General features: G+C 38.6%; 6 protein-coding genes across 9 annotated transcripts; 3 read left to right on the top strand and 3 right to left on the bottom strand.

Annotated features, from left to right (window-relative positions):
- The first annotated feature begins 314 nt into the window (after positions 1-314).
- Positions 315-33,354, top strand: rgs17 (regulator of G protein signaling 17). 2 transcript variants are annotated; one of them, XM_042010943.1, is made up of 6 exons: positions 315-469; positions 7,841-8,241; positions 14,789-14,919; positions 22,779-22,853; positions 22,955-23,186; positions 25,593-33,354. In XM_042010943.1, the coding sequence occupies exons 2-6, from the start codon at positions 8,239-8,241 to the stop codon at positions 25,779-25,781; spliced, it is 630 nt and encodes a 209-aa protein (XP_041866877.1). In that variant the 5' UTR covers positions 315-469; positions 7,841-8,238; the 3' UTR covers positions 25,782-33,354. The 2 variants fall into 2 exon arrangements, with proteins under 2 accessions (XP_041866877.1, XP_041866878.1); XM_042010944.1 differs by lacking the exon at positions 7,841-8,241.
- A 2,032-nt stretch (positions 33,355-35,386) lies between these two features.
- On the bottom strand, positions 35,387-65,461 carry pcnx2 (pecanex 2). 2 transcript variants are annotated; one of them, XM_042011054.1, is made up of 40 exons: positions 65,042-65,461; positions 63,822-64,024; positions 63,022-63,139; positions 62,890-62,926; positions 59,649-60,151; positions 59,331-59,525; positions 57,785-58,267; positions 57,527-57,704; positions 56,807-56,957; positions 56,531-56,673; positions 56,122-56,200; positions 55,895-56,030; positions 54,529-54,671; positions 54,211-54,364; positions 53,942-53,974; positions 53,553-53,724; positions 53,265-53,375; positions 52,231-52,322; positions 51,914-52,023; positions 51,607-51,724; positions 49,227-49,319; positions 48,974-49,124; positions 48,725-48,866; positions 48,435-48,612; positions 47,353-47,461; positions 47,136-47,265; positions 46,312-46,370; positions 45,962-46,177; positions 45,601-45,854; positions 43,629-43,862; positions 43,423-43,526; positions 42,931-43,075; positions 42,586-42,816; positions 41,897-42,054; positions 41,522-41,638; positions 39,450-39,628; positions 37,806-37,972; positions 37,649-37,723; positions 36,893-37,069; positions 35,387-35,766 (listed from the first exon to the last, which is right to left on the bottom strand). In XM_042011054.1, exons 1-40 carry the CDS (start codon positions 65,192-65,194, stop codon positions 35,593-35,595), a joined length of 6,405 nt encoding a protein of 2,134 aa, XP_041866988.1. In that variant the 5' UTR covers positions 65,195-65,461; the 3' UTR covers positions 35,387-35,592. The 2 variants fall into 2 exon arrangements, with proteins under 2 accessions (XP_041866988.1, XP_041866989.1); XM_042011055.1 differs by lacking the exon at positions 57,785-58,267.
- A 499-nt stretch (positions 65,462-65,960) lies between these two features.
- Positions 65,961-92,977, top strand: map3k21 (mitogen-activated protein kinase kinase kinase 21). Its single transcript, XM_042010271.1, has 10 exons — positions 65,961-67,691; positions 80,525-80,705; positions 80,835-80,983; positions 81,446-81,621; positions 84,530-84,770; positions 85,169-85,291; positions 86,582-86,732; positions 89,182-89,276; positions 89,390-90,220; positions 90,300-92,977. Exons 1-10 carry the CDS (start codon positions 66,899-66,901, stop codon positions 90,653-90,655), a joined length of 3,096 nt encoding a protein of 1,031 aa, XP_041866205.1. The 5' UTR covers positions 65,961-66,898; the 3' UTR covers positions 90,656-92,977.
- Positions 92,978-95,054: 2,077 nt separating this feature from the next.
- Positions 95,055-102,357, bottom strand: il22ra2 (interleukin 22 receptor, alpha 2). Its single transcript, XM_042010097.1, has 6 exons — positions 101,103-102,357; positions 100,035-100,155; positions 99,164-99,348; positions 98,643-98,785; positions 96,383-96,540; positions 95,055-95,947 (listed from the first exon to the last, which is right to left on the bottom strand). The coding sequence occupies exons 1-5, from the start codon at positions 101,164-101,166 to the stop codon at positions 96,391-96,393; spliced, it is 663 nt and encodes a 220-aa protein (XP_041866031.1). The 5' UTR covers positions 101,167-102,357; the 3' UTR covers positions 95,055-95,947; positions 96,383-96,390.
- Positions 102,358-104,552: 2,195 nt separating this feature from the next.
- Positions 104,553-114,937, bottom strand: ifngr1l (interferon gamma receptor 1-like). Of its 2 annotated transcripts, none has more exons than XM_042010096.1 (7): positions 114,704-114,937; positions 109,050-109,173; positions 108,442-108,626; positions 107,907-108,091; positions 107,564-107,726; positions 105,047-105,159; positions 104,553-104,946 (listed from the first exon to the last, which is right to left on the bottom strand). In XM_042010096.1, the coding sequence occupies exons 1-7, from the start codon at positions 114,768-114,770 to the stop codon at positions 104,617-104,619; spliced, it is 1,167 nt and encodes a 388-aa protein (XP_041866030.1). In that variant the 5' UTR covers positions 114,771-114,937; the 3' UTR covers positions 104,553-104,616. The 2 variants fall into 2 exon arrangements, with proteins under 2 accessions (XP_041866030.1, XP_041866029.1); XM_042010095.1 differs by having other exon boundaries at positions 108,442-108,623; positions 109,047-109,173; positions 114,704-114,936.
- Positions 114,938-115,851: 914 nt separating this feature from the next.
- Positions 115,852-128,981, top strand: si:ch73-52p7.1 (uncharacterized protein LOC100321084 homolog). Its single transcript, XM_042010627.1, has 2 exons — positions 115,852-115,868; positions 126,964-128,981. The coding sequence occupies exon 2, from the start codon at positions 127,010-127,012 to the stop codon at positions 127,850-127,852; it is 843 nt and encodes a 280-aa protein (XP_041866561.1). The 5' UTR covers positions 115,852-115,868; positions 126,964-127,009; the 3' UTR covers positions 127,853-128,981.
- The last annotated feature ends 15,198 nt before the right edge of the window (positions 128,982-144,179 follow it).

Raw genomic sequence — 144,179 nt, forward strand, 5'->3', positions numbered from 1 at the left:
TTTTATTGAATTTATAACCCGAGGATACATTTCCTGTAGTATGAATGGTGCCCTTCTAACTTTAGTACCCACTGATTATGACTGTCTTTGCGCGCATTTGTGTGTCGGATATAGACCAAACTCAATGCGGCATTGTTTTTAAATCATGTTGTGTGTTTGGGCGGGTTGTAACTTAGTGTGGTTGTTGGGCTGCAGAGATGTAATAATCCTGTGTGTTACCGACTGCGTGTGGAGCCTCGGCGGTGCATCTTCTCACCAACTACAGCCACAGAGCAGCGGCAGTAGCGCGCCTGCGCAGTGCATCCAGGGACTCGGCGGCGATCGGTGCTGAAGTGGGGCGGATGGCAGAAAAATAGCGGCGATGGACATTACACCGCAGGATTCCCATTTACGATGTCGTTAGATAAGGACTGGGATATCGCGTTTTCATACCTATGACTGTAGGACACTGACAGCCCAACATAAAGGGGTAAGATCCTGGTTATTCAGCGCTAATGCTCTATACAGACTGGCTAGCTGATGTTAGCACGGGGCTAACTGCTGCTCAGCTGCCACCGCCTCCTCTCCCTGGGAGAAATAGCGGGTCTCGGGCTTTTGGCTAAAGCTAGCAAGAAGAAAGTGGGTAGTTAGATTTCTGGGAAAAATGTCTGCGCGACAGTCAGTCCCGCACAGCACTTTTTCTAGATGCGGTGTCACTCGGTGGTGTCAGCTGAGAGGGGATCCCCTCTCGCGGTTGGTCAGACCTGCAGCGGCTCAGATGATTCGAGCAGCTGCAGCAGAAACCACGCAAAACACCCAGACGAGCAGCTAGCCAACAGAGCTAGTATACAGAGGGTGAGAGTAAGGTCCGACGAGCTTGTCTTCTCGTTATTTGAAGACATACACAGGCCTTTAAGAGCAGATGCCAGGGCTGCGACAGTCCGCTGCGCGCATCCACCATTAACCATTCTGTCAACTTTCAACCATTGCAGAGCACTTTACCTCTAACTAGCATTATTTCCCCTCTAATATAATGCACTGGAGAGAGATCTTATAGTGCACAGCTGAAGGAACACCCACGCTGCACTTTCCCATGGGTGTGATGAGTCAGAGGAACACAGGTTATGTTGCAACTACATCCTGAGATACTTCCTGATGATTCTCTTCATTCAGAAATGGTTAACAGACGATCACCTGCCTTATATTTGATAACACTGTTATTTGGGTGAAAATATGTTACCTGACAATGTGTACATACAGCAGTAAAAGCAGGTAATTATTATTTTTATTATCCCTGAAGATATTAAGTGATGCTTTTTGGACTCCCAGAAAGATATAATAACAGGTTGGATCTATTTAAATGAGTTAAAATTTATTTTGTGGTGCCGTTTAAGGCTCCTTTTTAGTGTATTATGTGAATGTAGCGTTTGGGGGGGAGATATATATATATATCACTTTAAAACATCTCATATTGTGTGACCAGTCATCTGAAATATGCATATTTTCTGTTACACATTGGTGTGAAGCAGCATACATTCAGACCTAATAATATGATTGAAAGTTGCTTTACCAATCAGCGTTTGATGTGCCTTTCCTGCCCTTTCTGCTTTCGTAGCTCTCATTTTCCCTTACTTTCATAATTCTCTTCTTTAAATAAGCATGTTACTAAAGTTGCTTTGTGGCCATCTTCCTCCTGGGAAGAAGCAGTGGAAAATCTCACAAGTGCAATGCAAAAATCTTATCTTTGCACACGGCTATTCAGAATAATTTTTCACAGACTTTAAAAATACAGGGGAAACCTTTGTTTTCAGCCCAGTTTTAACAGCCATGAGCAGATAGTGATGCTTCTTTCACTAAGGGACTGGTTTTCATTGTACAGCAGTATTAACACAGCATGTAGAGTCATAGATGTGTGTCAGCTTAGTGCCTTGTGCTACCAGTTAAGACACAAATAAACAAAATTAAGATAAGTTATTAAAAAGTAATTGGGTCCCGACCTTGTGTAGATTAACAATTTTAAATGTGTTTTCCTTTTGACTCATTCATCTAAACATGCTTTCTCATCTTTGACTCACATATTTTAGTCCAGTGATAGCTCTTAACGTAACAAGTGTCCCACTGTTGAGGTCAATGTTTGAACACTTCTCAGCTGCTTGTTGTAGGAACAATAATTCCTGTATTAAAAATCCGTGATATGAAAGAAACCTTTAGCCTTAAGGCTCCCCTCAATGTATTAAATGTATGGCATCTTGACAGTGATTCCCTCAGTAAGACAGGTTAATTTTCATTTTTTTAGTCATATTTTGACCACATTACTTGCCTTTTGACAGACATAGCAATTTAATTTTGCATTATTGTGTAACAGAATATATGTAATATCATGTAAGGAAAAGGAAGTCACGTCCACCAATGAATAGACTTGCTCAAAAATGCTTATGATCAGATTGATCAAAATTGAAACTGTATAAATTTCCCCAAGTTGCATTGTAAAGGCAGCAAGACAATTCAAAATTCAGTGACAGCCAGCTCAGTATTAATGAGTGCAGATTAGAACATTTTTTCTGTACACACGTCCATTTATTTTTCATTGAAGAGAAAACTTCTCACATACAGGGGACATGATGCTGAGGGGAAAAAAACCCGTAATATATTGAAGATGCTAAGAAAAATAGCTGCATTGTATTTTAGAACTTTAGAAGATTTGGTCATAATATATGTTTCAAAAATATGATTTAATTTAAAAAAATGAGGGGAATGTGACACATTCTAAGAAAGGAAATAGTTGTGGTCCTCTCCCTGAAACAACATATGTTGCTGTGATACTTGTGGTCAGATTATAGAGACATGAGAAATAAATCATCTTAACATTAATAATCTGGATCTCCAAATATTTACAACAAGTTAAAAATGTCCATAGAAAGGTAAGTTGGTTGTTTTGGGGTGCAGTATGTTTTTGATGTAGTTGTAAGGTGGATAAATGGCATCTCCCCCTAGCAGTTCTGGTTTGCAGTCTGGTGGTGTGGTAGACTGGGTCCTTGTGTCTGACCACATGGACTTGAATGACTAGCTCCGCAGTGGAAGCTGCTGATACTGGGGCTGGGGTCTCAACCTTCCTCTTTACAAAGAAAGTCAGAAATATCTCCCTTTCTCTTCACTCTTATATCTTCCTGTACCAAGTAAGAGTGGTTACAGGCTATATTTCTCCCCATTTTCATGTCGTAGAATACTTTAAAATCAACTAGCAGCCTTGCTAGCCTCATGTTTAAATTAAACTGGTTCAAGTAGCTCTAGCTTAAGTAACTTGGACACTGAGATACTCTTTAAGTATTCTTTATACTTTATTTTAACTAAGTTAATGTGTAGTCCCTTAATACACTCACTGAACACTAAAAATGACATGGTTTAACATGGTTTCTCCATAATTTAATATTTATCTCTGGTGATCTGTTAGGACGTTTATGACCTCCTCCTGCAGTGACCGGTCACTCACCTGAGGTGTCACCTGGGGTGTCCAGTCAGATTTCAGAGGTGGCCAGTGCCACCCTGGACACCCCTCTGGCTCTGCCACTGGCTGAGGTAGCTTTAATGTTGCTCTTTTTCTTCCTGTGGGATGTAAATGGTATTTTTTCACTGACTCAACCTCCAGAGTGGATTTTCAGTTATTTTCTCCAGCTTTGTGCTGTGTGATGTCATAAACTCCTGTACATTTGCACTGATTCCAAAACCATTGAGCCATTATCAGTTCAATAAATGGTTTAAGTTTCAATCACAAGACATCTCTGTGTTGGAAGGGATGGTTGGAAACCCTGGTGTGTGTGATGGCAGTTTATTAAAATGAACTTCCTCAACAAATGTGTCAAATATTTGAGTTAGTGATGTTTGGCCATAAGTTCAATATGTTGTGACTACGTGTTAATAAGGCATGAGAATGAGATTTACTTCCAGTATGAGAAGCTATCACACTTTGACATATCTTTAAATGTACAAAGTCCCTTTTTTATTTTTTTCTAAATATCAAAGGTCTGTTCGGAAAGCAGGAAATTGAAAATTTTCCAGTCTGTGGTGCCCTGTGAATCTATAGAGGGCACTCTAGTTTCAGCTTACTCTAAGACATGCTCTGGTAAGCTTACGATAAGTTGGCTCATGTTCTGTTTGCTACATTGATACAAAAATGGAGGAAACTAGCTAACACTAAATAATCTGAAAAGCAGTGTTAGTTATTATTTTAGATTTTACACCATAAATTGTGTCGTCAAAACCAAAGATGAGGCTTGTTGACTACAATGCAGCTGTCTTACTCTACAGTGTCCACAAACATGAAGAATTATCCGCTAGCTTGCAACCCAAGTAAGACAAGAGTGACCCCATTCATTCATAATAGATAAATAAGTACTTGATTAATCCCATGAGGGAAATTTTCCTGTTACAGCAGCAGCCATCAGATTAAAATCAATTAAAAAAGAACAGATAAGAAAAGTGTAAACATATAAAAAAAAAAGTCAATAGGCAAGACAAGGCAAGTTTATTTGTATGGCACATTTAATGTACAAGACAATTCCAAGTGTTTTATATAAAACATTAAAAGCATTACCTGCACTGCAAACACTTTACCCCCCCCAGGGGAGTTCCTGTCCACATGTTTACATGTTTACCTGCTGTCCATATAAGTGCAATATCACTAATATTAATATCAGAAATGTTATACTTTGGACTACCACTACCTCATGCACATACATACTTGCACATATTTATCTAGGCTGCACATGCAAACTGGGCTCTTTAGTGTTTACTGTTATTTTTATTTTTATTTTATTTAAAATTGTGCTGTTTATATTCTATTGTATTTAGCTTATATTCTATTTATATTTAGCCTATATTTCTATTTTTTTTTTTTTTTTTTTTCTCTTCATGTCTTATTTTATTTCACTTATTGCCCTCCTTCTATGGCTCAAACCGGGACCTCAGTTCTAATTTCGTACCATAAACATGTAAATGTGAGCTGGTATGACAATAAAGTTCCTTGAATCCTTGAATCCTTGAATCCATTACAGGAAGCATTAAAAAGAAACTTTAAAAGAAATTAAATAAAAACAGAAAACAGCTAAAATAAATTAGATTAAATGCAAGAAATAAAGTTCCAGTGTGAGGAATTATCAGTTCTTTTGATAAAAGGCAGCAAATAGAAAAGTTTTTAACCCTGATTTAAAACTGCTGATAGTTTCAGTTATCTGGGACTTTGTTTTGTGAGGAGCATAAAAGCTTCTGCCTCTCCACGTTTAGTTCTGACTCTGGGAACAGAAAGTAGATTTGATCCTGATGACCTGAGGGATCTGGTTGGTTCATAACGAATCAGAAGATCCAGAATGTATTTTGGTCCTAAACCATTCAGCGCTTTGTGAACTAATGACAGGATTATGTGTTTGAATAAACAAAAAATATACAAGATAGGTCTAAAACACCCACAAATAAAATAAAATAACTGTATAAATACTGGGCTGGAGGAAAATTAATATAGATACAGACACATATTTCCAGCTCCTGCTCAATAGAATTACCACACTGTCAAGACATATATATCAGCCGTGTTTTGACCGCACAGGTACCCTGTCATCGAATTCAGCGTTTTTGCAACAGTACTGAAGATTTTTTTTTTATTCCTGACACAACTCTAGTCAGAAGGTAGTACTTTATGAAGTCCCTGCACTTGTTGGGGTGGAGCTTGCAGCTTATTGTTTTATACTCACTCAGATTTCTCCACAACTCTGTAGGATGGAGCCACATTGTTAGATTTTTAGGAAAGAAATATCTCTGTATCTAAACTTTGCCTGTGTGCAGTGACTCCATACTGTTTATTAGACCCACTGCTATAAGAGGAATATTATTTCTTTTATTAGTTTAATTTGCCAGGTCCTTGCAGAACATAGACGCTAGTGAAAATACAGTACAATGGTCTGGAGGCATCTTTTTTATTTTTTGTAAAAACAAAAGAAATGTCTAAGAAGTGATAATTAATACATATCATTGAAATGTTGCTTGTGTTTTAGTTTGCTGACTTTAAATACCAAAATCAATTTCCTTTTGCTATTGTTCACACTGTCTTTAAGCCCAAGAAATTGCATCATAGTATATTTTATAACAAGATTAAAAGAAAAATAAATCTTTGCACCAGGTTTGAAACGGCCATACTGAGCTTGCCCCGTTTTGTCAACAAGTTTATGTGTCATGAGGCTGCGCATTATTTGCATGTGGCCATAAGAAAATGATCTTCCCACGTTATTCTCAACAGCGGTGCAGGTTTAGGATACCCAGGAAATCTATTGACTTTGGAGTTTGTGATGAAGTCTGTGTCATGCATGGGAGCGCATTAATTGTTAGGCTGAGACTGGGGGCAAAAAAAAATATATATATATATATATATATATATATATATATATATATATATATATATATATATACTTTCTAAGTTAAAGAGAAATCTGATCTTTCTCATGCCTTGACACATTGGCAAGGCATAAGAAATTAATACTAGTTGGTAGTGCTTTCGTTATTTATCATCTCCAAATATTAAACTCTTGTTATTCATTTTACAAGTATGTTTAATACATTACACCATGCTCTGACAGTATTTTTAAGGAGCATCGGAATCTGAAAATAATAATGACAGCGTGGGTTTTGTTTGTGTGTTTGTGTTTTCTTATTTGCATAACATCTTACCAAATGTTTTTTTTTTAATAATGTTCTGCCATAGTTGTACCACATGGCCATGTTTTGTGCATATATCTTGTGCATTTTGTGCATTTATCTCCACATATATGGTTGTTTGTATTCATGTCAGTCGGAAGCCTTTTCATTTCTATAGGAATTCAAAAATGATGATGATTAAGGTGATTATTAAAAATGATGATTAAAAATTATTAATGTGTTAAAATCCACCTTCTGTTTTTCCCCCTTCAGAATTTGCATCAAATAGAGTGACATATTTTAACTTTTGCTTTGGATTTTAGGAAAGAGACCAAAGTGTGTGCCGGGGTAGCTAAGCTAGCTGATAACTGTTTTAAACTCATTCAAGTAAGAACTTCATTGTTGTATATAGTCAACCCTGGTATCTTCATCATCTTTAACACATTTCACACAAAAATACTACCCAGCAGACCAAACTCTACTTGTGTGTTTTTCTTTTTAAACATTTTAAACGCATATTCTGTAATACTAGACTGAGAACTGTTAGCATTAGCCTCTACTATAGTTAATGTGAATTTTATCTACCCAAAACAACAACAAGAAAAAACATTCTTAAATTTTAGACAGGGGTATAGTACAAATATCAATCAGACGATTGCGAGAAAAGTCATTCTTTTGTCACAGCTCTGGAAGAGAAAATAAATTTCCCTGTTCTTGTAGAGTATTTACGGGACTTGCCTATTACTTATTAAAATAACCGTAATCAGTTCTAGATTTAAAAGGAAAAAGAAAACGTTTTTTTAGATAAGAAAAAATGGTAATTGGATGAATAAGGTGATTAAAACTTAAAAGGTGTTCAGTTCCTTACTTTACTCGAGGACAACAAATAAATCACTTGAAAGCTCAGTTATTTTACATAGTTATGTTTGGGGGGAAAACATTAAGGTGTGCTCTTAAAACTTATAATTATTTGCTTTTATATCAGGTTTTTATAAACTCCAATGACAACTTATATTTTGAATTTGTAGAACTCAAAATATTGTTGGGATATGTGGTGATAGAAGTTTCGTATCATAGTCTTTAACTTATGCATTTTTCTGCTACAAAGTAGTGAAAAATTATTATTTTGTTGTGACTTTGACTATAAAACAAACTTCTGTTTTCCCTCCTTGTTTTTTAGATGCTGTGTATTCTCTGCTCCCTCTACTCCAAAGTCCATAAATGATCCTTTTATTGAGATCAGTGGAATCCTAGGAGGCGACGGCGACAGAAGCAAAAGAACGTGAAATAAGGGAGAAAAAAAGGGGGAGGAAAGGAGTCAAATCTCACTTCAGCTCTCGTGTCCCTTTCTGTGCCAGTTGGTCAGGGATGGTGACACCAGTAAACTCTCCTCCCTGTGATGAGAAGAACCTCATCGCCTTGTCCTGCATTTCCAGCAAGCCAAGCAGCCAGTCCGTTAGCCAAACAGACACAGTTCACGAGTCAGTCGCTTTATTAACCAGCCTGCTATCATCCAGCAACCTATTACCTCACACCATGACTGCTCTGTCTGACCTGTGTTTAGGAACTCACTAATTCATGGTAAGTTTTCTTTAAAAATGTCAACATTTTAATCACGTATTATCACAAAAAAAATAAATAAAAATAAAAAATAGAAGTAATTATTTAAACACATTACAGCAGGGTGCAAAAGAAACATTAAGTAGAGAACAAACAATAATAATAAAAGACAAAATAATTAAAACCAACTATAAAAAAAAATAATATTACATAGAAACAGGAGCTAAAATAGAGAGAAACAGACTAAATAAATACAGATTATAACGCAAACAACAGGAAATGCATCATAATCATTAGAATCATCATCACTGTAATTGTCATTATCATCACCATCACCGTCAATGTACATATGCCAGAAAATATATTTATAACAAAGAAAAGAACTCGACTTTAATTAAAATTGGTGGCAAATAAAAAGCTTTAAGACCTGATTGTACAGAACAAAGGATTGAAGCAGACTTTAGATTTTCGGGTAATTTGTTATATTAGGAGCATAAAAACTAAACATCGATTCTCCTTGTTTAGTTTTTACTCCTGGGCTGGTGTGCAAACTTGATCCAGATGATCTTACAAGTCTCGGCTCATAAAGCTTCAGCAGATCAGATACATATTTTGGGTCAGAGCCATTCAGCTATTCAGATTTCTACACCAGCAGCAAAATATTATAATCAATTCTTTGGTGCACAGGAAGCTAGAACAGAGATCTCAGCAATGGTGTGATATATTCTTTTTTTTTTTTTTTTTTTTTTTTTTTTCGGTCTTTGTGACACGAGCAGCAACATTCTGCATTAGTTGCAGTCGTCTTAGTTAAAACCTCCATTAAAGTGTTCAAGCCTACTGAAAACTAATACATGGACAAGTTTTTCCAGATCATGTTGAGCCATTAGTCCCTGTATTGTAGATATTTTCTTCAGGTGGTGAAAGGCTGATTTGGTTACTGTTTTAATGTGGCTGCAAGATAATTTTTCGCTTGATCCATTGATTTCAACATTGCTCATTTAAGCTGAGCAATTATCTTTGGAGGCTTATCTTTGGTTCCCATGATCTGAAGAAAATTCTCCCCTGGTGAGGCAGTAATATAGGCAGTAATATAGAGCTGAGTGTTATCCATGTAATTGTGAGGAGAAATTCTGTTTGTTTCCATGATCTGAGCTAGTGAGAATATGTAAATTCTGAACAATAGGGGACCCAAGATGGAGCCTTGGGGACTCCTCAGGTCATCTTTGAGTAGATGTATAGTTATCAATTGTCCCTGTCTTTTAAGTTGAATTAAAACCAGTTCAGATCTGAACTAGCGATTCCCATCCAATTTTCCAGTTACTCTAATAAGATGTAATGGCTGACTGTGTCAAAAGCAGCACTGAGATCTAGCAGAACCAAAACCGAACTTTTGCCTCTATCTGTGTTTAAGTGGATATCATGTAAGACTTTGAGGGGAACAGTTTCAATGCGGTGGTCAAAATCCTGACTAAAAGTCATCAAAACAATTGTTAAGTGCAAAGAATGTGTAAAGCTGTTGATAAACAGCTGTTTCTATTATTTTACTTAAAAATGGGGATTTGAGATGGACCTGTCGTTATTGTTTGTTGAAGTGTCAAAATTTCTCTTTTTTAGCAGTGGCGTGATCACTAAGTTCCAGGTCTAACATCAGTTTATTCCACCACAGATACTATCACAAAGGTTATAATATTATAATGTTATGTAGGTAGGCTGCACTGAGTTTATCAAAGATGACAAAAAAGGAGAATTTAATGCATTACAAATTCAATAAATCAAAGAACCTTTATGTGCACAAAGAGCCTACAAACCTGCAAGCAGGATTACAGCTGTAGCGTTCTGTTCAACAGCCTCTTCATAATCTTTTAATGGTTGAAGTAGAACATCATCAGATTACATCAACTGGACCTGATTTGCCAGGCTCCTTACTGTCGATAGAATTAAAGCCTCTTAATTAACTACAGGTTTTAGATGGAGTCCCTGCCCCTAACTCCACATTTTTCTTTCTTCAAGAAGTTTAATATAAATCTCAAGTTTAATATCCAATCTTAACCATCAGTGCAGTTTGATATAAAAATGGACAGTTTAATAAGAGTCTGAGCCTTAATTTCCCAAAGTAGAAGGTAAATAGTAGTTTGGTTTAACAGTCAGAAAGCCTTTGTTTAATTAAACGCAGATTAAAAGTATATGCAGATGTAGAAAAAAAGTCATTTACAATTAGGGCTGGGCGATATGGCCTAAAAATAAAATTTCCGATTTTTATAACCAAATCCGATTTCCGATTTTAATCGATTTTTTTTCTTTTCTTTTACAAAACAGAAATAAACTTATCAGAAACATTTATTTGTTTATATGAATGAATCCCAGCAAAAATAAAGCATATAATGTCATAGCTTTTCCACCATATAAACAACTTCATATCTTACATAGAAATATGCAACACAACTGCATCCGTGATCTCGTTCCATCTGGATCCTTATCATACAGGATCCACTGCAGAAATAATTCCCCTAATGAAGGTTGTCTCTTAACTAGGGTTTGTGGGTTAAGTTGACTTCTGCATCTCGTAGAGAGCAGCATTTCTCACTGCAGTTAAACGCACAGCTAAATCCCAGGCATGAGTGAAGGGTCACTTCACTGAAAATCTATCAGACAAACACCTTTCTGGTGTGGAGGGAGGGCTAAGTCTGCTCCTAACTAACTATAAAAATAAATCTCCAGAAATGGAAAATTCGATTTATCAATTTTATCGATTTATCGTCCAGCCCTATTTAAAATATATTATAAATCTAAAGTTGCTGCTGAGGTGTGAAAGGTATATGACAGATAATCCAACTGTGCTGTAATTAATGGTTATGTCAAGGCTTAAAAAACTTGTCTTTTTATGTAGTCTTCTTCCATTTGTCTTTGTGTCTACTGTGTGAAAAAGACGCAAAGGGCATCTTACAGGTTGGTAAATCTTATAAACCAACATTTTACTCACAATTGAACATATTAAATAAAAAATATTAAAAGTTGAAAGTGAATGTTTTCCTCATCTGGAATATAGAAGCAGCACAATGTCTCAAAAAGATTTGCAAGTGGAAACTTCCCTAATGTCCATTGACATTTTTTTAAGTTAAAATTGCATATTACACTCTACATTAATTTGGTGTGCAAAACATATAGTGAGGTAACCTGTATTCTTTGTGAAACCAGGTAATGTATTACAGACTCTCTTTTATTTCCTCCTATCCCAGCATATTTTATTATTTCAACCATACATTTGCATGTCCAGTCAGTGTGGCCTCTTCTTCCAGTTTGGTACATAGCCGAACCCTCGCTGTCGTTTGCATCTAGCAGCCTGTTTTCCACCGATGCTGCCTGGTTGCTGAATAACTGATGGCTGCGCCACCGATTAGGCAACTGCATTTGCATATCTGGCAGATCAGCCTTACTTACCATGTATCATCACTGTGAGAAATCACATGTGTACACATTGGATAGATTGACAAAGAGAAAGGAAGGCTCTTTTTGATGTTTTGAGGTTCAGCTAATTTTACTCACCTTAAAACATTTGAATTATGACTTTACAGGTAAGAATTTGTTTTATTAATTGTACTGCAGCTGCTAGTGTAATTTTTGATGTGCTTCAAGTGCATCATGGAAAATATTTTCTCTGAGTTGTCACAGTTCAAATTGACTTTTTTCAGAAATAGGAAGCCCATCTAGATGAAAGATCATGGATTTCAAGGCAGTTATTTTCAGGCATTACAATGACTTCTTGGAGTGGTATTTTTATTTTGAGTAGCCTGAAGGGTTTAAAAGCACTGTATTTGCTTATGAAGGCTATTGTGTTGTTGAAGGGACTCCTCTAGCTATAACAGCAACACCAACAGAAAATCAGTTTTTGAAGGTTTGGGGAAATGTCAGTGATAAAACAATAGAGCAAAATGACACATTGTTGTTAGGTTGTTGGTAAAATAATGCAATAGCTGAGTGGATTGTAAGTACGACAAGTATATATATATATATACGTGTCATACTTACAATCAACTCAGCTATTGCATTATTTATATATATATATATATATATATAAAGAAAGAGCATTTTCATTGTGCATCCTGATTCTATTTGTAAGATACAGAAGTGGAATAGTGAATTTGAGTTATTGTACCAATGATGCTGTTGTCCACACTGGTTCCATGACACTGGTTAGATTTTTGTAAAGCCAGTTTTACACTAGTCCAAATTAGGGCTCCAACTAATGACTATTCTGATCGACTATTAAAAACAAATAGTTCCCTAATCGGATTATGTATCTCATTACTATTAAATGACAACTTATTTCACTTTGAGCCGTTAAAATCTATTCTATTCTATTCTATTTTACAGTCATTTAGCAGACGCTTTTATCCAAAGCGACTTACCTTTGAGAATAAGAACCACACAAGCATGAATTCAAACAAGATGGGACGTCATAATTAAGTGATAGTCAGACTGCTTTGAGTCCAGTTGGACACAGGTGCTGTCATGTAGTGCTAGAGGCAGTGTATATAATTTTTTTTTTTTTTTTTTTAAGTCATTTTGTTTAAATACAAGATCACGATTTCATCACACAATATCAATCTTGCGTGGGGTTGTCCAACGTGCCTCGTCTTTAAATGTTCGAGCATTGCAGACGTACGTCCGTGGTGGGCAAGGTTCATTTTACAAATCTTACATGTATTTAATTTATTTTGAAAGTTTAATGTGAAGTTATTTTAGACTTCTGATGTCCTCTGCTGCCGTTTTGTTGGTTTTTTTTTTTTTTTTTTTTTTTTTTGCTGACAATAGTTGACGGTTAAATTCGTTGTCGACTATTTCTATTGTCAAGAACGTTGACTAATCATTGCAGCGCCAGTCCAAATTCTCCTAACACATGCTAACATCTGCATCAGATGAGCTTCTACTCAGCTTAGTTTCAATGGGAACACCTGGGTGTAGAAGTTATATTTTACAGAGGATGCTGTGGTCAAGTTAACAAAAATGGGCATATCTCACTTGGTTTTTACAGAAAAATGTGTACTGGCCATTTTGATCCCCATGGAGGCTCTGAAACATGTGGACAAAATAAGGGTTTGGTCTCCTTTTTTTGCTTGAAACTAATGTCAAAACAACTGGAAACTTATTCTCTGTCCTGCTATGAGGCAAACATCTAAGGTAGTCAAAAGTAGTAACTTCCACAGCCTACGTCATGTTGTTGTAGGGACACACCCGTCCGGGTGGAGGTGAACTGCTCCAGCGTTTACAGTGCTTCTAATTTCACTTTTCTGTTTTCATGGTCTGTTCAATCAGATTTAAATCTTGCTGGGAAATACAAACTTTAAGCCCTACAGTACCTTTTTTTTTTTTTTAGACAAGTAGTAATGAAGAGCTGTTTCCACTCCTCAAACATTCCCTTTAAAAGGGCGTCCCAAGACCTTCTGGAGTCAGTGCTACTGATGTTTGAGATGTGTAAACCAGGAGCGGGAACTACTGAACATCCAAAGATGAACTGGTGATGGGGTGGAGGATGCACATTACTTGTTTGTTGAGGAAGAATGAGACAAGTTTAATGATATTTGGAGTTTATAGACCAGGGAGGGTTTGGCTTAAAGAACCAGATGAAAATCATTAGCCAGGCAAAAAAAATTACACATTCATGTAAAAAATAATAAAGTCAGAATGTTAGGAAAATGCTCTAGTATTATTGTGTTTATATAGTGAAATTGCACAGCTGTTATTTGGCGGATTAATACCTGGTGTATGCTGTATATTAATGTCCAAGTAGAGGTGAACTACAATAACATTTCTGATTATTTATGTAACACCATCATTTGTACAAAAACTTAAATTTACATAAACTCCGCTGTAGTTTTGTTTTTAAAAAGCAAATGTTAAATTGCTCAATGATGAGCAAAATAAAGATTAATGCTACCCTAACTGCTGCATGTTAGCATAGTCACTGAAGTTGATTCACATCCTGTACATCTATATTTTATACTATAAAATACAAATGTTAGATCCATACTTAATTACAAAATCCCTCAAACAAATAATAGTAAATTCTGCCTGTTTTTTCCTGCATGAATCTTCATCTGCTTGCAGATGATGGATGTTGCATATTCTAAGGCAACAGCGGGGCAGATAGATGATGAATGTTGGAGTAGTTAAATGGGTTAATATGAATGTGCATGTGTGCATGAATTTTTGTATTTACTGTGCACGTGTGTTTGTCCGTGTATGTGTGAGATATGCAGATCCTGTTTTTGTGCCTATTGAAATGCATGTTTAGTGTCTGTCAAAGCTGAGTGAAAGACTTGGGCTGATGCCAGAAACCCTCATACCAAACAAGGAAGGGAATCCTCTCTGTCCTGCCTGAGTGCTCTCTTTCTCTCACGCTTCATCTGTCTCTTACAAACACACACTCACACACAGAGTGCTGCGCCCCCTCCTCCTTCTGATATAATACATCGCTGGGCAACAGAAAGTCAGACATCAGGTCTTGCTCTCTCTATGATTATTATGAAGGATATTTAACTATGTTTATTTCTATGTGTCCATCTTGAAGCCCCTTAGTGTGAGTGGAGTGGAGATGAGAAAAAGGCAGGCGGCTCATATCGAGGCCCCACCCCAGGCCCCTGGACAGCCCCGACCTAACACCTGCTGTCTCTGCTGGTGCGGCTGCTGCAAATGTCTATGGTAAGGACTCAATACGCTGTCATCCACTTTAATTCCCTTCATCTGGCTGTCAGGTCAACAAAACCCAATTATTAAAAGCTGCAGCACTGAAATCATCTATATTAGTTGCTTTTTATAAAACACTAAGCATAGAACAATGTAAAAACAATGTGAAAGGGATAACTTGGTGTGATAATGAGGATGGTGTGGTGATCTAGTGGTGTTCAGTTGCAGAAGGAAAAAGACCTGTAAAAACTCACCTGTTCCAGCTACTTTTTTTTCCTTATTTCTTCTCTCAATTGTTAAATATGTTTGTGAATACATAAATAACTGAGTAAACATGGTGGGATTAAGATGCTGTCCCTTTTCCATGTGCAGAAGCCAAAATTTTTAGCTCGAATGATTGACTAATAGTCATCACTTAAATATATGTGGCAAACCACTAAACTTTTAAACTTTTTAAACAGCTGAAATAGTAAAATGTAGTACAGAGTTGAAGCACTTTGATCCAACCCCTGCTCTCTTAGTAGCTAAAATATAAGAGTGAAAATAAGGAGCATTGGGTTATACTGTTAAGTAAATTTAGGGGCTTTCAGACTCCTTCAGACCCTTTTAGCACCCACTAAAAATTGCTGCAACCTTTGAGCAAACCCTAATTACTGTCTGTGTAATAAGGGGTACATAGTTGTTGTTGTTCTTCTGTTGAACAACGATGCTCAACAGTTCTCTTCATGAATCAACTGTACTTTGATTGCGTCATCTGGGTTTTAGCATTTAGTTTAAAAGTAGATTTTTTTTCTATTTTTAACATTGTCTGTATTTAGAGTTTAATAAACACTCCTACATGGAATGACAACAGGTAATCCTGCCTTTAATTCCTGATATATGATGTCTCACGTATGTTGAGTTACAAACATTGCAGTTTTTGTATGACTTTATCTAAAGAAAAAGAAACATCTGGGAGGTAATTATGAGTGAGTACAAGATGAGTTTGCAGTTTTGCATGCTGGTTTCCATTTTTCTTTTTACATCTGTTTCATACCGTTGTTTTTTTCCATTTTATAGTACATTTATTTCAGCTTAGTGTTACACCTGGAGTCCATAGTTTTAAAACATTTGAAGTATATGCATATCAGATGTCTGTTGTAATGATTGTTTGAATCTACCTATCACCATTTTTGTAATTATGTTCATACATAGATTAGTAACATTTCCCTTCTTGCTACGAGCAATGTTCTGCTGGAAAGACCTGCATCATGTTTTCCCTGCACCCCCCCACATGGCAGCAGCACTCCACTACACGAGCCGTCCCTGCAGATGCTGCTTAGGGAGGGCCTAAAGAAAATAACAAACCATCAGAGGTGTTCACGTGACCTTTCAACTCTCCACATATCAGTCTGATCCCATCTGTGAGAAACAAGTCCAATCTATTGAGATCTCATGCCACAATCCACAGAGCACAAGGATCTGTTACTTACAATATGTCCGAGTACCAGAAACTCCAACACAGCTCCATGTGTTCTTTGTCCATGCCCTTCCTGAAGAAGACCTAATCAATATTATGCAGGGGTCATAACGTTATGACTGATCTGTGTTTTCTTTATCAGTTTAATCTAAAGACAAGCCGAAAATGTAAAAGCAAGTGACTGCCCCCAGCCAGAAGTACTACTTGGTCAGTTTCTGCAGCGCAAGTAGAATTATCCCTGAAGCTACAAGTTTGTGTTGACAAAAATACTCCAGTTGTCACTGCTGTTGCAAAAATTACTCGTCTTTTTTGTTTTTTCTCAATCCAATATGAGTCTAAACTTGACTAGCAATAAAAAATGTCAGCATTGATCAATATGTTCCATATAAGGAACTTAATTAATTTTTAATGAATAAACAAATGATCATTTTATTACAATTTCAAATCAGACAAAGGATTGAATGAAAAATGTTCACCAAAAGAAGAACGATGCCCACATTTACAGCATGAACCCAAGATAATTTATGCTTTGTCATGTAAACTTTTTCACATTCATCCAATTTTTCTTTCTTCAATTTATTTAAAAAATGTTTATAAAATTAGTAAACCTTCTCCAGTAATGTCGCCATTGTCCCATTTTTCCTGCAAACAGATCTGAATGTGTGCACCAATATGATTATGTATTCTATCTTGTTTAGAAACTTTTATCTCCACAAAATTCAATGTTGGGGGGCAGTCAGACCTGAATCTGTACCCTCCTCTTCCTCAGCTGCGCCTTTTATAATCTGTGCAAAATATTAGTTTATATTTTCCTATTGAACAATGCCTGGACATTCCTGCAAAGAAATATGATCTTAAAGGCAGCATGGGTTACTGAGGAGTCAAAAATCACTAGTTTCCTCCAGACAGCTTTACTGTTGTGATGACATTCTGCACTATGGAGGAGAAATATGCAGTTGCTTTTCTCTTTTTCTTTGGGGGATATGTTTTAAACATATTATTTCATATGTGTGATGCTCTGCCCTTCATTGCTCCTCAAAAACTCAGCCATTCTTAGAAGTTGCATTTACATCAAATAACCTATTAGCATAATTTCTTTTTCCCTTCCTTGCCACCCTTGAGGTCCCTCTGTCCCAACTCTCTTGGAATGTGTTGCAGGTCTGAAATGAAAAAAAAAAACAGCTGAATATAAACAAATCAAGAAAAGATCATGAAAAAAGATAAAACGTTAAATGCCTGCACTAAAATCAAAATGCATTTTTTTAAAACTTGCATTGTCTTTTAAACTTTTTCTTATTTAGTATTCAAGACCATTATGACTAAATTCACTCATTTGTAAGATGAAAAATAGTTAAAAGAGCCCTGATTGTGCACAGTATTGCTGTAGATTAATTACACCATGCTGTCTCTGAGCAAGGCACCAAAACCAGGAGCTGGTATGAATCTCCTACAGCTGCCTCCCTGTGGCTGCACTCCTGCCAGGACAGAGCAGTGAATGAAACATTGTTTTCAGGCAGTGAATGGTGAATGTCCCGTTTCTTTCACACCACTTCATCTGAAGTGGCCGCAGCTTGTGGACTGTGACTCTTCTGTGCGTTTTTATTTTTTCAGTCAAACGCTGGTGTCAGATCTTCAGAATGAGCCTGGATAATTGTCCTCAGTAACCTATATGTTTATTTACTGTTTCGCTGAGGTTGGAAGGGGTGATTTTCTCAGCTTATTTGACGCGGCTCTGACTTCACTGAATGTTCTGTGTGCTTTTCTTCTTTTACTGTAATGTTGAGTGAAATGGTAGAGAATACATGAAAGGGTCACACAGCATTTAAATATCCTAGCCCCACTTCTTTTTGTGTACCAACCACAACCACTCATTTCCCTCCAACCCTATCCTCACCCACCTTTACTCAAGGCCCTTATCTGGTTGGGGTGTCTTCTGTTTCCATCCACACATCACATGCAAAACAGCTGTGAAGAACAGCCTGTATATTTAGCCGTATTGTGAGGCTGCCGGGGGGCTGTGGCTGGCTTAGCCCATTACTGATACACAATGGGGACTTTGACAAGAGACAGCAAGAGGAAGGAAAGATCCTCCATGGTGAGATAAAAATAGACTGCTCAGTGTGTTGCATTGTGGACTCAGCAAGTGTGACTGAGCTACGATAGACAGAGAGGCTACCAAGTTGTTTCAAGTGTTTACATAAAGACTTAAACTGAAGCTTTATTGTCTTTCTCCCAGTGCGATCAACTGCTCGAAGAGATGAAGAGAGCAGAGTGGAACTAACAGTTGCTTTCTTTCTGTTTTTCCCTCAATTAATTGTTTAAGTCAGGGTGTCATCCATAAAGTTTTTGTTTTTTTTCCAACTAGCATTACTCAGGATTTAAAAGTGCCCCCAAGCTGATTTTCCAGGAGCTAGATTATTTTTAGAGCCCTGGGTCTGTTATATTTTCGCTGATGTCTAAGGTTCAGGGTAGATTCAGCAAATTAGTTCCAGTGCGTCACTGCACCCCAAGTAGTCCTCATTGGAGCCTGGGTACTGCCACACCGAGCCTACAGCAAAACCAGGAAGTCCCCTTCAACTGCATTTGATCATAATCCGTCCATGTTATGTGTTTCTGTGGGGTTTTGGGTGTTTAAATTTGTGCCTTAGAAAAAAAAAAAAGATTTAATAGAAAGCAAAAGTTGAAGTTTTTTTTTTTATTTCTTACTGCTGCTACCTGTGTCTTCAGTAGATGCCGCACTCTGTTCTGTGCTTTATTTTATTCAGAAGCTGTCCCTGTTACACATCTGTGTTTTTATTTATTTATGTAATTGCTCGAATTTGAACATTTTCTGTCACATTGGAGCAACTTTTCATTCTAGATCCGCTCCTCTCTTGCAACATTGAGACTGAGATGCTTCTGATCTGTCTTACACTCTACAGTAGAAACAAGAATATACTCCTCAGTTGCATTTGCGTAAAATATGCTAAATTTACACATTTCTACAGTTTCCCTTTTCATTCTGAGCTCCAAAAGAAATATCTGAGTCTATATGTTGCATTTAGAAGCAGTAAATTTAGAGCAAGTTACCAGGTTAAATAAGTTATTTCAAGTATGAACGTGAGGTGGCTGAGACAGAAAGATGGAAACCAATCAGAAATATTGAGCTCATCAAGTCCCCTCCCCAAAGGCTCAGGTAAATCTTAGTATAATTTCTATCAATCAAATAATCAATTACTAGGTTACAACTGCAACACAAGAAGAAAAGATTATTTTACTGGGTTGTGACTATGTGGAGGCTATAGAGCAGTGCTTGGAAATGACTTGGAAGTGACTGGAGGTAAATATGCAGTCGTAATGATGCACCAAAGTCAGTCAGTATTTCATATTTCTTGTGCTGAATTTAAAAAGGAAAATAAATTAATAAAATTTATTTAAAAGGTCATTTTAAAACAATATGTAATTGAGCTTGAAGAGTCAGTGTGAAGACATCTAGTACGTGATATCAGAAACAACATTTAACTACTTTTAATGCAGACTTTCTACTGAAAACTATTTAGCCACAGGGGAAGTAACAGAATGAGTAGAACTAACCTTGTATGAATAGTAGGGAAATCCATCACATCCAAGACTAAAAATAAATTGTACTGATAACTCGAGTCCAACCCACAGGGGATTTTTGGGGCAGTTTTTTACACCAGTATGTCAGCTTTCATAGCCTTTAGACTCTATAAATGTATTTACGGTGTGTTAACTATCTTGAAAATGAAAATAATTTGGGTTACAGTTTATTAAATGAGTTCAAAATTGAACAAGAAGTACATGCTCTGTTGTATTGCCACAGACTGTAACCCCAGTCTCTAGGGGAAGTGGAAAGAATGGGAAGATCATTGTTCTGATTTTTGTGGCTGTGGGAGTTTTAGGCAGGACCAGGGGGATGGGGTCGGGGGATGCCACAGCTGTTCAGTACATTTTATTGTATTCTACTTTGTTTTATGTATCTGTGGGATGAAAAAATAAATATTTTAAAATAAAGAAAATAAATTAATAAAAAAAAAAGATTGATTATGGAGTCACACAATTACTGAGTCAGTCTGTCTCTGGCATGATGCTGAGACCAATACATCTGACTGCAGAGTCCAGCTGAACTAAGAGCTAAAGGTAGTTTATCCTTGTGGCAGACTGCCGACATATAACAGCATCTACTGTTGTGGATCAGGAGAGGAATTTTTCATTCTTTTTCTTTTCAGATCAGTTACTTTGACTGGTCTTTAGACTCTGCTTTTCCATTTGTCTCAAATCAAAATGTGCCACAGTGATGTTATGATGCTTGTCGTTTCGACTAAATAAACGCGACAGTAGCAGCTTCCTGAAACGTGGATTTCTTAGATAGTAGAAAATGAATGACTCAAGTTAAAGATTTGATGGCGCTGCACTGATGTGGGGTTTTTTTTTTTTTTTTTTTTTTTTTTTCATTTAATTCAATTGAACATGAGAATAATGCAAGTGTTGCATTCAGTCCAAATGTAATAATGGTGTCAGATCTGCCAGAATACTGCTCCGTCTTTCTGTTTCTGTCTGAATTCTCATCATTTTCAGGATTGTGGAGCCATTTTTTTATCTGCTGATACAGAGCTCAGGTTCTATATTTAAACCACGTATCTCGCTTATCTACAGTCCCCTACTCCACGCAGCTGCACGGTGCAAATTTTGTTAAATACAGGTCTGCAAGGAAAGCTAATCTCCATGTGAAGAGCAATTCATGAAGGAAACCCAGCCTACTTCACAGCTTTCTTAAAATGTTGTCCTGTAGAGTTTTGATCAATATATAATATATAATTGTGTTGCTTGTGCATAGCCATGTGAGAAATAAATAAATATAATATTTAATGTAATATTTGTAGTATATTTCACTTTGTATTTGGATTTATTTTAAAAGGAAGGCAGAGTCTAAAATGGGGGGGGGGGGGGGGGGGGGGGGGGGGGGGGGTGTAGCTGAAGTTGACCATCAACAGTAGATTGGTTTTTGGGAAAGAGGGCAGACCCATAACCTCCACAGACCTTTCTTAAAAATTTAAATGAGAGTAGAATAGGACTTATATGGATTCACTGTGCAAATGAAGATTTACTTATTTAAGTAAAAACATTAAACTCAAACCAGACTGAATAAAGATTTGCACTGCACCAGATTCCACCTTTCTAACTAGTTTCTATCTGCGGTCCCTGTAGAAAGCAAGAGCAGAGATTTCAAAGGATTAAAGGGGGATGTTCCCATTCCATTTTTTTCTGTCCAATACCGATTCTGATACCTGGGGTTTAAGGTTTAAGTACGACTGAATGAATGAATGAATATATTTATTATAGACTTTGATGTATAATATTGTTACTATCATTTAATGGCCTTGCATATATTAAACTATAAAACATCAATTAACAAATGAAAACAATGATTGCCACATATCTTTTTAGTTTTTGAGAAGATAAACTCAAATCAAAGAATTTCTATTAAGAAAATCTTATAATTGGATTTACAGTGAAAGTTTTCCATGACAGACAGAGGTTGGTCAACCAGAACAGTAAATTCTAAAACTTTATTTGTTATTACGGTGCCTTTCTGTCTTTCTTTTGCAAATTTCATATTTTTCAAAGCATGTACTAGTGTTTTTATGTTCCTGCAAGGCAACAAACTCGTGCTCTTTCAGTTGATGGCAACCCAAATGCTTGATAAGGTTGCTGGTATTAAATTTGGCAGCATTCATGCCGCCTCTGGAGACTTCCGTCCTGCATATTAGACATGTCGCTCGTTTGCTAGTGGAATTTTCTAATAAGTAATGATGTCAAATTGCTAACATAACGCTAATGGTAAGTGTTAGCACAACAGTGACTCACGTGCAGCTGCTTCTCCGTCTACCAGTTCAAAACAATTCTTAAGCAAGATTGCATAACATCCTGTGTCTTGTGTGGTTGGGTTGGGCAGGAAAAACAGAATGATTCCATTTTTGTGGTATCAGATGGTGTTTAGAAAGAAATATTCACCGATTCCAATCCCCTTTTTTTTGGTAGAATCGGTGAGTATTTTTGATACTAATATTGGTATCGGCCCAACTCTAGTAAGAAATTAAAACATAAAAAGCAAAAGAAGGTAAAAAGGATGGGAAATTAATACATAAAATACATTGCAAACATATGTTTAGCATAAAGTGCAACTCATGCAACTTGGTGACCTTCTAAAAATATATAATTTTTTTTAAACTTTTCTCATTAGAAGTGATGTAATTAATGCCATAGGTTCACAGTTAACACCTTGTTTCTGCATAAAGATGATGCATCCAGAGGAAAAGGATTTGCATGTAAAAACAACTTATCATAACTTAAACATGTGTAATTTCTTTATTTTTTTTTTTTATTTTCTAATTATCTTCTGTCTCTATTTCAGGAATGAAGACAGAATTGAGAGGAGCGAACGACAAACCTGCACCAAGATGGACAGTATTGAAGCTGCTGAAGAACAGTAAATGCAGCCATACCCCCTCCCAGTGTTGCTTGTTTGTGTCACCATTGCTGTGTTTCTGCGCTGCTGTTGATCTCATGCAGAACTCTGTTGAACTGTAGACACCCAAGTCTAGACGAGGCGCTGTCGTGGGCACGGAGCTTCGAGATGATGCTGCACTCATTGGAGGGTCGAGAGGTCTTCAGGGAGTTCCTGCGCTCTGAGTACAGCGAGGACAACCTGCTTTTCTGGTTGGCCTGTGAAGAGTTGAAAAAGGAGACGAATCCCTCAGTGGTGGATGAGAAGGCCAGGATCATATACGAAGATTATGTGTCTATATTATCTCCCAAAGAGGTGAGTCACCGATGAAACAGAGACAATATGTGAATGAGACGGCACAACCTTAAGAACATTTGCAATATTATTGTTGTTTTTTGCAATAACAATGTGATTTGCAATATATATACAAATGCTTCAGTACATGATGCTAATCTCAGGTTTATTAATTCACCCTTATCTTCCCCTTCTGCACACTGATGTCCTACTTCAAGTCAAAATGTCTGGGATGTTGCAGTTCGCTTTGCAACATTGATGCAGAGCATGTTTGTTTTGCAATAACAATAACTGTTCAATATGTTTTGCTGCCCTACTTTTGAAATGAAAAAATAAATATAGCCTAGTTTACTACCAGAAGGCAGAAATGTCCTTCTAGGGGAGGGATGTCCAACTCCAGTCCTCGTGAGCTACCGTGCTGCATGTTTTAGATGTCTCCTACTACGACACACCTCTGCACAAGCCTGTTAATGACCCAGTGATTTGAGTCAGGTGTGTTACATCAGGTTAGAATCCAAAACCTGCAGGACAGTAGCTCACGAGGACCGGAGTTGGAGATCCCTGTTCTAGGGATAGTTTGGGGGCCTTATAGCCAGTGAATAAAGTACAGCAGATTTTGGTCAGTTTTATATTTGTTTAGAAAAAAGAGTTTTGTGTGAAAAAGCATTGGTTTTCAAATAGTCATTAAATAATTAGAAACTGAATTCAATTTGTGATACATATAACAATGCTTTTGTCATTCAGTGCTCTATAAATTTATATTGTTTATCACCTGATCACCAGCCAATGTTGCTTTAGATTCCTAAAGTTATCAGCCAATCATAATATCCACTGGCCAAATTTTTTTCTTGGGGAGAGAAATTAGATTATAATTGCAACTGAATGCATTTAACTTGGATTGCATTTAATGCTCTACTGTAAACTTTAGTTTCATAGATTTTCGTTCAACATTACTTAACAAGAAGAATTGTGACAGTCTTAACATTTTGGGAATATCTGAGCAGATGTCAAAGAAAATCATCATCTTAACTAAAGAGTCCATCCTAACTCCTCATTTAATTGACACAATCAGTACCAGGCAGACAGATCTCCCAATAAACTTTTTTGATCACCAGCCAATGTGGTAAGTAGAGTCCTAAAGTTATGGCCAATCAGAATTCCCAGCAGCCCAACTGCTTTTATGGGACAGTAATCCAGCTTGTAAGTGCAACTGAACGCATTTAATTATGTTTCGTTAAATTGTTTTTAATTTATTTTTATTTATAACAACATTCTCTTAAAGTTTGCTTCTCTAGCAAGAAACAAAGTAACTTAATAACCCATCATAAACCAGCCTAGTTGTTTACTTCATCCAACCATTGCCAGATTTCTGTTTTTCTTTCTACACGTCTCACTTCATTTAAATTTCTTTCCTCATTCAGCTGCACTTAGTTCAGGCAGTAGCTGGTGAACAGCACCAAGCACTCTAAAGTAAGATGATATGTCATGGAGCAAGCATGTGCAGAAAGTTGTGTTGGTGGGGCAATGATGTTTTCTGTTCAGAAATGTCCATACAATTAAAAAACTTAAGCAGATACACCTAAACCTGTCTCTTTGTGAACATGGTACTAGCCTGACGTGAAACTATGGGCAATGGTCACTCTTAAGTAGACCTCAGATGAGTCATGAGCCTAAATGATTAAAGCATTGGCGCTTTCTCAGGCTACTTAAGCGAAATCTCCCACTATCACCATCAGAACTGAAGAAGTTCTTCTGAACGAGAGCGAATCATCTTTCACCCTAAAGTGCATTAACCTGGAATGGATGGGAACCTTTGCAGACATCTTCAACTACCGCCATGTTTTTTGCTTCTTCTATTACACGTCATTAAATTTCACTCCTCTTTCAGCTGCACTTTGTTCAGGCAGGAAATTGTGCACCATGCACCATGCATGCTCAAGTAAGCAAGCAGCCAATGGGCGTGAGATCATTGAAAAGTGTTCATGGAAAATGTAGTGATAGCACGGACAAATAAGTTAAATGATGCCAGTAAATTGTCATTTATATCCACAAAAAGAAATGGTAAATAAAATTTACAAGCACAGGTTGTTGGGTGATATTTTAAAGCTCAAATCAAGCATTTTTAATTTTTAATGGTATTGAATAGAAGTTTTGCCTTTTTTGTTTTTGGAGATACACACTTGGTGAATTGAAAGCAAAGGATATAACTAAAAGCCAAAAACTGTAGAAACTATCATAGTGAGCATAAATTAAATAGGAGGCACATAAAGTAGGTGCCATAAATTTGTTTTGTTCAGAGACCAAATAGTGATCTATTGGTTAATTATTACTCTAATCAAATGTTTATCACATTATTTTCCTGGACTCTTTCTTAATGAAACTACCCACCTGTAAACTGGTTCAATAACGATGTTCTCCTCACCCCAGGTGAGTCTGGACTCGCGGGTCAGAGAAGGAATAAACCAGAGCCTGGCGGAGCCCAGCAACCTGATGTACGAGGATGCCCAACTCCAGATTTACACCCTAATGCACCGCGACTCCTTCCCACGTTTCCTGAACTCCTCCGTTTACAGAGACCTCCTGGCCAGCAGGAGACGCACCTGCCTCGACACCTAAACCTCTCTACCCTTTGTCATTGCCATCATACGCCAACAAGACTACTACTTAAACTTCAAATACTACTATGGTGCCAGAAGTCGGGTTTGGAAAGTCTCTCGCTCTGTTTTAACTGAAAAGACTGAATGACGTCCAAAACAGCTGGTTGGTTTTTTTTTTTTGTTTTGTTTTTTTTTGTTTTGTTTTGTTTTTCTTTTTTTGTTTGTTTTTTGTTTTATATATTTTTTAAGCAATTTATATCCAGTTGTCCACTGGAGCCAGGTCGGCCTTTGCTGGCTGCTTATTGGTCAATTTGAGACCATTAATGCTGGCCAGTGCTTGTTTTGCTAGCAATTTGTGCTGTTTGTTTCAGATGGCGGGCCCGCCCACGTATCAACCATGGGTTGAAATGGCCAACCAAATGGTCAGGTGTTGGTTAATTGTGGACAAGGACTCCTCAGGTGGTGAGGACAGAAAAAGAGAGACATAAAGGACAAACCCACTGTTCCTGTACTGTAATATTTAGTCCTCACGCTTTTTACCCTCACTTTAATATTCCGTCTACTCTCTTTCACCATTTTTATTTGTTTGTTTGTTATTGTTTTTGTCCCATTTTTCTGCTTTACTTAACTTTGTTTTGCTTATTATGGTTCTTCACTGTCCAAACATGACAACCAGTTGTTGGAGGGAATTGGGGCCTTTATGCCCTTCCAGCCAATAGAAGCACTGGCTCTGCATGCAAGCTCTCTATCTCTCTACTGTAGCTTGAAGATATAAGCCGCGGACTGCAACTGTTTTTGAATACTGAGAGGTATTAAGGCAGAGGAGCTGTATCTCCGTCTGGCTGTCTGTGTTCAGTGAAGGGAAAAAGTACACTTCTGCCAATTTTAAGCTTTCTGCAGTTTTTATGAGGAGATTTAAAGGCTTCTGCCACAGAGGCAGCAGCACCTACCCATCCATCTATCCATTCATCCATCCGCCTGTTATTCTATCCGTCCATCCGTTCGTCCAGACACTTTCCTGCGTTAGAATTCTTTAACTGGGAGAAGTAAGGGCTAAAATTGTGGTAGGGCAGCTACATCTACTATTATGACTCATGAACTTTAAATGAAAAATCTCTCCGTTGAGAAAATCACAATGCCTTTACATGTTATACAAAAAAAAAGGGCAGCACAAGTGCTGCTGGAGATTTTCTGTAAAGCAACCACAGTTTGTCCAACAATCCCTACCTCCCATCCTTTTCCTCCCATTCCGCCTCTCTCCAACTTAGACCATCACAGCCTGCCAAGCACAGGTGCCCAGTATATATATGTGTGTGTGGGTGTGTGTGTGTGCATGGAAGAGAGGGGGACGGCTGGAGAAAATAAAAAGACACCCGCAGTAACACTTGCCCACATATAAAAATTTAAAGCAGAAAAATAGGGTTTGCTTTTGATTTGCTCAGAGAACAGTAGCAAATGTCCTGGTACAGATCATTTAATTGTCTTTTTAGCCATAGCCTCTGTTTGTAAGGCTTTAGCTTTAGATGTTCTTGGTACAACTTTCTTTGAGGTCAAATATCAGCAGATGCTTCTCTGAACTGGGTGCCAAACATGATTTCCAAGATGCTGTTGGAGATATTCGATTTGATGTCACCAGACTGTAGAACGTCGGCCATTCTGGAGTGTGGTAGTCCCTCAGTTAGCTAATGCCTGCCCGAGACTCGTCCATTTCCTTTTTCCTTACCATAGCTGTGAAAGAGGGCTGGTGTGATAATGCTAGCATGCCACCATACCAGGCTAGCAAAGATGTTCGCATAGTCATGCTGCACACAAGCCTTTTCAACAAAGCCAACTAGATTTTTAGCATGCTGTAGGCAAGCAGTTAGCATGCTAGTTAGCATCCTTTCTCCCACTGCCAGCCCTCACACACTTTGGGTTTTTTTTCTAATTTGACAGCATGCAACGATAAAGGATATGTGTGTGAGGTACAGTTGCACACTTAACAGAAAAAAAAGAAACGTTTAAGTGATTCTTGCCAAATGTCCCGCTAGCATTTTTAGCATATAATAGGACACTGTTTTTTATAATATGAATATTTGAACATGAACTTTGTTTCTGATCTGTGGATCTGCAGTCGAAAGTGCATGAGTGCAGTATGTGCTGTTTTGTTTCAAGCCTCTGTATACATTCATTATGTCATTTAATGGATATCTGACCTCCTGGTCAGGATGGTGGTTAGTGCAGTGTCACTGAAACAGTGCTGCACCTCTTTGATAAATGTAGGCATCCATGTTGCCATCTCGTTTAACTACCTGAAGTTTATGTGCCAAGCTTTGTCGGGATGAAAATTTTAGAGCAGAAGGTACAAGATACTGATGTTAAATTGAAAGGAAGTTAATAAATTGTCGGAAAGTTATCACATGAATCAACTGAATCACCTTTCAGGATAAATGTTGTGTTGCTAGTGTTAAATCAGTTATGTACCTGACTGCATATAGTTAGCACCTGCACGTTTCTTCTGAGGAACAAAATTAGGGGACAGACAATTCAGTTGATCTTAAAGAAACACATTTTCAGGTTCTTTGCTTGGACCTTAATGGAAAAGCACCCATGGGAACGTTTGATTTACAGCTTTCTCCTGAATTGAAATTGCAGTTTTGCTGTATTTACTAAAAATACACTGTTTAACCTTTGGCAATACAGCACTCATTTTCAGCCAACATGTATATCCACCAGAGCTTGACTTGATATTGCTTGGCTGCTTTAATCAAGAGCTGTGCATGCATGTGCCCAATTGATCAGAGGCAGAAAAATACAGAATTAGTTCTAATTAATGAAGGTAAATTTTCAACTTGGACATGTTTCATTTCTAGGAAACACAAGCATTTTAGATGTTGCATTTGGATGACTGGAACTTTTCACCGTTACTCATAAAGTTCTTGCTGGCAAATCCCTCCTCTGCACAGTACAGTTCTGTTTTCATGTTGTCTATATATTAATTAACATGAGAATGTTTCACCAAGAACCAGATAATGAAATCATGGTGCAATCAAACCAAGTTTACATTTATAAATTGTGAGATGTGTGTACCTTATTAAATGCTCGTAACAGCGGGGAGCTAACAGCCAGCAGATTTAGAGCTGACACGAGTCAAACTGGGAGAGTTTTACGGGGAGGACATACACAGCAGAAATACAGATTTTTCTGCTTATGTCTTTTCCTCTTAATTTATTCTGACTTTTACGCAGTGGGGAGTACACGGTTGTTTATTTTTTAATAACTGCATTTTAAATGTGGATTTTACAAGCAATGACGATAATGTAAAGTGATGTAGTGTCAACGCTGAGTTTAGATTTATGTCTTTAAATTTCCATGGATTTCAAGTGAGTTGGTTTTCAAAACATGGCCATGGTTTTATTGACTTAGACACAAAAAGAGAGAAAAAAAAAGAAAGGTCGAGAGCTGAAGTGTCCCGACAGTATGGAGGTATGCGAAGCTTTGGCCTTACTGATACTATTTTTTTTTTTTTTCCTTTTCATTGAAAAGAAAAAAAAGATAAACAAAACTTCTCTGTAGGCTTTTCACTACCTCTCATGTTGGTTAATTTATTTCACATCTAGTTGTCAAATGTACAAGTTGTTTTTAGATCTACTTGAAGCCTAACACTGTAAACAAAAATGTGCACAGAAAATGACTATGTATATGACCAGAGGGGTTAAAGAGAGCTTGGCCTAGTCAACATTATTATTATTATGAATATTATTATTATTATTATTTTGTTTGTATGTATGTTTGTTTTTAATTGTGTTGAGCTGAACTAGATTTTGCATCTCTATAAAGAATTCAGGAATCCACTGTCTAAGGGCTAATCCCATTTTTGCCTATGCAAATCTGTTACTGTGGGTGAGTTGGGAGAGGGCGAGCTACCGTACCTTTCACCTGTTTTAGATGGACCATGGTTTACATTGCCCTTTGCTGATATTCTTCAATCTTATTCAGCAAAAATGTATGCTTATTTTTGTTTCTATATAAATATATATAAAAAATACATATAACAAGTAATATACAGAGAAAATAGTATATGCCTTCGTGATGATGAAAAAGAATACTTGCTGAAAACAAATAAATGTGTTGTCTGACATTATGTGGCTGTGTGCTGGAGTCTTGGTAAGATAGGTGACTGGAATTTAGCTGTCAGGAAAGCTCTCATTTTTCAGGCTACAACAGTTATATGCTGACCCTGTGCAGTGTTGCCTAACTGAAGGGAAAAAGAAAACTATATATATATGTATTAAAGGAGCACCGACATCATGAATACACTGACATTGTTACCCAGCTCCCAGTCTGTGCAGCAAAGAAGGTATTTGGGCCAAACTAGGACTTAACCTTGGCTGTAACATCCTACTGTAACATTTGCTTGTTTTTACAGCAAGACTATGTAACTTTTGCTAAACAAAAGGCTATCTTTAAATGGAGTATTGTGTTGAAACAGCACAGGTAAAGTCATAAAGTCAACAGTTTACTGCTTATGAGAGTCAATTTGTTTCTTAAGATTTTAAGGAAGTTTTTTGTTTTTGTCTTTTAATGGTTACATAGTCTTACTTTAATGAGCTAAGTTGAAGCAAATATGGGAACAAGAGTGCTGAATCAATAATGAGATGAGCACTGTCCTTATGTAAGTCACGTTCATTTATCAAGATAATAAAAAAACAGTCTACTGCCCATGGAATTGTTTACATTTTATCATGATTATCTTTTTTTTTTTTTTTTTTTGGTTTGTTTGTTTTTTTTGTCAGTGCACACAACACAAAACTGGTGAAATTGTAATCAAGTGTGATGTAAAAAAAAAAATATATATATATATATATATATGAAAAAATGACCACTTATTTTTCTATTCTTGTTTTCTTTGTAGCCACATCTAGTCAGGCTATCACTGTGTTGAGACAAGAGTGCTGATGTTGAACAGAAGTGGGTTTTATTTTTTCAATATTAATGCAAGATGTAAGACAGGTGAGGAGTTAATCATAGATTTTTTTTTTATTATTTTTTTTTTTTTAAGGTTTGTTTTTTTGTTTTTTTTTTCCACAGTGCATCATGGCTGAAGAAGGGCAGGTCTGTCTTCTGACAGATGTTGCTTTGGGTGTTTCATCAGTTGGATATGGTGCCTCTTTATGCTTCACAACAGACCTCAAGATCTTTTTCTCAGTCTGTCTCATTATCCATCTCTCAGGCTCTCACTTCCTCTCTAAAGCATCACACATACAAGGCAGAACACAAATAGCCCCGTTTAACAGCAAAGCTCACGCTGATGTTTTCTTACTCTGACATGAATACAGACTGGCTCATACTGTCCTTTTTGTGCCTCTTTCAGAGGTCTCTGTGCTACTTTAAGAAAGAAAACATGTTTGTGCAGGTACTGCTTGAAGTTGGTTATCAACAGATTTAGGCAATCACTTTTCTCTTTATTGATTTAGATGCCTAAGCCTCTTGGTTGTTGTCATGCCTTTGTAGATAGATTGCAGTCATTGAGAAATGATCTGCAGATGAAGATTTGAAAAAAAAGTTAGTCACTTAAGACAATTGAAAAAGTGACCTTTTTTTATTCAGCATGCTTTGTGCTAAATAAATGAAATAATTCAGTTATTTGCTATAAACGATACTGTATGAGTATGTATTCTAGTACTGCAGTATGCAGACAATTAAAAATATGAGAAACTCTTTTAAGAGCTTCATATTTTTCTTCTAGTATGTTTGACTAATATCGACAGTTATGGGTGTTTAATTCTTGTTTTGAGTGTTACATGAATTGCCACAATGACTAAATTACCCTCTTTGTATTAACAAACAATATACCATATATGGTTATTTTCACATGCATGACTTGCAGAGAATCTTTTTTTTTTCCAAGACAGCACTGTTTAATCAAGAGTTTGGTCAGTCAAGCTTACATTTTCATGATATTCACTGATTGCTGTATGACTTTTAAACATGACAAAGATCATTTTATTTACATTAAGCCAGGTAAATTTGATCTTTTTGGTCACTACTTGTCAAAAAGAATGGAGGAATAGTAGATTTATTTTCCTATACAAGGTATCATCTTGCCACACTTAGGGGATGTGTGTCAGATTTAAAATGCAGAGATGAGGGAATGTCAATCAAGCTTTAATAGTAGCCAGAATACAAGTGAACCCAAAAGTCCAGTTAAAAACATCTGAAAGCGCTGTGCCCCTATCCCTCAGGGTTGTGTTGCCCCAGAGTTTGATCACTTTTTATTGTGATTAATCAGAGAAACTGTTCAACTCTCCTAAACTGTAGCATTCAAAAGACTTTTGCCTCATCTTACTGCAATGTAATGACGGTGTATTTGTGTGAAACATTATATTTGCTTAGTATTGGTAATTCAGTACGTGGTAATACAATTTGGATAATATTTGTACTCCTTCCTAGTATACTAGGTGGGCTAAGAATATTCAGCATTGTTAAAACTGCTAAATATAAAGGATGTGAAAAATTATTTAGGAAAATGTTTGAAACCAAGACCTAGTGTAGCAAATCGACGCCACTTTCAAGTTTGTGTGCTAAACATAACGTTTACAATGAAGCCAGCAGCAAGCTAACTTAGCTTATCAAAATTTTGTCTTGATTTGTCTTGTTAAGGTTTAATCCTTTTTCTACCACAAACCATAAACTGCTGTTACGTTGCAATTATGGTTCACACTAAAGTTATAAATTAGCTTAGTTATCTAAAGGCTAGGCTAGTAGTTTCACCTTACTAGCCTTAACTAGCTAGTCCTAGCTAAGATAAGCTAAGCTAACCAGCAGCTCGAATTGTAAATGAACACAAATAAGCACTTTTGCCAAAATGTCAAGTTATTCTTTAACGTAATCATTTAACAAGTAGTTAAAATGTGTAGAAGACTCAAAGGAGGGGATTAAAATTGAATTTCATGTGGTCAGTTCAACTGTCCAGCTCAGTGCTTTTGGTGGAGAAAATGTGCCATATTTATTATAATCTGATTTTTGTTTCAATGTAAAGAGGTCAGATGAATTGTTTAAATATTAAATCACAATTTATGTTGCACACAATATGGTCCTGATGAAACTAATTTTGTCATGCGACATTGCTGTGATGGGTCTGTTTCATCTTTCTGAACCATCCATCAACATGTAAATCACAAACCTTTGTAAACAGGTACTGAATATTTTGCAACATGACTGGTGTGGATCCCAATCAGTCACACCATTTCTAACTACAAAACTGTAACTTGTCACAAGAGGCTGTTCACTGTTTCTAATTTGTTTTGAACTGTCTTGATTTATTACAACCGGAAGGCTATATCAGACACATGTTATCTCAAAAGACACAAAAACAGTTGTTTATCAGCCTTGAACCTCATATGAGTTAGTGTCACATTAACAGTGTGCTCATGTTGTAGTACATTTTAATCTACTTATCTTCTGTCTGTCTTTGTTTACATGATGACATCTTGCATTAAGAGAGAACTACAATCTATGGTAACTGCCCTTGAATATCCATTATTTAAATAGTGCTGCTAGAGAGAGAAATATAAATGTAAAAATTAAAAATAAATACTGAATAGATTTTTGCCAAATGTGACTGTGTCTTTCTTTGACTTAGGGTGTGAATAAAAAACTGTTGCAGTAGCACTGTAAATTTGAACTTTCTTTCTTTCTTTCTTTCTTTCTTTCTTTTTCTTTCCTTTTCTCACTTTTGCACTTGAACTCATACATATACTGGAATCTTTAGTGATATGACCCTCTTGTTTGGGAAGCACAGATGAATACTACCAGTGATAACGCTGTCACTGCCCTGAAACCATGAAATGAGCTGCCTGAAGAAATTTGGGGCTAGCCATATAAAGCTTTGCAGTTTCATGTCTAAATGGTGTGTATATACAAAGGCAAATCAATGCATATGAATACATATGAATGGTCCTCTAAATCTGAATCATTGATTTCTTCTCTCATTTTAGTCATGAATAGATGTAGACACTCGCCTCTTTAGTCATTTGCAAGTAAAAAGACATTCTGCACCCCAATTCAATAGGGTTGCACAAGACAACAAGAACTGCACTCCAACTTACTAAATGTGAAAAAAATTCAATCTTCTGTTTGGTGGCTTTAGTTCTGAAAATGCAAAGAAAACAACTGCTAAATGAAAAAGGTAACAGCCACGATCAACTCTAAAGATAAGGAAGCTGAAGAAGTTAAAAAGAGAATAGGTCAGATTAAGAACTAGAAGCCCAAAAGTTAATCAGCTCACAGAGACAGCACCAAGGCTTATGCAAGGAAGACCAACCACTATGGTTTGACTGCTTTGGATAACCACACAACCTGTATATTGGATTATACAGAAATTGTCAGAATGTACCGATCAGTATGTGTAGACACCGATGTACAAACCATTTTATGTTTTTATTTATTTTTTTAACAACCAAACCATCATGTTGTTCCAGAAAATCAGATCAATCTATAAATACTTTTTCTCTTTTTGATGGTGCAGTTCTTCCGACATGATGGAAAAGGCAAAGTTATGTACATTAAAAAAAATAATTATAAAAAAAACTATGGAATACAAGCTTGCCTCTTGGAGCTCAAAACCTTAATCCTGGAAGCCTATGACTTTTAAGGCTATGAAAACTTAAACATGGACCCTAAATCCCACTAACAGTACCATGGGAACTGTGGTATTGTGTTTGCTGGTCCTTAGAAATGTTAGCTCAATCCTGGGGACTTACAATCATAGGGCCATAGGAACTCGGAGGAACATCAGAACATCATGGAAACAATAATCCATGGATCTTAGAACCATGGAAACAGCTAATGGTACCTGGAATTCCAGGCAATGTCGGGTCTGAGAGAACATAGGACGCTTTTATTTAGACCTTGGGAACTTAAAGACCCTGAACACTTATTACACAGGGCCCTTGAACATTATGAGGAACTGCAAAAGATAACACTTTTTTTGTCCAGATATTAATATTTAAGACTAAATTATCTTTACATTTGTCAGTTATCCATAGCCTTACTATAGCATTAGCCTGCTGACAGATGTTGTTGACATTACATACCTTAAACTGTCCAGAAATCAGATAACTAAGGTTTAAAGGTCCCATATTAGGTTAAATTCACTTTGTAAAGGTTTTTCTAAGAGTCATGTGTGTCCTCATAGCCTGTGTATGAGGCCCAAAAATGAGAAAATTCTGTCTCCTCTCTACCTTGCTTGCTCCACTTTTTAGCAAATGTGTGCTCTAATTAGTCAGTCTTAGATCTAACCACTGGCCCCGGTAGTGGATACTGTCTTTTAACCCCCACCCCAAATGGGCACCAGCCAAAGCCGGCTCTTCTCCTAGAGATGGGTGTGGACATGCACCACTCATGAACATTTAAAGGTACAGATACAGAAACAGCCTGTTTTCAGTAGAGCTCACTAGAGCCTCATTTGGAATGGCTGTAATTAAGGACCAAGGCTGAATTTGGGGAAATACACTTTAAAAACAATGTTGTTTGACTTCGAATACTCATATGAAATAGCTGAAAAAATATATAATATGGAACCTTTAATTCGTCCCATCCTGGCACACAGATTTATCGAAATTAATAACAGAAAGAGGCCACTTAATTTAAAAACATATTTATTTCCTCATCTGGATCACATTTTCAGACTTTACATTCAGACAACAGGGTGAGACCACATGCTGAGGACAAGAGAGTATTTAGGCTCATGTGCACAAGTGCTCTCTTATGCATTCCTCTGTATGTATGTGCAACTTCTCATAAAGTCCTCCCTGTATATGGATGTGCGTGTGTGTGTTTCTTGTCTGTCAGGCAGTCTTTTGATCAGGTGGCTCTGGGGCAGATGAGGCAGATGCTGAGTCCTCCTGGGTCTTGTCTAATCCTTGGCTGCAGCCCTGATCGCTTGACTGTGTGCCGTTTCTCACTGTGGTGGCGCCGTTAGAATTGGTTGCATCTATACTCTCATATGCCTCTGATGTCCACTAAAGAAAAAGGAGACAAGGTTAGGAGAGGACACATGGAGGATGTATGATGTGTCTAAAATTGACAAGACTATACAGCCACAGTGGTGATTGCTGACATTAGTTCTCTGAGACTTGAACCAAAAATATGAATTTTACATTCATTCTCTGTATTATTCTCTGTATTCATTATGGGTCACGGGTAAGCTGGAGCCTATCCCAGCATTAACAGGTGAGACCCTGGCAGGTTACCAGTCCGTCACAGGGCCAACCAACCATTCACACACGCACTCACTCCTAGGGAGAATTTAGAGTCATCAATTAACCTAACATGCATGTCTTTGGACATACACGGGGAGAACATGCAAACTCCATACAGAAAGACCACCGCTCTCAAAGTTCGAACCTCCCCCCAGCCGAAATTCGAACCAGCGACCTTCTTGCTGTGAGGCTGCTGTGCTTTCACATTCACCCATTCACACACACATTCACACATTCATGCAATGCAAGGCACTCAACTACGACCCATCAGGAACAATTAGGGGTTTGGTGTCTTGCTCAGGGATACCTCAACATGAGTTCTCTGGGCCAGGATCGAACCAGCAACCCTTGGGCTACACTCTACCCACTGAGCCATGCCGCCCCTGTTAATTTTACATTCTCTTTTAATTTGATTATTAGCTACTTGTGTGAAGCATAGGTCACTGACGATGGAAAGCTTCCTTTCAGGAGGATAAATGTGCTCACAGTGGCATTTTGGAAGTTGTATTTACTGTTCTCTTGCTAATGGTTACTTAAGATGTTCCATACCGTGCTCAGATCTGCAAATTTTTAGGCCAAAGCTAGGAAATGATTGACTAAATTTGGTTAAACAAATAGAAACAAGGAGCCCCTCCAATCTAACAAAGACTGAAGAACAGCTGTTTTCATGACTAAAAGCTGAGGTTATAATCAAAATCAGAATAAATTTGGGAATGATTTATGGATGAAACAGAATGAGAAACAGGATGAATGTCCGTGCTATGAAGTACATTCACAGACATAATGTGCACTTTTTATAAAAGTTGTGTTGCAGAGCACCATAAGGAAGGAGAGTACCTCAGTTGATCACTCATTTTACACAACTACCTGTTGGTTTGTACTCTACCTGCGTGGCTCTGCTATTGGACCTGTGTGAGGGTCCGATGACGATGTTGACACTGGATGAGGACTGTGTGTCGGTGGTGTTGCCCCCTTCAGCGGCGGACAGCCCGGAGATAACCAGACCACTGGAGAAACTGCGTTTCCCAAACAGAAGGCTGAGCGTAGAAGAAGATGAGGAAACCTGGGAAAGACACACCAAAGGACTGAATGCTAAGTATGGACATAAGAGAGCCTCATCATGTTTTGTCACAAAACACTTCAGTTTGAAATCTGCCATCTCTCAGGCAAGGCAAGGTGCGTTTATACTGTACAGCACAATACAACGACAGGGTGATTCAAAGAGCTTTACAGAAACATTGAAACATCACAAAATAAGAAGCACAATTTAAAATGAAAAACAAAAGAAAAAGTAAAAAGAAAGAACATTAGATAAAAACAATATTAAAACATGATCAAGTTTAAAGATTCAAGCTTAAAAGAAACAGATGCAGATTTGGACTTTTAAATAAAAACCATTCAAATGCAGCAGAGAACAGGTGGGTCTTTAATCTGAATTTAAATAAACTGAGTATTTTAGCTGATCTGAGGCTTTCTGGGAGTTTGTTCCAGACATGTGGAGCATAGAAGCTGAATGCAGCTTCTCCACATCTAATTCTAATTCTGAGAACTGATAAGAGACCAGATCCAGTGTAAAGACCATGTTTTAGCATGTTCTATCATACATAGAGAATGCATCCATAATTATGTGCAAATTTCCCACCTGGCTGGAGCGCTGTTGATGCTGTGCCGCCTGGAGTTGGGAGCTGATCCCTCCTGCTCCTGAGAGATGTGGGACCTTAGGACACAGAAATATCCTCTTCACTTAAATAAAGATATACTACAGTATTTACAACTTATAGCTAACAATGAGTGTATACCTGGGAGAATATAGAGGCTATGGAAGTATTAAAGGAGAGCTGACTGTTGGACAGACGCTGGACTAGCCCGTGGTTGGAGCCTGAATCCACGATAGGACCTGACTGGCTGCTCACAGGAGGACGTTGACTCTGAGGCTGCACTGATCGACTGCGGTACTCTCTCCTTCCTGTGGAAGCACAGACACTCATATATACAGTATTTTCCAAGAAGTAAAATCTGATAGTTAGTTGGACATCAGCTTGGCTCACTTCTAGGTTGGTGTATAACCAAAACAAGAGCTGTTTTGCATCCTTGGAACAAAGTCAAGCTTGTTTGACATCACTGGGCAGGATTTGTAAACCTTGGGGTTGCACCTCTGTTTTGCAGTTCGGCTGCATATACTGGAGCAGTTTGCAGGTGAGTGTGAAGCATATAGGACGAAGATTCTTTACTGGAAAAGTGTAGAGGTCAAAGATGAGTCTCTCCCTTGAACTGAGAAGTTTAAGCACCTCAGGATCTTGTTCACAAGTGCCAACAAGTTGGAACAAGAGATGGACAGATGGACTGGGGTTTTGTTAGTAGTAACGAGGATGTATCAAAGTTCCATTGTTGTAGGCAAAGCTTTCCAATTAGTGATGCATCTTTGTTCAAAACTTCTCCAATTGTCGTGACATTTGGGGTAGTGATTGAAAGAATAAGATGGAAGATATAAATGGCTGAAATGAGCTTCCTTCAGAGTGTGGCTGGGACAGGGTGCAGAGGTTGAGCAAGAGGTAGGTATCCGGGAAGTCATCTGGGGAGGTTCAAGCATCTGATTAGAATACCTTCTGGTTGCCTCGTTTTGGAGGTTTTACAGGCACGAAAGAACTGGAAGAACCAGGGGCATACCCAGAATATTATACTGTTTATCCCTTCTGGCCTGGAAACACCTTGGGAAGTCTCCCAGGAAAAGTTGGAGAATGTCACCGGAGAGTTACAACCTCACCTCGGATAAGTGAAGAAAAAATAATGATGCCTGAATGGGTGGATACTTTCAAGAGTGAAACATTAGAGTTGCAACCATATAAAGGTAATCTTTTAATTTTAACTAATACAACATAAAGGCATTTATGTTGTATTACTAACCCATTGCCTACCATTTTGAATCTGTTAACAGTGTCTGGTTCTGGTACAACATTTTATGGATCTGTGTTTGACTTGATATTATGTTTTGTTGCTCATGTCACTTTCTGGTCATTTTATTCTTTTACCATCATAGTTTATTAGCAAGCCCTCACTATGAGCTGTACTGTGGACTGAAATAATAAATTACACTAAACATGTAAGTCTTTTAAAAGGTTTAGAAAGAATACCAAATTATAGTTTAAAGAAAGAAAATTGTTCCCCAAAGCAGTGTGAGCTGGTATGAGAAAATAAATAATAAAATACAAAGAAGCTGTGGCATTAAAACCCAAAAATAAGCTTTTTTTTTTTTTTTTTTTTGTATGCAAATGTAACTTTAAATTTCCAGTATTTGAAATTCATAATTTCTACAGTTATTTAGTCCTAAAGAAAAACTGTTTAACTGATCAAAACAAAGGAAACTCTGTTCAGTTGTGGTCAAAGTTACATTGAGAAATAAAAGATTTTCCAAAAGAAACGTGAGATAGGTGTGTGTTGTGTACCTGCATTGTGGTGCCTGTGGCTGTGTGTCGTCCTTGCTCTGTGCTGGTAGAGGCTCAGGCTGTTGGAGGTGACGGAAGATGGACGATTGTGGCTCAGCGAGGATGAACCACCAGCGCCACAGTCCACATCCTCCATGTTCACACCACTGTTACAGCTGGTCAGGTTGTCCTTACGCACCCTGCAGGATGCAAACACACACAGCTCTGATTTATTCATTCATGTCCACATCAGAGCCAGACACACAAACTGGCAACAGCCCATCAAAAATTAAACAAGCTTTGACTATCCCAGCTGGTTAACTGCATACACTTTTACTTTCAGTGAGTGTTGTTACGTAACTGTGCTAGCATATGTGACAAACACTGGTGCACTCTTCCTTTTAAATTAGTAAAATGTGTTCTGGCTGATGAGGCACAATCCATCTCCTTAGCTCCTTTACTACTTAGTCAAATTAAAACAACACCTGCAGCTCAATGGCAGTGAAACAGGATTAGCAATCTAATCTAATCTGAAAGGAAAACTTAGCCCATAAGAAGCTTAACACAGCTGCAATGTCACAAAGGCACACACCATTAGCTGACCTGCAGGGGTTAAAGCAGAGCATGTACGATAAGCTATACTGAAGCTTATGTGTAATAGAGGGATTGGGAAACAAAAGGAAGAACAAATTGTGGGATGAATGGAGAGAAAAAATGAGCAACACAGCTACAGCAGTACAAAGTTAGGGCTTGTTTTGGCTGCCCTCACTCCTTACAATCCAGCCTTGTCATTCTCCCAAGCATGCACTAACACAGTCCCTCTACACATATTTAAAACTACATTAAGTTGGCAGAGAAGTCTCTCTCCACCACTGACAGTCGATATCTCTAAATCCTCGGAGATGCACTCACTCAGCCAGCAGGGAGCTGGAGCATTATGTGTCCAGAGCCGTCCTCTCCAGAATGATTTATACTGAAATCCAACCAGCTGAAGATAAACTAAGATGTAACTGTCATCTGTGTGATCACAACTGTTTTCCCACTTGTCATAAGGAGTGAACCCTTTTGTAATGACTCACTAACATTATGACTTTTATTGATTTCATAAGTTCTGCTTCTACACATGATTTTAAACTTCCACTGAAGAAAGACATTAAATATCCACTTATCTGGTGTAGTAACTGTAGCTTTAAGCTATTTGTTGTAATTGGTTCCCATCAAAATTCAGACAGTGTTTGTGATTAATTAACTTTTGCTTTTACTATTTAAAGTTAGTACATGACAAAAGTACCTCAAACAATGAGGCTGCCAAACCAATTCAAGCAAAAATTTGTTAAACAAGATCAAGAGGAGAAAAGTTGCTATCCACATCATGAAAGAAAAAGAAGAAAATCAGCAGTTAAAGAAATACTCAAATTCTGCAGCAACTTGACAACAGTCACAAAAGCTACTACCAAGCTGGATCACGTCAGTTTTAGCTTGAACATTGTATTAAAAAAAATACCTTTTTAGGGTGTTGCATCAATAGAAAATTGATGCATAAGTGAAGTTATCTTTTGTGGTGGAAACACTGAACATTACACCAGAAATGCAGGAAAATGCTGTTCAACATTTTGTAGCATCTAGTGTGGTAATTAAGCAAGAGCCCCCTGCATCTCATAATGAACTTTACAGCAGTGAGTGCAATAGTTATATTTAATGTGTCCAAAAGTGAAATGGTTGCTAACTGCTAATGTATATAATCCAAACCACAGGTGAAATAAAGCACATTCAGCCTCTCAGAAACATGAATGTTTTCACTTTGCGTGTGTGTGTGTGTGTGTGTGTGTGTGTGTGTGTACGTGCTCTGTGGTTTATAATACCAAATTAATTAGAGTGTGCCTCTCATCCAGAGTGTCTTAATCACAGATACTCAGAATGCCAGTTGATCCAGAAACTGAACTCATGGCAGAATTAAAGTAGGGTCTCTTTATCTTTAGCGTATGAAGGATTGCTAATTGGAGAGTACTGTAACAGAGAAGGTTTCGGGAAAGGCTGAGCCTGTAAGGAAAGAATAAAAAGAATTAAAGACTGATGTGAAAAAATGTACTGACCGTAACCATTTAGAGCAAAGCCAGGAACGAATGGCATCCAGACTCAAAGCCCCTCCTCCTATGCTGCGGAGTGTACGGTGTGTTCCTGCGTATGATGTTGTCAGTGGTGACACATACCTAAAAACACATAAATAAATAAAGGTCTTATGTAAAAATGAAGAATGAAAAAAGATCTTAAAAACACATTACAGCAGCTAAATTACCCCAGGTTGATACAAACAAATGCATCCTTTGCAAGTGTGTAAACCTTTGGGTTCTTTAGTGGTTAGTTTACCATTTCCATTCACCTTTTCTTATTCACATCTTGTAAATGAGAAACAAAACTAGCAATGAAAACCCAGCTAATGAGGCAGCAGAGCTGTATAAAACTCATACATGGGGTATCCCAGCGGCTGGTCGCAGGAAGAGTTGACCATGTTCCTCAGTGCTTGCTTTGAGTTCTGGATGCTTCCACGCTCAGGGTTTCGGTTCCGTAAAAACACCAACTCCTGCTGCTGGCCTGCCCACAGACCTCGAACACACTCTTTGTTTATCTGCAGAGACAATGTTGAATACCACAGATGTTACATTCACGAGTTAAGCAATTTTTTAATGAGTGGTCCTGATTTCCTCAGCTGGCTCTTGAGCACTTTAAATTATTTCCAGAGTCCTGAATACAGTAGCTTGTTTTTTTTTTTTTTTTTAAAGAATACAGTAGTTTGTACAATGTGTTTACAAAAACTTCATTTTAAGGAATTTGACTTTACTGTTTAGTAATGATGCCTCATTAAAGGTCATCTCAGTCAAGAGATTATGAAAGCAGTTATAAGACATGGTATAAATTAATACCAAGTAACTGTCACAATAGGAAGAAGAACCTTGTCCAAGCTCATGGACCGGTTAGTTGTGCCATGCCTAAAACACACACCTGACTACACAGACCTGACAGGACACTGGACTGCATTCAAACTGCAAAACAGGACGGATGTCTAGAGTTTGTCACTATCTCATCACTATTTCTGCATCCAGCGTGTTGTGAGTCTGGGCTAAACCTGAACTCTTTGTAAACGCTTCATCTCTGTTACCTTGATGACCTTGAAGCTGAGGTGGCGTTTGTACAACATGATGATCTTATACTCGTCCGTGCCATCATCGATCATGTGCCTCAAGGTAAGTAGCGTGTCGCGGCTGGCCAGCACCGCCTTACGCCAGGCAGGGTCACTCTCATGGCAGATGACCAGGCTGCTGCGGTAGTTTGTGATGGCTTCGTACAAGATTGACGCCTCCTCGGTCTCCTCAAGACATGTGAAGTGATCCTGAGAGGCAGAAAAAAAATCAATCCAAAGCACTACAAAAACATGTCTGAACAAAAGAAGAGAAATGATGGACAGGGGCTAGAGCTACTGCTTTATGATACAACTGTCATTTACCTGATGCAACTTGAGACTCATTCTGACAGCAGGAGCAACTACTTTCTGCAGGAGGTCCAAATCAGCAAAGACCCATTCGTCTTTTGTGGCGATGCGGAAGTCGCCTTTAAACAGGGTGTTGAAACCATACAGAAAAGACTCCAGGCTTTGCAGTGCAGGGTAGAGATTTGCGGATGTAGAAAAAACAAAGGCAGACAAAAAGATGGGATAATGAATCTTATAATTTGATTGGAGAGACAGAGGTGTGATTGAATATGTGTTTAAGGATTTAGATGCTGATGCCCTCTTCTGGTGTAACTGTGCATCAGTGCAGCTGCAGGCAAATATCTGCCGCTTCTAATATCTAATGATCCTATTCATATTTTTAGCAAATTTGCAGCTCTGTCAGTTTGAGTAAATATAATTAAATAGGAATACATATCGATGCAAACCATGATAAGAACACAAGACTACTTTGCATTTCTAAATTAATTAACGGAGCACTGATTTTACCTGTTGGACATATTGTGGGATGCCGTGCCGAGGGATCTCCTTCCCAGGACAGAGAGAGCATATGACAGTGTCACCAAAGGGGAGTCTTCATCACAGTCCACAGGCTGGATGCAAACGAAAAAAAGTAATAATAAAGACAACTAATTTACCTTTATAGTATTAAATAAAATGTATCATGTGTATCAAATAGTCTCTAAGTGATATACCGTCTCCATCTTCCCAGCACAGTACTGGATCCACTCCAGGTAGACATTGCAGAAGCTTGCGCGTGTCACCCCCTGCAGGCAGTGGACATAGTCCTCATCAATCTTCACACTAAAGACCTGAGGGTCACGCTCAATGTGGTGCCATTTGGTGTAAGACTGCAGGGCCTCCTGAATGGTGGCATCTTTGAGCCAGGTGGACAGTTTGGGAGAAAGGACCAGGTAGTAGATGATGCTCTGAGTGTAGGGGGAAGAGGGAATCAGACACAAGAAATACATGAAACATTAAGGAGTGACAGATAAACCTGCACTTTGATGCAAATTGATGTGTTTTAGCTGTTGACCTCATCTGCCTGGTTATGATTAATGCATGAGGTCCTGGTTTAGCTGGCAATTAAACCTTAATCTTTTGGCATCCAGAGCCTGTGAGACAAGTGGAATTTTCAAGTTATCACAGTATTTAATTTAGTTTATGCAAACACTACTTAGTTGAATTTCATGAAACCTGGGAATGTGGTAGAGCATTGGTAGGAAGAACTCATCATAATTTGGTGCGGATAACTCAGAAATAAAGCACTGGGTGCGCTAAATGAGCACCCTTGAACTTAAAGCCCCCTCTGCTAAAAATCAGGATGTATGCAATCAGCTGTCAATGCTATGGCTAAGGATTTCTGTTTTAAATATAGAAGATACCACCTACAGTCTAAGAAAGGCAAAGATTGCCCACATGTTCAATGTAAAATATTTGAGAAACCAATACTGACTTCATGCGGGGTTAAGCTTCACAACTAATTTACATTTGCATGTATTTGCATGTGAGATGAAATAAGACGCTAGCAGCAATGAGATATTAGCCAGCTGCTCAGAGTAGCATCTAGCACTCATGGCTGCAACAGCAGTAGAAGTGTAATAATAGTTGTGTAATATATTCTGTTTCTACATATTTCTATATATTCACTTAGTCTCTTTAAAATATTTGGAACGCAACACTGACTGGCTGGTTAAGTGAGCTGGTAGCCATTAGCAGCTGTTAGCAGCCATGGCTCATCCTTAAGCCGGCCTAACAGCTACGTGGCTAGCCACAAGTTAGACTAGCCAATTTCTCCTCTCTCTTTGCTTCAAATTAGATGTTTCTGGTCATACTGATATTTGGTTATTTCATGGTTTAAAAGAATGTAGACTAATATAAATAAATATTAATATGGTGATTTTATTAAAATATAATTACTATCAGCAGTGCTTGGCCATGATAAGTGTAGTGAAATTCAGATATCCCAACAGTTCAATTTACAGTTGAATTACCCCAGTAACTGATTATACCAAAGCAGAGTCAGGCCATTTCTGATGTTAACTAAAGTCTACTATAGCCAGATGTCACTATAATACAAAGAGCAAAAAAAAAATGGTGTCACCACAATACATTTGCATTTTGTTTTCTCCTCCTCTGCTCGCTGTGCTTATATATTCTGTATTTACAGCCATATTCCAATAAAGATGGTGTCATTCACACATTAACACACGGCGTCTTTCACGTTTTTTTTTATTTTGTCTCTGCTTACAGATAGTGAAAAATCCAGACATTCTGAGACTTCTGCAACACTTTAATTGATTATAAGTACAGTGTCATCTGATAAAAATTAGCATCCAGTTAGGTTAAAGACTATCACTGTACAGTGATTAAGGGTAGGTTTACTTACAGGATGATAACTCGCAGGGAACAAGAGTTAGCCTACTTGTCCTCCTACAATAAAGCATATCTGGAAACTTTGAACTTATTTGTTGAGAGTGTTGTTTCCTGTCCATTAAAAAAGAAGAAGTCTGTGGAAAGTGGGCAGACTCGTGTTGCAGAAAAAAATGGTTGAAATTCAAGAATTGATAGTCAATTAATGCTTTTGTGTTTCCCTACTGTGCTGTCTACTCACTTAGTACTTACATTTCCCTTTCCAGGGTGCTTCAGATTGCAGAGTAAGCATACCTTCAAGTAGTAGGTGATAAGCAGCTTTCGTAGGTCGTACACTTGCAGCATGGTGGCAGCGTTGTTCTCACTGATGCTGTAACCTTCCAGCAGGTACTTAGTAGCCATCACCTCCCAGGCTAGCCAGCGCAGGTTAAAAGCAGCGTTACATGACAGCATGTGAGGCAAATGACCCGGTTCACAGCAGCAGCACCCGTCGTCTTCCTCCACACCTTCTGTGATGGCCTCAACCTCTCGCTGCTGACAGTATGTACCTGAGATGAACAGGCATGGAGATTATCAACAAGTCTGCAAGTTGTTGTGGCAATTATTCACAAACACAAAGATAGGAGGGAGGGAGCGAGGGACGGTCAAACTATACCTCTGAACTCCAACCCCCTCAGCTGGAAAGTAACAAGACCATTGCCAATCTCAATGAGGTGGACCAGGGCATTGAGGTAGTCTGAAGCCAGAATGAAACAATCCCCGGCGCTGTAGTTGCCCCATCGGCCCAACATGAGGTCACCACACAGTGAATGCTGGAGTGAGCGAGTCAGGTACTCATAAAAGATGGAGTTCAGGTTGTTATCATCGCAACCTGTGAAAGAAGAAGAAGATGCTGTATTTTTCTAGCTGATTCTAAACTACAAGTCTTTGGTTTGTTTCTTGTGCTTTAGGTCCTTACAAGCAATATTTTGGGACAGAAAACTCTAGAAAGATGCAGAAACTCACCCGTCTCCTTGTCAACTTGGGACACCAGTCTGCTGTTTGAGTTGTCAATACGCTTTGTGCTACAAGAAACAACCGTACAAGAAGTTAAAAACAGTCATCTTTGATCCATCACTGAAAACTAATTATATCAGGACTGAACTATTGTGTGGTGTCAGTTTAAGGAGAGATAAGTTGTTTAAGACACAACTTATCTCAGCTAGAATGAGGCGTCAGTTCAAGTATTAAATTCGAGTACACATTAATAAGTAAGAGTGAACAGAGAGGTTAGGCTGTGATATTGTTGGCCGGATGCTTGGCTATAAAGGATGGGGGATATTTTTTGCTTTGGTAAGTAAAACGCAAACAATAAAACCACAAACTCAACTTTGTTAAGTTGATAAATCACATTAAAGATGTAATTTCATCATATTATTCAAACTTTCAATTTCAAAAATCAATTTAGCAGCACTGATCCATTAAATAGGTCCAAAATATATGCTTTAAATTTCTTTTAAAAAGACAGATAATTTCCTAAAATAGTCAAGCACTGCAGTTTTTACGAGAAAAAGATGATTAAAAAAGGATGAGACAACAAAAAAAAGATTCATCATAATATTCAGAGCTCATGTTTATGTAATTAAAGATGCTGGTGAGGTATTATACACAGAAATAAGATAAGTTATAATGTCAAATTGAATCATTTTATGGGATTTCTTGGACAATTCAACTTATTAACTAGCAGATTTCCTCAGTCTGGACTCACAGCATGACATGATGTTTATACACCTACTAGCTTTATCAGTCTGACCCCACAAACTCATTCACTCTCTCAGTTGAGATCTTACTTGTAGTTTCGCTCCCAGAACTTGATGGGGCGTGGATAGGAGGAAATGAAGATGGCACTGCCCAGGAAGGGAGCCAGTGGAGTGTAAAAGACAGTGGTGAGCAGGGTCTGGAGCAGCAGCATGGCTGAGTCTGGACACACACAACCAGTCAAGGAAAGAAAAAGCAGGCACTGATGCCCTTTCACACCCACTGATACAAGTCTCTGGGAAAGGATACGAGGCATGGCGAACGGCTGAGCAAAGGCATGGAAAGCGCTTCCCCAGGCGATCTGCCAGGGAGCGATGTAAATCAGGATAAAATGGAGTTTCAGCAACAGCTCCCGCATCTGGACAATAAACAGAGGTGCATAGTCAGCCTACTCAGAGCAAAGAATCAAAATCAGGCTACAGTATTTAAACCACTGCTACTGATTTGTAAGTATGATCCCCTACAGATAAAATGTCTTTTTTTAGTCAGTTACTGCAACAATTTAATGCCAGATGTTTGCTGTCTATCATCAATGGGCTATGCATGTTGACACACACACACACACACACATCATTCTAAAACCCCACTTTCTATTAAGAATCCTTTTTAAAAGGGGCTCTCAGGAGTTTTAGTATTAGCAGAGCTGCAGTGGATATTTTTTTCAGACTTGGCAAAGCTCATCCACAGCAACACAAGTAGTTTTTACAGGCTGAGTAGAACTCTGTGTGATGGGTAAACTGACCTTTAGTGTAAATTTGGTGGTGTTTCTTTTCCCTTTAAAAAGGTCAATGATAAATCCCCATGTCAGGTGTAAAACAGGAGACAGAATTCAAGTCTTAACCATCTGATTAAACCAGGAATAGGGAATTGTCTCATGTGAAAAGAAGTGGATTTTCCTCATCTGCAAACATTTGTGACATTTTGTATGTGTGCTAGTTGTGTTACAAGCTCAAACTCTTTTGCTAAAAGATTAATTCTTTCAGTCAGAGAAAACACTTCTTGAAATGTGTGAAGCACCTTGTTTACTTCTTTACTTAATGACATCATGTAGTAGCAGTCTCTTATGCGACTAAACTGGAGTGTGTTGAAAGAAGAATGAGCAGCTGTTCTTGCACTCTGATATGTAAATAATTGCCTATCAGAGCCAGGGGACTGGGTCTTGATGGAGGACGGTCTTAAACAGGAGCAACAAATGTACACCAGCCAATCAGGTGGGTTCACTCTCAAACTTTTAGTGGATATCTTTGTAATATTTTTTCCATTTTCCATTTACATTTTCTCTTTCACATCTTCTGGCTGTAATTGTCAGGTGAAGTAAATAGTTCTTTTACCTTATGGAAGACAATAGACATAATGAAGAAGTCCAGCAAGAAGCTCTCAGAAGCGTGTGGACAATCAATATGGAAAAAAATGAGCGTGAAGAGAAGAGTGAGGAACTGGAAGCTAGGATCACAGAAGGATGAGCGCAGGAGCTTCAGTCCAGCGACTGTTGTCAGGAGAACGTCACAGCTAGAGGCGGTGCAAACAGGAGCACAGACAGCAGGTTAAAGAGAAGCCTGACCTCGCTATGGGTGTCTGGAGGTTATATGTGTGTTTATTTTGGCTGTGTGTGTCCACTCACTGAATGCCCAGCTTCTTGCGATGACTGAGGGTGAAGCCATCATTAGTGAGCGCGCTCAGCACGATGGCAGGGTACACCACGTATTTCTCAAAGCACAGGAGCCCCACGTACAGGCGCTCAAACCACATGAGCACAGCATCCTCTGTAAAACAAGCAACAGGGTACTTGTACAGGGTTTCTATTCAATAATACATCCTGATGCAACAGCATATTTATCAAAAAACATACAAGTCTTCAGGATTTGCAAACCTCTAGGTTCAAACTGGTAGTACTCCTTGGTCTTTAGAACTGGATGGGAGATCCACAACCAAGGGTGATGCTTCCTCAGCTGTGGGATCAGATAGTGGGTCACAAACCCAACTGTTCCCGCAAGGGCGTACAGCACGATGGTCACAAAAGGCTGCAAACAAGTTAATGTGGAATAGATACAAAGAGAAAGAATAATTAAATAATCCATTAGTGTAAAAAGCACACGTAAAAACAGGAAAGAAGTGAGTATCACCTTAAGAGAGAGGAACACGGTGCTCGCTGTGATGGCGAAGGTCAGGATGTAGGCAACAGAGCAAACGACAACATCCGACAGCAGAATCTCTTTCTGCAGAGCACGGGAGGGAGGAAGCATTGCAATCACTCATAATCCTCATGAAAACACAGCCATTTTTCAGGCTCATTTAGGTGTGTGATTATCTCCATCTAATCACTCTGAGCCTTCTGTTTTTGGAGATCAAAGATACAGCCGCATGACAAGAGTTAAAAGCTTCACAATCCTCATTAATACTGTAAGAGGTAATGGGAGGCTGGTGCTTCCTGATGGATAATTCCCTGTAAACAGGCATAATAATTGACAGCGCGTGTATCGTTGTCATGCTCATAAGACTGCGTTTAATCCTGCCTGCCTTTCTCACATCAGTGCAGTGTTCTGACTGAGTACTGAGGGTCTAATGATGATTATTGTCAGCTCTGCTCTGGATTGATCAATTAATGCCCAGAGTTCCCAGTGTTGACAGTTTTCTGACAAAAAAAAGTAACCAGGTTAATAAAAAGGCACCTAGAAAAAGAGACTTTTCCAATCACAGTCTCAGAGACTGCCCTCTGAGCAGCAACTGTTTACGGGCAACTTAAACCGTAAGGAATACATCACTAATTTATCCATCCATCCATCCATTACCTTGACCGCTTATTCCATTACGGGTCGCGGGTGAGCTGGAGCCTATCCCAGCATTTTAACAGGTGAGAGGCAGGGTACACCCTGGACAGGTCACCAGTCTGTCGCAGGGCCAACACAGATAGACAAACAACCATTCACACACACACTCTCTCCTAGGGAGAATTTAGAATAACCAATTAACCTATCATGCATGTCTTTGGACCGTGGGAGGAAGCCGGAGAACCCGGAGGGAACCCACGCATACACGGGGAGAACATGCTAACTTAATTAATCACTAATTTAGTAGTTAGATAATTAAAAACCACAATAATACGTGTAAAAATAATAGAAATCCTACTTTTGCGTGTTGGTTTCTGATTGTTTGCTACATTATGAGAAAACGATGAGTGGTAAGAAGGTTGTTGCTTCACTCGATTCATGTTTTCTTCTGAACAATTGTTGTAAAGTATTCATTTTTATTGCTGAAAGAAATGAAAATTTACTTTATGTTTGAGTTTATTTCAATTTATTGATTCACATCTGCAGCACAACAAGTTAAACCTTAGAAATAAATTCATTGGATTAAAATCTGACTGGTTGCAGTGAAATCTAAATAAGCCTGCAAAGAAGAGTTAGAAATATATTGCAATATATCTACTGCAAGTTAAAATAGGTAACAAGCTGATGTTATGTTTATTGGTGCTAAACAATATGATGTTCATGTACGTCCCACTTACCATAGGTTTGGTCAGACCATCTGTTTTTTCTTAGGAAGGTTTGTAACTTAAACAAATGACCTAGAACTGTCTGAGTGGCACCCATCATAAGAAATTTTACAATCCTTTAAATTCCAATGAAAGCAGCTTCAGTGCCTTCTTTATTCCTGACTAAGGAAACACTGCACCAGAGAGATAATTTTGTTCCCACAATTCCTTTGTCTACAAATTTCAAAGCAACATTTCAGTACATCTATCCGGTCATCCTAACTGTGGTTCTTATAGATAAATAAGAGGACAGGGAGCTGAGAAACCTGAAAACTTAAGTACCCTGATAACAAAGTAATGCTTTATCTTATTATGCTATTATATATATATATATTATGTGATAAAGCCTCCATTTAACAACCTAATAAGAATGCATTAGACAAAGTAGCTGAAGCTTTTATTTGTGGAATATTTATTGAACATCTGTGGTTTCAGATAGCAGCTTAGCATTAAGGGTTCAGATTTACTCCAATGTGTCTTTTCCAAAGTTCTTACGAATTACTTATACCATCTTTCGATAACCTCGTGTTTTCTAACAAAGCCTAGGAAAAGAGCTGAGGACAAGATAAAAAGAAATTATTTTGTTAAAATCTACTCCTTTGTGCACAACCAGTGAAAAATGTGTCCACTTGTGGGTGAATCCATTATTTTAACCTTCCCTATGATGTATTTCATCTGCATTTTGTCCATATCAATGGCACTATCTTGACTTGTTTCACTGACTGACTGTTGTCTGTATGTATGAGATAAAGAGAAGAACTGAGGGAACAGGTTAGTGAGTAACAGGAGAACAGACTGTCATTTATAGTTGCTCAGACATGCCCTAAAAACCCATAACCTGCATCTGCCATTATTCGTAAGTCCAAAGTTGCTGATAATAAACAGACCTGTCAACACCTAAGTTTATACATCCAGTGGCTGACTAGCATAAAAGATGCATCACATCAGTTTATGTTTAAATCTGTAGTTACCATGGAGTTCTGCAGCTTCTCAGGCAGCGGGTCTTTAATGTCTTTAATGTCTGTGTCCTCCTCATCTTCTTCTTCACTTTCCACAAGTGCAGGCATCACCTTTGACTTGATCAGAGATCTGTAAATAAAATAAATATATAATAACATCTAAATTTCAACATATAAAATCATCACATTTCCCATAATTTATAAAACAAATCAAGGTATGCTTTTTTTCCCTAAGAATTCTTGTGCTAACATCTCTTTCTAACATAATTTCTGAAGGCTTGAAGTTACATAAAGTTTGTTGTTTCTTTGCAATACCCACAGCAGCACAGACGGGTCACTGCTCTGTCGGCTGAGGTGAAAGGAGAAAACAACCAGAAGGCCGCAGAAACCAGAAAACAAGGCAGGAGTGTGCTGCTCATCCCATGGCTCCTGCAGTCACACACAAACATGCTTACATCAGTGTGAATCATTTCCATCATGCAAAAGCTGCAGGCTATTTCTAACTGATCTACATGCTTCTGGTTCAACAGGGAGGGTGACGGCAACCAAAGGTTCAGTTCTATGCTAAGAAAAAGGAAGGAGAGAGATGAAAATGATCTCATTGCATCCCACACATGCCCACTGTTTGGTTCTTACCTTGAGAGCACCGAAGCAGAAACCATAGAGCAGAGACAGAGCGATCAGACTGCGGAGGATGCTGTAGATCGCAGAGATTAGGCTCGTCGCAGCTTAGACACACAAATTACAGCGAATATGACAATTTGCTTAATCACAGAATAAAATCAGTACTTTCTCATTTCCCAGCCATTTTTTATATGAGGCTCTAGTGGATGATAAATGACATGAAATAGACCTACATTGAATTTTTATGGGTTTCTTATCAGTAGCATTGTTCACTGGATTTAAGGTTTTATGTAGGATTATATTGGGTGCTAGGTGGGTCCCACATTTCCCCTTGTAAAAGTGCAACCCATTTTGGGCTAAGGTTCCACGTTTGAGCCGATATACAAATGTCCTGTTAGGACCTGGATATCTATGTAGTTCATCCACATGGGCTCATAAAAACATGTCCATTTTGGGTCCCTGGTCATTTGGTACTCGGTACCCTAATCAATGTGAGCTTTTAGACAATATGGAACCCATAAATTTATTTAAGCCCATTTATTACCCACATAGGATTCACATACAAATGTTGGCCAGGTTTCAACCCAGTTTCCAAAAACGTTGGAAAACTCTGTAATCCAGTAAAGTTTTTAAGGAAAATAAAAGTGCAATATAATCTTAAAGAAGTAAGAATAAGGTAGATGAGTAAGATGAGCGACTTAGTTATCTGAGCTAGTAGTCAAGGTGGCAATACTGAAGTTACTGATAATAACACATGTTACAGCACATTCACACAGGTAGATATAATGTGTGCTATTAAAATATCTATTAAACAAAATGAAAAACATTATACTTAATATATTTATAGGACATATTTATCAAGATAAGCACAAATATCTATATGATGTAAATTATACAACACATGATATAATATGTTATGATTGAACTATATCACAGTCACAAATTCACTAGTAACAACTAGTAACAACATTTTTTAGTAAAACATTAATAAATTCAGACAAATATTTCCTAAATCAAAAGCTTAGTTTTTTTTTTTTTTAATCAACCTGTTCCTCCAAAGAAGTGCATGTCAATTTGCTCCAGTAGGTAGATGGTGAAGGTGTTGATCTGAGGGAAAAGGCCCACCAGGAAAGTGACCGGGAAGCAGTAAGTAAACCCTGTTTAATGCAAAAAAAAGAACAGACATTTCCTTTTATTTGTTAAGGATAAATACTCATTCCAAACAGGGAATAAAATAATCTCTAAAGGACCTGGTGGCTGTATAAAAGTAGAACAGTCTGACACAGAGTTATGTGGGTCTATTTATTTCATTGTACGTATGTATTTCTTCATACCAACAAGCAGGTCTCGTAAGAAGCGCAGGATATCATTGCAGACGATGGTGACTCCATACAGTGTGGAAACGGGCAGGTCTTTATTCCTAAGCAACTGCTCCAGTAGCCAGATCAGAGCACAAAATATACAGAAGTAGGCCGCTCGACTGTAGGCAACCAGCTGGTTGTGACCCTGGAGATGCAGATACACACAGATTAGGATGAGAGATACACTGGTTTAACCTCTCCTTGAATTTCTGTGTTCTCACAAGGACAAGACACAACTACTAGGACCACAAAGAGGTCCAGCTCTGTGCAGCCACATTACTGCTGCAATACAGCACAATATTTATATATGGAAAAGGGGAATTGTTGTCTCTGAAATTCCAGAAATAAAGACAGAAACTCACATGTGTTGGTGAAGCTGCATCTGGTTGAACACTCTGGAAAATAAAATCCACAGACGTCCGTATTGACGCACCATGAGCAAGTTAACGTGAAAACAGAAACATCTGAGTTTAGCTGAGAGGATGTGAATGCAAAGACAAAGGGAAGTAGCAGGTCTCTACCTTTAATCTAAATTAAATTAAATTAAAGCTTGACAGTATACCAGTTGTTCACACAGCAGCTAAAGACTTTAACAGCTTCAAACTAAAGTAAACAATACCCATCTACTTACCTTTAGTAGCGAGTACTGGCAGCTGGCAATGACCAGGCAGAACTGGAAGACCCAGAAGTCTTTGAAGCAGCCGTGGTTGAGAAGCACAAAACCCAAAAAGGAAACCAGGAAGGCCATAAAGACTGCAACCAGGTTCTCTAGAACATCTTTGTTTCTTTATTTAAAAAAAAAACAGCACAAGCAAAAGCAGAAAGGTGTGTTATAGCAGCACATTCAGAAGCTTAATGGGCTCAAATTTGGGCTAAATTAAATTGTTCCCATGTGAAGTTCAACACTAAAAAAAATGGTCTACAGGCAGGTTTTCACCTAGTTTTTTACCTGTCCAGAAGTGCAAGCAGGGTAAGTCTGTCGTATAAAATGTTGATCCACTTTCCAGGAAACAGCTGGAGTTTGTAAAAAAATTTTCTGGTGGGCTTCTCCTGCGTGGAAGTCTCTGATGACTCATCCAAAGAGTCCTCTTCCTGACACACAAACACAAACCAGTGACACATGAAACCCATTAGAATGACAAGGAAAATTAAAGCATGATTCAAAATAACATTGATGACGCTATACTTTAAATAAACAGAGCTGCATCTTTTTGGTGAGAGGAGCATTCATAATTCAGCAGTCTCTGTTGTTTCCGCTTCAACAGCTGGTCCAAACAGCTCGAGATGCTCCTGCTGCTCAGATGCAGGAATGAGCTTTTAGCAGCTGTTTCCAACAACTGCAATGACTCAGTCACAGTCTGACAAAAAACACTGATTCAGTTTGTGAGTGGGCTGATTATTCATCATGATGTTTGATGCTTAATTTAAGGAACAGTTGATCAAAATATATGTTTTATTTGAGCCGTTCATAAACTGATCTGCAAGTTTATTGTTTTTTTTTTCCACATTTTTTTGTTGGGATTTATTTATTTATTTAACCATTACTTAACCACATAATCAAGCTACTGTCTCTTATTTGAGGGAAACCTGGCTAAGAAGGCATGCTATAGCATTTATTCATTCATTATTTGTACCGCTTTGTCCATTATGGGTCATGGGTAACCTGGAGCCTATCCCAGCATTTTAACAGGTGAGAGGCAGGGTACACCCTGGACAGGTCACCAGTCCATCACAGGGCCAACACAGATAGTGACAAACAACTATTCACACACTCGCTCCTAGGAAGAATTTAGAGTGACCAATTAACCTAACATGCATGCCTTTGGACGATGGAAGGAAGCCGGAGAAAATGCAAACTCCACACAGAGAGGCCACCGCTCCCCAAATTTGAACCTCCCCCCAGCCGAGGCTTGAACCAGAGACCTTCTGCTGTGAGGCTGCTGTGCTAACCACCACACCACCATGCAGCCCTGTGCACACAATAAAACAGTAAAATAAAACTCTTTATAGTAAAAAAAAAAAAAAACATCATCTTAATAGTAGAACTGGGTTAAAAGAGTTCCTAATAAAGTATAAATTGACCAAACGAGATCAGGTTACTGAGCTTTAAGATGTCCTGGAAGGCATTACAGAACCAATGTGCAAAGTAGGAAAGTTCTACCTAGTTAAGTAGACATTTTTGGTCTGTTTAAAAAATGGGGACCAATTTAGACACTCGAAAAAAATTGAGCAGTTAGAAGACAATTAGCTTGTTAGAAGTTTGTACAGGAAGTTTAGAGGACTGTAAGTGTTGCTGACGTGGACATATTGGTCACCTGGAAGATCTCAGGATGCGTCCTTCGTGGCCGCAGCCTGTGCGCGGGGATGATGCGTCGCTGGAAAGGACAGTCAGAATGACCGCCTCCAATGCCGTCCTGGCACTCCGAGTTGGAGGAGGTTGACAGCAAGTCACTGAAGATACATACACACAAAGCAGGTTAATATTAATATGTAGAACAAACCTGACTTTGTCATAGGAGCAGGAAACAACTTGACTGCGTACCACATGTTGCCTGTGATGAGCTCTGCTCCCAGTGGCAGGTTGAGCGCTCTCTCTGCATACAGTTTGCGAGGCCTGTCTCCTGACAAGACAAACAGAGGCATTGAAGCTTGTCAGGTATTTTTGGTTAGGAAAAGTAACGTGCAATAACTGGTTATGTAGGATTCATTTAGCTTGACTATAAACATCAGAGGCTGAATCGCTGAACATCTTGGAGCTATTCCAGGGAAATGTCATTTTAATCTACCAGCTGTTCGAGCTGGTGATAAAGTAAAGCCAACGGCTGCTGACAGCGTCTCACATGCACACACTGTGTCAATGATCTGGTTTGCCTCCCGAACAAAAATCCCCATCTTTTTAAAAACCAGGGAATTATAAGGCATTGTGATTAATGCTAGCACCACTGGCTTACTGTGCACAGTATGGAAGGTGTAGGCCTCTTCTTTGTTGGTAGCCTCAGGTCTGCAGATGACCTGCAGCATGGAGCTCTCAGACTGAGATGTTTGCGAAGGCAGGGAATCATAGTCTGGATCCTTCTCTCTGTCTGTCTGTGGACTGCAGACAGGAAACAAATTTAACTGGAGACTTAAACCTGACTTAAATTTACTAGTGTGCTACATGCATGTATAAATCTAGCTGCCATTTTTTTTTTTTTTTACAAAAAAAAAAAATTCTGCAGTATGCATACCTGTCAGGAGAGACTATGGGGATTTGGGTGGGTGCTATGGCCTGTAATGTTTTGGTTGGCAGACTGGTGGGTGGTTTGGGTCTCTGTGATTTGTTGTCAGTGCTGTTATCTGCTTTTGTTTCATCTGATCCGGGAGCTGCACTCCGATTTTCTTTACACAGAGAAAAGAGAAATAATAATAATAAAAAAATAATAATAAAATGAAAAATAAATTAATTACTTAATTAATTTTAAAATAGAGAGAAATGCTTTATTATTTCCTGTTTTTCTATGCTTAAAATGTAATCCTTTCAATGTTATTACGACCGCTCAATTCAATATTTTTTCTATTAACAAGACTGTAAATTGTGCTGCTAGTAATAATGAGAACAAAAAGTGCTTCACAAACATACTTGCATATGTGCGAGCACATGTATGAACACATATATTCTCAAGAACCTGACATCAAATCAGGTTTAAGAGCAATAGATCAGAAGCTCCACAAGCTCATCTGCTTTGGTGAGAGTGACTGACTGCCAACATTAACATCCTTAGAGTATAATAGATGTAAAAGCACCATCAAATTTGAAGTATTTACAAACTGATACATATAAATAACATGTAAACTAGCCTAACCAACAATAATACACAACATGGAAGTTTAAGTTCATATGGTTTATCAGGCCAAACAGCAAGAGCAGTAGCAGGAATCATAAACTGAACCTGACATTGTAATCATACCTTCTTCTTCAGCATCCTGTTTCTCTTTGTTCTCCGGACCCTCCTCTTCCTTTGTGCTGGCACCTCCACCTCTTGAACTGAGAGACCCCAACAAGGACACAAACTCTAAAAAGTTGGATTCATTGGGAATCTGGCCTTCCTTTGCCTCCAGGTCTGATTTGGAGCTGGTCATGGTGGTCTAAAGGTAAAACAAATGTCTTTTTTTTCAGGTAGATGAACATTAAATGGACAAAGACACAGGAACAAAGTTAAACATACAGTGTTATACGAGCGATCTGAAAGCAGGACAGCGTCCTTCCCGCTGTCCATGCTCAGACCTCGGATGTGAGTCCTTCCTCCCAGCCCGTAGCGGCCCACAGTTTGCGGTAGACGCAGGAATCCTTGTGAGTCTATGTTAGGGTCCAGAGGGTCTGTGTCATCAGGGTGGGAGTGGACATCGATGCCTGATGAGCTGTTATCGTTTGTCAGCTGCGGGCTCGGCGTGGTGTCAGAGGCGATTTGCAATCCTTGATGCTCCTGGTTTGGATCCGGACACTCTAGTGTGGTGGACTCAGAACTAGTTGTTTCTCTACATAAGTGAAACTCTTCGCTTTGGCTCTTGGTGAGCTGCAGTTTCGGTGTCGGATCATCCTCTGAGCCTGTCACCTCCTCTCCTTCCTCGGGTTCCCCCTTCTCCTCCTCAGGGGAGTCGAAAGTGATAACAGGAATCTTGATGTGACACTCCCCTGCGTCCTTCTGAGCCTTGAAAAACACGCAAAGACATGACACATGCGCTAACCCTTAAATGTAACTGCACCTCTGACATAAATCTGTGCATTATTTAAATAAACCATCAGACTAGACTCAGCCAAGTGACAAGATTTCAATTTCCACACACAAGTTGAGAAATACCAGCTGCATTACACTAATTCTCTTTTTCATATTTAAACATGTTGTAGTCTGTTTGGCATTTCTTGCATCAATCAACAAGAAAGGAGAGGATCAAATTTCCACTTCAACACACAGTTGATCTCTTCTCCAGTAAGAAGTCACAACACAGTCAAACTGAGGGCTGACATTTAGATTTAGTAGCAGAATACCTTGGTGCTGTGTAAATACAACAGGATGGGATTTTTTTTTCATATTTATGCATAAACATTGCATAAAACATCATCCTATGTTGATACAAGCAGGAAACAGATCAATTTATCATTAGTTTACAGAAGAAAATGACCAATTAGATTTAAAGGTGTAATTAGAGTCAAGTGTTTTTTCACTTAATGGGATAACAGTAAGGACCAGTTGGGTTTTTTGCTTTATTTAAGCTCCAAACAGCATCTGATCCTCAGAACACACACGTGGATGTGTGGCATGAACAAAGAGAACCTCAGAGAATGAGTCACCAATGCTAACGAGACTGGAAATGTTTACAAAACAATCTCTACTGTAAAGAGGATTTCACAAATCCACAGATTCAAGAGCCTCCATAGAAGCGGTTGACCAACAAAGACCACTAACATCTAAGAAAATAAAGTGCTCTCTCATACTGGGAAATATTGATATTCATGTGTCCACCAGCAGAACAGTAAACAACAATGTGGTGCAGAGCAGAGCAGCAAAGAGAAAGCCCTGACATTAATCTAACAGAAATCCTAAAGAAGGACCTGTGGCAAGCAGGTGAGGAAAACTGCATTTTTAATTTCAGTTTCTTGACATTTTTAATGTCTCTGGCTGAATTTTTGAGGAAATGATTAAACTAAGCTGATATGAGATGGCAGAAGGGTGTCATGGAGAACACAAAGGATGTTACATCATTTTGTCTGACCTGTGCATTCTCCAGAAGGCTCTGCTTGACACTCTCTTCCAGCTGAGCAGCAGTCTGCGGGTCGCAGCTCATAGTGATGATGATCTTGACTGTGTCATTATCATCCAGGTGCGCTGATGCAGTACCAGGGCTGGAGTTATCCACCAGGACCACCTCAATCTCATCAGAACAATATGTCTCCTCCACTGGCTCAGCCTGAGATACAGCATGAGAGAAAGAGAGCCAGAGATGGGGGAGTGGGTCTATTTATTATATACAAATAACATCTTATGAAAACACAGTTCATATTTACATCTTTAAAATATCAGCAGTGCCCACCTGTACAGGGGAATCTGGGATGTCAATGAAGTCATCCTGATCGTCCTTTGGAGTCTCCAGTGAGTTGTTGTTGGCATCTGATGCATCTTTTTGACTCTCGCTGCCATCCTCACTCTCAACTTCACTTCCTTTGGAAGATGGCAAACCTTCATCAGCGGTCTCCCCATCTGCATTCTCTTTATTCTCCAAGTCATTTTCCTCTATTCTCTCCAGCTCCAATTCTTTCTCCACCATGCTCGTCTGCTCCAGCTGGTCTCCGACTTTCTCTGGCAAAGAGTTCTGAATGTCCACTCCTTCTTTCACAGGTCCACTTTCAGTTATTTCTGTATCCATTTGCCCCGAACTGCTAGCAGTTTCAGCTCGGGACGGGGGCCTCTGCTGTGCCTGCAGCAGTGGGGCATCCTGGTCTGGATTGGGACTGGAGAAATCATCTGGAGAAGGCTCGGGGCTCAGGTGCAGGCCTCCCTCCACAGACTGCTCCTCTGCAGCAGTCTCACTATGTTCTGGTGTAAAAAGAAAGCTGAATTTGTTTATTTAATTCACAATAAATAATAAGAAAATCATCTCATTACTGATGTGAACTTACACACATTTGACACTATTCCCTATCCACCAAATATGCTGCAGGAAGCTGCCATTAAAAACAAATACTAACATTTTATCCAAATGTGCAGTCATCTGATGCAATGCACCACAGTGTCTATGTCCCTCTTTTCAATCAGCTGACTTTGCTCTGAGTAATCACCAGTGCATTAGGCCATAAATTTGCTGGAAGTGGTCAGCTGGTCTTGGCAGGCTAGCTGACCGGTCACTAGTTCTGTGCTTGTTGTCATTTCAAATTGTTTGAGGAGACATTGAATGCATTAGGGAAGAAGATGAGAGTTTGTTTCCAGTGTGAACTGACTCTGACAATGCACCAGACAGTATATGTGTGTAAAGATTTGCTATTTTATGATGAACATTAAATGTTCAACAGCAGGTTTTGCAGTCTTTCTGCACCCTGCCTTCATTCTGTGAAACTGTCAGAGTTGTGCACCTCTAATGTGTTCGATGCACCATCCTCTGTGTGCTTGAGGCTAATGGAAAACAAAGGAGAAAAACTGTGTTTGTGTTGACTCTACTGTTCCTAAATTAATCAATGAAAAATCAGGAAAGATCATGTGAATCTGAAATTATTTTCACTATATGTTTCCATGTGTTTCTAAAATCCCACCTTTCATATGCATCTAAAATCAACTCGGATCTTCAACCAAATCTGACTCTAACCAACTTCAACTGATTCAAATCTAACTCACCACTGCTCAGAAACTCCTTCTGTCACGTTCCACTGAAACATCCATGAACAAAAGCATCACATGAACAACTATGCAAACCCTCCAAAGTGACTGGAAATAACAAGTAATGTTGGTGCATACTCTGATAAGATAGATCAGAAGAAATAGAAACAAAATAAAGAAATATTCTACAGTTAAACAGGCTTTCATCCTTTGGCTCCATAATGCTTGAATTTATTTACAATTATATAAAAACAAAACAACTGCAGGAAAATATCAGAAATAAAATAAGAAAGAAAAAGAATGGAATACATTACAATGCAACTGAATATTAAACAAATTAATAACAATGAATGGATGAAGATAAATAATAAATAACACACGAGTGAATAAAAGCTGAGAAATAAATGAAAAAAAAGATCAAAAGAAATAAAATAAACAAGTGGTTTGCTGCAAATTTGAAGCAAACGCCATCAAGAGGTTAAAAATGACAGGTTTTCTAAGTAAATGTGTTTTCTGACTAAACTGAAGTCACATAATTCCAAAGTTAAAAACCCCCAAATTTAAATAACAACCACACATATACATAATGAACCTGAGTACAAGGTTGAAATATCTCAATTTATTAATTAATTCCAGCCATGTCAACAAACAAGGCAAGGACACGGAAATAATGCCAACCCACATGTGAACCTCAGGTTTAATATTAAACTATACGACGGAGCAGCTCGAGGGTTTTATGTGTGTAGGATCCTCCTCTTTGATATGATGCATAATTTGTTGTTTGACACCTCTGTCCACAGAGTTCCACGCTGCAGGATCTGTGGTGTCAGGGTCGTCTTATTTCTGCTCTTACATCAGGTTATTGAAAGTTAGACAATTCAGGCTTCAAATTACAAAGAATGAAGAAAACAACTGAAAAATTGTGCTTTAAAAAAAATGAAAAACTAGAGTGATAGCAAAGATAAGCTTGTAAATCAATCTGACAAAATCTAATATTATAAAATATAAAATTAATACAAAAATATATATGTATCATAAATAATATATAGCAACAAAAACAGAATAACATTTTAACTGATATATTCATATTTTAAAGGTATTTATTCAACTTTGTGTTCATGCAAAGTTAAATAAATACACTTAAATAATGATGGTTTTTGTGAATATATTATAATATACAGCATAAGGAAGCAGAAATGTATAAATAAATGGAAAAAGATGACAGAAAGAAGTATGCTTGCAAGACAAATGAGTGAAGAAAATACAAAGATGAAATAAATATGTCTATAAATAAAAAGATTACCTTTATCATATTAAAAAATACATTAAAATAATTTAAGCAGACATAATTATATTTAAAGAAATATGAAGACAGAAGATGCAAAGAAAAACCTAACACATAATTCAAAGGATAAAAACTAAATATGCAAAAAAAAAGTACATTAAGTAAAAATATGGTTATTAACACAAAGATGAGCACAGCTGAAATAAAGCAAAGATGTCAGTTCATGTCAAATATATACAAAATCAATAATTCTTTACATTCATTTCCTATACTTTTTTGCAGCAGTTAATGGTGCAGTTATTTTCTTCATAAACCATATATGTATGTTTTTTTTTCTTTATTTTGGATTTAGTCTCCATAAACAATTACATAATCTGAGCCCTGCTGCTACTCTCAGCTTTACAGCAGTTTAAGTTTTCACACTTTTAGCTGAACTTTACATGTAAATGTTTTGCTCAGTCATGTTTTTGATCTCCAAAAAAATATTTAATTATCCAAAATTAAGTATAAAGGTTTAGCATCAGACATCTTTGTGAGTTTAGACATCTCTGCTTTGTCAGCATCATTCCTCATGTGCTGTATGGAAGCATCTGCATTAGGTGTGTTTTGTATTCATACAGGTTATCGCTTTAACACCGAATGACTGATTTCTTCAAACCTAAAGAAAAATCCGTATTACCTTCCACAGCCTTCACCTCATCTGACTTCGAACAATCCTGAATGAAAGAGAACAGAAAACATTGGATTCAAATGTGAACATAATGCAGGCCTTACACACTGTTTCATAGTGTCCATCTGATTCCTCACTCACCACCCCAATCAGTCCTGGGTCAGTTTCTGTCTGTTTCACTGTCACCTGGATCACTGGACTGGGACGCTTCAGAGCCAATGTTGTCATGGCAACACTGTCAGGGACTGTGCTGCTTTTTCTATTACACAAAGGCGAGAGATGAAGGAAAAACAAGCGTGTAAAGACATGGAAGATAGGGAGACAAGAGAAATTAATTCATCAGCATGTCACTTTCCATTTGCAGTTTCTTATGTTTTACAAAAATAAACACATTTATAGACAAGATAAGTCAGAATAATGCCTATTTCTAGACTTGAGTCCTTTGAATGAAATCTAGCCAAAAAGAAAAGAAGTGATGAGAGTTTTCCTTCATTAGTTTCTCTGCAGTGTGACAGCTGAGTGAAAATTAGTGACATTAGCTTGCTCAAACACCAAAGCTGCTCTGAGACTTTTGAAATGAAGTTGAAAGAGTCTGTAGCCCACTCTGAGACACTTGATCACGAAACTAATCTGACCTCAAAGGAAGAAAGGACTGCAGAAAATAGACTCAAGGAGAGAATGGAGGCTATAAATGGAGACTCATACTTAGTTACGCTTAGTATTGTGTGAGTGGCTTTACTCTAAAAGGAGGTCTTGGACCTAAATGTACATTCCAATGTTAATAATTTAGTTGTATCATTAGGGATTTATCCCTCTGGCCCAGTTTTTGTAATAACTGACCCAGCAGAACAGCAGCTTGAGGCACACAGTGCAAAATACCATGTTATTAAATACAAATGCATAATTTTCTACCTCTATTTGAGCTCTCTGACTGTTCCTACCTGATGCTGGCAGGCAGGCAGGACTCCGAGGCATTACTCTTTTTCTCCTGAGCTTTGCTGAGGTCAGAGAGGCTGCTGCGGACCACCGCCTCGCCCTCATCAAACATCAGGTGCAGCCGATAGTTGGCCAGCTTGATGAGGATGAAGAAGACAGTGATGGAGGTGCAGTAGATGCTCAAAGCCATGGTGGTAGGTGGCAGGGCCTGTGAGGGAGAGAGGAAAAGGGGGCTTTAACAGATTCTTATCAGCTTCTGCAGAATCTCCTGACAACCCATCTCTACACCAGCATGCATCTCAGGCTCAGTAAATGGCAAGATCTGATTTGATGTATTGGTGGATTATTGACGTTTACTGATCCCAGAGGGAGGCGTGGCTCAGAAAAAAGAGCAGCAAGAGTACAAGCAAAGTATCTGCATCGTGCTAATACATGAGTCACACTTTTCTGAGAAAATTTCTAGCTGTGCTGGATGCCTGCAGGTGCAAATTTACAGACTAAATTTAAAGCCTGGTGGCATATCTGGTATTATGACCCTTCATCAACCTTCTGTCATCATTCAAGTAGTACTGGGGTGAGTTTGGATAAATTGCAGATAAACTTGAAATGTGAGACATCTCTCCATGAAAGCTTGTTTTGTTTTGCAACAAAGAGTAATCGGTTCATTTTTTCACAGACTGAAGTCATCAAAAAACTGGATATAATTGCAAACGAGTTTGGAGATTATATGCCCACAATTTATTCATAGCACACATTGGCACTTCTGTTTAATGTATCTATGACAGTCGCTCTTCACTTTGTTCATGTCACCCTCCAGCTGTGTGAAAGGAAAACAATCGCCCTTGGAGGAGTTTAACAGGACTATATCTTTCAGTTGTATAGGACAGAAAGAAGCGTCATTATCCGGGGTGATGCAGTCTGTGTTGCAACCATCTCAAAGGCCACAACATGAACATAATTAAACCACGGTTTCACGCTTCCTGACTCCACCACTGTCACATCCACAAGCAGCCATGCGTTCCCTCTCAGCATGCGAGGAAATACACTGCGACAGTGCCCTTTTTTCTAGCCCTGTATATATCAGTAGCGCCCACATCACAATACTGTCAGATTCTTGCTGAGCTGTCGGTCGTAGAGTAAACGGGCGGGTGAATTAAATGTTACCCACACCTCTTACCACCTCCGCGGCCTTGAACGTCATGTTCCCCCCTTACAAGAAACTCACCAGATGGAGAGACAGGGGCAACATCAAGAGAAATATCCACAGATAAAGGTGGCAGGAGTTGTTGAATTTGTTCTGGTCCGGGTCGTGATACCAGCCCCCGGTAAGGGATGCCCAGACTCCCTGACGCAGGGTCTGCACAACCTGGGAACCCATCTCTCCTCCTCTCTCCTCCTCTCCGTTTAGGTTGGACGGACGGATGATGATGGTGATGATGCTGCTGCTAGGCTACAATGAAATTATCTCCTCTAACGCATGTTTCTGTCGCTACGCCTCCATGTTGGAGCGGTGGAGCACATCTCTTCAGCCCTCTTTTTCATGCCTCGTTGGTTTCCCTCGGAGTTTGCCTCTCATTCCGCTTTTCCCACACCAACCTCGATTCCTGCATTGCTGCTACCGCGGTACTCATTCTGACCTGTTCGTCTCTCTCCTTCCTCTCTCTCCTCTGCTTCTACAGATGCGCAGCTCTGACCGCCCCCTCCCTTCCCACTCCTCCTCCCCGCCTGCCCATCCATCCTTTCCTATTATGTGAGTCCCACCTTCACTGTTGCGTGGACAGGCAAGCGGTTTGCAGAATAAATCACCGGCCAAACAAGCCACATTGTGCATTTGTATACAGTATTTTTATGTACACCTAATGTCGTTAAAGAAAACGCCTGCGTGACAATAATGGGGCTTTATAATTTACATTTTTTATGTTGCAGAGTGTTTGTGCGTGTGCGCGTGTGGCCTTATATGGTTCACTATTCCCATAATTTCCATGAAAGCGCGCTCTCCTCACACATTCCTACAGTGGCTCCTCCTTCCTCCCCCAACTGCTGCGACGGTCACATGTTACGCAGCCACCCAATCAGAATGTCCCACAGTCTGCTCGGAGCAGCAGCAGCAGCGTCCTCAGATTCCAGCCACTGCTGCGACCGACTCCGCTTGGCGACAACAACGGCGGGGGAGGGCTTGTTTTCACTAAACTACGGATTCTTTTTCTTTTAATTAAAATATAGATATACTTATATTCGCGTTGGATTTCGGGATGCTTTGTCCGCTCTCTAAGTGCTCAATCGTATGCTGTTTATCGCACCCACCCCCGTGGGAATAATCAACTTTGGAGTAAGCGGTATTAAAGAGGAGAGGAGCAACTATTCCAAACGCTTTGCCAATCAACGGACTGACCAATGCTAAGCTAACCCGTTAGCCAGAAGTCTGGAATGCAGTCGGAATTCCGGATAAAAGTCCAAAAGCGACCAGGCAAACTTTATTTTCGCTCTCTGGTTACTGCATGCAATTTAATAGCGATTCTGAAAGGGAAACCAGCCCCTCGGAGGCTCTGTGTGTTTGGTCGGAGTGGACTGGGCAGGTGCACCTCTTGCGGCACCTGCGGAAACTTAGTAACTTAGCTCTAGTGGTAAAGAGCTAACTTTAGCATGCTCACGTTAACCTCACGTAGAGACAGTAACTATTGAGAGCTGGTTTTTATCTCATTGCTGAAATTATTTGAGCCATTGACGGATAATTTCCAACTTCATATTGCCACATTGCCGTCAACAAGTGGTGGCACTTACTAAACTGTATTTCGGTTAACCTTAGCCAGCAACCTCGCTAGCTACTCATTGACCCTCACACTTTTACCGGAGTGGCGACGTGGATAGTGGGGTTGTGGACACACACTGTGTCTCTCCCACAGGACTTTGGACGTAGTTTAACTCTGCTTTCTGATGTTCATGGAAATCCTCGCAGTTCTCATCGGATTGTCTCGCTAATGTGACAGCATGCGGATTTCAGAAAATTACATTTTACTCTTTTAATTTTTAACTTTTGTTTTAAAAGCTCTGCACCCTATGGTGCCGCTACGACCACCGAGAAATGGATGTCTCGCAGGCCGCTTTCCCAAACGGTGAAGGGCGGCCGGGCGGCGGTGGGACCGGGGAGCATGCTTGGACAGAGTCCCCAACAGTTCGGGCGTGGGCTCACTCTGCCCCGCTGTGCCCGACTAGATCTCTGTGGACTGCCGCGTATGACTACGAGGCAAGCGGCGAGGACGAACTCAGCCTCAGACGAGGAGACGTGGTAGAGGTCCTGTCTAAGGACGCTGCGATCTCCGGGGACGAAGGATGGTGGACAGGCAAAATCAACCACCGGGTCGGGATATTCCCCTCCAATTATGTCACGTACCAGCCCGCTATTTACCATCTCCCTGCAACTAGCGGGTCGGTGGGGGTACCAGAGCAAGTCCCGAGCTCGCCTGTCCAGATCCCCTTCAGCGAACTGACATTAGAGGAGATCATAGGCGTGGGTGGATTTGGCAAAGTTTACCGGGGCACATGGAAAGATCAAGAGGTCGCAGTGAAAGCTGCCCGGCAAGACCCAGATGAGGACATAACGGCTACTGCCAGCAGTGTTAAGCAAGAAGCTAAGCTTTTTTCCATGCTGCAGCACCCCAATATTATTAAACTGGAAGGGGTGTGCTTGGCGGAGCCCAACCTGTGCCTGGTCATGGAATATGCTCGAGGCGGAACACTGAACCGGGTGTTGACCGGAAGACGCATCCCTCCACACATTCTGGTTAACTGGGCTGTGCAGATCGCACGCGGGATGCACTATCTACACGAGGAGACCGTGGTACCAATTATCCATCGTGACCTGAAGTCTAGCAACAGTAAGCAAAGATTGCAGTGTCTTTATGTGTGATTAATACAGAGTTTTTACAAATCCTCAGGAACATAGGCAGACGGTGCACCTGTTGCACATGCATTACTTGGTTTTATGTATGTTTCTGTTAAAGGAATGTTTGAGCTATTCTTTAAAGCTGCTTACATCTCAGACAGCATCTCAGTAGTCTGACAACTCCATGTGTTGCAGCTTGTTATGATAATTATTGTTTCTTCTATGACGCAGCTCTATGGCTTTGTCAAAAGGCAGCACTGTTGCATCATAATTTGAAGTTGCTGACATCCCATAATCCACATACATTTCACATTAAAACCAGCACAATGATACCCTTAAGATTAATTGAAAATAGTGGAAAAAGTCGGCAGGGCATGAAGCGGTGGGGTGGATAACGTCGAGAGGATGTGAAATAAAGTGAAGAGTTTGCTCAGCTGGGCCGCTCCCCCTGCACTTACCCCCTCTTCCTTTAAAGCACACACACCTTCCCAGCCCCCTTCTCCAACAAAAGCTGAAATGTTCAAATAACGACACTGATTTACCAAACATATAACTAGACACGCTTCGTACACACTGTCAGGCCATGTGCTTGAACAGCCTCAGCCAATCCCAGAAATCACAGGAATAAAAAAAATTGAGGACTTAATGCATAAAGGCAGAGATAACTTTTAAGGAAGCAAGAACATGATTACTTTGAGGGGAATGTCTGTAGTTTTGCTCCTTGCATTCATCTTTTGGGAAATGAAATAGATTTAGTTCTATTTGAAAAGCTCACTTTCAAGAGTTACTGCAACACAACAAGCTCAGCATGGTTCAGAGCAGTAGGCCTACTGTGCCAGTCCTGGTAATTGACAACAGGCCAGCAAACTTTAGTTTCCCAGGACTGAATAATGAATGGATAGGAGAAAAAGGGTTTGAGTCACATACGCACTGGTACAGGCTACTCACTGCAACTCAGGTGTTTGTAATATGACCCAAACACTACTTCTCCCTTTTGTGATCAGAGACCCTTATCAGCCTGGGACCATGTGTGGAGAAGCTGTGGTGTAATGATGTCTGTTTATCTCCAGCTGTGAGAGTCAGTGTGTGAATGTAAAGACAGAACTTGTGTAACCTGTGAAATGTACACACACTAGACTAGCCAGGAGCACCAAGTCAGGCATTTTGAGGATTTGAACGAGAGAGTTTGCACTGATTTTGAAGGGTCTTGAAATCTGTGCAGGAAATTTGAAAACAGAGATTATCCTAAAAATTTTAATGATTTAAATACATGGTGCAGATGTCAGTGCAATTATTGCAAAAAAAGCTGTTCTTGTCAACATTCTTAAACAATTTTAAGTCCATGAGTTTTATTTTTACTCAGTTAGATCTTGTGGATTAAGAATAAAAACTGATTCACCCTTTAAATCATATTTTGAATTGTACCTTGTTTCTTTTTTGTAACACCTTTGATATGTTATAACTGAGTAGATGCGCCCAACCCTGCAACTAGTCTTATTTAAGATGCGGATTAGCACTTAATTATGGGGCAGATGGAGAAAAAAGATTTAACTGCTGTTGAGATTGTTTCAGCTAATCGGATGTTTGGTTAATATACAAACACTCCCTCAGACAGGCACGTTGCTGCTAACACAAGTCGGTGTGTTTACCCTGCCACCTCACTGTGACCAATAGAAAGCATTAACTAAAGAGGAAGAATTTTAAACTGGAACCAGAGGAAGCCATTCATACTGTGCTTATTGCAGCACTGAGCTTTTATGAGTCCTGGAAGCCTGAACTGACCTAGTGCTAGGATTGAGACAGATATAGAAGCTAAACTCTGCCTCTTAGTCGCTGTATGTAGAGGATTGAATCAGGGTCAGAGGTCTGAACATGTGTAGTCAACATACAGTGTTATCTAAATAAGGAGAGTGAAAGAAGCTGCATATGTTTACTTAGGACCAGGGCAATGAGTTCACAAAAGACACTCTCTTACACACAAACACTCAAATGGCACCCTGGGGTGTGTTGGGTTGTTTTCCCAGTTTAAAAATGAAAGGGAAAAAAACAAACTATAATGATGCTGCTTGGAGAAGGCATTGCATCTGCTGGTATGCCTTTTTAAATTGTTTTAGCATTATATGTGTGTTAGTCAATTTAGAAAGATAAACAGGAGTTTAACTACACAGCGAGTTAAATTGATACACTGCCATAAATTAATAATCTGCATTTGGTTTATTTATTTTTTTGGTGTTTAATGAGGAAAATATCAGAATGTGGCTGTATTTCTTTGTCACGTTTCCTTTCGGTGCTAACCAAAGTATAGACAGGTAGATGTACAGAGATGAAAAACAAGAAAGCCTAACTAGCTTTGCTCGTTTACTCTTGCTTGTCATTTATCAACTCACAGTGTACACATGCTCCACGCAGACAAATATTCAGCTATTTGATCAATGATTAGCCTGTAAAGTAATATGTTGGAAGTCAGCAAGATTTGTCCAATCTCTTTTGTATTTTTCAACGTAATCTGTAAAATCCCAGCCTGCAGGGAGGAATGTTGCTAATGAGGGATAAAAGCTTAACATACGTTTACACAATGGACTGGTCAAGCAGTGGTTGCTAGGCTACTGTGGCCAAAAGAATGGCTAGGACTCTGAGGGTCTCAAAGCCCTCGTTTTGTTTTGTTCTGTTCATATTTAATCTCCCAGAGAGCAGCGGTACTCTTTTATTGCCACAAACTGAGGGGGTTTCCCTTCTTACTTTTTTTCTCCTTCCTCTCCTTATTCCAGTCTGCTCCCACTTGATGCTTATTATTTTTCATGTCTGCTTTCCAGGCAACATAATTTTCAAACTTAATCCTTGTATCATAAACTTTTTGAAGAGATCAATCTGGCTAAGAAGGTTTCATGCCAGCAAATATTGTCTGGCTTGCATATGCAGTGTACTAAAAATGTGGTGACGCAATTTTAAACTTTAAAATGTACACAGTACTGCTGTAAAGCAACTTCCGCGTTGTGTTAGTAGTTTCTAGAGGTAGGCTCTGTCAGGCTGCTATCCTAAAGCATGCTCAGAGTTTGTAAATATACTTTTAATGAATAAATACACATGTCCCTTAAACCCAATTATAAGATTTATTGTTTTAAATGCCTACATTAGGTTACATAATATCAAGCTAGCCCATTTTTATCTCTGCAGGACGTTTGTCTTTTTTCACCTAATTTGTCTTGAGTTTTTTTTTTTTTTTTTTTTTTTTTTTTGTGCTATTTATCCTCAAAACTTCGATTTGAATGCCTGTCTTTGAGTTGGGGCTGACAGTTTACAGAACAGCAGATAAGAGCAACAAAAACAAACACTTGAAGCTTGGCCCTGAGCCAGTACTCATAACCCGCATTAACTATGGAGTTTTACTCCTTGGTGTGAACGGTTGTATGCCAGGAATGTGTGCTTAAATGCAACTGAAACCGATGGAGTTTCGTTCGGAGCGTGTGCGACAGCATTCTCCCATCAGTTTGAAGCTATTGTTGGGCTTCATCATAACTTTCCTGTTTTTCTATGAATGCACCCATTTTCCTCTACACCCATGAAAACCTGATAAGCATTGCAGCACAGAGAGGTTTTTTGTACTTGATTTTCTTTAAACTGGAATGCTGGAAGTAATACAGATGTAGGAAAACCATAACGTTACACATCACGTTACCGAAAGGCTCAATTTGACCTTGTGATTAACGTCACCAGGCGATAGTGATAATGTTAATATAGATGAGTTATTTCCATTTCTGTATGAGTAGCACTTAGTACTAAAAGAAAGTTTAAATTTTAAAGTTTTAGTAAATTAACATTTCACTTTTTTTACACCTTTTTTTTATCTCCCAAAAATAGCTTCTCAAATTATTAGTAGAAAACCAGTGTATTATTGTAGGCAACAGATTACAGTAAGTTGCTTTGATCATTAACATCTGTCTAATGACTGGGAGAAATCCCTGCCATATCAGGGATACTTGCTCGGTACACAACAGCAGAGCAGTTATGTTTACACTCCTGAGGTAATGAAATGTATATTTGAGAACCTACAGAAGTATTGTTGGCTTTGAACACTAATTAGAATAAGTTATTTTTACTGTTTAGTTCCTCTTTAAAGACAACAGTAGAAACGAATATCTCTTAAACCCTGTTTTTAATGACTACCGTAGGTCATAATGAACCTCACAAGAGAAGAACTTGAAGTAGCTAATAAAAAGGGTCCTTTAAAAGAATTATTTTGTCCTCTTAATTTTCAGTTGTCTTACTTTTTTTGTTTTTTTTATAAGTGGAATCTTAAAGGTAAAATTACCAAAAGCTTGACTAGGTGTTGCAGGGCAACTTGCTCTGGCTTCCCACATTTACCCCTGGTGATACACAGACAGTTACTGCCTGTCTTTTCTCTGACGAGAGAATGGGAAGAGGGGAGAGAGGAGGAGTTGAGATGCTTTCACTGTGTTTTTTATGACCTCTCTCTGACTGCACCTATTGTTGAGGGGCTGGGTGAAAAGGAAAAGGGCCCACAGCTGAGAAGAGCTGCTTTCCAAATCAACCTCTGCATTCCTGTCCGCAGCACACTAGCACAATGATGGATGCTTATACAGCAAAAGGCACTAAATGCACACCTTAAACATCTGATATGTTATAATTAGCCACACTGTGGGTTAATTCAAGCTTTATAGACCTAAACCACGAGAGGAAGAGAACAGACAAAGAGCAAGTGGCCCAGAGATGTGACCATGATAGATGGATTTAGTCGACTATTAGCCTTGATTCTTTTCCCATCCAGCAGCATGCCTGCAGGCACTCTCATTTCCACCAGGAGAGACAGACCAGGCCCTGAATGTGTGTGAAGCAGAGTTTGTTTCTGCTTACCACAGGAAGTTGTCTTATGCTGTGATGCTTAGACTGTTAAAAAATTCGTAAACATTATTTCTGTTTGAAGTTAGGAAACTGGTGTTGTGTTTGAATGTTTTATCACTGCTCTGTAACGTCATACATGGTTTTCATTCATGTTGGGAAAGCACATACTCTAAAGTAAAAAGTAAAATAGACCCTTTAAAATAAACTATCGTTGGTGTTCTTTGTTGTTTGTCATAACAAATATTAGAAACCATGTTACATGTTTCCACTCAGAAAGTAGCAGTTGTCAAGCCATACAGGGAAAAAAGATGCATCAAGTTGCATCAATCATTTTATAATTGAAAAATTATAAAACCGTATTGTGATGTGTCTAAAGATTCCCACCCTTAATATAATGTCTATGTAGTAATGCTGAACATTTTGAGGGTTAATATAACTGTTATGTCATTTAAAGCTTTTGATCTTAATGTTGACGTGTTTCTTTAATTGGAAGGAATATTCCCCCCCCCCCCCAAAAAAAAAGAAAAAAATTGCTTTTTTTTTCTCTCCTTTGTACCTCGAGGGGGGAAAGCAATGGGAAGAAGCGTGGGACCTGCTTTGAAGAGAGCAGCTCTGCTTCTGATCTTCCCACTGTCCCATCATGAAAGATGGGTCTGCCTCAAGATCCACTGTTGGAAAGGGGAATTAAATGGAGGCTGGGCTGAGGGTGGGGTCTGTCCTGGAGGCAGATCCATCTCCAATTGCGTTAAGCTGTTGTCCTCTTCTTCAAAACATTTTCTTTTCAGAGAGATGAGAAAATATAGACGGAAAAGGCAGCAGAGAGCAACACAATCTGAGTTATGACTTTTATTTTTAGATGTAGTAAACTTGTCACTGCAAAGTTCACAGGCCATATGATGAGGATTCATTTACTCAGGAAAAACCATAGATTATTGAATCGATAGCTAGTGTTTTTAGTCTTCTTTAATGTTTTTTAAGAGGTAACACAGACATTTGGCCACATTAACGTGGAATGTTCATCATACCAAATATTTACGCTCAGTATCCTTATCAAAAGTTTAAAATTGATGTGCATAATGATAATTTTTTCCCTTTTTTTTTTGATGGAATGCAATGTCCCTGAAGACAAATTAGGTTACTTTGTTAATGAAAATGACAGTCACAGCTGTGTGGGAGAGAGGCAAAAAAGTAGATGGTGGCAATCGAGTGAGTTGTAATTGAAAATGATGGGGGAGACACATCATGTTTTGTGTACAAGGAACAAGGGAAAACAAGTCTGAAGTAAATGTTGTAGACATCTGCATTCTCGCAATCCACTGGCCTGAAGTTTTCAGGACATTTGAGAAAACATCTTATACTTTGGGTGGTTTCTATATTTTGTCATAGGCTCCTGATTATGGAAAATAAACTTCAAACATTTTTGAACCCATAAAAATCACACACAGGAGATCGTAAGAGGTGAACTTAACCCCATTCAGTACATCTAAAATCTGAGCCTTTCTGGCAAACTTTAGACCCTCCATTAAGACATGTTATTTCTCAGCCTCTGAATAAATTAGAAATATGTAATCAAAGCCATTTGAGAGATCAGAACATGAGCTTTAATTATAAATGATGGACTTTACCTTCAAGACTCTAAATCTTGTTTGTTTGATCACTTTAATCTGTTATGGGAGTGGTCTCTTCCAGAGTGATGGTGCCCCCATCCACCGAGCAAGATGGCTCATAGAACAATTTAATAAACATTTTACGAGTCACATGGTATGGCCTTAAACATGTTAGAGTTCTCATTCATGGTAGCAAAAGCACCAAATGAGGGAATCTCTTAAATTAATTCTGTTCCATCAGTCCAGGATTGTTGCCAAAGCAGTGAAACTGTGGTAGCCCAACACGTCACTTTTACAAGCTTTGTTTTTCTCTCCTTTTAATACATTAACCCCATATCAAAATAATGATCTTGTTAATGATGCGGGACACTCGAGCACTTTGAAATCAAGTTTTTTGTGCTGTATTTCGATTCTTAAGCTTGAGACACACTATGCAGACGTGAGGCTTATATTAGATTGTTGAAGGGGTCATGAGACCCTTTAACATGCATTTCCCTGGTTCTTTATTTTTTTACAGCTTGTCTGGCAGTGAATTATTCTTTTTTGGCTGTTGCTGTCTGAGAATTTTACTGTGTTTGCTCAGTATTATAACACTTAAGGACAGAAGAGATATTCCTCCATTACATGTAGAACATTTTTTACGCAGACCAGTTTATTGACTGGTTAATGGTATCAGATGGTTTTCAGCTTGTGGTAAACAGAGCATGAATACAATGCTTAGAAAGCAGAATCCCCCCCCGCAGAAGACCAAAGAGCAAAAGTAAGCTTTTAGTAAAATGTGCTGGGGGGGCTTGATATGTGGTAAATAAACTACCTGGTGAAGAGACAGAGATGCTTTTTTTTCTGGTGGAAACCTTGCTGTTAATGTTTAAGTGACTGAATGGGTCGTGCCTTTGTTGACACAAGCTGAAGGCACCTTGTTACATTCCTCTGTTTTTACTATTTGGTACATATGTTTTTATTTCCAGAAGCACAAGTACAGTACTTGTGTGCTATTTTATAATGTTTAAAAGAAGAGATTTTTCTTTCTCTCTGTTGCATCTTGCATCCAGGAACTTGGGACGCTTTATTAGTTTATTTTTTCAAAGATATTTAACACATTTCCAGCAGAATAAATTGGCTTGAACTGTAAAACTAAGCTGCATTTTCTCAGTTTATCCAGGAAATGATCAATAGCTCTGGCCCCATTGTTTACTTTTTTATGTTTTATAGACAGATTAGGTTTAATGACTAACAGTAATATATTTCTGAATATAATCAGTAGGTATCAGTAGGTATAAGCTGTGCTCTGTTATTAGTTTGACTCCTAATGGTCGTCAAAGAAAGTGTCTGGCAGATGTTTAAAGTTGCTTTTTGTGGCATAACGTCAACATGGAGTCATGTAGACAGTAGGTAGGTCTTTTATCAGAAATTTCTAGAGGGCTGACACTGAAGTAACATGGCGCTACAAAGAAAGTATTTGGCATGATATTCTATAGGCCAATCAACACAGACAAGTTTATCCCAAAACCACTGTTCCTTAGTTTGTGTAACTAACCCTTCAAGTCATTGTAGGCCCATAGTCTGCTGGGAGGAATCCATGGAATCACTGAGAGAGGACTTGACAACAGGAAGTTGAAGTATATCATTGGTCTAGTGAAACCTGTTTGTAATGGAATTCCCATTGTTATATGCTGTGTAGAGGATCCCCTCTGTGCCTGGGGCCAGTAATGGCACCAAAACCCCTTCTGTTAATGAAGATCTACAGGAGTCTCGCTACGCTTAAAATGCTGCTTGAAATTATTTGAGGCCAAATGTAATACTTGCGGTTGCCATATAGGTGTATTAACTGGGTGATAGTTGAAGTTAAAAACAGTTAAGTACACCAGGACAGATCAGATTGCAAAAGTAGCTTTTGGAGAATGAGTCTCAAGGTCAATAATGTGCCTTTGTTTTGCTTCCCTATCAGCCAGCAGTGGTGTTAGTTGCATAACTGATGTGTGTTTTTAAAAAACAACCAGAATGGTGGGAACCGCCACTCTAATCAAGAATTTTCTTAGAATTCAGCTGATTCTTTGGCACTGACTTGCAGTTTTAAAGCACAAAGTGATGTAATGCCAGACCAGCTCTAATAAGCTGGTATGAACCACCAAATGGGATCGGTGGTGGCTTCACTGGGATGTCTTTTTTTTTGTGCTGATATAATTATGACCATTGTCTGAAAGGAGGTAATGTATGCATACAGTGTATTCGTGTAACATCTTGTTCCTGGAAGCCTGGATTGTTTTTTGTTTTTTTGTAAGCATGCTCATAGTTGAGAGATAAGAGTTTTGTGGGTATTGAGATTTAATCTTCATAGTTTTTGTGTCATAGATGTATCCGGATGTGATGGAAAGGAACAGTGATTCGAGTACTGAGCAATTAACCTAAGTCATTTACACTTATCCATCTTCCTCTTTGTTTCCATAACATTTATTAGGAGCAGTGATGACTTTCCTGCCTCTTATCAAACTAACTGACTAATTCTTTAAGTCTAGTTGCATCCATTGTGAGCATGAAATTTGTTCCTCATTAACCCACATTGTTTATATGCTTGTTGGATAAATAGTTTTATGTAATCTGAGTGTAGATTTTGTAGTAAGGAGATTCTTGATGTTCTTGTTTTTAGTTTTTAGCCTTTCTTTTCATCTGGCTCAAGGATATTCAGCTAGTTTCTAAGCAAACAATCAGTTCTTCAGGTTGGCTGCTATATTGCTCTGCAGCTTTCCTACATCCGTCAACAGTTCTGGTGTAACTCTGTCACATTGACTGCATAACTGGTAACACTGTAAGACTGAAAATCAGTACATTTATACTTGGTAAATCTTCACAGAGTTTTCTTTGGGGCTATTTAGTCACTGTGGCTAAGCTTTTGGCCATTTTTGTTAGCCCCATACAAAGTCATTCAGCTCCAAACACTAAAACCAAAAAAACAATTGATCGAGTATTTGTCATTTTTCTTTGGTCCTGCACACAGGAGGATTAATTCACCATGGGCATTGTAGCAAAGACCAGTGAAAACCCTGATTTCATATTTAAAAACAACAAAAAAGAAGTGTAGAATTGATTTGTTTTAAACTGAAGGTATAAATTGCAGGTTAGTTAGTAGTAATACCACACACACACAATGCAGAGTAGGTCAGGAAACTGTCATGCCTTCATTTTATTGCATATATTTATACATACAGCCTTTGTCCTTCGAAATTTTGTCATAACATGACGTATTTGACAACATAAGACAGATTTTTTTTTTTATTTTTTATTTTTTTTAACTCTAAGTGTGAATTCAGCACATCAGTGATGTAAGGTTCAGCAATAAATCTGTGTGTAAATGATGAAATTCGATAGCGGGTAATGCAAGATCTTGGCACTGGCAAAACCAAATGTATAAAATGACACCAAAAAGATCAAAGAATCTGCTTTGGCTGTTTGTGCTCACTTCATGGGAAAGAAAACTGTCCTTTTTTTCAAAAAGGCTTGGATATTTGGCAGCTGGACTTTGACACACATAAAAATTTGCTGCTCCTGAATTTTCACCCTGCTGTCTGCACAGGATCAAAGATTCATTCCCTCCTGCTTTGATTAATAATTCAGGAAAAGTTTTTCTCTGCACCAACTTTGCATCTTCTTGTTTTTCTCAGTCTGCATTTCACCGCAGTTTGATTGGTTTAGATTTTATGAGCTTTTCACTCAATTCATGCATTTTCCAGAATCTTTTATTCATAGCTTAACTGTCAGCTATTTTTAGTTTGTCTCACTTATTGAGTACACCAAAACTGATCATGTTGGTAGTTAAAAATAAAGTAAATTCAAAATGACCCATTGCTGGATCCTTTGATTTTACACCTTACATACACCAAAGAACCAGTGGTGACAAAGGGCCCGGTGCTGTGTCCTGTAATGTCACCCACCGCTGGACAAAAAGTATTGCACTAGAACAGACTGCAAAGATGTACAAAATGTATGTGTCATAAGAAGCTGTAAATTGTAATTCTGTATCTTCATCTGTAATTTGTTAATTGTTAATTCAGGTTTTCATATCCAAAATAAGTCTATTTAGTATGTTTTAGCATCTCCAGGCTTAAAACCTGTTTAAACTAACACATCTTATGGATTGTATGTTCAAGCTCTTATTACTATAGTTTTATCGTTCACCGCAGGGGGGTAGAATTTTACCAGACCAGTTATATGTTCCCGTCCAGCATCACAGCAAGCAGGATGGGGGTCTAGCTGCTGTGTTGTCCTGAACAAATTTGTTTTACCAAGAGGAGCTTTATGTATATAAGGCCCCTCTTGATAATTTAATTATTACATTTTTATTATTAGATTTGTCTGTTGTTGAATTTACATATTAATGTTGAACATGACCAAGGAGGTGAGGGAAAAAAGAAAGGGGAAATTAAACAGAAGAGAGCAAAAGAAAAAAGAGAAACTGCTAGGCTACAACAGATAGAAAATAACAGCACCAGATGGGAAATCTAAACAGGAAAAACCAGACAACCAGCTGTTACACCTGTAAGAAAACAGAAAACCACCTGTAACATTTGCAAGAAAACAAAGCTGATAATCAGCAGGAGCACCTATTAAAAGGTAAGCTGGAAAAAGAAATCATGGATCACAACAACAAAACATCCACACAAAGAAATATATGAACGTAACTGCAGTCGCTGGTGATTAAACCCACAAGGCGTCACAGTGACTGTATCGGCATGCAGGTTAGTAAATGTGGGGGCAAAATAACAGGTATGAATACTGATCAGTGATCATGCAAATGCGACCAGGTCATTGCAAAGATCAGAGGCAGACCCTGGGACCCCCCCGGACCCGTGGGACCAGCCACCACCCCAGAGCAGGAATCCCAGCCAACCTGTCACAGAGCCAACCGCCCATCCAGCCATAGGACACAGACATCCTCTATGGGGCACAGGCCCCAGGGGGCCAGGAACTCCCAACTGGTGCTGCCACCCCCCCCCCAGGTGGACAAAGCGGGCTCTTTTTTGTTTTGTTTGTTTTTCGGAGGGTGGCTGAACTCAGTCCAAGAGACCTGGTGAGGCGCTCACACATCCAGTAGAGCGGCTGCTCCTCCATATTGAAAGGAGTCAGCTGAGCTGGTTCGGGCATCTGATTAGGATGCTTTCCTAGTCACTTCCCCTTGGAGCATTCCCAGGCACATCTTACTGGGAGGAGACCCTAGGGCAGATCCAGGACCTGGTAGAGGGATTATGTATTCTCTCTAGACTGGGAATGCCTCGAGATCCCTCAGGAGGAGCTGTTAAGTGTCCCTGGGGAGATGGATGACCGGGTCTCCCTCCTGAACTGTTGCCTCTATGACCTGACCTTGGATAAGTGGTAGAAAATAGATGGATGTTTCTGTTTTTTCCACCCTACTGGTTGGCAGTGAGAGGGAAGAGAAAAAAACACACTTGTTTATCATCTCTGTTGTCTGTCATTACTGGTTCCTTTCATTTTAACTGAAAATCAAGAAAAATAAGTGATGAACAAACAGAAGAGCATACTCTAACTTTGATCTTACAGCTGATGAGAACACATCTGCTGTTACATGTGTACCGTTTTAAATCATACAACGCTTTGTTTTTACCAAAAAATGGTATACACATCAACACTTTCACTAATCAGTTGTGTGATATCAACACCAAAAGATGTCCTCATTAATCCACTGTGGTTCCTCATTAGATTGTTCATCCTTACCGAACAGAATACTCATCACAGAGACACAGCCAGTAGCTAAGAAAAGTAATAGCTAAAACACAAGCTGCATCCACCACATTATCTATACAAGCTTTGTACGTACCAGTCTAGAAGGAATGTTGCCAGTTTTGCATCAGATTTCAGTTGTTTACAGTCCAGAATTGTTTACAATTGAGTAAGGCGTAGTGTGAAACAGTGTGTGTTTGTGAGTTGTTGTCTTTTTACATCTGATTGGCACTGATGGTCTTGACTTCAAACATCAGTGGGCTGTGGCTTCACTCAGGCCAGGTGTAGCGTTACCAGCAGGTTTGGAGGGTTCCTTCTGTCTTTAATGAGTTAAACAGTTTTAGGACCGGAGGATAAGTGCTTTGTGGTGCTGTCAACCCTATGTTACTACGGTAATAAATGACCTGCATACCACTGTTGTCTCTCTTGAATATCAACTAACATCTCCTCACTTGCAAGGTTGCCCCCCCCTTGCCTGCTTTGTGTCTTCCTCTCTTCTGTTCTCCTTTATTTCCTCACATCTGTGGCTTTGATCTAAACCCTGTCTTTCCACTTTTTTTTGCCTTCCTGTTGTATTTCCCTCATTGTATTATAATAACTCTAATGTACCTTGTTTTTCGTTCAGTTTTATTACTTGAAATAATCGAGAATGACGACATCGGGAGGAAGACCTTGAAGATCACAGATTTTGGTCTGGCCAGGGAGTGGCATAAAACCACAAAAATGTCAGCAGCAGGCACCTACTCCTGGATGGCCCCTGAAGTCATCAAGTCATCTCTCTTCTCTAAAGGCAGTGACGTCTGGAGGTATGAGAAATGTCACCCAGACCCAGTGAATACGATATCTCATCATTCATCTGGCAGACATTGCTCCTCAGTGCTTTTTTTTTTTTTTTTTTTTTACTTCATCTTGGTTGTGTCTGTGCCGTTCGCCAGCTACGGTGTCCTACTGTGGGAGCTGTTGACTGGGGAGGTGCCGTACCGAGGGATTGACGGCCTGGCTGTTGCTTATGGTGTAGCAGTCAATAAGTTAACCCTGCCAATCCCTTCCACCTGCCCTGAACCCTTCGCCAAGCTCATGAAAGGTGATGACAAATCCCAGTAATCAGTCTGAATTTATAAAGATCTCTCCTGAATTTTAGACTTGAGAACAGATTATTCTGTACATATAACCAAGATTACACACAAATAGTAACTAATAAAAGACAAAGCTCCTTCAACAAAGTTTTTTTTTCTTTTACTAAATTTATTTCACCTGAATATAACTATACATAAAGAGGTCTTTAACATAAAAAAAAATCTTCATTAGTGTGTTTTTACTAGACAGTAGGTGGGTAAAAATAAAGTTTTTATTATTACAGATTGTGAAGAGGTTAACTGATCAACAGTGATGGCTTTCCATGTCATACTGTTCATAACCAGATGAAATGATCACTTTACACCTCATGATTTTACTATAATAACACTGAGGTTATTGGACAAATTAAAAACACATTGTTAATGTGGTAATAACGTTTGTTGATGTGTCACTGTGCTCCACGCTGTAGAGTGCTGGGACCAGGACCCCCATGTGCGTCCCTCCTTCTCCTGCATCCTGGAGCAGCTGTCGGCCATCGAGGAGGCGGTGATGGCCACCATGCCGCAGGACTCCTTCCACAGCATGCAGGATGACTGGCGTGTGGAGATCCAGGAGATGTTTGATGAGCTTAGGACCAAAGAGAAGGTACAGCTGGATAAAAAATGTATCATACACAACTGGTTGGTGGTTGAACAGGATTTTTAATGTCACCTCCCTCTCTTTCTGCACTCTTCTGTTCTGTTTTGTTTGTTTTTTTTTCTTTCTTTTTTTCCAACTGATGATGTGTGCAAATTAATCTATAATCAAGTCTAATGATGATGCATTGTACTTGCCAGCTTTTCTGGACTAAAAGTTTAATTGGTTACTTTCAATAGATAAGCTAATTACGTGTTTAACAGAACGAGTCATTAAAACTAAGGTTCTTTAGTGTACTTCCCCCTTGTTAATACCTTAATCTGCTTCCTGTTTAAGTCCAGAGTTGTTGGCTTAAAGTGAAGTTAATTAGTGTTTATAGAAAGCAGGATCAGCACAGGCACAGGTGGCGTTTTTGCAGGGTTCATTTGTGCTTTTATGAGTATTACAGACAATATGTATTCTGCCTTGTTCCAGTTTACTTGTTTTGCTAAGCCATCTTTTTTGTCTTTGATTTTCATGAGTCTGCCAGATTAATGATTCAAGCACTCAATGGTTGCTTTGTCAGTCTTTATGAAAAGAATTATTTTGGAGCGTTAGCTAATATTTTCCCATCACAAATTTCACAAGATTACAGTTGGAGAATTATCCGCTGCATCAGCAGATTTCCTGTAAACATCCCACAGTAATGTGTGTTTAGGTGGGTGGTTAAAGGGGATTGACTGTAAAGCTGCTTTATTGAAGTCATCCAGTAAGGATTATTCCTCAGCTGAGAGCAATTACAGAGAAAACAGAGGGAGTGAAGAAAGGGTAAGGCATGAGAGGAGACATGACTGTGTGGCAATGAAACAACAACCAGTGATCTCCTGTAGACAGCTTGTTAGTGATGGAGTTTTCTAACACTTCCACTCCTACCTTATCCTAGAAGCCTGTTTAAGGACTTTGTTTTGTCAGCATTGTGTTCCTGTTCTGTCCAAAGACAATAACATGATCATCATTATATGATCAAATGGAAAACTGATGCATGGCTGGAAGGTGGTAGTGGATAGTGATCCAGAGAGGATTCGTTTTTTGACCTATAAAGGAAGTTCAGGGTTAACCGTACTACGACGCTGGTTCACTTACTGGGGTAAATCACTGGATAAGAGATAAGTATAAAAGCACCCCCTCCTGACCAATCAATTCTCATAGAAAATGGCCTGTTCGCTCTGTCGAAGCTTAGTGCACAGACCACGAGAGGAGCATTTAGAGAAACTTTTATGAACAGATGCATCCTTTTGATGAAGACATAAAATCTTGTCACTGACCGCTTTGAGGTATGTTTTTGTACTTGTTCCCAAGTCCGTTTAGTTAAGCCCAGCCTCTTGATTAGGCGATATGAGGCAGGTGTGGTAGGAAGATCCAAACAGGCCCATGCACCTCCTGCAGCTGAAAGCAATTAAACTGAATACGTGCAGTTCCAAAACACTTACCAACCCAACCACCCCATGACAAATGGTTGTGGCCATTATTTTTGAGTTTGAAGCTCTAATGGCAAAATTGTCTGTATCTCCCTTTAGTAAATAATCCTTTAAAAATTTCTTGGATCAAGACGATGATCCAGATCACCCCCTAAATCTAATCACTTGTTCCTTATTCCATTTCTAAGAATTACTGAAAAATTAATCAAAATCCATAACTTTTTGAGGTATGTTGCTAACAGACAGAAAAAATATAAAGGAAAGTGAGGAAGCACTTCCTGGCTGTTACTGCGGCAACAGTGTTGCTTTTGAACTGGATGATGCGTTTAATTCTTCATATTTGTAAAAAATAATTGTCTGCTCCTCCATGGTGACGTATGCTGCTCTGCAGTTTCTCCATGTTTTGCGATTGGTCGCCGCAGACACCACCCCTTGTATGTGAGAACTCACTGATGGAGGTGGGAAAACCCTGGGTTGAATTACTGAGTTAATAACCAGCTTCGTCGTACCGCTTATCCAGATCCTGAAGTTACAGAGAGATTTATCCGGGGTATGTTAATCACGCTTCGTCGTACAGGCCTCAGGTGAGTCAGTTGAGAACCTGTTCTCATTTACAGCAGCAAAAGGCAAATAGAAAAGACTTTTTATGCAGGGAGATAATGTTGACTTTCACCAACTATACTTTCCCAAAGATTAATCCCCTCATGTTTTTATATTTTCATTGAAGAATTTATTTAAATTGAAGGGATTTAGTCAAACCTGGTTTAATGGCCTATATGTAAGTTATAATGAAAGATGAGTTACTCAAAAATTGCTGTGAGTTTGTCACCTCCCTGGAGAATGATGTCACAAAACATAATTTGGTTCTTTGTGGTCCAATAACATCTAAATAATGTGTTACAAAAATATAAATTTGAGTATTAATTTGCTGTTAAAGGTTATGCAAATGTTCACCTTGATGAATTGCTGGAAAATGTAAAAAATTGACCTTCAAAATAAATAAATAAACAAAATCAACTTTTTCAGAACTCTAAACTTAGCGACTGAACTAAACTTAGGAAATGACTGGCCCAGCTTCATACTGATTCTGGTGATACACTTTCATTAGACCAGCTCTCTCCAGAGCTATGAAGTGTGTTCTTACACATATTCTTTTCTTTTTTTTTTTTTTTTTTTGTGTGTTAGTTTGTTGGGTTTTTAATACTTCTCCTCACCTGTAAACAGATTTAACAATGGAAAATTTTTAAAGTTTATTAAAGGTTTTAGTTTACAGTGCTGTGTTTTAATGATCTGATAATAATAACTTGGTTCATATTATTTAATCAAGCATGCTCTGTTGTTAACTTCTAGATAAGTAAGAAAAGTTCCTCTGCAAAACTATGTTTTCTTTTTACTTTCTAACCTGAGAACAGTCATCTATACCCCAGATTAACCTCAACACATCTGTTTGGTTTCTCCAGGAGCTGCGTTCCAGGGAGGAGGAGCTGACACGAGCCGCCCTCCAGCAGAAGTCTCAGGAGGAGCTGCTGAAGCGCCGGGAGCAGCAGCTGGCCGAACGGGAGATCAACGTGTTGGAAAGGGAGCTCAACATCCTCATTTTTCAGCTCAACAAAGACAAGCCCAACGTAAAGAAGAGGAAAGGCAAATTCAAACGTTCCCGCCTGAAACTGAAGGATGGAAACAGGATCAGTCTGCCCTCAGGTGAGCGAACAGGTCCAGATGTCCAGGCCAGATTTTGAAATATAAATTTTAAGTGGTTAATATGTGATATTCTCTGATAACTGAATTTGAATTAGTTTGCATGCACTTCTGATTAATTGGCAGTAAAGGTGGCTGCTTTTTTCATACATTGGGCTCTTTTTAACAGTGTGGAGATATATCTACCTTAAGCAGGAAACTAGCTTCAGCATATCCACATTAAACAGTCACTCTAATGTTTAGTTGGGGCATTGAAGTCAACTCTCAGCTCATCGCCGTCCATCCTGAACAGTGCAGTTCTTTGTCTGATGCTTGTGTGACTGGGGCATTATCAAAGCAAACTTGCTATGTATTCTCTAGTAATCTTGCTCCTATTCACATGTCCATGCTTGATATTTTAGACTTCCAACATAAGATCACCGTGCAGGCATCGCCTTCCATGGACAAGAGACGGAGCCTTCATAGCACCAGCTCCTCTCCTCCCAGCAGCCCCACACTCATCCCTCGGCTGCGAGCCATTCAGCGTAAGATCAGTTTGCTTTCCTCATTTTCAGATTGTCTGTAAAAGTCAGGTTGTCAGATATCTGTCCTGCATGTAGACAGATCTGCTCATTTAATAATGAAATAAGGAAAACACATCAACTCACTGGGAGTTTCATGGTACGGCGTCACTCACAGTGACAAGCCATGGGGTCAAAAGCCAGAGCAGTCAGTCATTTGTTTGAACAGTTTAATAAAGACGTTAGTCATGCACCAACACTCTTGTAATAACTAGAGCAAATTCCTCTTGTGCATTTATGTTACATGGAGATATCCAGACAGAGAATGCAGATTGCTGCTCAGATCAGAGGTAACAGAGATGGTTTGATAGGAAATTACTTTCAGATAGCTAGAAGCTTTGTTACATTTACTCTTGATGACACAGGTCTGCTGGTTATAGACAGTTGGCTTCAAAAAACACAAAATACCTAAATTTTATATAAGTTGAAAAATCCATATTTTGTTTTTAAGGCAGACTTTGAGTGGATGTTTTGAGCTACAGGGTCAGATAGAGAAGGTGTTCATTTTCATGGGCTTTTATTACACAAAACATTTATGTAGATAAATAATTTAACATGCAGCTGAGAAACTATTTTTCAGTTCTGACTGATTACATTCAGTGGGAAGTAAATGTTTACACTAATCAGTGTCTTTAGATGTTTTTTACAGCACACTTAGAGTCCTATAAAAATAAATTGGTCCATACCTTTGTGGACATGTGATGTTTGACTTTCTTTGCCTGGAATATTAACCAGTGTGTTCAGACTGATCGGGTTCTCCTGATGTGTACTGGGTGTGCTGCATGCCAGTTTCTGAAGGTGATAATACTGTACCACAAACACGGTTTGTGTGGCCTGTGACAGACTACAAGCTACAAGCGCTTAAAGATGATTAGACATAATAACAGCAGACAAAACCAGATGGCATCCTTTCTCAGTCCTTTCTTAAAACTTTTTACAACTGGCCTTTTCTTGTGAAAACTTGGGGTTGTAGTTTTTTTTTTAAACTGATATTTGGAGAAAATTGTTTAGATTATGCCTATCACATGTAATTCGTCAAAATCTTCCCAAATTTAATTAAAGATTTCATCTTCCACCTCAGATTATTCTTTAATATCACTGAACTCTCCTGTTAGGAGATTAAAAACATAGAGATGTGTGACAGAACAAAGACCTGAGTGATCTGTTACTGTCAGTATTTACCAGATGGAACAATACATTCCTCTGCCTCTGCAGCTACAGCCTGCTGTAACACTTGTATCGCTGTGTTAACAGTCACTCAAGATGAGAGCAACCGTACATGGGGCCGCAGCACCCTCTTCAGGCCAGAGGAGTTTGATGATGTGAAAAAAGGAATCAAGAAGAAAGGAAGAACCTGGGGCCCCAGTTCAGTACAGAGCAAAGAAAGACCTGCTGCTGCTGAGAGGTGAGATTTACTTCATTCACACTTTAATTTGTTAATTAATTGAAAATGGGAACTTGTTCGAGCAGTTGTGTGTTGCTGTGAATATGTAAGAAGTCAGAAAACACCAATCAGAATTTAAAGATTTGAGTTTCTTGTTCAAATTGGATTCAAGTTTTTTTTTTTTTTACTAAACACATTATTTTATGATATTATATAATTTCATATATTTATAACATATATGAAATTATACAGGCTGGAAGAAGCTTCCAGGACAACATTAAGGGGTCAGTTGAATACAAAAGTCTAAAAAGAAAAAAATGGCACAGTTAAGGAATTATGCCTTCAACACTCAACAGCAACATGATCGTGTGATGATGCTGCTTGTTTAGCCCAAAAAGTTATAAGAGGCGTTTTCAAGGTAAAAAATTCAAGTTTGATTTCCAAGTAGACCTCCATCCAGCTACCCATCCATCCTTGAGCCACCTCATCCTGCTCCTCCCGATGCGGGGGACGCTGGCGTCACATAATCTGAGTGGTGACATCATTAAATTTTGATTGCATTCTGACTACCTACTAGAGTTTGGCCAATACCGATACTAGCATCAGAAATACTCTCCAATCCCGCCAAAAGTAAAAGTATCGGTACCAGTGAGTATTTTTGTATAAACACCATCCGTTACCATGGATACTGAATCATAATTCTTTGTTTCCTGCCTAACACAACCACACGCAGACACTGGAAGTTACGCAGTCTTGCATAAATGTTTTAAGTTGGTAGGTGCTGTTGTGCTAACATTTAGCTGCCACGTTTAATAGCAGCAACTTTATAAGGCCTAGCACACACATAAAGGTTATCAGACTGTTTTTATCCCAATGTTGCCCCTTCCCGATGGCAAACACCTGACTATCTTGAGTCTCATAAGATTTTCCTATAAAATTATCATGTGGTCTGAGGTGTGAGCAAATTCGTTCCGATAATCGGCTCCAAAACAGGTCGTGTTCGACCATTGAAGTATTAAACATGTTCAATATTTACAACCAAAACTCTTGACGTGTGTGTGGAAGGCCGACGACTCCTGAGATTCCTGAGACGACTCCCAGATGTGGATTGTGACATGGAATGGAATGTAGCCAATCAGAGAGCAGTTGACTGGGGAACAAGGAAGGATATAAAGTCCGTGTTCATGCTGTCTCTAATCTGTTAATTTTCAGCTCTCGATTTTTCTGTTAGCAATAGTCCCAAGACCACCATCATTCCTTTGACTTGTATATCCTCCTCCATGCTGAGTCTTGTGTTTTCCATTTGTTGCTATGTTTCTTCTTCTATGTTTTTGTTAGATCACTTTTGGTCATGCGAGATGTCCGGCTCGGAGGACTAGATTCTACATCGGTTGCGGGACAGAATCGTTATGTGTGTGTTGTTCTGTGATGAGATTATCGGAGCACACCACACACAGTACGATCAACACTGTTAAATGCCTGATTTTTTCATGTGTGGGGTCTCGAACAAATAAAAAATCTCTTCAGATTAAAAATAAACTTTATGTGTGTACCAGGCCCTAAAGGAAAAGCGCAGCGAACCACAGCAACAACAAACGCTGGCAAATGCTTTTGAAAAACATGAGGAATTTGCAGAAAAAAGCCAGTAAAGCACTGAAATATAACAGACAACATTTCAGAATGTATTGCCCTGGATTAACAGCCCCTGTTCTTTGTGGAAAAATTCCCTGCAAGTCCAATTTCAATATATTTTTGATTTTTGATAGAAATTCTTTGATCTGAGTTTATTTACTCAATAATTAAAACAGTTCTGTGGCCATTGTGGTTTTCATGTGTTAATAAAACATGAATTATATAAATAAATATTAAGGCAGCCAAAAATAACTCATTAAAGGCAATAACTAATTTATATAATTAATTGTGTTCATTCTTTAAACAGAATTAACGCGCCCTCATCCCCCACACTTTTGCCAGTGAGAGGGTTCAACACTCACTTTTTCAGTTAAAGAAAAAACAAATAAAAAAAACTTTTCCCGCAGTTCTGTACTAATACGCCTCCTCCTCCTCCGCTTCTATTCCTCCTCTCTCTCCAGTTGTTCCGTGACCAGCTGTCAGGGATCAGCTGATCGGCTTTTCTGTTGCTAGCACTGTTTTTCTTGTTGCGCTTGTTTATCGTTCATGTGGGAAGGAGGAAACTAGCAGTCCGCGGTTCATCTCATATTTAACCTAAACTATTGTTATTGAATCCTTTAGGAATCAGAAAAATGTATTAGTCCCATGTCAATCAGATCCATGTCACTGTCACGTGAGGCTGAAGAATGAAATAGAATTTTTAGACTTCTTAATAAAATAACACAGGAATCATATCGGTACCTCAACCTCAGGTATCAGCATTGGACAGAAAAAAATGGCAATGGAAAAGGGCTCCACATCTGCTCTGTGTTTTCATCTGTACCTGTGTTGTTTTCAGAGTGCGTCCTCTGTCAGATGGCAGTAATCCCTGGTCCACCAGCCTGATGAAGTCCCAGAAGTCTGTCCCCCTCGCTGCCCTGTTTGTTGAACAAGGTGAGCTGAAAATCCATCGTGTTGCTATGCAATTTGAGATTTTTGATGTTGGAATCGGATAGAGTCAGTCATGTGTTAAAACAAGGTGTGATTTCTGCCTCTTGTGTTTTTAGCCGGGACGGGTAAAGATGAGGCATTCCCCCAGGAATGTCCTGACAGCAGTTCCAAACCAAAGCAGCTTAAGTTCCCCAACCAGGTGTACATTGATCTACCTCTGTGGAGGGACGAGCCGCAGCCTCAGAGCCCAGGTGGAAGTAGCGGACCGGGAGATGCAGGGGTCGGCACAGCTAGTCCGGGTGGCCCAACAGAGACGATGGACGACCCCTGCACCACCACGTCCACCTCGTCCACCTCCACAACCCCACAGCTCACCCCCACCAACAGCCTTAAAAGAACAGTAGCTCGCCGCAAGACGGACTCTGTGCTGTACGGCTGCGGTTCGCTGCTGGCGTCCGTCGTGCTCGGCTATGACATCCGGGAGGCTCTCAAAAACTCAGCCCCTGGGGAAGATTCAGAGCCTCCTAAAGAGGAGAAAGAAAAGAAAAAGAAGGAGGGCCTCTTTCAGCGAGCGACACGGTTCCGCCGCAGCACCTCACCACCCAGCGGTCGCTCCCGCAAAGACGAGGCACCGACAAATCAAACCTCCACCCAACCTGTTAATCTCATCTCCATGTCGGCCATTATGGAGTGCAACTCCACGAAGTGCCTCTTACAGTCTGAGGTGGAGGTGCCGGAGCCCAGCTCTAGGAAGGCGGAGCAAGTAGCCGTCAATCATCACACAGAGCCACCTAGAACCGGCAAAGCAGCATTTACAGACAACCATAGTAACCAGTCTGCAGTTAAAACACACAAACCAGTTCAAACCCAAAGCCAGCCACCAGAACAGAGCAACCACAACACAGGAACACGTCTACGCAGAAAGAAGTACACCACCAACCACAACAGTGAGTAACACAAAGCTCGGGTAAGGGAAGTAAACAAGCGGTTTTAGAAATGTTACCTAACAGTTCTCTTTGTTTACAGCCAATGGCCCACCCACTCTGCCTCCTCCTGCCACAGAGAAGAAGCAGGAGAAAGAGAGGGATGAAAAGCCTCCGAGCGGAGAGGCCATCCCACGACCACGGCCGGTGTCATTCCGGGCCAAACCTCACACCTGGGCCCTGCTCCGAGGTCGCAACAAGAGCTACTCCCTGGGACACTACTCTGGGGAGAAGACGGTGCAAAACCTGAACATGGTACTGTCCTCGGAGGTGGGCTGCTCGCTGCTCGACATGGACACAGAGGGCCAGAAACGAGACTGCACTGTGCCGCTCTGCCGCATCCAGAGTTCCCCGGGACGGCCCTCTGTCTTTGAGCTGGAGAAAGAGTTCCTCTCATAGGAGCCCTGAGGAGTGGTGTGCTGTAGTTGCAGCTCATCCCTTGAGAGGTCCCAAAGGCTTTAGACCCAGACTGCCTTTGCTTCCATTTCAGCAAGTTCTTATAGAACTGTAGAAATGATCTGTGTCTTAGGTCTAGAACACTGTGACGTTGGTGTGTCACAAGAGCTCTAGAATATGCACCCTCATATCAGTCTGAGAACACCCTCACTGCCACATCTCATCCCAGAAAACACACAGAGCTTGGAAACCTGAGCGGAACGTTCCAGAGCCTGATCGGCTTTCTGATCCCGCAATCACAATGGCCACATTTTTTATTCTCTTCCTCTCCTCCTTCCTGTCTCCTTTCGTTCCGTCAGTGCAGCTCAACGTTGACCGCTGCTGCAGCTTTTGCAACACAGTACCCTCACCTTTTTATTTATATATATTTTTATAGGTAATTTAATATGAACAGACTTGACCTTACTGTAGAAACCAGCTGGAAGTACATTCCATGTCAGTTTCAAAGCTGTGTGATCACGCTCTTAGAATTGTTTTTATTTTTTTTGTCTTAAAAATCATTCATGCATGTACCCTTAAAATGTTGAACAAAAAAGAAAAAAAATCATTTTGCTTTGTAAATATTTCTTTTTATCCACTGTCGGCATAATGTTGGCAGTTCTTTTTTATTGCTTGTCTGCTGTTTTATGACTGTTTAGCAATGCTGCAGTACAGTTTGTGTTCTAGGGACAGGTTGCATAATGGATCGCAGTGGGATGTACGTATGTTTCCACCCAGAATGCCCTGAAGATTTTATAGATGCGGCTTTTAAAAAAAAGAAAAGAAAAAAAACACCTGAAGTCCTACCTTACAAGGCAGACATGCCATCTCTTCTTTCATTGGTTGAGATTATGTGTTTCTGAAATGGATTTTTCTTATTTATAGAAAACGTTTTTTGAGTAATGCTTCAGTACTTACCACACTGCAGTGGTGTGGAGGAGTGCTTCATATCAGGAACACCTGCCCCAAATTAATTAATATATAGTGAAATCTCCATGTTAACAGCTGATAATAAAATGGTAATGACAGCATTATTTTCAAGTGTCCAAACAGCAAGTGTAAGGCCCGAAAATGTCCCATTTTATTAACTGTAAACCTTACAACTGTTGTTTAAATGTTCAGTTATTTAGTAGTGCAGATTTAAGCATTGTTTTTGTTCAGCATATCTCAGTCGTTACATAAACAGCTTTCATATTTAGTTAAGTCAGATTTGTTTCAATTTATACAATCTTTTTTTTTTGTGCTACATTAAGCAAAAGGTTTTCCCATCTGGCCAAATACTCATTACAAGTTCAGGAAGGTGTGGAGATTTTTTAATTTAGCTAAAGAAAGTGAAGACAAATTTAGCCTTTTATTATTGTATTATTTTATTATCTCAAAGGGCTCTCTGTTTAGATTAATAATACCAGGTTTCCTCTTTAGACCTCTGAACTTGCCAGTTTGGAGGCCTTACTTTACAGAAAATGTTGTGGATACAGTACTACAGTTACTTTGGGTTCTCTACTGTTATTATATGCTGCCAGCTTTTCACTGCTGTCTGTGAAGTTCACTTGAAAGGGCTCAAGGATCCATCAGCAGAAAATGATGAATTCCCTGAAAGTATAAATATTTCTGATGTGTCAACTACTGAGGTGTTTTCTGATTGTGTAGAATATGAAGTATTCCTTGTTCTGTATTTTATGACCACTGACTTCCAAGCCAGGAACAACACTAATGGCCTTATCACTCATAAGGCTGTAAAAAGGTGCGTCTACAAGCCAGTTTAAGAATTATGGGCATCTGTAAATAGAAAGCACTGGTCCTATACACCCCCCTCAGTTTGCAGTTTGTCATCCACAGGAACAGTGAACAAAACAGTTGTCTGTTAAGATTTATAATGACTCAACATTCCCAAACAAGCATTCCACTGCACTGGTCGAAACACAGCAATACTATTTATGAAACCAGTCTCCAGTGCAGCAGTCAGGCCTCTGGATTCAGGACCAAGTTTGAGCGTACCAGCACTGAGGCCTCTCTGTCTTAGGACCAAAACCACTAAATGAACCTGCTGCTATTGAAGAGAAAAACGGCTCAGATGTTCAGCACTGCTTCTGAAAGAGCCGTCGCCCAATTTAATGACAAGACTTCCTGTTAAATGCAAAAAAGTCACTGAATACTTGTGTCACACTGACTGTGTCAGATTTAGCTTCCAGTGAACGGTGTTTGTATTCTTTACAGTATTGGTTTTTCATGCCTGATTGATCAAGAGCATCAAGTTTATCAACATTTGAATAAAGTTTAAATCAAGATGATTGTCTTTGTTTTTCTTCTATGGCAAAATAAGAAAAGAATAAATAAAAAAAAATCTAGTTCTAAGTCATTTTTAGTATTACTTAAAAAAATGCCTTAAGGCTGTGCTGTTTACTGTTAAGTATCATCATGGGAATAATTATCATTTTTACTTTATTAATCCTGGCTAGGAAATTCAGCTCTGCATTTAACCCATCTTTAGATTCACTAGAGGGCAGTGGGCTGCATCAGTAGATAAACTAAAGACCAGACTGGCTTCGCTCTAACAGTGTTGGTTAATGTAAAAAGTGGGTGTACTAATGTTCTGTTGTTTTCTAATCATAAAAAACCCTCATCTCATAAGCACGGAAATAAAACTAATCTCAAGGCCTACATCTGAAAATTTTTTTCAAGAAGCTGCAAGTGGTCTTTGAGTTTAAGTTAATTGTAACACTAAGAAGTCAATTTCTGAGAAACTTAATCATTCTGTAAAAATAAATCAGAATTACTAAGTCATCAGATCTGAATTTTCAATTTAGAATTCCAAAATTGTACGTCAGAATGATAAGATCCTTCTCAGAGTTCTTAAATACTAATTGGAATTTTTAGATATGCAGTCACGCATTTGAAATCCTAAATCAGAATGTTGAGATTTTACATCAGAATTTCAAGCTTATAGGTTAGAATTCAGAAATAGTGTTCAGAATTCCCAAATATTCCAAATTAAAATTTTAAATCAGAATGTAGAGATATCAAAACTCTTTTTTTTTTTCCTTCTTTTTTTCTCAGTACCGGGGGTTTAATATTGAAATATCTTCTCCAACCATTAACATTTATTTGGCTGACCTTTCAGGGTAGGAACTAATTCTCCTTCTGCCTGCCCTGCGAAATAAGGAACAGGGCAGTTCACTGATAAAGCGATCTAAGGCCTGTTACACACATAACGATTTTTGGTCTGTTTTTGTCCAGATTTTGCCTCATCCCGACCTCTGACGGCAAACGCCCAATCATCGTGAGATTTCCTTGTCATCATCATTTGGTCTGAGGTGTGTTACTAGGCGATCTGTCCCGATAATCCGCTCCTTAATGGGTCGTAGCCGACAACTGGGAATATTTGTGAGGAAAGCAGACGACTGTATTGTAACTCCGTGGATGGTGACGTGGTAACAGAATGTAGCCAATCAGAGAGCGAGCTGGCTGGGAAACAAGGAAGTAAATAAAGTCCGTGTCCACGCCGTCTCCAGTCTGTTGTTTTTTTTTTTTTTTTTATTTATGGCTTTTTCTGTTAGCAATAGTCCCAAGACCACCATCATTCCCTCGTCATGTATGTCCCCTTCCATGCTGTGTGTTGTGTTTTCCGATTGTTACTATGTTTCCTCTTCTTCGTTGTTTGACAGTTGTTGCTATGGTTCTACGTTTTGACGTTTGTCAGGCTCGGAGGACTAGATTGTAGATGAGTTGCGGGACAGCATCGTTATGTGTGTGTTGTTCTGTGATTACATTTTTGGAGCACACCACACACAATACGATCAAAACATTTTTTTTTTATCTTCACGTGTGAGGTCTCGACCAGATAAAAAAAATTTCATAAGATTAAAAAAATCGTTATGTGTGTACCAGAGGGAGAAATTTCGGAGCTGCTGGATATGTGTAGTACTGTCACTGGTTTTTGGGGAAGTGATTTACATCTGTCTGCTGCAAGTTTAAGTTTTTGTGTTGATGTTTAAACAACAAAAGTTCCCTGCAGTCAAGGCTTCCTGTTTTGTTCAGATGTGCAGTAATATATATGGTTATGAAATAAGTAAATGTTACAATAAATAACTGCATGTGTTCAGCTTGCAGCAATTTGTCCCTGAGATCACACCATCTCAATTCAAAAAGGCCAATATTTGGTTAAGGTAAGATCACCTGCAGAGTAGATCATTACCTAGACCAGGTGTATTTAATAGCTAAGATGCAGAATAACATCAATAAGTCATTTGTTTAGCTAAACTGACTGGTCTCATTCCAGTGTAGCTACTGACCACAGAGAGATCTGTTTAGTTATTCCAGAGGCATCTACAGAGTCCATTTAACATAAAAGAAAACAGCAGAATTACAGTTTCATTATAGTAAATGTATTTCTGAATAAATCACATTTTCTTATTTGAAAAACATTTCAGTGGGTCAAATCGAAAATGAACTCAGACATAAAAATAACTAAGTAGGTGTAGAAAACAATAAATCTCTTTGATGCCCTGTGGCAGAAGAAACACGTGAGGAGACAGGAAGTAGACAGAAGAAAAGAAGAGGACACGAGAGAGAGAGAGAGGGAGAGAGAGAGAGAGAGAGTACTTTGTGTGAAACATAAGTTGCTCATATTTTATAATAAAATGGGGTCTTCATTTTGGTCTATTGAGATGTGTAAGTGATATCAGTCTCTTTATTGCTCTGTGTGTTTAGCTTCTGCACCATGCTGCAGCTCTTTCATAAAGGGAGGTATGAAAGCATGGAAGCTAATTTCTTTATTTCTTAATATTTTTGTAATCTGGTGCATTAATAAAGAAAATTGGGCTTTTAATGTTTTTATTTTCACAATAAAAACTACAGGATTTTAAATAGTGAACAGATTTATCCAGTTTACTCCACATTAAAAAGAAGTGGGCTGGTCTTAAATATAAAACTCCCGGATGGAAAATTGGTTCCTCTCCAGCCCTGAATGAAAGATTGTTTTTTTAAGATTATACATCAAAAGTTTAAAGTAAGTCAGAAGAATTTTCAGGATCACCAAAATATTTAAAAACACTTCCAAGGTGAAACTGGATACTGAAATCATTCAAGTCAAACAATCTGATAAAGCGGAGGTTCACAGTGTAAGCCACATGTCAGGCACGAAATGCTTGGAATCATAAAGTTATCACTTTTACAAGCACAGATATTTATGGCAGCGGCCGTCGAGGTAGCAATGATTGAAGCTGTAGGGATGGGTGACGAATCCAGTCAGCGTGTCTACAGCAAAGAGACAAAAACCAGTGAGGTACATAAAAGAAAACACTCCTCAGGATGACTTGATGATGTTGCAGATCTAAAAATAGATGCAAGGGTGGGGTAAGCAGAGGTAATTATAGTCAATGGGGGGGAAACTGTCCTGCTAAGATTTCTCCTGCAGGAGTTTCATTTTCCCTCCCTCTTTCTGTCTTGCAGCATCAATGATTGTTTTGTGACAGCTGATACTTAACTTCTCATTTGGAGATCTTTTGTTACAGCAGCGAGGGTGACTTTCATTCACCAATGATACTATCTAACAGGTCTGGTCTGTGTGCAGAGCAGACACAATCACACCTGGAATATATTCTCACGGATATAGTAGTTTTTTTTTTCCTAGCAGGATTTCACTGTGCTGAAAAAAAAGGTTTCAGATGTAGATACAGTTTGTGTTGATACCTGTGTGATCAGGGCGTAGTGACGCATTTCACAGAGCTTCGAGCGCTGCTTTTGGCCTGCAGAGGGATGAAGGTCTGAGCTTGGAGGCAGAACTTTGTGTTGTGCTTCAGCTTGGTCAGAGTCAGTTTGTTGGAGCAGCAGTCCATCTCAAACACTTTCTGAAGAGGAGAAAGTAAAACTCCACAGATTAATAGTCCGACTAAAGGAAGTGAGTGCAGTAACCACCACTGGGTCTAAAAGTTTTGCTCTTTTGGTTGTTCTTGTTTTTATCTGCTGCTATTCCTCTTCCTCTCTCACTTCTTCTTCCTCTTATGTTTAAAAATAGGTAATGCCGACATGACAAATTCATGACAAAGGCAGTAATTCTTTCAATCCTGGTTTATTTAGTTAAATCATTGACACAATTGATGAAGCAAAGCCTCAAGTTGTTCTCTATCACACCTTCTTCCATGTACGGATCTGCTGCTGTTTTCTGTTTCTTATAAATTTGAATTATTTACAGTTTTTTGGGGATAAAACAGCAAACATAACAGGTGCTTAAGTATTTTTTTCTATTACTTGATGAGCTGTTCTGTAAAAAAAATTTTAGCATTGCAAACTTTACTAATTTCTAATAAATCTGGTGCTGAAAATAGAGACTATTCAAATATTCTACCAATGCTACAGTCATCAGCAGTGTCATTTTGGCTGATCTCTGATTGAAGGCAAAGATTTAAATCTTAAGATCAGCGGCTAACATGTCAAACAAGTTTCAGAATTAAAATATCTTGATCACACATTGGACACTCACACAAAATTGGAGAAGTAAAACAAGATAACGAGCCAAGTGCAAAAGCAATTTGATTAGAAACTCTGATTTAATATTTTCCTTCATTTTATGATTTGATCTGCAACAATCAAAAACCTTGTTTAATATATAATTTGTCACTTACTGCTGTGCCTTTTACTAATTATATATGATGAATTTTGAACCTTTTTCATTTTTAAGCCTTTAAATCTTTGAATATTTACATGAGTATAAAGAAAAAGAACGTATGTAAACCAGTACAATTAAATATGTACATAAAGCTATACTTGTAAAAAATATGAATGTATAAGCATGTGTGGGTATATGCACATGTGTATGAGTATGCAGAAATGCAAGTGTGTATTGTTTATGGGTACATGCATGGATGTATGTATATGTGCTAAAAACAAATGTGCATATGCAGGTATGTGAGTATAAACATATAAATAGGTATATGACTACATATAGGGGGAACTGCTTGTCTCTGTGAATGTATGTGGCTATGCATGTGTATGTTTGTGTACACATGTACATATATATGCAGATGTGTACATGAATTTGTATGCGTATTTTTTCTGTATTTATTTATGTTTATTTCCTCTAAAACTGAAAACTGACATTTAAGGGATTAATGTGACAACTGTAAGGAAGATCAAATTATGATTATAAAGAGGGGACAGGAATAAATAAGTTTTTACTTCATCCTGCAATTTTCCTGTTTTGTTTTTAAATTTTATCTAATATGTAATTAATTTTTGTTATATTTGTTTGAAATGAAGAAATATCAATCGACCAATCAATGACCAATGCAGAGTCACAGGTTCAGGAGCTAATGGGGTAACCATGGAAACTGTAAGGCGTCTTTACATCTATGTTACTGGGACAAATAGTTTCTTTCTGTGCGAAGGATTAGGAGACTAAATCCTTCTTAAGTCAAACTGGACATTTACGTGGACCATTTTAGATTCCAACGTGAACATTTTGTAAAAGGAAAGACAATTATCTAATCATTATTAACCTGTTATTACGCCTTCTATAATTTAACTGCACTAATGTGTCTATTTTTGGGTTGTGTTTTTGGGTGTCCTGTGTTGCCTGGCCCGCTTGTTTTAAGTTTTGTGTGTGTGTATATATATATATATATATATATATGTGTGTGTGTGTGTGTGTGTGTGTGTGTGTGCGTTTGTATTTAAAATTGGCCATATTTGGGCCAATTTCTTTGTTACTAAAAAACCTGTTTGAGGATGAGCAGTGCAAATGAAATCATTTAAATACTTGTCCCCGGAGTTGCAACTGATTTAACTGGAAGTGGAAACACACCAAATCAAAGCAGTTACTAAGTCTTCAAAAATAAAAAAATAAAAAACATAAAAAACAAAGTTAGCATTTTCCTGAAGCTACTACAAAACATTTAGCCTAACAGTAGAATAATGAATGAATGAATGAATGAATGAATGAATGAATGTGCACCTCTTTTCCACCGGTTTGGATGACGTAGATCTTGTGGTGCAGACTGCTGTGCATCTTGCGGACCAGCACTCGAGGGGGCTTCACTTGGACAACGATGCCTTGCTTGTTCAAGTTCAGCTTCAGTGCTGGAGGGCTGATTTTGGCTGCAGAGATGCACATTTGTTTATTTGTAGAATGATAAACTCTAAGTCACAACAGATTAATACAGTAAAAGGAAGAAGTCTTTATATCAACTTTCCAACCTAAAAGAAAATGGAGGGAAAAGATAGGTTTATGTGTTTGATTTACTTAAGATACCAAATTGATTTTAATTGTTTGCGGAAAACAAAAATCTGTAAAAGGTTTGATTATACTGATTTATACTCTCTCTATATGTATTAAGTTCAGTTCTAATCTTAAAGTTTGTTTCTGTTATTCAGATATTTAATTTCTAAACTAAGAATTAGATTTTGCTGCAGATTTTGTTTGCGATGATGATGCTGATGCTGATGAGGATGAAGATGAGCTGTGCGAACACTCACTGTTCCAGCGTGGGCTGAATCTGGGCGAGAGGGCCCAGGCTGATTTGCTGCTGGTGGGCACGGAGATGGCGCACACCCGGGCATAGTACCACTCTCTGGTGTCAGTGGTGACGCTGCTGAGGTCACACTGGAGCTTCTGGATGCCCTGACAGCCGTCCACATTCAACCACTCCTGCTCGCCGTAACTGACGGGGGACAGAGGAGGGGGTCGAATCAGGAACTACAGGGATCTATATCTGTATCTACAGCGTTTATAGTTTGTGTTGTTTAATTTTGTGCTGCTGTTTTAAACAGAACTACATGGAATAAGAAATATTGTATCTCAGTGAGGCAAAATCTGTTCGAGGTGTAAAAATACATGCAAAATATTTCCTAAGATTGGAGTCATAAAACTGAAAATAGGGATACAAATTAAGTGCAGTTTCATTAATCTGGACAGAAACACCCTGTTAAAGAAGAAGCTCCCCATTCAGTTCCACACATCTTCAGAGTTTCAGTTTATATGTGTATTTTTCATGTTTTAAGTATATGTGTCATCACCCTGCAGGTTAGTTTCATGGAACCTGTATGAAGTACGATTTAAACTGGTCGACATGCGTTTCTGCAGATGAAACTGAGTGTAAGTGTAAGTTTTTTGGTTGAAAAAACATATATAAAAGTATTTTTTAATAAATAAGGAAAAATATTTACTTTGGAACTGTAATTAGCATTAATGCTGATTTTCTATTGCCTGAGAAGAACTTTATTATTTACTTTCAAATATATGAATAATATTCATATAAATTTGCTTTTTGTTGAAGTAAAAAAAAAAAAAACTCTATAACCTAAACATACTGAATGTGTGTGTGTGTGTTTGTGTGTGATGTCTCACATTTTCCATTGTACATTGTACTGCAGCGAGGAGCTGTTAGTGGGCGGAGTCCAGTGCAGGATGTTTTTGTAGTCTACAGAGTCAAACCTCACCTGTTCAGGTGGAGTGAGCGACTCTGGAACTTAAGAAGTGGTTCAGGGTGAGCTTCAGTAAAAAATGACTGTCATTACAAATTATTTGATAACATTGTTCATTATTCAAGTTTCTTGTAAGATAACAAACAAGAAGAGATGGAGAAAAGAAAATCTAATTAAAAAAATAAAGCATCCATTACACATCCAAAACATCTTATATCACTGCATCTTTTTCACCAAGCTGCAGCTCTGAAATTTCAACATAAAAAAGTAGAAAAAGAAAGAAAAAAATAGTTTATTTGGCCAAGAGGAGCTTCCAGAGACACCAAGTGGCTCATCATAAAGATGTCATCACAGGGACTGAAGAAGGAAGAGTCCCCCAGTTTTCACCTGTTATTCTGTATTTTGTCTTTTGAACCAATTTGAGTAAATATCCTGAGAGTTTTATTAAAGTTTGATCAAGTTATTAGATTTGTCTGAATGTAATTTTCTTTGATTTAGTGAGAAATTCATGGTCCTGAAAACCCAAGATAACACGATTTCTGTTTCCAAATTCAAAACCTTTGTGCAAAATGTCTTCTTTTCATTACTCCATTGAGCCACTTGGTTTTAAATTTGACCTAAAAGCGCTGCAGTGGTAAGTCAAATGCATAAAAATGTATAATGTTTTCTGTACCTGCTTCAACTTTAATAATTAAATGACAGCCTCTTGAGGTCCTTGTGACCTCTGTTCCTATCCTTGAATAATTAATGACACAGCGCAGGTTACACTCACTCGTGATCACTGACAAACATCTGAAAAGACTTTACTGTAAAATTATTTACAGTTTAGCTTCCGTTGTTTAATTTTAAAAACCTATCCCAGACTTGGGATTGCTTTTGATTTATAACTAATAAATTTAGACTTCTTGGTTTTGTTACAGGTGCTTTAAGATTTTAAACTCAACATTTAAAGTATAAAAATAAAGTGGGATCGTGATGTGAGGTGATTTACCTTGTGCTGTGGCACAGATGGCCAGGTTCCCCAGCAGCACGGTGCCGAGCAGCAGACAGGTCATGGTGTTGATGCTGTTTGTGGACGACACAACGATCCACGCAGGACTGATGCTGTGTGCAGCCCTGCTACCTTTAACAGCCAGTCAACTTCCCCCTTCTAAATGCCACCAGCTTGGCATTTCTAACACAGGGAGGATACTCCGGTTGAGTCAGTCTTTTGTTTCTTAACAGTGACAGATCACTTTACCAAAGTTCTCGCCGTAAAGTATGTGTGAATATGCATGTCAGCATGTTGTTTTTACTTATTTAAATATCTCATATTGTTTCCTAACACACCACATACACAACACGTACGCAAATTACTACACCTATTAAGCACAAATTTCACTTTTCTTGTCTTATTAAAGTGACCATGCACACGCACACTTTTCTGGGAACCAAAAACGGAAATGCAGCCACTATTCAGTTTATTTCTACCTGTGGTTTTCCTCTTGTAAAACCTTTTCATCACAGTTCTTGGAAGTCATACTTCTCTCATCAGGTCATAAAGTATCTGACAGATTTAAAGAAGTATCACCCTGTCCCGCCTCAGGTTGACCCAGTTTGTGTTTATTTACCACCAACCTGCTGTCTGATCGTGTTACTGGTACCATCAAGTTGACTAGAAATGTGTTACATTATCAGGGTTGAGGAAGAGGAGGTGGTCACATGAGATCCGAGGCTTTTTCTGACACTTCCACCCTGCTAAGAATTAATTATGCTGTTAAGGTCAATATTTTTACAGTAATTGTGTTGTCTAAAAATAATCAGATGTGCAAATTATCTACTGCACGACGTATAATGCCTACAGCGTCCATATGATCGTACCTCTGTAGCCATCATACATGAACATTTATGAACTGAAGAAAATGATTATTTTTCAACAGTAGGTTTTGTAACTGAGAGCATGTTGTGAAACAAAGAAATCTGAAAAATCGTCCTCATGAAGTCAAACTTAGTGTTGAAATGTTTTTGTATAATATGCGAGCATCTTTAATTATTTCAGGTGGATCATGAATTCTGCACTAAGGGATGTGGCATCATTTTGAGTCAAATTAAACATTTTAGTAAACTAATATGGAGTGGTAGGCCCAGCCTGATCAGGCCAGTGGAGCTGACCAATCAGAGCAGGCGGGAACATTTACCTCAGCAGCGTCTTTTCAGCCATAATGACACTGAGGCTAACAAGTAGAGAAATTAATGCACTAACAAATTATCAAAGTATACAAAATGCAATGAATAAAAGAAAATTACTTTAAAAATAATCTTGTTTAATAAAAATTAAACAACTAAAACACAACTAGATAAAAGGTTTTGAACAAGGCGTAATTGTTATGTAGTTTATTTCACAAGATGACCGTTACAGGATATGACCAGAAAACCTGAGCATCTCTCTTCAAACCACACACCAAGAACAACAGGCACAAATAATAACGTCTGTTTACATCCGTTATTGGAACAAAGACATACCTCTCTGTGCCCACGCAAAGGAAAGAGGAAGGAAACAAAGGAGATCTACCTTGTCGCAATTACTGATTAAAGAGGAGGGAACACCTTGGGCTGCTGAAATGTCATGAACCATCATGGCACATTTTTCTTCCCTAAACAACGAACACGTACAGAACCAGACAGATATAATGATTTCAAGAGAACTGCAGGTCCTACAGCAATAACCTCTTTCATCGAAATACCAACTTCCCTGCATGACTACGTAGATGCAGCATTACAGTGGAAAATGTTTGCATCTTCATTGAAATGATCAATGAGGACAAAACCTCTGAGCCACAGCAACTTCCAGGACAGATCTGTATAAAATTAAAAGTTTGATCGTTTTTTTTCTTTCATCTTTTCTTCTGTAAACTTTTAATTTGCTTAACCTCAGCAAAATCTTATTTTTTAATCTTTTCTCCCCTTTCTAAAATGTGGTACAGGCACAAGCTAATATACAATATCAGCATCTCCACAAATAACCCTAGGTAATGAGGCAAAGTGCTTTGGTTTAAAAAGTTGGACTCATCCACCTGGAAGCAAAATCTAAACTAAAAACACATTAACCCATAAGCGCACTTGTAAAATGCATTCCTTAGATAAGACCGCACTTCTCCTGACATGCACCATCAATTTCTTGGCTTCTTCTTTCACCACCCTTTACCTTTTCCATCAAGTTGCATGAAATATAACTTGGCATTTTAAACAGAAGAAAGAAAGTTTACCAGCCAGTTAGTATTAAAAATTTACAACAAGCATAATTAAAAAAAGCACACTCAGTTCAGCCTACCAAACATGAATGAATAAATGAAGCAGTGCAAGAGTACAAATTTAAGCAATTACATATGGACTACTTTTACAGGATGAATATTGATGCAGAGATATCAGGCGCCATCCAAGTTCAGTAGATTATGTTGAACCAGCTTATTTACATTAGTGCAAAACAATCTGAGAATCAGCTGATTTTATGTTTGAATTTGATAGCAAAAGCTCATTTGCATTTAATATTCTTTTACAAGAATTGACAAAGAATTTGTTTTCTCCATCCCAATTTTGAGTGTAACAGCAACTTGATTAAATAACTCATTAGGAACTGCCCTCGTACTGGAGAACAAAAAACATTACAGTTAATGCTCTAAATTTAATTTCTATGAAACTTTAAGGTGCTATCAGACATACATGAAACTAAAGTATTTAGCATTATTTAGGAAAAAAAATGTACAAATGATCAAAAGGATATTTACAACACAGTAAATTCAGTATTTTCTTGTCCCAGCTCAGAGACTAATAGATTATGCAATGTCTGTCATAAATGATGGGACTGTAGGATACATTCCAGAGTTCATGTAAATGTAGTTGAAGCCGAGACTGCAGAGCAGAGTCCTGAACGCATCATGGCAATTGTTCCTCTTGGCAGAATTCAGTTAATGTCAACATAATTGGCTTAATTGCGTTTTCAGCCTTTTTTCCCCCCTAATCGACGAACCTTGTTAAAAAGGTAATTCAACTTTTTTCTGATGTTCAGATTTCATTGTAAGACAATTGCAGGATTTGAGAATTTTCTTCCTGTAACGTAATTTTCAACAGTGTTTTCACTGTTAACACTGTAAATATTAACCTTTTCCCCTCCTGTTGAAATAATAACGCCTCTTCGGCCAGATTTTTTCATTGCAGTAGGAAATGTAAATGATCTTGAGTGATTCTGTCGCAGCGCTTAGATTTACAGCAATAATTAAATGTTGAAAAAGTAACACTTGTGTTAACAGTAAAGGTTCATAACTTTACTGGTTATGAACCAGTTTTTTTTTGTTAATGTAGGCCCAAACAACCTATACAGTCAAGATACTTCTCATTTTTGGTGATTAATAAGAAGAAAAAAATTAATTTACATTGTCATCAAGTGAAATTCTAACGATTTCTCCTCTCTGCCATCAGTGACGGTATCCCTCAGTGCTATCCTCCAGTGTCAGGCTCAAATATTTGGCTCAGAATAAGGCCGCACGGCTCTCGTACTCCGACAGGACTGCCCCAACATCTTTACCGTCCAAGTCCCTCCCATCCATGTAGGGAGACCTTGAACCATTTGGGCTCCTTTCTTCCATGTCTCCAGGTGCTCTATCATCCATAGACGATATCCCAATTTGCATTCGTACATCATCTATAGATCCATTATTAAGGTTGCAATTATCCTGGCAGTCTTCATCAGTGGTTGGTATTAGAGGTGTCGGTGACAAAGGCTCTGGATCAACAAAACAGACCTCATCAGGAGAGTCCAGAACTGGTTGCAACGGACGGGGCTGTGATATGGAACGGTCCTTCAAGACACAAAGAAGAATTTAGTGAGTGAAGAAATTGAGTAAAAAAAAATGTTAGCAGTAAGTGAGCTAAATCAGAGCTGGCAGAACAAAAACATACCATAAATTTGGGTAGTTGAGTTGAGGGTTTGGTAATTTTGCGGTAAACCATGTAGAAGATCAAAGCTAATGCCGCAAACCCTGCCAGACTGACCCAGATGGGCCAGGTGTAACCTAGACAAAAAATAAAAACAAGAGCATAAAAATGTGTGTGACACAAGTGATGAAGCTCAAAATGCACACCATCAATCTGCCAATGGAAGCCATCCCACAGCAAAATGGGACCTAGCTGGTAATTATTATGACGAGGAGGTGCCAAACTGTTGGGGCTCAAAAGTGATTTTGGCACATTTTTTGTAGGTACTACCCTCATGTTGAGAGGTTTTTCATTCTACAGAAACACGATCCTTACAAGTTATACTTAATTGTAGAGGTAACTAATCAGACTTTCCAACAATAAAAGAGGTCCAAGTCTGTAAGGTACGGCTGGTTTGGTTCAGAAATCCCTGATCTCTCTTGCTTTTCCACAGCCAACTGCATCTTTTAACCAGTTGGCAGCGCATCAACCGGATAACAATAGGTGCAAGGGCGGACTGGCCATCAGGAGTACCAGGACTTTTCCCAGTGGGCCAATTTGTCAGCGGGGCCGGAGAGGCCGGAAAAAAAAATGCAGTTGGGCTGGCATTTAATGTGTTAACAGTTTGTCAAGCGCATGGCTAATCAACACTGAACTACATGGGTGTGTGTCAGACCTCTTTCACCTCGGCCATGGGGCTCTTGGCCAATCACAGCTGGGGTACATGCCCCCCCTCCTCTTTTTCATCTTCATCAATCAATCACCCGGGCACAAATGAAGAAATGTAAAGGAGGAGCGCAAAAGTAGAGAGAAAAAAAGGAACACACTACAAGCAGATGCGGCCAAGTTTCAGAAACTGGCAAAGATATTTTCAGCAACATCATCATCCTCATCCTCAGCAGCAATCTGAGTGAAAGTGTCACGGAGGAGAGCAGCCCATACACACTTGACGAGGTAAAAACATATACATACACATAAGAAAAATCATCTACAGATATGAATAAAAATTAATAAAAAATTAAAATGTGTATGATGCTTAACACCATAATTGAGTACAACGGTAAATTCTACTATTTTAATGTGATAGTGTTGTTTAAGTGCCTTACTAACAAGGTGCTACTCTCCTATCTAGAGTGAAGATAATCATAGTAATGAGGAGGACAACACGGCACAGCAGTCACCAGAGACCAGCAACAGTGGCATGATGGTAAAGTTGATAGTTTTTTTTACTAGCTGTATTTTTCCCCAGATGAAAAATATGAACTATTTTTCTCAATTTTCTGTAGCTGCTGTCTAGTTAGTCTAATAAGTTTATTACCGTCTATGACTTCTGCTACTACTGGTACTGCTAGGCCTCAACCTCCAGCTCTGTTTCTTCGTTCTCTTCAAGTAGGTCATTGTTGGCCACCTGACGAATGTGTCTGCCGTTGTTCTCATTTAATTAATAAATTCTAATTAAGGTCTCAGGTGAAATGATGTGTCATTATCTCTTCAATAATGTTTACGTGCATATTTTTCTGTCTTGAATATATATGTGAACGTATTTGTTCAACCGCCAGCATCCACCTCCATCACTCCCCGCCATCATCCATCGGCATCATCCACCTCCATCATATGCCACCCCGGCCCCTTAGAGGGCCAGTTGGGTACTAAATTCCCGGGCCACTTTTTTACCCCAGTCCGCCTCTGGATAGATGTGTCAAGTACGTAATAGCATGATGTCATAGTAGTGTGACATCTTCCTTGAGTTATAACAAAGAAGAACACTACACAGAATCAGTGGAGGAGAAATACAGCAGGTTGTGTTCTCCCTTCTTGGCATGTGGCTTTACACAAACAAAAAATCCATGGTATTTTTAAACATGATGCTGTTGTCGCTTTGTTCTTAGTGCCAGATCACACAGGGAGTGATGATTATTTTGACCATTGAAAGGATTGCAGTGTGTCAAACTCCACCCGTTTTGGTCGGGTGGGTAAGACTGGGACCCCAAAGGAACGATCCCAAACAGCAGGACAGGTTGGGTCAGATGTTCTGGAACCTATCCCTATTCCCTATTCCATTTTTCGCCTGTAGAAATGCAAAAAATGCATGCCGACCTTTACCCACTGGTGGAAACAGGGCTTGTAAACGAACAATGCAAGCAACAAAATTTCCAAAACAAACATTCCACTGTACAATATACTGTACGTAAATTCACTTAAGTTAAAATCAGGTTACAAATTAAAAACTCAGACAGGGGTGTTTCAGGGTGGCGGAGGTTATAGCTCCGCCAATGCTACCGATGTGCTTATAAATAATAATTGGCTGTTGGAAATAAGAAGGCATACATTTATTTGACCTAGTTGACAACAACTGCATGTAACCACTCAACCTGCAGTCTACCATCAAGTCATTATTTTCAGCAATGGTCGCTTAAATAAACTGAATGGTTTTCTGATCATTAAGGAAAAAAAAAACAAAAAAAAAACAAACCCGCCAGAAGAAAAAAAAAAATTACTCACGCAAAGATGGTGATAGAGGTAGGGTGCAGTAGTGCTCTTGGGTAGACTTCACAGACATCGTCTCCAGTTCTCCTTCAATCCTCAGACAGAATTTGTGTTCATCATTCATATCCAGCATCTCCTCACACATCCTCTCATCACAATCGAATTTGTGGGTTTCGCCCTATCACACACATAGGCTGACTTTCAATATAACAGTGAAATTAGTCATTTGTTCACAAGTTGAGCAATGTGATGATGCAATATCATAGTTTGTTTTAACACTGCTGAAACTACTAAAAGCAGTATAGTTTGAGTGTTTTAACATCAAGCCAAGAAGATGTGAAACTCTGTGCAGTCTGACCGTGCCGATGACCACAACGTTGTATGTAAAAAATTGCAGCGGCTCCCCAAATTCATCATTCTTCTTCATGGATTTTTTGCATTCAGGCAGTTTTTGGTGGTACAGCAGGCAGGGATGATCAAAGTGAAACCGGGCTTGGCGTTGGGGTTGAGAAGTTATGGTAACTGAAGGTAGGTCCACATAACCTGGAACAAACAAAAACATGTATGAATTATTAGTCAGACTAAGATTTCCGTTCTAACAGGATAAGAAACAAAAGTGTGGCAAAAGTAACGAACAGAAGCCAAAGACGAAACCAAACGTAACATCTAATAGTTCAAAAGTTTGCATGTAGCTCAAATCACTGCTTTTCATAAGGAGCAGTGTGTGAGATGTGGTTATGTTGTTGCAGACTGCAACATCACCAAAACCGTCTGGTTTTTCTAGCTTTTTAAAATTATGTTATTTCATGCTCTCTTCCATTTAAGTACATGAACTCATCAAATTAACTGTCCTCCTTGTAAGCTCATTGAATATTTCCTACATCACTACTCACATTTCTGTTTAGTGTCAGAGTCCTTATAATAGCTGAATGTGATTCCTTCTTTGGGGGATGGAGCTGATTCAGTATCACCGATCACAGCCGTTACTTTGACTAAGTATGAGTCCTTTGGCTCAGAGTAACATGAAACATCAGCTTGAAGAAGAGGTTGGTCGACCCAAAGTTGTTGAGGACACCTGGGAAACCAAATACAAGATCAATTTTGTTATTTTATCAAGAGCTATTATAAGCAATTAACCTGGTTACCTATTAAAAACTAATTGCTATTAGTTGCATTATGGGAAATATATTTTTGCTCTGTCAGATATTGTTAATTAATGTATTATAACACTGAGATTGTAACGATTCTACAAAACACATCTTAACCATCAATTGCAGCTACAGTCTTAATTTTTTTGCAGTTACATACACTATTAAAAAGTCATCTTTTCCATCTTTTATCTTTTATGTCTCCAATTGTTTTAATCGTGAATATGCATGGCCACATTTTTTGGAAGAGCCAAATATCTGACCAGTTTGCCCCCCTCCAGCCTTCAGGAGGAGGACTTGTAGGTTAAACGCTAAAAGCAGGTAATGTGTAAAGAGAAACAAACCCATACCCATTTAGGCCTGAAAGTGAATTTATATCCACTCTGAATCTGAGCCCAGGAGTGATTTTGGTGTAGTTCCACGTCAAGATGTTACATAGGTTTTTGCAGTGGAGTGTCACGTTCGACGGCGGCTCTACTGTGGAGACAGGATAACAAGTGTCACTATGGAGATAAGCTGAAGCATTTAACAATGAAGTACCTAATCACCAAACCGTACAGCAGAAAGTAAACCACCCTTTCAACAACATAACTTTTTACCCAGAATGCAGCTTTCAGCAAAACACAAGCAAGAAATGCGTAGCGTAGATATAGTTTCATAATAACAGAAAGTTACAATGAAAAACTATCACAAACACTTAGATGAGTAAAAAAAACTCATTAAATCTCTAAATCTGGCTTTATTCTCAGTGAGTGTGACTTTGCTATATGTGGGACTTAGGTTTAGTAACTAAAATGTCCCACAAGAGGGCAGACTGAGAAAACTGTTGAATAACACACCACAGATTAACCACAATCAGTGTGTGTATGTTCTCACACAGACATGGAAGGCAGTTTTCTCACAGACTAAAATAACTAAGAGGAAATGAATACAGGAACATACAGTCAAGATTTCTTGCTCTTTTCTTTTACCATAAATAGAGTGCAGAAATGTTTTAATGTCTTTAAAAACAGTGGCGTGATAAAGCAAATGCATTAGCACAGTTACTCTGAACTCTTAAATTCACAACTGCTACAACTTTTATAAAACTTCCAAATATGTTTTTGTGTGTGTGTGTATGTGTGTGTGCGTGAACTTCTTCAAATCCAAAGAGGGGAAAAAAAAAAAGTTAGTTTCCTTTTAACCAGCACTGAAACTGATCCGCACTTCCCTCCTTTTGCAACTTTACAGGAAGAGCATTTTAAAGGCCGACGTCAAGAGTGCTGAAAAATGCTGGCTCTTTATTTGTTGCACGTTTAAACAGGTCTGTAATTTCAACTCCGTGTCATGATACTTACAGGAAAACATTCATAGCTGACTAGTTGTTGTGCCAACACACAACAAAAAAAGCCTTAACTTTTTTCCAGATTATATAAATGACTAAGAAAATTGGGAAATGGGCAATAAAATTCAAGGTAAGCACGGATTTCTCGTGTACAGTGTAAAACTGGACTCTGATCAGTTTTCAGACACTCTTCAAATGTGTTAAGTACACCCACACGAGGATGAATCATCTATATTATCAAACATCTTGAGATAAAAAAAAAAAAATCATTTCAGTTTCATTTCCTCTGTGAACTAACATTTACACATATGCACGTAATAACATCTGCCCCAAAATACACAGGGAAAAAAAAGAACTCCCAAATACACTGCTGAGGTGAGAACAGTTAAAAGTGAAAGCACATATGGTAGCTGACATACTGTAAAGAAGTGATAACCACAACTGTAAGACTGGTTGTTGAGGCCTGTCACCCACTAATTCCACACACAGTCTCACACACTAATATAGATACTTTCTTTTCTCTTCTTTGACATTTGATGGAGCTCAAGTGCGTTTACATCATTTTATTTCAACTAAATCTGTGATAAAAAAAACAAAACATTTAGTGCAGATTTTAAGTGACAATCCTGGCAAAGCTTGTAACAAAATAACATGCAACTTTATGTTCAGGTAAACAAGACTTAACCTAAACATGTGGAAATAAAATACAACTTGAACTTGAAGGAAACGCTGACAGTTTTGTATCTACAAAGCAAGAACATCTGACAAAAGCAGAAAGAGAAAACAGATCATATCTGTCTCAAAACTAGGTTACTTGTGCTGCAAAGCAAGGCACACCATGTAGCAGCAAAAACTTTTTTTTTCTTTTTACCATTGGTGAAGTTATAAGTTTGACTTACTTTTATAACTCAGCATAACATTTGATGCGTTTCCACATCTTAAAATAATGTTTATTTGTGTTTGCTTGTTTTTCTATTTCTTTATGTCAATTTTTTAACCTATTTTCGACATGTGATATTTTCTACAGCAGACTTTTTAACTAAGAAAAATGAAAGCTTACTCCATACCCTACTTATCCATGAATACTTCCTTTAACAGATCTCAGAAGTTAAGGTCATTTAATACAGCAGAAACTTTGAGAATGACAATGACTGAAACCAAACAACAATGAAAGCTACATCTAAGAGCAAAGTATTTGATAGATCACACATTCCCGGAAAATGCAGTTGCAACATATGGCCAGCTGTTTGTACAGATCACTGATATTACGTGACAGTGAGTCGCTGTTAAAGATAATGCCTTTGAGCGACTTGCTGTAATAAGTAGGGTTGGAAAGGGGAGGAAAATTTCTGGTAAAGTTCCAGAAACTTACCAGAAATTTTAGAAATATTCCAATTGGGAAACGTTCCACGGAAATTATGGGAATTATTGGGAATTCATAGCACTTAACTGGAATTTGGGGATAATTTTAACAAATTATCATATCTAAACATAAATATCAAAATTTTGTTTTGTCATAAATAGAAATCCATGCAAATTAAAACAATTAAAAACATGGCATTTCAACAGATTTACTTCAGAGTAGATCTTTAAAACTTTAGTTCTTCTACTGAGCAATCAGTTCTTTTATTCAACAACAAAAACATGATTGTTGAGTAAGTATTACTTTTAAGAAAGTCAAACTGCCTGGTGAGAGATGGTGTCATGTCTTAAGAAAGTCTTCAATTTCACAATACTCTGAATCATTTTCTTCTTCATTAAACTTTGGACCTGCTTTGGCATGTTAACATTTTCTAAGAAATTTATCATTTCAACATCTCTAAATTGTTACTGAGCACTGATCACAATCAAAAAAGTGACTGTGACAGCTTACTGCTTAAAGGTTAAATAAGCCACAAAACACACACTTTTTTGTCCTCCCTTCTCCTGCAGATTCCTTGTATTTATCTTTAAAGTGAAACATAAAACTTAAATAGGCCACAAATGACAGCAGCTTTAGAGTAAAGGTGATATTTTCAAGGAAAGCCCCAGTCACATGCACCGAAAGTTGCTGTTGAATGCAGTGACTCATCTCATCATTGTGTTCTGAGCATTAATGGATTAACAAACAAATTAAATATCTCTACATGACCCCTACCTCCAAAAAGTAAGAAAAGTAAGAGAAGTACAACAATTTGTAGCCTGTATAATAACAAGACCTTTCAGTATAACAATCCTAGAGCTTCTGAACGCAACATTAGCCTTGTCAAACCTACACAACACCTTACCACAGAGCTCTGGTAAGTTCAAAAGGACTGAATATATTCTAAATAAGCTGTAGCGCTCATTTGTGTGTTAATACAAAAATTCCCTGGAACTACATGAAAGTAACTGACACAGACATGACTTTATCCAGACAACAAAATTAATGTTCCTCATTTGAAAACACTTAAAACTGAAAATCTGACATCAGTGAGTGCTCATTCAATGCAATCTAAATTCACTGATATAAAGTTATGTTTAGTCTTTTTTTAGTTACAATAAATCAACAATGACAATCACCAACAGTACAATCCAATACAAACAAAAAACAACTAAATAACTTTTAACGTGCACCAAAGGAGTGAAGAGAAACATGGAGCTACTGGTGTCACACAATCCAATCCAAAGGGTCTCAGCTAAAAGCTTTTAAAAGCTTTTTGTTTTTTAAATACATATTCAGATTATATTCTGGTTGATTTTACAAACAGTATTTCTACAAAGGGGTCCCTCAAATTTGGAGGTGGTTTCATATGAAGAGATGAGATTTCTATGTAAATCATAGTGTGGATAAAATGGTAAATCATATAGGATTCATACACACTCAAAGGACAAAGCACATTACTGGCATCACATTCCAGACTGGTGGCAGTGAGAATGATTAATAAATAACACTTTGCAGACTGTTGCAAAAATTAAAAAAGGGCACACATCTCGATATCTAAAGGAAGGAGAACAAAGTACTCACACTGAGCTGTTTATTTGGCTTACACCACAGATAAAAGTTTGCTTTGAGATGTGCACCCTTTGTTTAATTTTTTTCAATAATTGGATTTTGGGTTTAGCACTGCACAAAGGATTTACAAGTAAAAGCACAACCTCTTCTCCTTTTTTGTACTTTGCAGACTGATGTTAAAAAATCCTAACCCTAACTCTGGAGAAGCTTCCCAGGGACTTTTCTCTACAAGCAAAACCTTTGGCAAACCTAGTACTGGAAAGTTATGCTGTTACTGATGACAAAGCTGTTACCACAAGTACCTAAACAGACAGGTCGGGGAAGTCTAAAAAGAAATTAGAGAAAGTCAGGATTTGTCTGCAGTGGATGAGATGAACAAAACCAAGTATGGTTGAGAAAAATAATTTTGCATCATCTTTTCTTTAGTTTATACTGTTTTGATTCTCCCCCTAGTTACTATATTTAAAAGTGATTTCAATTCCCCTCAGAAAATTCACTTCATGTATGGGAAAACTGCTGATGGGAAGAGAATAATAGTGGCCACTTTAACTGATGTATGCTAATTATTTTAACAACTAGAAATGAAACTATTTATGTAAATGAAAAATACTTTGACGTCAAACATTGTCAAAAGATTCATAGCCAATAAATCAATACTGTCATCCTAAAACTGTACTTGACTGAAGACATCGTTGAATTTCAGTCTGTTTCTCAGAGTAAATAATAATAATAATAATAATAATAAACATTTTGATTATATATAGCAAAGCTGAAAATCCCTAAATTTTAGAAGATGGAAACTTTCCTTTGTTTAATGGAAAACTGACTGATTTAATATTCTTACTTGTCCATAATATTAAAATGAGACTAGACAATGGGTGGATGATGGTGTCTTGCAGTTTAAATGCAATTTGATGCCACCAATTATGGTTTTATATTAGACTGTTGCTTTGTTTAGTATCACCACACTGAGTATTATGAGTGTTATTCTTACCCTTGACAAAGCAACAACAGTATGCTGACGTCAACAAATTTAGGCATCTACACTGGGGGATAAGAGCTTGGGTAATAGTGAAAAGAACAAAGAGGAAATTAAGAAAAACCTAAAAACACCACAGACTTTTTAACCCAAAGCTACCTTCTTTTTTCATGAAAAGGCTTACTTGACACCTTTTTCATGATGATATTGCATATTTCGGGAGTAAATATTTAGGTCCAGTGTGTGTGTGTTGTTGTTGTTTTTCAGCTTTAAATATACAATTAAAATACCCCAATAAACTCACTCTTTCATAGCTGTTTACATCCAAACTGGATACTAAAACAGAAGCTCGTCAGATTTAGTTTAAAGATACCATGCAATACATGCAAAACATTAAATACCAATACAGTCTTTTAGCATTAGTTTGCTTTTCCAAATTATTTGACATTGCTATACCACTTAGATTGCTGTAGCAACCCCATCTAAACTTTTAGCTTGTTATCCTCCAGGACAACATGCTAAAAGCCAGCTAGCCGGGAATTACCGTGTTTCCCCGCGACATTGTCTCATTGCCTTTTCCTTTTCACACAAACACTCACGTAAAACGAAAGCTGGTGTTCACACAGACAAATATTTAGGCGAGTTGTATGCAATTCGCCATTTTGCAATTCAAGTGAAATGTATAGCATTGCAATTTAAAACACAGATGAGAGGTTATTAGCATACTTACCCTGGGCCGACATACAGTTGATCTGTATGAAAAATAGGAAAAGAAGATGGAATTTTATCAAATCCATCCTTTGTTCTGAGTGTAGTGCCACCTCTTTCTTCGGCTGTTACAGAAAGAAAAACACCTCGACAGCAAGTATCATTGCAGAGCTGCGGAAAAACAGCAGGACTTTACGCTGACTCCACAGTCCGAGGTAACTGCAGAGCTCGCGCAGTTCTACGAGGACGTGCTGCGTTTCCCAACATCCGATTCCACTTCCGGATAAAACACTTCAATGTTCCATTGGCTGTTTGGCTGCTGTACACTTGAGGCAGGAAGCGACGTAGCTAAACAAAATAATCAGTCAAGCGAATGATTGATTTGTTTATATCTTGTCAGTAAAACCATTTATTTGTGAATCTCTTAAAATTTCTGTTAACTTGGCAAGTTTTTTCTTTTCCCCTAACCCGACAGACAATTGATCCTTACGCGACTTATAAATGTTCCCTTGTAATTCATAATCAGTGTAATTAGGAAATGTACCATCCCTAGAATACTTAGTAAAAAGTAGTTTATTCAAGTGTACTTCGAGTATCCTTATTTTATACTAAAACTGAGACAGTATATTGAAAGTTTACTTTTTATATACTGTATTTTATATACTTAAGAATTGTATAGTGAAGTATACTTAGCTTATACTGATTAGTCTAAAAAAAGTCCGAAAAAAGTACATTAATACTACAATTTATACTTTCATACTAAAGCTTTTACTTATACTTAAGTGTACTTATAGTAAATAGTATAGTAAAAAGTATGTGTGCTCAACTGCATTATCTTTATGTTCCTAAAAGTTTAGTTTTAGTAGTAACTTCATAAGTTCATAAAAGTATATTTAAAGTTTACTCCAATAAACTAAAATGTGGACTAGAAATATTTATCTACTACACTAGTAGTGTATAGATGAATGTAATCCCCCCGGCTAAATCTGACTTTTATAAACAGAAAGCTGTAAAATAGGCCTGACTGTGATTAAATGCTGTATTTAAAGCATTGAACTCCATATGTGGGAAATTACAGCTTCCTCTCTGGGATACTTCCCACATCTTGACGTCAGCTGGATGTGAGAGTTTTCTTCCCCATCCCAGTGTCCAACTGACGCATTCAGCTCCTCAGCAGGATTTTGAGGGTAAGTTACAAACCAGCACGCTGGGAAACATATTTTATGGGTCCTTGCATGTCCAACATCCTAAAGTGCTGTGAAGATGTATATTTGTGTCTAGTTGTAACTCTGTGAAAGGATCCGAAAGCACAGCCTGCTGTATATTCTCATATTACATTACATAGCTGAGCATTCCTGAGTCTATGTTACGTAATGTAGACATACTTGTAAATTTCTTCCCTAGGAAAACTTCTTCTTATTCTGGATTGAAGAGTCTCTATTGTTCTGCTGCATTTGTAGATGTGATTTCTGGGTGGGTTTTAGAAACAACAAACTTGATCTCTAACCCACAAAATGACTGTATGATCTAATGTTTGAGTCAGCCCCTGTCCAAGTTCATTGCTGAATGATGCAGATTTGTAAGACACTCATTTTTGTGTAATTGGTGGGAAGTGTGAACATTACAAAAACAGAAATACTACTACTACTACTGCTGCTACAGTCGTTTAGCAGATGCTTTTCTCTAAAGCGACTTCCATCTGAGAGTGAGAACAACAAGCAAGAAATCAAACAGGAGGGGACGTCATAATTCAGTGGTAATCAGACAGCTGTGAGGGCAGTTGGACACAGGTGCTGTCGTGTAGTGCTAAAATCACTGCTTCCCCCCCTCCCTACAATAGTCCTTTGTTTCATTACGAGATCACAATTTCATCACACAATATCATCTTGGACATAAATGCAAGCAGTTTATTCAGTGCTGAGATGAGCCAAAAAGCTGAATAAATCTTTCTAACTCATTCCAACGAGTAGAAGAGTTAAGCTAAATGTGGAAATGCTCCTTAAACAGTTGAGTATTTAGCTTGCTCTTAAAAGTGGATAAGGACTCTGCGGATCGGACAGAGGAAAAGAGTCTAACTACTGATTTCACACCACGTTGTGGTGGAAGAACTGTCGAGAGGGAGTGTAGCTCTGGATTAAGGAGTCAAGGTAGACAGAAGCCGTTTGGGTTATTGTTTTGTAAGCCAGAAGCAGAGCTTTGAATTTGATGTACTGCAACTGGAAGCCAGTGAAGATTAGCTGCGGAGTGACATGAGCTCTTTTGGGCTGGTTGAAGACCAGACATGCTGCTGCATTCTGGATCACCTGCAGATGTTTAACTGAGTAAACAGGCAGGCCAGCCAGTAAGGAGTTGCAGTAGTCAGTACGTGAAATAACCAGAGGCTGGGAGGATTTTGACTAGCTGGTTTTAAAACCAGAAGACAGAGTTTGTCCAGATAAGAGGTAAGAGAGGAGCAGAGTGTTTCTGTAGCCTCATTAACAGACAGTAAGATGAAGTCTGAGTGGGAAGGGAGGGTAGAGTAAACCTCATCAGACAGCTGTGTAGGTCTGAGGGATCTCAAGTTTCTGCGGTAGGACGCCATTTTTGGAGCCGCTTGAGTGACATGAGGAAGGAAGACAGAGAATTTAGCCAGGAAGTCTGAGAGGTGCAGCGGGGTGACTGACAGACCAGCTGTGAAGCAGTTTCTGGTCAGTGCCAAGTCAAGAGTATTTCCAGCTTTGTGTGTTGGAGGAATCTTTACCAGTTTGAGATTGAAAGAGTAAATAAGAGCCAGAAAGTCACTTGCCTGTGTGTTTGCCAATGTGATTGTTCATACCTCCCATTACAATTAGTGGTATGACATCATCAGGAATGTCAGAGAGTATCATGTCCATTTCAGAGACAAACCCATCTACATTACCTCCCGGAGGGCAGTAAATGACCAGAATGTATGCCATGATGGGGCAGAGACCTTTACTGCGTGATACTCAGGTGTTGAGTAAAATCTGCATTGACAGAAAGGGCAGCTGGAGTAGCTGTGTTTTCTGGATGGATCCAGATCTCAGTCAGGGCTAGGACATGAATGTCTGAGAGATTTATCAATGAACTGATAAATTCTGTTTTGTTCACTGTGGACTGACAGTTCCAGAGACCAAAGGTAACAGAGGATGTGGCCGAGGTGCACGCCATTGGAAAGGACAGGTTTAGCAAATGGCGGTCTATGGGTGACAAGTCTTGGTCTGTACCCATGTCTGACAACACTAGCAATGTAAACAAGAACCTAAAACCAAGACAGAAACTCAAGTGATATTCATACTTCAAACTTTAATATTTTTATCAAGCTGGTCAGTCCAAACAAGTTGCATCAGTAAGATTGTTTCTTGTACTTTGTATGGCAACATTTACTGATCCTTATTCTCAACTTTAGTTAATTCACCATCACTCATGCTCCTATTGTTGGGCTGAAGCTCTAAAGTGTGTCTCATTGGAACTCTCTTTTTAAAACAGATAATTGACAATAAAATCTAATTAACTTATTCATCTTTTCTTGCTTCTTACTCTTTGTTTTTGACATTTTCTTAATTTGTCACCTCCTGTGGCAACCATTAGAAAAATTATGGCTTGAACTTCTCCCAGACTCTTTGTTGTCTCGTTAAAGCAGGTTTCTGAAGTCTCTGGTGGTTGCAGACTACATAAAGTACATAACACCAAACTAAAATGAGATTGATCGCAAATATTTGATAAAGTGGAGCTGACTTTTTAATACAATGACAGTAGCTTTTTAACTGCCTGATGCATGAATTACTGGAAAACAGTGGCCTATTTTTTTTTTTTCAAGGACAATATTTAGCTGCCAAAGACCTGTACAGTGATGCTTTTCTTTATTTTTAATGTCATTTGACCTATTCTTCAGTTTATTTGTTTTAATATATTCCATACATATATTTATAAAATAATGTGTTGTCATATTCATATCATAGCTCTATCATTTTCTTTTCTTGTTCATCAGTAAATCATATTTGGTATTTACAATGTTTGTACATATATAATAAATTTGATTATATATTTATTTATTTATCAGTAAGTGGCAGTGCATTGAAGTGGCTAATTGGCAAATATACTATCCTCACCCATGCTACTAGACAACAGTCTTTAATGAGGCATCCACTGTAATGCATACTATGCATCAAAGGGTTAAAAGAGATGTGATATTATTATTGTGCTTTTTGGATTCAATTTGTTTTTGCTTTCTCATCAAAAGCCACACCAGTTTCTACAATGTTAATGTGTTTTTTATACATCTGGAAATCCATTACAAAAAGTCTACGTGATTCCACAAAACTGAAAAAACTAAGATCCTTTTCATTTAATTGTAAATCTGCCACCTATCGGTTTAAAGGTTATTGGTCTGTGTGTTACTTTAAGTGTGTGTTTTCTTGACTTGTGAGGGTTTTGATTTCTGTATTTTTTTTTTGCCATGTTTAGTTCCCATGACAACTGAAACTGTGACAGGCCTATTTTTGGCAGTGACTTAGAGGGTAGAACATGTTGTCCTCTCCATATGCAGAAACGTATGTGAAACTGAACTCCTCATTGCATCATTTTGTAGAAAAAACAAAGCTATTTACTTGCGTAGAGAAAGCAGTGCTTAGTCAAAAACTGATTAAAAGCAAAAGATAACACACATGGCTTCCATCTGTAAATGTCTCTCATTTCTGGCAAAGTGGCCACTTTATTAGGTTCACATTGTTTGCACCGGGTTGGGCCCCTTTTTGCCTTCAGAACAGCCTTAATTATTCATGGCATAGGTTCAACAAGGCGTTGAAAACCTTCCTCAGAACTCACACTTGCTGCAGATTTTTCTGCTGCACTTCCTTGATGCTCCAAAAGATCAAAAAACTGCTTTATTGAATTATGACTTGGTGACTATTGGAGGCAGTGAACTCATTGCCATGTCTAAGAAACTAGTTTGGGATGATTTGAGCTTTGTGACATGATGCATTATCCTGCTAGAAGTAGCCATCAGAAGATGGTACACTGTTGTCATCCAGAGATGGACATGGTCAGCAGCAATACTCTGGTAGGCTGTAGTGTTTAAACAATCCTCAATTGGTACTAAAGAGTCAAAGGTGTGTCAGGAAAATATCCCCCACACCATTACACTATCACCACCACCAGCCTGAACCACTGATACAAGGCAGGATAGATCTGACTTTTTCAGTCTTCTATTGTCTCATATCGGTGAATGTGTGTGTGACTTGTAGCCTCTGTTTCCTGTATAGCTGACAGGAGTGACACCCAGTGTGGTCTCCTGCTGCCGGAGCCCATCTGCTGCAAGGATAGATGTGTTGTGTGTTCAGAGTTGGTATTATGCATATTTTGGTTGTGACCAGTGGTTTTTTGAGTTGCAGTTAGTTTTCCATCATCTCCAATCAGTCTGCCCATTCTCTTCTGATCTCTCAAATCAACAAGGAATTTTCACCCAGACGTCCTGCTACTCACTGGATATTTTCTCTTTTTCAGACCAAGTAAAGTACCAGTTTCCTCTCATCCTGTTTATTCCTTAAGTGGCCCATAGGCCTCTTTCAAAAATAAATTTCATTAGGTCATTTGACTTTAAGCAGTATTTGAAAGACAGAAAACTACAGAGTAAAGAATTTTGTAAACGTCAACCACAAAAATCTGCTCATTTGGTTTTAAACATTTCATGCAGGATAAACATGATATTCAACTGACACATAACACTTATGATATAGTCAAACCATCAGAATTTTACAGCTTTCATGGGAAAAAACCCAGCAAGTTAAATATGCTGTTAATGATAATCTAACTTATATGGTCAGTTGAAGAATGTAGTGGTCAGCTCTGTCCAGGCATCAAAATAATCCAGACTTATGTTCCTGCTCTGACCTGGCTGCCAAACCAGAATTCCTAGCAGACATTTGGAAAAGCCAACATTTCAAAACAGTGTTTTCTCTGGAATCCTAAAACCACCTCCGGAGTTATAATGTTCTTAGTGTGTGTGTTTATGTATGTGAAATTCAGTGAGGGTTCTCACTGCAAAACTATCCGTATAACTAAAGTTCAGGAAGAACACACCCCATCACACTATGTGTGTGAGACACAGTCCAAACTCAAACCAGCTGTAAGTATATCTGCACCCTTTATTTGCATTGTGGTATGAAAATACATAAAGGATAAGAAATACAGTATGACCTCAAATGACCTCAGAGTGTTTTAACATAATTTCCATTAACAAAACTCTGATCTTTACTGATTGTTAAACTGAACTGGAGAGGTCTATTTATAATCTGAACACTTTGTTTTTATATTCATGCTTATTTTACACACACACACACACCCACACACACACACACACACACACCCACACACACACACACGCACACACACACACACACACACACACACAAATGTGTCAGTTTTATAGGAAGCACACCCATATACAGGTTGGAAAAGATGGGGAAAAACTCAGGAGCATGAAAAGAAACAACCTGATCCGACAAGGCGAAAATGAAAACTGTCCATCCATCAATTTTCTATACATGCTTATTCCAAAAAATAAATTCCAGAGGGGGTGAATAACTAATTAGGATCATGTATGACAATCTATAAGGCTTCCAGCTGCACAGCTTTTTTGAATAAACTCAACTAAGGTGTTCTGGTGTTGTGTGAGCCTAAATTAAGAGGGTAACTCACAGTAGATCGATATTCCAATCTACTCATGTCTTTGAGATGAAACAACTCGTATTCAAATCAAATCAAATCCAGCTTTATTGTCATTTCACTAAATACAAGTGCAGACAAAATGAAACAGGGACCAAATAAAAACAATAATTTATACTCAACACACATCCCTAAGACTTCCCAACAGACATCCCATATTGTTAAGCAGAAAATATCTCTAGACAATTCTGAAGCAAAAGTTGCCTCAGTTTAATTGTGTGAGTAAATCTGAATTGTAATAGCAACATGCAAACTGCACACAGAAAGTCAGAGCTATAAATCAGGAACTTTCTTGCTGTGAGGCAGCAATGCTAACCACCACATCACCATGTAGCCCAGGTTAACCTGAATTGAAGAATTCAAACACTCCCTAAATATCATCTTATTTATTAAAACCAATTAATCGTTTTCATTGCAACATCATCTCATATTATTTCAAAGTCACAATCATTTATATCAGCTAACATGCTGCTCTATAGGGCTTGAACCCTGGCTGAGCAGTGGGTACAGGTTCATAAACACCTTTTAAACTACCTAAAACGTGTACTGTACCCAAAGGAGTATTCAAATACTGTAATACATTCTTCCTGGGCTGCACAGTGTTGTGGTGGTTAGCACTGTTGCCCCACAGCAGTTCCTGGTTCAAGCCGCAGCCTTTCTGTGTGAATGATTGTTTGTCTCAAGGTGTTGGCCCTGTGATGGACTGGTGAACTGTCCACGGTGTACCCTGCTCCTCGTCTAGTAGCTGCTGGAACAGACTCCAATCACCTGTGACCGTGCATTCGAATAACCAAGTATAAAATGTGGACGGAGTACAGACTTCCCAACTAAGGAATAAGTTGTTGAGGAAGCTTTAAAAAGTAAGGCAACCAGCTGTAATGTGTTTTAGAGTAAACTCAACAAAAAGGAAAAATGTTTTGTGTCAACTGAACAACAGGAATTGTTTCAGCACAAAGACACAGGTAGACCTGAATATCCTAACTTCAATTTAATATTTTGACTTATTTTCATTTTGGTTCACACAACACCAGAACCCCTTAGCTGAGTTTAACCAAAAAAAAAAAAAAAAAGCTTTGCAACGGGTTGACTTTTATTCGAGTTCATTCAACTTTTGTTTTTTTTTTACAGTGAAACCAGAACACAAAAACACAGACCACGTTAAAATGGAGATTTCACAAGTTAGAGCAGCTGAGATGTGGTGGTGCCAGATGATGAAATGATACACACCCAGAATGCACTGGACTGTGGTTTAAGTGTTTAGATCCTTTAGTTAAAGGGAAATTCCACCTGTCTCATGTGTTTAGGTGCGGGGACAGTTTCAGTAAACAAGATTAAAAAACATATTAGTTCTGCTTCAAAGCTAGTGATTTGAGATTTTTTGTAACTATGACTCATGTAATGTGGATTTACTGTAAAGAGGTGTAAATTTTAGATGAACAGATTGTGTGGATCTCCAAGTTTTGTCTGCTGTGATGTCAGCAAGTAAGTTTTTTTTTTTTAAGTTAACGTGTTCAGGACAGATAAATAATTCACAAAAGTAACACTATATGTGGTACTTTGGAATCCAAAATAAAAAATGCTACGTTTAGCACATGGGTGCAGATTAGCTAATCTAATCCCTCTGTGAATGAAATACATGCAGTGATGGAAAAAACGTATTAAACTTTTCTTGGCAGTCTGAAAGGCTCAGTGTTAAAATCTAAAGTAATTATTTTAGATGCATCGCTCTGGCAATTCCAAATATTGACACGGCCTGCGGCCGCGGTACCAGGAAGTGGACCCAAAAGCAGAACACTTAGACAGCAAGAAGAAAAATGCGATAATGTTTATTAATGAGAAGTGTTGGTGGCTTGGTCCAGGTCCGGGCAACTCTTCCTAGGAAAGGGCAGAGGGTTACTGCAGGGAAAGGTGCCGGGTTGTGTCAGCTTGGCAGCGGCTTACTGTGTTTCTGCGTGAGACTGACTGTGGAGGGGTGAACCAGGAGATGTTATCTGTGGATGGTGATGTGAGCTTGGTTGCAGGCAGGGCGAGCAGGCAGGCAGCTTGATGCGAGGAGTAGTCCAGATCCTGGGTGCTGTAGTTAACCAAGGGATCAAGGTCTTAAGCTGTTGGACAGAGATGATAAGGTCAATAATCCAGGAACAAGGTATACGATAAATCGTGGAAGAGGCCTGATTACCACACTGCATAGAATGACAATCTGGCAAAGACTGGAGCTCCTGCATGACTCTAAATAGCCGGGAGTAGAGCTGGCTAACGAGCCCGCTGATGATCTGCAGGTGGTGTCAATTGAGGCTCCAGCCTCCGCCCTCCGTCCCCACTGCAACCTGATCAGCCCAACCTGCAAACTCACACACACATACACACAGAGCCATGACAAATATTGTCCTAATTTAAGAAGTTGGGACGTTTGAAATCAGAATTTAATGATCTGCAAATTTCATAGACCAGTATTTTATTCACAACAGAAAATAAAAAACATATCAAATGTTGAAAGTGTGACAATTCCTTGAAAAAAGTGTTGCTGCCATTAAATTCAAGATGAACTAGTATTTTTAATGAAAATAGTCTCGTGAAACATTTTCTACTGTGAATAAAATGGTTTGACTTGAAAATCATTGCATTCTGTTGTAGACCAAAGATAAATTTGAAGTGTTTGGCCCAGAACTAATCAGTATACGGAAGTTCATGAGAAGGTTAAAATGAAGAAGTGTGAGATGATTTGAGCTTTGTGACATGCTGCATTATTCTGCTGGAAGTAGCTATCAGGAGATGGTACTCTGCAAAGACAGACATGGTCAGCAGCAATATACAAGTGGGCTGTGGTATTTAAGCGGTGCTGACCCCGCCATCTGAATGTTGCAGCTGAAATGGAGGCTCATCAGATCAGGCAACATTTTTTCCCAGTCTTCTATTGTTCAGCTTTGGTGAGTTTGTGTGAACTGTAGCCTCAGTTTCCTGTTCTTAGCACACAGGAGTGGCACATGGTTTGGTTCTCTAATGCTATAGTCAGCCAGTCCGCTTCAAGGGTGGGTGTGTTGTGCCTTTAGAGATGGTATTCTGCATACCTTGATTGTTAACCAGTCATTATTTGAACTGCTATTGTTTTTCTATAATCTCCAACCAGTCTGCCCATTTTACCTCTGACCTCTGATCTTGGTTTTGTTGTTTTTTTTGTTGTTGTTGTTTGTTTTTTCCAGGCATATTATCACAAACATGTACTTAGATTAAACTATCAATGGTAAAGTCTTAATCAGAGATTTTATTTAACTCCTTTTTTTTTTATAAAGCTGTGGTTTGAGGTCATTTTTCAGATTATGACAAAATTGTACATAATCTTTTCTAGCATCTGACAAAGCAGGATAAAAACTACAGACATACAACTGTAAGAACATCTATATGCATCATTAATCTAGTTGTATTCAACGTTCCTAAATGTTTTTTAACATGCCAAAATGTTTTCCTGTCTTGTTGTCTTGTTGGCTGCAGGAAGGAGCTGCATTGTTCCAGTGTTACAGTTATTGTTCCCATATTAAAAAAAAAAAAAAAAAAATATTTGTTTAACATTTGTCATGACCAACACCCAGCTAAAGGGAAATAGCACACAGAGCTCAGAGCAAATTTCAGGAAGTGAACCATACAGTTTCACATGTCGGGAAAGTCTTAAATCAGTTCAAACAACTGTAGTAAAGTAGTTAAGATATTAAAAGCTATAACCTCTTTTCCAATATCTGAAAGAAGACCTGAAGCTGGAAATGATCAGGAATATGGACATGCAGCTAGAAGTGGGTCACAAACCATCTCAGTCCAGCTTCTGACATTCTTTAAAACAAAACAAGCCAAAATGTATTTACAAAAATTGAATATGCTAATAAATCATAAGGTGTATAAAAACATTCAATGCTGCCGTTTCATTTAATAACAGCAGAGAGCGCTGTTTATACTGAGTTAGACTAAAGGTGTCCAAGGTGAGCAAGGCTTATAATAAATAAAAGTTTTATTTAGAATATTATGTGGTTTTTATTTATTTATTTAGTTGTTTTTTGGTTCAGCAGCATATGTGATATATTAGACATTGTGGCTCTGTTCAAGAAGTACATTAAGAGATGTTTATCAACCACTCGTTCTAACTTTAGAACAAACATATGATTGATGAGGGAAAAAATTAAACTGTTTTTCAGTTGAATTTCCAGACAGATTTTATTTTATTATAATTTTTTTTTACAAAGAAAATGTTACAAAATTAGCAACAAGTTAGCTGCATGGTATCATATAAGTGTTCAAAACGGAGCAAACTTTCCTCTGACAGTGAATTTTTGAAGGTATGTATTGTAGTTTGAGGAAATACAAACAAGACATGTAAGAATTGAAACCTCACATCACAGTAGACAGTCTGGACTAATGAGTCCAAAATCTGCCTGTCTGTATCCCCAACAGGCATTGTGTCAGTGTCCCTTATCGAGTTGAAGGTTTTGGCTGGTATGAAACGAGGTTGTTATAATCTCGCTGTGGACAGATGTCAGCTGAAGAAGCTGCCAAGAGAAACCACTGAAAAGAGCAAAAAGCAGTCTCGGTCAAACAGCATTGAAAACGAGCTGCAGCTGTGAAAACTGAGACATTTCCAAAACATAACAGAAGTCCACGCTTACTTCTTCTCATTTCAGCATAACTCGTCTCAGCTGCTGCTTGCAGCTGTGAGTGGCTCAAGAAAGCTGAATATTTCCTCTTGGTTTGTTTTAGCTTTTAGTTTGTTTTTTTTTTTTTCTTTGCTTCTGTTCATGTATTTGACATTAGCTATATGCTGGTCTTTTATTTTCAGTTTAGTTCATTTTATTTATACGGACCCACTTCACAAAATTGAGTTATCTCAGAGCACTTAGCAAAGAAAAATGTCTAATATTTCTCTTTGAGCAAGCACCTGGTAATAATGTGGAGAAACATTTTTTTAACAGAAGCAAACCTCCCACTAAAAATCCAGGCGGGAGGGCATCATTGAGGTGAAGAGGCGGGAAGAGAAAGCTGGACGACAACAACAAAGAATGAATGTGCAGCAGGCTTTTTATCTTGAACTCTTAGTAGAGAATTTATTTTCTTACTGAGTACTTCCTTAGAGTCTTTGTTGTTTTGTCTTTGATTTTTTGTTACTATTTTTGCATGTTATTTCCTTTTATTATCTTTTGAATATGGTCTTGTGTTATGCACAGGGACAGCTTCAGTGAACAGGACTAAAAAGTGCATTAGCTCTGCTTTTAAAGCTAGTGAATTGAGCTTTCTGAAAATGTGACTCATGTAATGTGGGTTTACTGTAAAGAGATATAAGTTTTAGATGAAGAACATATTGTGTAGATTCATGAGCATATTAAATCTAGATTTAAAACTGAGGAAAGTTAAACTTAACCATATGAAACAGTAAGAAAATAGATGTACTGGGTTCATAGCTTGGTTCAACTCAGTGTAAACTCAGTTTTGCTTGTTATTTTAATTTTTTTCTCTCAACTTTTGAACTGACTCGGATACAAAGAGCTGATCACCTCCTTTTCTTTCTTTCTTTACATGCAGCATCCACACCAGTCAGAGTTACACCCGAGACTCTCCTCCAACTGTGATGCCTGCCTTCAGCCCTCCTCCCGCTGCTCTCCTCTTAGTGGCACTCTGTGCATCCATGGCTTTGCAGCAGTCTGACCTTCATCTGGCTTATGTCACCCAAAGAGGTTTTTGCCTCTACTCTTGCAGCCAGGACCCGCAGCCCTGCAGCACATCCTCTCTGAAAGATTGCATATTCACAGAAATCCAGCTTTCCGCTCTGCACTGCCCTCAGTCACCTTTGACTACTGTTTTTTGTTTCAAACATCTAACGGTTTGGTTTTCATCACCAGCCAATGTGGCATGTCTGCTCAACAACTCAGAGGTGAGGCACCTCACACTGATCCACTGTGGTACCGGAGGATCCAGGGGGACACCCTCTTCTTCCCTTGGGGGGCATTTTGCTGTGCAACACCTTGAGAGGCTGACTATGGTGAACCTGCCAGAGAAGCTGATGGTAAATCTGCCAGAGAGGCCATTTCTTTACTGCAGTGATGTGAACAGAGCCAAAAGCATAGAATCAAACGCGAACCCAGACAGTGATAATGGTTTTCATTTAGGCATAAACAGATACAACAGGGACAGAGACACCAACATGGACCTGGCTCCAGACACAATTACAGATTTTGTAGCTGTGTCCTCAACCCAGATCCAGGATATGCTTTTGGGCAGGGAACTGGGAGCAGCATATCATGAACAGGCCAGACTGGGAATCATCCACAGCTCTGTGCTGGACTGGGGAACAGTGGTCAAATCCTACACAGTTCAAACATATATAGACAGTGATGGTACGCTGCCTTTTCCAGAACTTCACCTGCCAAAGCTGCCAGAGACATCACTCATCTATGTCAGCTTTGTGTACTGATAAAAAGTTACTTTCAGGGGGAAGATAATCAGTGTTAAAGTCTTTTAGAGAATCTTCTTGCAGACCCCACTTGTTTCACATTCTAGCTCAACAATAATCCCTTTATATTCATAATCTTGCAGATTATGCTGCCTTTATATTTAGACTCATAGATTCAGATCGGCATTTGGCAGAAGAAAAGGGCAAAAAGGACTAATTTAATGTTATTAATCACCGGGACTGTATTTTGTGGTGGATTTGGTTGGATACTACTATTTTTTAAGACTCTTACAATCTTGTCAGTGTCATGTCAGCATGGCCTACATATAGCAGAAGCCTTATCTACAGTCACTCAGGAGCTAAAGCTAACTAGCTGCAAGATGCCTCCCTTCTCCACAGATGACTATCACACACTTCTACAGAGGATCAACATGCTGGAAACAAAGATTCAACAGCTCGAGGTGAATGTGGAAGTGAATGGATTGTGTGGAAATGAAACAACCTTGCCTTTGAAAAAAAACAGCAGACAGCAAGATTGTGCTAACACACAGCTAATTAGCACAAACTTAGCTGGAAAGAAAAAGGAGGATAATCTACAAGGTAATAACTCTTTCACTGATAGTCCTCCCTGGAATGCTCTTGGTGCAAAGCCAAAGAGTAAATCATCTCATAGGGAAATGGGAGAACCAGTAACAGGCAGAGCCCAGTTTGCTGAGATTAGCGACGCGACCGGCTGGCCTGCTCTACCATCCAGACCAAGGTTAGACTAAAAAACAAATCAGAAAGTAAAAGGCAACAAGAAAAGCAAATGGCTGGGCCTCAGACTCTGATTGTCGGTGACTTCGGTGTGAAAGACGTGAGAAATGTGTGTGGAAAACGTACAAAAGTACTGTGCTTTCCCAAAGATATGGTATCAGATGTCAGAGGCAAAATTACGCAAATTGTGGCGGCGCACCCAACTGTGGAAAACCTCATCCTGCATGTGGGGTCGAATTATGTTGTGAAACAACAATCTGAGGTGCTGAAGTAGGATTTTATTGAACTGCTGGATACAATCAGCTGTCTGGATGCCCGGATATTCATCAGTGGCCCTCTCCCTTCCATCAGAGGAGGAGTGGAGAGATTCAGTAGGCTGTTTAGTCTGAATGCATGGCTGTCGGCTGTATGTACCACACATCCAGTTAATTTCATAGACAACTTCAACTTCTTCTGGGACCGCAGGCACTTTTTTAAGACGGATGGATTCTGCCTGAACAGGTCAGGAGTGAAGCTGTTCGCATCCAACCTGTTTTATTTTCTGAACAAACACTCTGTTCCCTCGGTCAAGGAAAACAGACAAGAGAGACCAAAACAACGTGATAAGACAGAGCCTACAGGAAGCCTTAGGAAAAAGCCACCACAGCCACCTCCTGAAGAAAGCCCCAAAGCTCTCCCCATCCTCCCCACCCCTCCTGGACTTCACTTCCCAGATGAAGGAGCTGGTCACTATTGCAACCAACTAACCCCCATGCCCCAGTATGCTTTTGTCACCCATACACCCCCCACCAAAGTGGCTGAAAGGAGGGCACCCAGCCCCTCCTGTACCAACATGCCAGCTTTATGTTTTGGATGTATGATGTGTGGAGGGTCCAGGCTGCATAGATAACAGCAGTCATGATTTTTCCCAGGACCAGCTGGATCCCTGTTTATTACAAGGTTCAAAAATATCTGTAGTGTTTGATAACAGAAGGAGAAATGTAACTCGGTCAGAACACAGAGAGCTGCTTTCTAGAAGGTTTTCAAGTAGAGTTGACATACCCTGTGAGCCACAGCGTGCCTCCAAACATAGGGTAAACAATTCTAAACCCACCAAGTTAGCTTTATTAAATGTTAGGTAATTAGTAGGGAATTTTAATTTTTAATTAATGATTTTATAACTGAGCACAACCTTGATTTATGTTTTTAACTGAAACCTGGTTAAACCAAAATAACAGTGCAGCCACTCTTATAGAATCAACCCATCCCAACTTTAGTTTTATTAGTGAGGTCAGACTGAACAGGAGAGGAGGAGGAGTAGCAGTTTTATTTAATGAATCATTTCAGTGTAAGCAGTTATGTCTTGGAAGTTTTACTTCTTTTGAATACATGGCTCTTCAGTTGAAAGCTAATTATAATATAATTTATCTAAATTTCTATAGACCGCCAGGGCACTGTGCAGAATTTTATGATGAGTTTAGAAAACTGCTGGCTGCAGTCTGTTTAGACTTTGACTGTAATAATTGTTGGTGATTTTAATATCCATGTAGACAACCCTCAGGACAAAGCGACTAAAAATCTGGGTAACAGTCTGGAGAACTTTGGGCTGACTCAGCATATAACAGAGCCCACACACATTAAAGGACACACTCTAGACTTGGTGATTTCGAAGGGTTTGGATGTTTCCATGGTTACTGTGTATGACTGGGCCTGTCTGATCATTACTGTGTTTTCTGTGAGTGTACAGTTCCTGTTCACACAAATGTCTCAATAGAGGTCATCACAAAATGATGTATAACTGAAAACACGAGTGGAACGTTTAACCAGATCTGCTCTTTAACACCTGCCCTATTAGGGCGTTCAGCCAATGAGCTTGTTGCTAGTTTTAATGCTAAAATGTTAAATATTATGGATGCTATTGCTCCTATTAAGGTGAAGGTTGTCTCTGGAAAGAAAAAGTCTCCATGGAGAAACCGTTTTTCATCAACTAAACGACTTTTTAAACACAAAACAACTGCTACGATGTCTTCCAGTCAGGTTTTAGACAGCACCACAGCACTGAGACTGCTCTGACCAAGTCATTAATGACAAATGTTTGAACACAGACAATGGAAAAATGTCAGTCTTAGTCTTAATGGACCTCAGTGCATTTGATACAGTCGACCACAATATATTGCCTAAACGACTGGAGAACTGGGTGGGCCTCTCTGGTACTGCACTACACTGGTTTAAATCCTATTTAGAGAGTAGAAAGTACTTTGTGTCAATAGGTAACTTTACATCTGAGCAGACAAAAGTTACATGTGGAGTTCCCCAAGGTTCCATCCTGGGGCCTCTTCTGTTTAACATCTACATGCTCCCACCGGCACAGGTTATAAAGAAAAACAAAATTAGTTACCATAGCTACGCAGATGACACACAGATTTATATTACAATGTCACCAGGAGATCGAGGCCCCGTACAGGCTCTTGGTAAATGCATTGAGGAGATTAATCACAGTCACCACAGAGCTCCAGTCTATACACCTAAAAACCACCAACCAGGCCAGAAATCTGGGTGTATTGATGGAGACCTTAACCTTGAGAAACACATTAAAGGAATTACAAAGTCAGCCTACTATCACCTTAAGAATATATCAAGGGTAAAAGATCTGATGTCTCAGCAAGACCTGGAAAAACTAGTCCATGCTTTCATCTTTAGTCGGCTTGATTATTTTAACAGTGTCTTCACAGGTCTACCTAAAAAATCAACTAGACACCTGCAGCTTATTCAGAACTCTGCTGCTCGAGTCCTCACTAAGCCCAAGAGGGTGCTGCTGGTGTATAAAGCTCTGAATGGTTTAGGACCAAAATACATCAGTGACCTCTTGACCCAATATGAACCTGCCAGAACACTCAGGTCATCTGGTTCCAGTTTCTTATCAGTTCCCAGAGTCAGAACCAGACATGGAAAAGCTGCATTCAGCTTCTATGCTCCACATGTCTGGAACAAACTCCCAGAAAGCCTCAGATCAGCTGAAACCCTCAGTTTATTTAAACCCAGGTTAAAAACCCATCTGTTCTCTGCTGCATTTCAGTAGTTTTTCTTTAGAAGTCAAAATCTACATCTGGTTCTTTTAAGCTGGAGTCATGTTTTAATATTGTCTTTCCCCACACTGGAACTTTATTTCTTGCATGTTATCTATTTTATTTTAGTATCTTCGTTCAGTTTTTATTTCATTAATTGCATTTCTTTTAATCTTTGTTTTTTTAATGCACTTGTATTGCTTTCTGCACCCTGCTGAAATGTTTTATGTAAAGTCCTTTGAATTGACTTGTACATGAAATTTGCTATACAAATAAATTTGCCTTGCCTTGCCTTGCCTTATTTGCTCCATGATACCCTGAGAAAAGCACAGAGACACATAAGATTTTGACAGGCTACTATTTCCTAAATATCTGGTACTTGTTTCATCCAAACATACCAATCTTTATCAGTTTTCTGAGAAGCATTTGATCATAAAATTATTCCATTTTCAATTAATAGGTAATATGATGTAAAAACTGAATGTTTTGAATATTTAGATTTTTTTTTTTTCACAATTATTTTTCTGAGATAATTTCTTCTTGGCTTTCATCTTATGTGTTCTAACTGTTCTAAAACTTTGCACAGTTGTTTAACAGCACACTAGAAACTAAACAAACTGATCAAGAAGTCTGCCTCTGTGTTGGGGGGACTCTGGAACCTCTGAGATTGTACAAAGAAGAATGTCGGACAATACTGCACTGCAGAAGGAAACAAGCTGGAAAGCTATAATCTCGTATGGCGCATCTTTGCAGTCTGAGTTTGATGTTTTTGTTTTTTCTGTACATAGTCCCTGAGTCAGGGACCCTGACAAATAAACTATTAAAATAAATAAATAAACAAGCTGCTGAACATGTTTTTTCAAAAGCTCTACACAACACATTAAGGAAATAGTATGTTCAGTGAGAGGCTACTTCAAGTTTGTTATAAGACAGAAAGGTACAGGAGGCCATTTCTACCTTTATGATAATATTAAAAACAACTAAACAAACCAAGAAAAATACAAAACCATACTGCAACATTATCATTTCCCTCAGGGAAGTATTATTAATTTATTAGAGCACGCTACATTGTGAGAAACACGTCTGAAGACTACAACATTGTTCTGTGGATTTTAGACCACTAATTGTGTGTTTCTGATCATGAACTTTATCCAGGTTTGTGTTTGACTTCAAATACCAAAAACATGGGTAACATTGGGGCATATGTGCCATAAATTATAGTATAAGTTGGTCTTTTTTGTTTTATTTGGATCTGTAATGTCCTACATGTGTCCCTTTGCTAAGAAACCAAAGAATCATCACTAGAAGCAGAGAACTAGTGACTTCTGGCCCATTCCTTTCCACCAGAGTCCTTAGGGGTCAGTGCAGTAGACTTCTTCTGCTCTGAGCCACAAGATGGCAGCAGATACAAACAAAAACGTTACCTGATGGGTCGAGGAAACGTTTTTCCAAAGTTATGTTCATGTCAATTTAAAATGTCTCACCACAATTGACAAACGTTTGTACAAAACTGATTTATTCTGCATGTTGTTTAAAGTTAATTTGAACTGATATTTATTTGTTTACGAATTAAATTAACAATGTCCCCATTACACTGTACAACACAGAAATAGATCAATGATTAACGTGGCTTGTGAATTTAATAAAATGAATTTTGTGTCCATTTGATGAGGTGTTTATATATAAAACACCAACAAAAGTCACAAAACATCTGAATCACAAAAGAAATTGTGGCAAAAACTCGCCTCTATTCAGCTATGCGTGCTTGTGAAATATTGTAGACCTATAAACAAATTTCTATAAATTATTATATTATATTTAACTACTTTGCATATCTAAACTCTGAATTTAAACGTGTTCAGTCTGACAGGTGGAAGGTTTGATGTGTTTTTTTTTTTTTTTTCCTGATTTACTGTTTGTTTTGTATTATTGGTCATTCTGAGGCGCAGCTGCATCCGTCTTTCCCGCAAAACCTCCTGCCTGTCTGTGGCTACATTTGAAATTTCATAATGACTGCTGTCCTGTTAAAAGACAGCCTTATGCACGCACGCGCACCTGCTTGAGAGGAGCTTATTTGCATGATAAACGTGCAGCCCATCTTGTGAATGCAAACTGATGCCGCCTGTTGATCCCGCACCTGAGAGGTCACCACCGCCCCCCTCTCACACAGCGGGTCTAATAACCGGTGAAGTCACCGGCATCAACAACCGCGGGGCCTGCTTCTCTCAGAGGGGCCCCCCGCGGGCGTTTAAAGGCCCCTCTGAGCTGACAAACTATCCAGTCAGAGGAAATCAATTGTGACACACTCATGAGAGACCACTCGTTAATATTGGTGCCAGTCTACAAAGGTGGTAGGGAACTGGGCCGCCACGCTGCCGCCGTCTCCTCACCGGCAGTTCAGCAATAAAACATTTTTATAATCAGACGTTATTGTTCGCCGCCTCCTTATGGGAGATGCGCCCATGTTCATTTTTTAAAAGGGCAAATCAGCCATAATTCAGTTTATAAACTGCAGCGCGCGGGAGAGAAATGCCTGGATGAATATTCATGAGCGTCCGCCCGAACTGCCACGCTCGGTGATTCATTAGTCATATGTAAATATCACTCACTTTAATTGGCCCTAAACTGACTCAACATAATGTTGTCATTAGCGAATTATTACTTATTTGTGATACTAATGGTACGGTATGGCGACAGAGCCGAAGATCCACATATATGATTGCAATTACAGCTCTTTTTATTCAGAGGATGACGGCTGGATCTGATGGATCTGCATATGCGTGTGTGTTTGTGCGCGTGTGTGGCTGAAGTGGCAACATTTAATTTCCCTCACACATGGACAATTTGAGTCTATCCAGCAAGATACAAACACACTACATATACACACACACCACACAAGCATAAGTTTGATAGGCTACAGCTTATTCTTTGGACTTAAAAATGGTCTTATCCCTCAAACATTTTAGTCCAAATGTTAATTAGTAAAGCAAATAGAAAAAAAAAGTCACACCCCCCATCCCTAAAAAAGGGTGAAATTGAAATGAAATTAAACAACTGCTAAATTGTGAAAAAAAAAACAAACAAAAAAAAAAAACTGGAGTGACTCCCCCATAAATGGATGAATGAATGAATAAATAAATAAACAAAATACACAAGAATGATTATATCTAAGTAATAATAATAATAATAAGTAATAATTATTGAAGGTTTCTATTATTTACTGGAAAAATGGACGTGCAGAAATATAATCATCCTGTTTTTCTCTACCTTAGATAAAGTAGCTATAATTTTATACATTAACCCAATTCATAAATTATCCACGAACTGATGTACAAAACATTCTTGTGAAAGAGTAGCAGTCAACATTTGGAGCAGGAGAATTATAAGATGGTTTTATTTTTCAATTTAAGTACAAATTACTACAAGAATATTTAGTTTTCGGGTGCCTATAAACAACAAGTTCTTTTCCCTTAGAAAAGAAAGCATGTGTATATGAAAGGCTGAAATATTATTAATATTAAGTGTGGATCGTGGTTTATTGCAATGCAGAGTTATAAGTGATGTTTGGAATCAGCCCAACGTTTCATTAGACATACTTCTTGGTAGCACAAAAATACTCACTGGCAGGGATTCCTATTTTAGTTTGTTCTGCCTGCAGGTTTGAAATGACTTAAATTGAGTTATTGACAGGAAACAGCCTTGATAAAAATCAGTTGACCACAGCAGGTTAACACTTGGAATACATCTAATCATCTTTTTTCCCATTTATTCAATGAAAATGTGTATTCACCTTTTCTGAAGAGTGTTCAGTTCTGACATTGCTAATCAGAAGTTGTAGTCAGCTACAACCTCCTGCATTCACTTTTTGGTTGCATTATCTGTTTAAGGAAGGTTTGTCATGCCTCACAGGTTTATGCAATTGGCAAACATTTAGCAAACATATCACATTGTCAATATTCTTCACATAATCAAAATAGAAATCAATCAGAGCAAAAGTTTTCCAATAAAATGAAGTGGTCCAATCTGATTTCAACAGATATGATAATATAGTAAACTTGTTGCCAGAAGCAGGACTAAGTAGACCTAAAGTATAAGCATGATCATTAATGCAGCTTTTTAATTACAGCAGATTATTTATAGCTTCTTCTTCTTTTTTTGTTTTACATTGAAACTTTAATAACCAGTGACAGGAAAAAGAAAGAACTGCAGCAAATTTCTGATTAATTCTCGAAACATTTAAAACAACAAAAAAGTATATAAGTTTTTAAAAAGTCTTTCTAGTTGTTTTACTGCTCCCTGTTAATGTTTTTAGGTTAGGCTTTTTAAAAACTGTATAAGGAGTTTTTATTAAAAGTGACTTCAGATTTGACTGATGCTTGTTTGTGAGATTTATTTATCAAATTTTAATTTTGGTTTAGCTTCAGAAACTAAGGCTTAATATCATGTTTCTTAGATCAGCTGCTATGACAACTGTTTAAATAAACTATACTTTCCTTGCTCATCACAGTCTGCGCAGCATGACTCGGTTTGGAGTTGTTTTATAGAGGCAGCAGCAGTTTGACACAACAACCGTGGCAAAACAGGCCCACAAAACAGAGGGAGAGGCAGAGACAAATAACGATGTGTGTGCGTGTGCATCTGTGAGAGAGTGTGAGGGAGCTAATAAAGTAATGTGATGGATGATCTCCTTTCTCCCAGAGGGACCAGCGCCATGTAAATTGGCCCACACAATGCATTATGGATAAGGCAGTTGAGATTATAGCTTGTTAATGTGTCCCTTCCCTCCTCCCTTCTGCCTTCCTTTCCCTCTCTCCTCCCCTCTTCTTGCATTTTCCTGTGTGTCCCTCCATCCCTCTGTTTCGGCTCAGGCAGCGACATGGTCACCTCATTGTTGGGGGCCGGGGTCTTTTGGGCGCAGATGGAAATGAACTGTTCAGCACTGCTCTTCCAGGCTTACAGGAGTAAGTTTATATAAGCACTACTTGTGTGTGTGTGTGTGTGTGTGGGGGGGGGGGGGGGGGGGGGGGGGGGATGTATTTATACTTAAATCACTCACACTGAAGGAACAAAAAATTTATTTCACATTCATCATGAGATTTGATGTCCCATTTGGGGACCTTAAAGCTGGTCCCTGCGGTCGGTGGTTAAGATTTAGTTTTCAGCTGCATGATTGACATGAGGTAATCAGCCATTCATGTCCTCATAAGTGAGTAAAATGGTTTCATTTGAGTTTTTGTGTGTGCGATGTGTGTGTGTGTGAAAAAGAGACAGCAAGCAAACCACCAAGCAGCCAGCAACAGAGACAGTCCATCAGCAGGGGCCAGGACTGTGGACATATGTCTCCTCCCTCCCTTACTCACTCTGCTCTCCCCTCAGTCCTCCCAAGAGAGTGCATACTCCCTGACACCCCCTCTACCCCACCATCCTCACCCCAACTTACAGGCCTGTCCAGGGATCTGTCAGGCCATCTGTTGAAGCAGAGCCAGAGGAGCCGGTCTGAAGGAAATGATGCTACTGTTGCTATCGCTAGCAGGGGTGTTGTTATGCGTGTGTGGATGCAAGTGGCTGTGTGTCCTGAGGTAAATGGTTGCAAATATACTTGACCATCAGAAATAAAATGCTTTAAAGATATATACATTATTAATAAGTCAACAATGCATTGATTCTTTTATATGTACTAGATTGAATTTGTTTTATTTATTTAAATTCAGTCCAATATTTTGGGACCAAAAAGTACCACATTAGATTAATCTGGTGGGCATTTAACAAGTCTCATGCCCAGACAATTATCTAGTGACATTTAACAAACTTGTTTCTAAAAAAGTTGGGATGGCAAATTTGAATCTTTTTACCACAATATAATCTATCTGTATTTAGCAAGGATGAAAAACGGGTCAAAGATTTTGATATTAAAAGATCATTTCAGAAGATCCACTTTTATTTAATGAACTTTGCCTGTAATAATGGAGCATAACAAGGTTATAATAATATAATGCTTAAGAGGAACGGATCCACGTGAAAACAGATCAGAGGTCTTACAAATATTTTTGAATATGAGATCAATTTTTTTCTTCAAGTGAAAGTTTAAGCTATAAGAATTAGAATGAGAATGTTTTATAATAATATTAGAACATTTAAAGCTTTTAATTTCTGCATGTCATAACAAAAATGTGAAATTATTAAACTCAGTTATTTAATGGAGCAATTTAACATCTCATGAGGAAAGATTTTAGCATCACATTGAAGCACAGATCCACAAGTTCCTATCATGTATGTAACATGTGCTCCGTTCAATATGTTTTAAATTGGCAATTTAGAACAAGCCAAGCAAACTTAGTGTGGTCTGGTGTGTGTGTGAGATTGTATGTTTTGGTTGGACCCTCCATGGTTCTGTGCGTGGGTGGTTGCCTCCACCCATTAGAACGGGTCACCTCTCTCTCATTAAGAGTTTTCACGGCTGTGGAGCGGATTAGGACCAGGCAGAGAGACAGAGTGAGTCAGGGGAGGAGAGATTATTGGCCAGGTTGGAAGAAGGACGGAGGGAATCACAAAAAGCGAGAATTAGCATCACTTCAGTATTTCTTTAAAGTCTGTAGCTGACACTCATGCAGGAGTGCCCGGGTGTACAGTGAGTGCAAACGGAGAAACAAGTGGATGCTGGAATCTCATCATGAGCTGCCTTTCGAGGAGAGAAGAGAGGAGACTGTTGGGTTAAAGAGAGACTGTCCTAATACTCTTATAATTACATCAACTCTGAAACAACAACATTTACCACAGATGAAATAGTAACACGTTAAATGCTTTTACACCATAAAAACCTGTTGCTTTCAATCTATATGCTTGTACCAACGTAGAATGAGCCTTTCACTTCCAAGTCTAACCTTCGTTCAGGAACAGCATAATGACAACATGATACACAATTTAAAAGGACAATGACAATAACTGAAAAATAATATCTGGTTCTTGCCAGGTTTTAACCCTTTAACTGCTTGTTACAGATTTCACTATTAAAAGTTTTCCCTATCATTTGTTTAAAAAAGCATTGAGTCTTATTATCATTGTCCAAAGGAAAAGGAAAACAAAAGAAACATTTTTTGCTTGCATTTTTCATAGTGCAAACTTTAAAGGATTAAAATGAGGTAAATATCAAATCAAATCAAACTTTATTTATAAAGCACCTTTCATGCCACAGGCAACACAAACTGCTTTACATGACTAAAACATTTATGCATATTAAAAACAAAACATAGTGGAAATACATAATAATAGAAACACTCACCAAAATATTTCACACAGCCGCATGCACGCACACATACGCATACACACACACACACACACACACACACCAAGCAGCCCCCCCCTCCCCATTCTATACAAACATGATTCTCTTATTTCTGTCTCGAACTGAATGTTATTATAAAATATTAAAAGTGATAAACATCAGGCCTGATGCTGCTGTGAGAGAACAATATCAGTGTCTTGGGGATCCATCCACACCAGGGGCCAGTCAACCCATGTCCAACAGTGGCAACCTACCCCATCAGGAAAGACTGGGGCCCACACCATGGCCAAAAGGCTGCAGTGCAGGGCCCCAGCTACCCTGATAGGTGCAATCACTGCGGCAGCAGCCCCCAGACCGAGCAGGCAAAACCCCCAGCGTGGAGGATCCCCATGAGGAAAACACTGGAGTTACAATTTAATTAAACAGCCTTAAGAAAGAATAAGAACAGCTATGAATGAATGAATAAATAAGTAAATGATTAAATAAATAAGAAGTAGTACAGTTGAGTAAAATGAAAACAAAATAACGTGAAATAAAATGATGTAAAATAAGATCAAATAAAATAAATTTAGTTAAAAGCTAAGCTAAAAAGGTAGGTCTTAATACAACCTCAGATTAACAAAACATGACATACAGATTCATTATTCAACCGAAACCAAAGCAAAAAGCAGAAGCTGAAAGTCTAAATAAAGCCTTATTGCTTTCAAAGAAATAACAAGGCTAAGTATCAAGCAGCTGCTGCTAATCAAATGCACTGGATTAATTGATCATCAGCAGGTGTGAGCCCCTCTATAAAAGCAGAAATGTTTGGCAGTATCTTTACACACCTGAATGTCATAGAGGAAAGATTTAATTAAAGATCCTAGAAAAGCAAATCTTTCTGCACAACAGTCTGTAGGGTTTTAAGGCCATTTCCAAACTACCTGGAGTCAATTAATCATTTTGGTTGGGTTGTCAGAATGAAGCTCTTTTTCTGCAGTGCAATGTTTGTGCTTGCCTCCACCACCTCATCATCAACACTTTACTTACCCTGCATGTTGGAGGCAGCATGGAAATGGTTTATGTTTGAACCTGAACAAGCCCTTAGTCATTAGTCATAACACCATAAAACCAAACAAAGCAGATCAGCTCAAACTTGTCGCAGTTTTGCAGACCACAAACAAACTGACCAAAAGCCCCCCCCTGTATAACAAAGTATTATTGAACCATCACTGCAGGCAGGTAAAGCTTGGCTGACCCTGGATCATGTAACAGGACAACAGTCACAACCATACCAGAAAACCAATAATGACATATTTGCAAACATCAATTAACAGAAACTTTTATAAGAACAAAAGAAAAGATGCAATTACTTATTGGTGCTAAAATGGTTAATCAAGATATTGAAACATGAGATGCAGTTAGTTTTTCATACACTGCTGCTGCATATTAGCTTAATTTTTGTTAATACATCATATTAATAAAATAACATGAATTAAATATGAAAAACAAAGTGTCATAACGTGGCTGCAGTTGCTTGATTTTAAGACCTTATTAGGGCCGGATCACCTACTATGAGTGACATACAGTATAAAACCTTAGAAATAACAAGGGCTACTCTCTCTTTCATATGAATGCATCATGGTGCAAATTACCTTTTGATCCACTGTGTTCATGTCAGCACAAAAGAATAATCATAAAATTATTATTACTGTTTTATAAATGTACCTTTTGGTTTAAAGTTTCTTGCATTGATGGTATTTACTTAAAAATTAAACTGTATATTCTTTTAAATCTTAATCTCAGTTTGTAATAAACATGAAAACACACACCTGTCAATACGATTAAAAAGCCAGAAAGAAAAGATAAAAGCCGACCATGTTAAAATGTCTTCTTTTTTTTTTCTTTTTTTTTTTTGTCTCGTCTCATATTCATAATGAGTTATGTCCTTGGCAACTAGAGACGTTTAAACGGGAATAGATGACATTTTTTATGGAATGTTTACTTCCCATCTTGGAGGATCTCTGAACGGAGCCTGAAGGTGATTAAAACTTTAAGTGAACCAAACATTAACGCAAAGTTTCTTATTTAACAATTAACAGTTTGAATGATGGTCTTAACGGTTTCCCCTCTCAGTTAATCTTGCTCCCCCTCTCCTTCTCACACACACACACACACACACACACATCACACACACAAGGAGCAGTACCAGCCAGTTGGTCTTAAAGAGGCAAATTCCTCTGCAGCATTTCCTCAACATCATAAAGCGTCTGCAGTTAGAGCCATGTTTTTCAATCCCTCTGCTCTCCCTGACATTTCCAGATAATTTTGGCATTGGGTTGATTTGGGAGAATTTGCACACCATATGCTGCTCTGTCAAACACCTACATTTAAGCAGGCTATGGCTCTGCATTCCCTAATAGCTGCATCATTGGAGCTTGTTTGTCTTATGCGCCTGTTACTGTTATTTATTGGGAGTCTGCCCACCATCCTGTTCCTCCATGCATGCTAAAGAGACAGACATAAGATATGCAAATGCTAACGTAGACCGAACTTCGCAGCAGTAAAACAGAACATTTGCATTTGATGTAGCACATAATAAACTGGTTATTAGCATTTTAAATGCGTCAAACAAACTTGAAAAATGTGGCCTGAGCTGGTGTGTTTTTTTTTATTATTGCTGGGGGTAGTCAAAAGACACATACACATGCCACATGTGCCCTGAAACATATACAGAGAAGTGCATATAGGCAAACACATAACTATAAACTGCTGTATGGAGGAAGGAACTCACAGGACAAATGGTTGTCTCTTTCTCTTTCAGAGCATTAAAATATGATGATGTTTTATTTTATGAACGAATCATCCCTTCAGCCCCAAAAAGGATTATCTGTTTTCTGCTTTGACAAGCCACAATCAAGATCAGCTTAAAGGGAACTGTATCCGTGATGAAGTTTAACGGCTGAAATTTTGAGTCATTAGTGAGTCTTTTTTCTCAGGCATTTAATTTAAGATCTTCATTGCTATGCATTCAGGTAATTATTATGGCAAAATCCACAAAAATGTCTTGTCTTCAGACTCTTCGTTGGAAACAACTTTTGAAATTTGCAAAAAATACCAGATAGTTTAAAAAATGAAAGACACCAAAAATCACAAAGTGCATTCTCATAGCTAGTCCCTCTTCATGAGGAAAGAATTATGACATGGCAGCAATATGTTAATATATCAGGATCAGGCTTGTAAATGAATTAAGTATTTTTTAAGATGCATTTGTTGGTGTGCATACTTATGTTTTAGGTCAGTACATGCTTTTTTAAAAAGTGCTTTATAGATAAAGTTGACTTGGCTTGGCCATTTCAGTTTAGTACTACATCAGGAGTTGATATATTTTGGTCACCATGGGGCAGCCAAATCTTACCAGAAACTATGTAATATGTACATTTTCCACATGTCCAAAACAGTGCTGTCACAAAGGCTTGAATTTGTCAGCTGTAATATCTCTCTAGGCTCTCCTTTACTGCTAAGACATGAAAAATAAAGACGCTGTAGCAGCACAGATTTTTTATACTGTCTAATTATGTCCATTAATTATAACCCAAGCCATGTACTTGCAAATAATATCATTCACAAAGTCATGTGGATTGGGGCCTTCCTCCATCCCCTTCAACAAAGTGAGAAAGTAGAAACTAGCAACACATGGAAAGGGGATGTCAAAGTCATAGGATGTTGACATGTTCAAGAGTTTGACAAAATAAGGAAAAACGTAATAATTATACAACTTTTATGAAACTGTTTTGCACTGTGGATAAATATGAGACCGAGGTGAACTGGGAGTTGCTAGTTTTTTCTTCCTCCAACGCAATACACTGCAACTTTGGGAGGACTTTTCAATGATAATATCTTACAGCATCAGATTTCCACATGCTGGAAGAGGGTGTCATCTTTTTAATGTACATAGCGCGAAATGATACACAAAGGTACAAAAATGTGTGCTAATAACATGCAATATGATTTGGTGTGAAATAACTACACTACATTCTGACACCCGGTCAAAGTATCTTGCAGTTTAATTTGGTTAAGGTTCGACACTAAATTACTTTTTTAAACTTTAAAAACCTCATGATAAAGTGTTTAACAAGTACCATTAAACAACTTTTTGCCAGATTTGACTGGTTATCTCAAGATGGGGTAAGGTGCGGGCTGGATGAGAAAAAAAACAGTGAAATGTTTTTGTTTGGTCACAAGTAGAACAAAGACAAAGTCCAGGTTTGGCACGTTACGCTTAGAGTCAGGCAGTAAATTTTTAAGAAGAGGCCTAAATTTTTTCCCGTTTATGGGCTTTCCTGGACCTTGTTAACTGCTGTCTATTTCTCAATCAGTGAAGCACTGGGATAGGCTCATTAATAGTAGTGGATCAACATGGTAGAAGTAAATACAGTGCAAGTAGTAGAGGCATCCCATTTGACAAAGTGTGTCTGTATAGTAAGTAAACTCAGTTCTCAGATAAGTGGAGTCCCCTCCTAACTGACATAATTAGGTTCAAGTTTCACAAAATAATCTATACTCATCAGTATCGGCCCCATCAACACATGCTAGTGTTCACATTAATTTAATGTATGCAACAGCTGTGTTATTTCCTACCTGAGCACCATCATGGCAGACAAATTAAAGGAGATTAACATTTAAGATTTGGGCACTGAGATTTGACTGAAATAATAAGGATGGGGGGTTTCTGTTTTCTTGTCCCTGTCACCGTGAAAGTCCCAAACTGAAGAAGAAGAAATAAGGCACAGATTGCAGGAGGGGAGCTGTCTGAATTGGTTATTCATTAGGAGTTAATGATGTGATAATCTGCCTAACAGTAACCAGGTCTAACACCCGGCAGCCTGCAATATTACTCTAATGGAGTGTGTGTGTTTTCAGTCCTACATATCTTTGAATGAGAACACTGTGTTTTTTATTGTGCATCACTACAGCTGTGTGTGTGTGTGTGTGCGGGTATGTGATGGGGGTAAAATCTTTTAACATTTAGCTTGAGATAGATGTGTGCGTACAAGCCAGACCTTGATCCGGACTTTCCTCTCTACATGTAACCCTGCTCGCCCACCCTCACCCCTTCACATCAGCTTAAACCCTACATGTTAATCTCTCCCTCTTCGTCGTCGTCTCAAACACACACAAACGTGCTCGCTTTCATGCCGCGCTTGCAGAGACCCCTGCTTCATTTTCTGGTCATGTGCACCCATTGCGAGGGGGCGAAGCGGACACAAAGTGACACAGGGAGCAG

This window comes from Melanotaenia boesemani, chromosome 16 (assembly GCF_017639745.1).
Source record: "Melanotaenia boesemani isolate fMelBoe1 chromosome 16, fMelBoe1.pri, whole genome shotgun sequence".
NCBI lineage: Eukaryota > Metazoa > Chordata > Actinopteri > Atheriniformes > Melanotaeniidae > Melanotaenia > Melanotaenia boesemani.

Coding starts and splice junctions, on each gene's coding strand:
- pcnx2 (XM_042011054.1), bottom strand. CDS start 65,194: ATGGGTTCCCAGGTTGTGCAGACCCTGCGTCAGGGAGTCTGGGCATCC. Junction 64,025..65,041: donor TGCCCCTGTCTCTCCATCTG/GTGAGTTTCTTG, acceptor TCTCCCTCACAG/GCCCTGCCACCTACCACCAT. Junction 42,055..42,585: donor TCAGCTTCAAGGTCATCAAG/GTAACAGAGATG, acceptor TTGTCTCTGCAG/ATAAACAAAGAGTGTGTTCG.
- ifngr1l (XM_042010096.1), bottom strand. CDS start 114,770: ATGGATTTGATAAAATTCCATCTTCTTTTCCTATTTTTCATACAGATC. Junction 108,627..109,049: donor AATTCACTTTCAGGCCTAAA/TGGGTATGGGTT, acceptor TATTTGGTTTCC/CAGGTGTCCTCAACAACTTT. Junction 105,160..107,563: donor ACCTCTATCACCATCTTTGC/GTGAGTAATTTT, acceptor TTTTTTGTCTAG/GTTACACCTGGCCCATCTGG.
- si:ch73-52p7.1 (XM_042010627.1), top strand. CDS start 127,010: ATGCCTGCCTTCAGCCCTCCTCCCGCTGCTCTCCTCTTAGTGGCACTC.
- map3k21 (XM_042010271.1), top strand. CDS start 66,899: ATGGATGTCTCGCAGGCCGCTTTCCCAAACGGTGAAGGGCGGCCGGGC. Junction 81,622..84,529: donor AGCTTAGGACCAAAGAGAAG/GTACAGCTGGAT, acceptor TGGTTTCTCCAG/GAGCTGCGTTCCAGGGAGGA. Junction 85,292..86,581: donor TCGGCTGCGAGCCATTCAGC/GTAAGATCAGTT, acceptor CTGTGTTAACAG/TCACTCAAGATGAGAGCAAC.
- rgs17 (XM_042010943.1), top strand. Junction 22,854..22,954: donor ATTGAAGCTGCTGAAGAACA/GTAAATGCAGCC, acceptor GTTGAACTGTAG/ACACCCAAGTCTAGACGAGG. Junction 23,187..25,592: donor CTATATTATCTCCCAAAGAG/GTGAGTCACCGA, acceptor TCCTCACCCCAG/GTGAGTCTGGACTCGCGGGT.
- il22ra2 (XM_042010097.1), bottom strand. CDS start 101,166: ATGACCTGTCTGCTGCTCGGCACCGTGCTGCTGGGGAACCTGGCCATC. Junction 100,156..101,102: donor CATCTGTGCCACAGCACAAG/GTAAATCACCTC, acceptor CCACTTCTTAAG/TTCCAGAGTCGCTCACTCCA. Junction 96,541..98,642: donor TCCAAACCGGTGGAAAAGAG/GTGCACATTCAT, acceptor TCTCCTCTTCAG/AAAGTGTTTGAGATGGACTG.